This window comes from Dysidea avara, chromosome 4 (genome assembly GCF_963678975.1).
Source record: "Dysidea avara chromosome 4, odDysAvar1.4, whole genome shotgun sequence".
In the NCBI taxonomy this organism is placed as follows: domain Eukaryota; kingdom Metazoa; phylum Porifera; class Demospongiae; order Dictyoceratida; family Dysideidae; genus Dysidea; species Dysidea avara.
Genome location: NC_089275.1, coordinates 9,359,012 through 9,503,190, shown reverse-complemented (window position 1 = coordinate 9,503,190; position 144,179 = coordinate 9,359,012). Strand labels below are relative to the sequence as shown.

Below are 144,179 nucleotides of genomic sequence, written 5' to 3'. Positions count from 1 at the left end.
TTATATGACAAAGAAGTTTGTTTTGTTAAACTACCCAGGCCTGAAGTTGGAAGATGTTCTATGTTTGCTTGCCAAACATAGGGTAAGAATCCATCATGTTTGTGCCTGCCCTTCACAAAGTCTGTAATTAGCTACAGAATACATGAGAATGACAAAACCGTCTTTGACCACCATAGTTTAGTTACAACAGTTGATGACTTATTAGAGCATGTGCATTCAACTGAAAATGTGGACATGTGGGCAACAAGAAAACACTCGCAGAGGTATGGAAGTATAGTGAATTATGTATGCTATCATATTCTCAAGCATCACAAAAAATTAATAGCCACTAGTCATAAGACTCTGAACGTGGTTGTGGAGATGAGTAGTTAATTATATTATAGCAATCTTCTATACTGAAGAAGTAGTTTGGTTCTCAATTCTGTAATAATGCCAAGCTGTTAATTGTGAAGGACATGCAAGTCAGGCTGGATTTTAGCTGATACTTTTGGCAAGAAAGATCAAACCTTCACGATCCCCATAGGAATAGCAACTATAGTGTTCTGTGATACAGTACATTTTGTGTATCACGTATCACCATCAAAAAATTGTTCGATACAAAACTGTATCATGATACTATACTGAAGTGGTCATGGCTATAGTTATGACTGGTATAGCTAGCATAATAGCTAATAGTTGTAACAATATCCACTTTATCTGTACCTTATAGAACCGACACTGATTCTGCATTCACTGCGTATGAGAATGTCAATAAATTATATAGATGACAATTAGCTTGTTGTTCTATGGGTGAATTGGTGAATTTCTTTTCATTATCTGTTGTGCCGATGAGTTATGATGTGTCATGCCCATTAACAGATAATGTTTGTTTATTTAGAATCATTGGATGACTATTGTCATTCTTGTGGAATGATTAGTTAGGATGATGATAGAATTGATTGGTGAGGTCTAGTTATGTAAACGAATTGTGTATTCACGTGTGGACTCCATGCATAGGTCAGGTGCAATTGTTGCTCATGGGGGTACCATGAACGGTCTTTAGGAAGACATGTGGTTACAGCCAGGCAAGATGAAAATGAATATAACTTTTCTGGGGCTTGCTATTCATGAAATGGAGCTGCACCTTTGTAACTAATGTATTGGAGTATAATGATATGTGTCACACAACATACCTGATTCCATGCAAACACTATATGTTTGCACTAATAACCTTATCACACAGAGGTGGCATTATGTAACCGCATGTGTTACATCTGCACACATGAGATAATGTGAGAGTGAAACTATAAGTACATGTACCATTTGGACTGGACATGATGTGACATGATGTTGGACACGAGCTACAATACACCAAACCTTATGTGCTGATACACGCTTCATTACTGGTATTAATGCTTTACAGTGACCAGCACTGAAGCAGCATATGCGCTGTGTTGGTATGTGCTGGACAACTGCTAGATAAAATATAGCGACAGGCTGGACTCGGTAGTCCCTGCGCCCATGAAAGCTAACCCACATGGAGAGATATCAGCAGATGGAGAGATATTAGCAGATGAGCCTGCTACCACAAGTAGTACGCAGAGAGAAAGACAGTGTGCACCTTATCCAGGTCAGCTGCAGAGTCCCCTGGGCACAATCAGCCTGCCCAGTATAATAATAATACGCAAGGGAGAGATATCCAAAATAGAAAACGGAAGCTAGTGCGTCACGGCAATCTTGACCCATGCATGTTCCTTGTAGTAAAATCTCGAGTAAGCATAGCTATTAAGGGGTTTATTATACCTCCCTATGAGCAGCCATGATAGCTACGCACTTGAATCGGCCAAGAACGTAACGGCGGTACACTGAATGGACCAGAATCCAGGCAGTTCACAAAATGCGCAGCTCTTACGGTAGTTCACAAATTGCGCAACAATTTATAAACATTTTATGAATTCACAAAATGCGCAGCGCAATTTATAAACTGCGCAAATTCACAGATTGCGCCTAACATTATCACTACAATTAACGAAGTTACTAATCTCGTTAGTTATCCTCTGAATAACGCCTAGCCACAACGAAGTAAAGAAGCCTACTGAATGAAGCTTATTCACCAGCTTCTTACTTATAACCAACAATTGCACAATGTACAACAACGTAATCATGTCACGTGATAAAGTGGTAGTTTCACACGTGATAGCTTAAGGCTGTGGACACAAAATAATATAATATGTAATAATATTATAGTTACTTTATTTTATGAGTAATATGTAACTGTAACTAAATAGTTCAGTTGCAAGTAATATCTAATCCAAAACAGCCAAGCTGTAAAAAAAAGAATGCGGCCCTCAAAGAGTTATGAGCGATTATCCACGAAAAATAATACCAATATGTTGTCACGCCTACAGGGTAAACCGCTTACGGGAAGAACCTGAAACTCAGTGGGTGAATAGGTTAACTATTGAACCTCAAACCTTTTGTGGATTGAAAGAAAATCGAGCTAAAACCAGCAGGATACAGCGAAAAAACCAACAGTGTGTAACAATTACGCAATCGAGATTAACTAAATAAAAACGACTACTTTCCACGCCCATTATAGAAAAACCGCTTGTGGTAGGTAATGCTTTGAAATTCACTGTACAGATGGAGTAATCATCTTAGAAAGGATCTTCAATGGTGTAAAAGAATCAGACTTAAAGCCACGGAGTTATAAGATGAAATCAAACTTGGTGTAGCAAGTGCGAGATCGAGATACTCTAATAGAGCAGTCACCCTAATAGAGCAGTCACCCTAAAAAGAATTCAAAAGATCAGCTAGAACTTAGTAACCTGTATAGAGATAAGCTACAAACAATTAAACCTGTAGAGATATCAGCTACAAGAAATTACCTCGTAGGGAGTTCAACTACGTAGTTCAGCTAGAAGAAGTCACCTTGTAGAGAGTTCAGCTACAAAGAAACCAACATGTAGAGAGTTCAGCCACAAACAAATCGCCCTGTAGAGGGATCAGCAGCTAGAAGAAATTACCCTGTACAGAGTTCAGCTACAAAGAAACCATCATGTAGAGAGTTCAGCTGCAAACAAATCATCTGTAGATAGTTCAGCTACAAACAAATCACACTGTAGAAAGATCAGCTAGAAGACGTCACCTTGTAGAGAGTTCAGCTACTAACTATAGCTAGAAGAAGTTACTTTATAGAGAGTTAAGCTACAAACAAATCGTCCTGTAGAGAGGTCAGCTAGAAGAAATTACCTTGTAGATAGTTCAGTTACAAACAGTTCACCCTGTAGAGAGATCAGCTAAAAAGACGCACCTTGTAGAATGCGTTTAGTTGCAAAGAAACCATGCACCATGTAGAGTTCTGTAATAAATATATATATATAAATTTGTACATTTATTGATAAAATCAGAAATATTTAAAGTACTCATCTGCTTCATCTTTTCTTCTTTCCTGTGGAAAAGAAAAAAAAAGATAGGTTAAAAAACCCCAAAGCTGGCCTATGGTATACAAATACAAAAAGAAGTGAAATATAATCCAAAACAGCTAAGCTGTAAAAAAAGAGTGTGGCCCTCAAAAAGGCTATGGTGAAAAAAGATGTGAAATCCAAGGCGGCGGCCAAGAAATGGCTGTGATTGTAGGTTAATGGTAAAAATTTAACAACGACAATTCAGGTGAATTTAGAGTGTCCACTTATATTAATGCAAAAGTCATCACTAATTACAAAATAGCTGACACACAGGTTTTAACAAATAGTTCACATAAAAATCTCGGTATTATAATATCATCAGACGTATCTTGGGATCAACACTACAAAAAAATAATCCCTAAGACCTACAGAATGCTAGGACTACTCCATCGCAGCTTTAGCAAGCATCAAACAGTGACAACCAAGAGAACTTTGTATATTTCCTTAGTGAGATTGTAAGTTATATACAGTTCAGTGATTTGGAAACCTAACCATATCAAGCAGGGGCGGATCCAGCTGCAGGGGGAGGGGGGGCTTTGGGGGCTGAAGCCCCCTTCATATTTAGGCTTTACTTGATCAATATGCTGAGAATTATAATGAAATAATATTATTGTCTTAGCATAATTATGTGATCACTAATAATACAAATACTCATAAAACCACCTTATAAATATCTTTCCAAGGTATTATCAGTGGATTTATGCTAAAGTTTATGCAACAAGGACGTGGATCAGCATTGGAGGTGTACAAGATCGAGATACTCTAATAGAGCAGTCAGCTAACTACTCTAATAGAACATTCACTGGAAACATGTAGCTATTTGGTTCTGTTATGAAATTTTTCCAAATCTGCCTACACCTATACATACAATGAAGTGTATTGGTCTGTTTAAAGGGCTTCATTCATCCACTTGTGTAGTTAATATGCATGACAATACTTAATTCAGGTACACAATTTCCATTGAAAATGCTCTCAGATTCAATCTTGTATTGTTCAAATTTCAAAATTTTCCACTTTCAAAATTATTATTCTACCATGCACCTATTTAGTGTTGTGCAATTGTGAGAGGTGCATCATGTACTTGGTTGTCTGTACCTACCCAAACTTTTCCATTATAGCAAAATGCTTCAGAGAGCCATACCTACAATCTAAAGGCAGTATATATAATCTACAGGCAGAAAATATCATGAATTTTATGTGGGAATGTCTCCAAATTGCAGTATTTTTTACAAAATTTCCTGGGGGGGAGGCATGCCCCCAGGCCCCTCTAGTTCCAGCATGCTTTTGCTGTGAAGTGCATGTGCTTTGCACACCTCTACCCAAGAGATTAGTACCTTGAGTTATAGCCCCCTTCATAAATCCTAGATCCGCCCTTGTCAAGGATGTCACACTTATTGAGCAGGTCCAGAGAAGAGCAACAAAGTTTATTTTAAATGACTATAGTTCTGTTTATTAGTATAGCTAGCTAGTATAATTATTGTATTAGCTTATATAGTAGCTATATAGCTAGTTAGCTAACTATAGCTATATACATGCAATATGCATGGTGTCTATTAGCTAGATATACCAATATATATCTACTGAATGATTGGATCGCGTACTGCTTGCAACTAGCCATAGGACCTTGGAGTTACTGCACGATGGCTATGTCTTAGTGGGAAACACGGATCCCTGGTGATATATGTGCGGGGAAACACGAATCCCTATAGGGATATGTGTGTGCGGTGAAATATTAAAAAAATAGCTACGGGAAACACATATATATCACTGACAGCTTTTGGTGGGAAACACAGATCCCTAGTGATATGTGTGCGGGGAAACACGGATCCCTAGGGATATGTGTGCGGGAAACACGTTACCCGGGGAAACATATATCACTGTGACAGCGGATTTAGGGGGGAGGGGGTGCTTGGGGCGCTGAAGTACCCCCTCCAAAATTTTACAATAAGCAAGCTAGGAAGCTTCTAGAAGCTGTAGCACAGGTGCAGTTGCATTTTATACACATATATGGGCAATGAAAACATGGAAAGAGCAAGGGGAATAGCTAATCTTATCCAAGAATTACTAAGAGTGGTTCAAAATTATACTTTGGAGTAAGTCTTACCTTAGAAGTTGCTAAATCAAAAATACTCTAATAGAACAGTCAACTACTTTAATAGAACATCCATCATTAAAACTATAATATTTTCAAGAAGTTACCAGAGTGTAAGCTGAAATTAAACCTATTCTTCTAGACCTGTGCACTGCTACCCTCACCATTGTACCAAACATCCTGCCATATACCAATCACTTCAGGTAAAAGATTTATACTTTTAATGTACTATAAATTGTATAAAACATCATTAATTGAAAATCTATTCTGAAAAATAACCTTTTCTGTCAAATAGTTTAAGTTTTTAAGGCTCTGTTACAAACTTGATTCTTGGGTTGAAATGCTTCTCTTGCAAATAAAACAGTAGTCTTATATCAAGACACACGGTAGTGTGTCGTGCGGCTCAAGAAGCCGGCGCGCCACACCGTGAGTTCAAGACACACGGTAGTGTGTCGTGCGGCCCAAGAAGCCGGCGCCCCTGCTTCTGCCAATATCCAAGATGGTGCCCGTCTTGACATCGCCATGAATGGTTTTTGGGGTGGAAGAAGTGAAAGATGTTTTGTGGATGTGCGGGTGTTCAACCCTCTGGCTGCTTCTAATGCGTCCTCATCACTGGCCTCCTGTTATCGGAGGCACGAGAACATTAAGAAACGTGCGTATGCTCAGAGAATTCGTGAGGAGGAGCATGCCTCTTTTACCCCCCTGGTAATGTCTGCCTCTGGTGGTCTGGCTCATGAGGCTTCTGTTTTTTATCAACGCTTGGCTCATCAACTTTCAAACAAGTGGGGCGATGATTACTCTGTTGTCATGGGGTGGTTAAGGTGCTGTCTATCTTTTTCTCTCTTGCGGTCCTCCATACAATGCATCCGCGGAGCCCGCTCATCCATCGGTCACTATGTTAAGACTCCCCCAATTGTGGAGCTGATTCGGGCAGAGTCTCAGTTTGCCGTGGACTAAGAAAGTCCCGGTTTGTCCAGCACAGGCCATTTATGTGCTGGGGGTGGTAGGCAAGGGCAGTCCATCAAGCCCGGGTAAAAAAAAAAAAAAAAAAAAAGCGCGCCACACCGTGAGTATACTGACAGGAAGAACGAAAACGTCATTTTCACACCTTTGTATCTCGGTGATCACTTATCTGATTGGAACCAAATTTGCTACACAGTTGCCCGCCAGCCAAGGGAGTCTACATTCCAAATTTGAAGGAAATCGCTCCAGCCATTTCTGAGATACGAGCTGCCGAAGTTTCACTTTTTTTCTTCGTTTTTTTTTTCTTCTTCTTCGTCTTTTCGCACAGTTGCAAAAATTGCTATAACAAGCAAACGCGTACTCCGATCGCCTTGAAATTTGGCACACAGAAAGGGAGTCCAAAGGCGAATCCTAGCATCAAATTTGGTACAAATCCGATGAATGGTTCAGGAGTTGTGACCGATTATTCGCGTAAAACAAGATTGATTTGTTGTCACGCCTACAGGGTAAACCGCTTCATGGAATGAATTGAAAATTGCTATGTAGATGGAGTAACCATCGTAGGAGTGCCTTTTGGTGGTTTGAAAGGAATCGAGATAAAGACCACGGAGATATGACACAAAACCCAACCTGTGTCACAATTACGCGATCGATTTTTATGAATAAAAAAGTATTAGTTTTCACGCCTACTAGGCAAACCGCTTAGAGCAATGAGCTGAAAATCGGTGTATAGCTGGAATAATCTTCATAGTAAGTCCTTGTAGTAGTACAGAAGAATCGGATTACAAACCACTGAGTTATGATTCGAAAGCCAACTCCGTGTAGCAAATGCGAGATCGAGATACTCTAATAGAACAGTCACCCTAATAGAGCATTCGGCTAATTTATTTACTCCATTATAGAATTTTATTACATCACAAGTTATTCTGTAGGGAGTTCAGCTGCAAACAGTTAATCTTATAGACAGTTCAGCAAGAAGACAGTCACCATGTGGAGAGTTAAGCAAATATACCACTATAGAGATTCAGAACATTACAAGTCACACTGAAGAAAGTTCAGCTATAAACAAGTCATGCACTGTGTAGAGAATTCAGCTACAATTAAGTCACTCTCTAGAGAATTCAGTTACACAGAATTCAGCTACACACAAGTCACTGTGGAGAGAGTTCAGCTACAAACAAATTACCCTTTAGAGTGATCAGCTACAAACAAAACACTTTGCAGGGTGTTCAACTGCAACAAATCAATTACCTTTAGAGCGATCAGCAATGAACAAATCAACACAAATCTACCTGTAGAGAGATCAGCTAGAAACAAATCACCCTGAAGAGAGTTCAGCTACAAAAAATCACCCTGTAGAGACATCAGCTAGAAACTAGACACAATGTAAGGAGTTCAGCTACAAGCAATCACCCTGTAGAGAGTTCAGCTAAAACAAATCAACCTGCAGAGAGATCAGTTACAAACAAATCACCTTATAGAGAATTCAGCTACTAACAGATTACCTGTAGAGAGATCGGCTACAAACAAATCAACCTGCAGAGAGATCAGCTATATACACACAAATCAACTTGTAGAGAGATCAGCTAAAAACAAATCACCCTGTAGAGAGATCAGCTAGAAACTACACACAATGTAAGGAATTCAGTTACAAACAAATCACCCTGTAGAGAGATCAGCTACAAACTAGACACAAAGTAAGGAGTTCAGCTACAAGCAAATTACCCTGTAGAGAGTTCATCTACAAACAAATCAACCTGTAGAGCAATCAGCTAGAAACAAATCACTCTGAAGAGAGGTCAGCTACAAAAAATCACCCTGTAGAGAGAGTCAGCTACAAAAAATCACCCTGTAGAGAGATCAGCTACAAACAAATTGCCCTGTAGAGAAATCGTCTACAAACAAATCAACCTGCAGAGAGATCAGCTACACACAAATCAACTTGTAGAGAGTTCAGCTACAAACAAATTACCCTGTAGAGAAATCGGCTACAAACAAATCAGCCTGTAGAGAGTTCAGCTAAAACAATTCAACCTGCAGAGAGATCAACTACAAACAAATCACCTTATAGAGAGTTCAGCTACAAACAAATTACCCTATAGAGAGATCGGCTACAAACAAATCTCGGCTACAAACAAATCAACCTGCAGAGAGATCAGCTACACACAAATCAACTTGTAGAGAGATCAATTACAAACAAATCACCCTGTAGAGAGATCAGCTAGAAACTACACACAATGTAAGGAGTTCAGCTACAAATAAATCACCTTATAGAGAGTTCAGCTACAAACAAATCACTCTGTAGAGAGATCAACTAGAAACTGGACACAATGTAAGGAGTTCAGCTACAAGCAAATCACCCTTTAGTGAGTTCAGCTACAAACAAATCAACCTGCAGTGAGATCACCTACAAAAAAGCACCTTGTACAGAGTTCAGCTACAAACAAATTACCCTGTAGAGAGATCGGCTACAAACAAATCAACCAGTAGAAAGATCAGCTACACACAAATCAACTTGTAGAGAGATCAGCTACAAACAAATCACCCTGTAGAGAGATCAGCTAGAAACTAGTCACAATGTAAGGAGTTCAGCTACAAGTAAATCACCCTGTAGAGAGTTCAGCTAAAACAAATCAACCTGCAGAGAGATCAGCTACAAATAAATCACTTTATAGACAGTTCAGCTACAAACAAATTACCTTGTAGAGAGATCGGCTGCAAATTAATCAACCTGCAGAGAGATCAGCTACACACAAATCAACTTGTAGAGAGATCTATTCAGCTACTAACAAATCACCCTGTAGAGAGATCAGCTAGAAACTAGATACAATGCAAGGAGTTCAGCTACAAGCAAAATCACCCTTTAGTGAGTTCAGCTACAAACAAATCAACCTGCAGTGAGATCACCCACAAAAACGCACTTGTACAGAGTTCAGTTACAAACAAATCACCCTGTAGAGAGATCAGGTAGAAGAATTCACCTTGTAGAGAGTTCATTTACAAAGAAACCATCATATAGAGCGTTCAGCTACAAAGAAATTACCCCGTAGAGAGTTCAGCTAGAAGAAGTCACCTTGTAAAGAGTTTAGCTACAAAGAAACCATCATGTACAGAGTTCAGCTACAAAGAAACCACCTGTACAGAATTCAACTACAAACAAATCACCCTGTATAGAGATCAGCTAGAAGAAGTTACCTTGTAGATAGTTCAGCTACAACAATTCACCCTGTAGAAAGATCAGCTAGAAGAAGTCACCTTGTAGAGTGTTCAGTTACAAAGAAACCATCATGTAGAGAGTTCAGCTGCAAACAAATCACTCTGTAGAGAGTTCAGCTACAAAGAAACTGCCATGTAGAGAGTTCAGCCTCATACAAACCACCTTGTAGAGAATTCAACTACAACAAATCACCCTGTAGAGAAGAAGTTACCTTGTAGAGAGTTCAGCTACAAAGAAACCACCATGTAGAGAGTTTAGCTGCAAACAATTCACCTGTAGAGAGTTCAGCTAGAAACAAATCACCCCGTAGAGAGATCAACTGGACGAAGTCACCTTGTAGAGAGTTCAGCTACAAAGAAACCATCATGTAGAGAGTTCAGCTGCAAACAAATCACCCTGCAGAGAGTTCAGCTACAAAAAAATCACCCTGTAGAGAGTTCAGCTAGACGAAGTCATCTTATAGAGAGTTCAGCTACAAAGAAACCATCATGTAGAGAGTTCGGCTATAAAGACACCACCATGTAGAGAGTTTAGCTGCAAACAAATCACCTGTTACAGAGAGTTCAGCTACAAAGAAACCATCCTGTATATAGTTCAGCTACATTTCAAGTCACCCAGTAGAGAGATCAGCTGCAAAAAAAATCCTGTGGGGAATAATGAGCATGTAATAAATATATGTATATAATTTGTATAATTACTAATAAAATCAAAAATAATTGAAGTACTAAAATTCTTCTTTTAAGTTCTTTTCTTCTTCCTGTGGTAAAGAAAAAAACACATGGGTTAAAAAAGCCCCAAAGCCAGCCATAGGCCGGCTTTGCAGTATACAAATACAAAAAGAAGTGATATCTAATCAAAAACAGCCAAGCTGTAAAAAAAGGTGCGGCCTCCATAAAGGCCATGGTGAAAAAAGATGTGAAATCCAAGGTGGCGGCCAAGAAATGGCTGTGATGGTAGGTTAATGGTTACATTTTAATAACGGCAATTCAGGTGAATTTTGTGCCTCTTGGTCTTGGCACCAAATTCACCTGAATTGTTGTTATTAAAATGTAATCATTAACCTACCATCACAGCCATTTCTTGGCCGCCACCTTGGATTTCACATCTTTTTTCACCATGGCCTTTATGGGGGCCACACCTTTTTTTACAGCTTGGCTGTTTTTGATTAGATAATAGTAGCTTTTATAAAGTTCACAAGGCTGCAATATCTGAGAGCTGTTCGTTTTTGTTTCCCTTAGTTGATCAATCCCATGCTACATTTGTATAAATCTAGCAGCTTTGGAGTTTGCACTATCAAATCCCTTGAAGCTCAACTTTAAGCTCACTATCAAATCCCAACTTTAAGCTTAAATGATACTGCAACATTTAATATGTTGTCATGATCATTATGTGCTAAAAAGGGGTTAGTTGTGGCCAAAAACTAGTTGTATTTGTAGACTAGTTGTAATACAATTATAATGATGGATGGATCCATCATTTTAAAAGTTAGATTGAAATAACAACCTGCACTTCAGAACAGTGGCTATATATGAAGGTAGATCCAATCCTGTGTTTTAAAATATTCTCCTTGACCTTACATTCAATTAACCATACAGTCTTTATTCTCTTTGACAAGCCACTATTATACATTTTCTTAAAATCCAATAACAAGAAACAGTGTATAGTTCTGTTTTTTAATTAAAATTACTTCCAACTGAACTCATTCAAATTAAAACTGAACTCATTTATCTTGTACCCAGATTTGGTTAAAAATAGCTTCTAGATTCAATCTTGTGATAGCCATTTTCCAAAAGTTTCCAGGGGATCCGGGAATGTATATGCCACCAGATCTAGAGCTCCCTAGCTAGAGAATTATATACATCTGAGTGCACATGCACTCCACACACTGGTGAGTCAGTCTACTTGCCCTCTCTGCTGTTTGGACAGCTAGTGTAGTTTGAGCCATGAGACTGTAAATTATGCTATACTTCAAAGCACTAAATTTGATCAGTGGAGCTGATGCCCATATGTTTCCATTACTAGTTCTTTAAGATGTTAGTCTAAGATAAGATTGAATTTTAGCTACATGGCTGCACCCTTTAGTTAGATTGACAAGCTGTATGGGGAATAATGGCATCACATAAACAAAGTGACATCATTTTTCACACAAAAGTACTACCAAATTCAATCTCAATAGACCAAATTTGCAAAATTTCCTGTGGGGTATGCCCCCAGACCCCCCCTAGATAGAGCATGCACTGCATGCTGATTGTGCTTCTCACACTAGTTGTATCAACTTTCTTGCCACATATATAAATGTCCATGTTAGCACCCCCCTTCTGAAATCCTAGATCCACCCCTGCCTAACACATGGCAATAATTAGGTAGTTGATTGGAGGATATCGATTTTTCGCATTGCAAATCCTACCTTCGGTTTTGTGTTATATCTCCATGATCTTTATTTCGATTGCTTTCAAACCACCAAAAGTCACTCCTACAATGGTTGATCTATCCACAAAATGATTTTCAACTCATTCCATGAAGCAGTTTACCCTGTAGGCGTGACAACAAATTGATCTTGTTTTACACGAATTATTGGTCATAAATTCTTTACCGTTCACCGGATTTGCACCAATTTGATACTAGGATTCACCTTTGGACTCCCTTTCTGTGTTCCAAATTTCAAGGGGATCGGAGTATGCATTTGCATTTATAGCAATTTTTGCAAGTGTGCGAAAAGACGAAGAACAATAAGAAAAAAAACGAAGAAAAAAACCGAAACCTTGGCTGCTCGTATCTCGGAAATGGCTTGAGCTCTTTCCTTCAAATTTGGAATGTGGACTCCCCTAGCTGGCAGGCAACTCTGAAGAAATCGTTTCCAATCGGATAAGGTATCACGAGATACAAAGGTGTGCAAATAACGTTTTCTTTCTTCCTGTCAATATACCCACAGTGTGGTGCGCCGGCTTCTTGGGCCGCACAACACACTATCATGTGTCTTGATATAGTTGATTAGTTTGCTTAGGAGCTGGTGCTGAGCGCATTTTGTAAAAGTATCGAGGCAATTCACATAAAGTCAATGTTACAGACTCTTCCAACATTATAACCTAATTATAACTTTTGCAAGAATGTGGGTTTGGCAAGTGTAGCTATTAATAGTAGCCATCCAAGAAAGTTGTCTAGATTCTAGACAATTTCATATCTCTTCTAATTGATACATACACCATAAGGCCAGGAAAACTTGATTACTTGTTTCTCATCCACAAAAATGCAGATTTCCATGTGTGCGGGTGGTCATTTTTTATTATTGTTTATTAAAGAAAATACTCCAAATCAAGCTGTCTGTTAAAATGATAGCCAGCTGCAGCCTTCTTAGCATCAAAATTCATGTGCACATGATTGATAACAACAATAATGAAATTAGAGGAGGTGTGATAAATGGGAAGTGGGCAGGGATGAAAAACAATTAATCATGTTTGCCTGGTCTAAAGAACTTGTGTACAAAAATGGTCCTTTTAACCACCCAAAGCTAACAACAATTTTGCTAATCCACCTCACCATAAAGAGCAATCTGCACTTGGGATCTGACTGAAATTCGACAAGCTGAGTCATCAAATTTGAAAAATTACACAAAATTTATGCGTACACATACAGACATGGTGACATAATTAAAGTTACTAAGTAAAGATATCAAATAACATCCAGTTACATCCCTTGTAACTAGTACAGTAACTAGCTACAACTGTCAAAAATTAAATAAGTTACAACAGCAATCATTACTGTTGTAACTGCGGTTACATAGTTCATACTTTATAGACCAAAACATTCTACAATTATTAAGTTTTGTACCACACATGGTACAGCGAAATTAATTAAGTGGATACATTCTGTATACTGTACTCAATTATTCAGGCTGTAAAACATTGTTAAAACAGAGCTGAAATAAGACTTTGCTTGTACAACTAATATTAATTTTGGTGAAGTGCAGATTGAGATATGTGACCGGGCCTGGGAAAATAGCGTAGGTGGGAACAAACTACTCCCTGTCACACAACGAGTCATATCTCAGTACAATAGGACCTCGATTATCCGAACCCTTGATTATCTGAACAGTAGCGGTGACTGTTCTATTAGAGTATTTTGTCAACAGGTGTATCTTCTATTAGAGTATTTTGTCACAAGTGTATGTTCTATTAGAGTAGTTCAACAGAGCTCTATATATAAATCAATGGGCTTCATTTATCTAAGCAAATTCACTTATCTGATCTGAACATTTTTGTGATTCAGCTGACACACAGGTGTTCGGATGATGGAGGTCCTACTGTACTGCAATAGAATATCTGCATTCTACAACTTGCATTATAAAGGAGTAATACGTGCTAAAAATTTCATAGCCATTGCATAACAGTATCAAAGTTATGGGCCATGAAAAGTTGAAAAATTAGGCAAATTGTGTGCCCACATGCCCTATTTTTGCAGGCTCAGTCACATAATAATTCTTCCCTTGGTAAGGTATCTCTGAGTGGAATAATCAAGCTAATGTTTTATGAAAGGTAATACGACAAGCATATGAAAGTAACTAATAATTTAAGTACTATAGTTACTGTAACTAAGTTACATGGGAAAAGGTAACAAGTAAAAGGTGGTTAGTTACTGTTTTGAAGCTCCTTCATTTTAAAAAAATTGACAAAGGGACATTTTGTAATATACTAATATAAGCAGACGACCTAAGTTAAGTGGCAAAGGTATCTGGCTTAAATTGTATAAACCCTAGCTCCTGTGGAAATAAATATTTTCTTCTGGGACAGAGGCAAAAGCAATGGTTAACAGATAATAACTTGAACAGGAACAATAAATACATACACAATTACAGTATATCACTATCATTCTTTTATGACATGGTTCACTAACACCAGTTATTGCAAATTGGGCATGGTATAGATCTATAGCTACATCTGGAAAACTTACCAGGAACTATTACAGTTGATACTTAGTCTAGTATAATACAATTACAGCTATTAACTGGAGTTACTTTACATCATAGCATAGATCCCTACTTCACTTTTAAATTAACAATCTTTAAAGTACTGTACTATTTGTAGCTACAGTAAGTAAATACATAGTGATTAAGTTACTAGTTATCTTCATATCCTCTGCTACATACAACTTTCTAACAAGTAAATAATAGTTAATTGTACTGTTTGAAATCAAGACACATGGTAGTGTGTCGTGTGGACCAAGAAGCTGGCGCCACACCTTGAGTATATTAACAGGAAGAAAGAAAACGCGGTTTTCACACCTTTGTAGCTCTGTGATCTCTTATCCCATTGATACCACATTTGCTACAAAAGTGCCAGCTAGGTAGGGGTGTCCACATTCCAAATTTGAAGAAAATAGCTTCAGCCATTTCTGAGATACGAGTGGCCAAAATTAGATTTTTTTCTTTATTATATTTATTTATTTTATTTTTTCTTCTACTTTTTTAATGCCTTTACTCACCCTCTGTGGTGCATTATTGAATGGACAGATCTCAATCTGGTGATGTTATCGTCATCATCTATTGTATTTATAGTTACTTACAGGTTGTTTAAACCAATGAAAGATAATATTATAGATGCTGTTCAGACAGAAGGTGTACCACAAAGTAATTCTTACAAAGGAGATCATTTATTTATTAAAGAGAACAATGAACAATAAACAATAGCTGAATATTATTAACTATTATGCTGTTGTGTTTTGTCCGGTTAGTTTCAATTTCTTATTTACAAGGAAAGTATTATATAGTAACCTTTACTTGTGATATTGCAGGTTAAAGCTAATGTATTTCTAATGAAGGTGAAACCTCTAAATGAACTTTTGAATAATAGATGTTTTGCACAGCCCAGAAGTGTTGTTCTAGTACAGCAAGTATAGCTTTAGTGTCACTTGCATTCTGTTTAGTTCAAGTACAGTGACTCCTGTTTGCTGTTATAATACTAGCAAACTAAGTATATCAACTGTAATTTGTTCCAGATATAGATTTATATCATGCCCAGATTGCAATAACCCATGTCAGTGTTAGTGAACCATGTCACAGAAAATAACAATATTTGAATGTATGTATTTGTGACCGGATTTGCGAAAAGGGGTCTTCCACACACATCCAATTCTGTGAATTTGGGAGACCATAAATGAGTGTTCAATTAACACATTAACCTGAATTTTTCACCATCCATTCAACTATGTTTGTGCTCTCTTTTGACCAAATGTCAAGTCAAAGGCTCGTTCCAATCTAAAGTTATGAATTTTCAAAGTTGGTAAATAGGATGTGTGTGGAAGACCCCTTTTTCGCAAATCCGGTCACATTTATTATTTCTGTTCAAGTATACTTTCAAATCAAGGTTATTAATATCTGTACATAGCTGAAATAGGTTACCTTTTCCCATGTAACTACAGTATTAATTTTGTAGTTACAGCGGTAAGTAAGCATAATATTATAGTGATTAAGTTGCTCTAGTTACCTTCATATCCTCTGCTACAATACAGCTTTCTAACAAGTAAATAATAGTTTGTTATACTGTTTGAAATACTTAACTACTTCAACCCTGTTCATTTTAAAAATCCAACAGAGAAATTTTGTACAGCTATTATAACTAGAAGACCTAAGCTAAGTGGCCAAGGTACCTGTCTTAAATTGTGTCAATCCGAGTTCCTGTGGCATTTTCTTCTGGGGCACTACAAGAGGAAAACTTGGTGGTTTTTAACAGATAATAACCTTGATTGGAAAGTATACTTGAACAGAAATAATAAATAAATATATACGTACATTCAAGTATCATAATTTTCTATGAGATGGTTCACTAACACTGGGTTATTGCAAACTCGGCATGATATAAATCTACATCTGGAACAAATTACAGTTTATACTTAGTCTACTAGTATATTAGCTACAGCTAACTGGAGTCACTGTACCAGAATGCAAGTGACTGGAGGTACTAAACTGTATACTAATAAACTAAATGAAGTTACAACATATAGACTCTCACTACCAGAGATGAAACACCCATGATTTCTTCCATTAAACTTCCATCCCATGAAAATGGAAATGTAATAGTAGTAGTAGTAGTAGTAGTAGTAGTAGTAGTAGTGGTAGTGCTAATTTGATTTTTCCATCCCATGAAATGGCCATGAAAACAATAGCATGGGGTACCATATGGTATCTGTGGATGCCATAAATTTTTTGAAGCTTAAATTTCATGGCCCATGAAACCAATGATTTCATGGTGCATGTCTTAACTATAGTATTTTCATGGGTCTCCATCTCTTAAGTCTATTAATTTTGTGTAGTGCAGTACATATTGCATATTACATATAAATTAAATATGACATCATTTTTATAAATACGTCACTTGTGCTTTATAGCTATTATTCTGGACAACTTGTACGCATGTAATTTTCTATTAGAAAGTACATTTTATGGTCTATACATATGCATATTTCAGGATTGCAAAACACAGTTAATCATTTTACAGTGTATTTATGACCGGGCCTGCGAAAATAGGGCATGTGGGCACAAACTACACCCTGACATGCTACAGTTCATATTGTAGTGCTGGAGCAGAATATTTACATTTTGTAACTTGCATCATAAAGCCAACTAAATGCTTACTAAGAGCTGAAAATTGCATTGCCATAGCATAATGGTACAAAACGTTATGAGTGATGAAAGTGTAAAATAGTAGGCAAAAATCATGTTCCCACATGCCATATTTTCGCAGGCCCAGTCACATTTATGTAACTTGTTTGGAAGGATATACAAGCGCAGCACAGTGGTATAGGCTTGAGCCTATTGTGCTCAAATTTTACCTATTATTCCTTCCAGAATTTTGCAAAATTTTCACCTATTATTCTTTTTTATTCTTGTGTCTATAGCCTGTTATTCCAAACTAATTCTCATTTAGTTTCTGTAGCTAGTCACTTAGTTCTCAAGATGCTGATCTACGTAGTTTTGCCAGAATTAGTTGATGGCCACAAATGAAGTGCTTCCTCTTTACATCATTAATTTTTCTAGCCATAAGTAGTTACAACAGACTTGGAATAGCTATTTGCAGAATGCAGTATTAATTCAAGTGTTTAAATTATTGGTGTATTAAAGCTATTATGGTTGTAGCTACATACCAAGATAATGATCAAAGACTTTAAGATGATACACTGGCCTGGTATTAGATGTGCAGCTTTCAGAATTACAGATAATCATGCAGTTGAATCCCTGATGCTGGCTGCAGATTATAAACATGAAACAATCTGACTGTTCTATTAGAGTATTTGAGAGTTCTATTAGAGTATATCAATATTTGAAGGCTTTCAGCTCCTTTTCAGCCAGCACTCATATAATAATGTCAGTTATATATCACTGTTAGTAGTTTAACTCTTTCTTCTAGCTAATCAAGAATATACAAGCCCCTTAATTCCACCGACATCCAATAATTCTAATATTATGCCTTTATTATTTTGTATTTTATTTTATTTTTTTTAATTTGTGAAAATTCACAGGGAGAGAGTAAAAAGGCTAAAGAGCCTATAAGAACACCCCCAAACAAATAATAACAACACACAACACAAACTGCAAATATATTTACATAATGCAAAAAAAAACAAAAAACAAACAAACAAACAAACAAACAAGAAATTATATACATGCCTTTAATCACCCTATTATATTCTCACAAAATTGGTGACCAATTATTCTCAAATTATGCTGGCATAATACACGCAATCCTACAGTGGTGTTATCATTCCATACCATTTTCAGGGCTTTTTATGGCACCTGAAATAGTTATTTCATGGCATCAAAATTTCATGGATTGATTTTTTATTGCATAAATATTTCACGGGCACCCCATGGGTTTAGGTATCCATGAAACGTTAAATTTCATGGGGTTCAATCCATAAAATTCCCATGAAATTTTATGGTAATTTCATGGAGACATTATAGGCATTTCATAGGGTGTGTCTAGTAGTGTGTGTACACACATCTATTAATCAAAAAGTTCATTTAGAGGTTTCACTTTCATTAGACATACATAAGCTTTAACTGCAATACCACAAGTAAAGGTAACTATATATCTTTTCCTTGTAAAGAAGAAATTAAAACTAACCAGACAAATACAACAGCATAATAGTTAATAACATCCAGCTATTGTTTATTGTTCACTGTTCTCTTTAATAATGATCTCCTTTGTAAAAATTACTTTGTGGAACACCCTCTGTCTGAACAGCATTTATTATTATCTTTTATTGGTTTCAACAACCTGTTAGCTACTATAAATACAATAGAGGATGACAATAACATTACTAAATTGAGCTCTGCCCATTTAACAGTGCACTGCAAAGGGTGAGTATATACAGTATAGAAAGGTACTAGTATTGAGCACTGCAGGAGGAGAGTGTTGGTTTAAAAGTGAGCCAGTGGGCATGAACTTCTAGGCTGAACATTTGCAAGCCAATCAATTTATATGGTATCAGTAGCAAGTCTACTGTTATTTTTCTACAGCAGGCAAAATTAATATCCTGCCAACTAAATATTTAAATACATTGTTTACTTTAGTGAATGCAAAAATAAAGTAGTAATGTAATAGCTACATAAATGTGCATATATGTGTGGTATTAGAATGATTGTTAGAAAATAAGAGATGATACTGCATGCACAATTAATAATTATGTGTTAACGATTGTACTTGTAGGTACACAATAATGTTACCACTGCTGTTGATGTGGTTACAAATTGTGGCTGGTTCTGTATACAATGTGACACCTGATGATTGCTACTATCCTAATGCTACATGCCATCATTGTCATAACCTACAACACTACCTCCTAAATACCACCAAATACTTCACCTCCAACACTCAACTACTCTTCCTACCAGGACTACATCACCTTCACACTGATCTCATCATACAGAATTTTCACAATATTTCACTCACAGGTAGTACAGCTAATGCTACAACACCAGACACAGTCATCCAGTGTAACTCATCAGTTGGTATTGTAATGACTAATATTACTAACTTGATAGTAACTAATATAACAGTTAGGAACTGCTTGGGTAATGAATATAACAATGCTACAGTCTTGATCAAGCAATGTACAAATGTTCAACTGAGACATGTAGTGATAGAGGAGAGCCATAACTCATATGGTATAGTTGGCATCAACATTTTGGGTACTCACAATTCTCCTACATCAAAAACATTGCAATAATGATTGCCTACAATGACATTACAGTGGATAAAGAAATAAATAATCTTTCAGTTGATCATTATCACAATAATGGAAGTAATGGTGATGTTAATAAATGTAAAATTACATTTGATCTCTTCCAAAAATCTTACAAAGTGAATCTTAAATTACTGTATTCAACATTTCAAGGATTGACAAATGCCACAGGCAGGTCAAAGGCTATTATAATCACTTTAGGAAATGGAGGTAGAAAACAAAACAGTGTTCTCATTAAATCCTGCCAATTTATTAAGAATTATGGAAGTTTAATTGATATTCGAGTAATAGATGGTTATTTTGACCAGCATTACAAAGACATTATTCAGTTTGACATGTGTCATTTTTTGCACAATTACGTTGGTAGAGGTCGTTGTGGTGAATCAATAATCAAAATCAGTACGTTTGGTCCTTCAGTTGTACTTATCACCAATTGTAACTTTCACAACAACAATTATAGAGTAATTTATAAAAGACATAATCGTTTTAGGTTGGCATTTTCCAGTCTCAAAGTCATAATTGCTAACACAACATTTTCATCGGCCAAGCTGGATTGCTGGATAGAGTATATCAAATTGTCTAACGTTGAACTCCATTTGATAGGTCCTGTAGTGTTCTATAACATAAGCAGCAATCTTACAAATGTAATTTATCTTAGAACAAGTAATATCACATGCATCAATCACATTGAGTTTGCAATGATAAATGCTAATTCAATACTGGAATATCGTCACTATCAGTTACTTTTATTTGTTAAAGAGAATTTCACCTTTAATATCAGCCACAATAAGTTTATAAGATTTGCCACTGTACAAAGTTTTAATCCAATTATAAATCCATACCCGCCTTGTTTTATTCAGTATCTAAATGAAATACAATTAGATAATGAATACAGCACCCCAAAATATTCTATCATTTTTGAAAACAATGATGTAACATCAGCACAACATGCTTATAACAATCTTCGCATTACTCACTGCAGATGGTTACCACAGTCAGCACTCAACACTGCAATGCCACTGGAAGTAAACAAAAAAGTTATAAAGTACATTAATAGTTCTGGGACATTTGATTCATTACCACAACTATCTCAAAAGAAAACCATATGCTATTGCAATACTAACACATCATATGATTGTTACAAAGATATACTTGATCCTATATACCCTGGTCAAACAATGACACTACGCCTTTATATGGATGTTAATAATATCACTGGCTTTGAATCTCCCAACATAATCATCACAATTGTAAATGATGTAGATTGGTTACCACCAACTGCTTGTGTTGTAACTAACTATACTGTACAAACTGCTAAAAGTCACACTTGCAATTCCCTGCAGTATTCAGTCTCCTTTCCTAATGAAAACTGGTGTGAACTTTTTCTTAAATCATATAGTGATGGAAGTGAGAAGGTGGATATTTATTACATCAATCAAAGACCTTGTCCAGCTGGCTTCATTAAACTTGATGGCAGATGTCAGTGCTATCCATTCCTAAAACGATTTAATATAAAATGTGACATTGACAATCAAGTAATAATTCGTCCTTCTCAAGTCTGGGTGTTGCCTATCCGTCACGGCAAACGTTATGTTTACAAAATTTCTTTACAGTGTCCATTCCACTACTGTCTACCTCACTCGTCACAACTTAACTTCTCCACTCCTAACTCACAGTGTCAGTTTAACAGATCTGGTATATTGTGTGGACAGTGTCAACAAGGTCTCAGCACTGTATTTGGATCCCCTCACTGTCAACAATGTTCAAATATCTACCTGTTTCTAATTGTACCCATTGCAATAGCAGGTCTTGTATTAGTCATACTACTCTTTATTCTCAACCTCACAGTAACTGATGGAACTATCAGTGCATTTATATTATATGTTAATATCATCAGTATTAACATTCCAGTGTTCTTTCCCCAATTAAATAAATTTACACCAGCGTACATCTTCATTTCACTAGCTAATCTTGACTTGGGTATTCAAACATGTTTCTACAATGGTATGGATGACTATGCTAAGATGTGGTTACAATTAGCATTTCCCTTCTACCTCATCTTCATTGCTACATCACTCATCATAACAAGTCGTTACTCCACTACAATACAGAGGCTCACTGCACGTAGAGCACTACCAGTACTTGCTACACTCTTCCTATTGTCCTATACTAAAGTACTTCTTGTAATTTCCAGTGTCTTGTTCTCTTACTCCACAATCATTCACCTTCCCAATGAACAGACTACACTACAACTCATTTGGTCTGTTGATGCCAATATTACACTGCTTGGAGTTAAATTTATTGCACTATATATTACATGTTTAATCCTGTTTTTAATGTTAATACCATTCAATGTTATCTTACTGTTCACAAGAACATTTTCAAGATTTCAATACATCAATAAGTTTAGACCACTGCTGGATGCTTATCAAGGACCATACAAAATAAAATTCTATTACTGGGCCGGTGTGCAGCTCTTATTAAGGATTGTCGTTTTTGGAATATCATCACTGGACAAAGACACCAACCTTACTATTGGCATAATACTACTCAGTATCCTGGCAGGCTATCATGGTACTGTACATCCATTCAAAAATGCTGTAAAAAATTACCAAGAGCTAGTACTCATCCTCAATCTTCAAGTGATGTACACAATTTCACTTTATGGTAGAGAAAGTGTTACAAGTATTATCCTCAATCTAATGATTACAATGGCTGCAGTTCACTTCATGTTTATTGTCCTCTATCACATCATCACATACATGCATGGTGGTGTAATCAGGCAAATGATGATGCTAAATATCAACAAAGTAACAAGATGTCTTAATAGTTTATTGCGTATACAGCAAGTGCAACAGTTTGAACTTGAAAATTTAACACGCGATAGAATTCCTGAAGTTACACATCATTATGATCAATTCCAGGAGCCACTAGTGGGTCAGAGTTACTAGCTTCATTGATACTTCCTGAACTACATATACAGTATATGAACATAATATAACACACAAGCATATTGTATAATCCAATGACTGTGAATGCAGTAGTACTAACTTTAGTAAATGCAATATTATTGTTACAGCTATCTCACTAAGACCCGATATAGGTTAGAAAGCTGTATTATACTGTAACGTAGCAGACAATCAGAATCTTGACATAGAAACTCAATAGATTGCAAAATTTACGACAATCTAGTAGGTAATGACTGACATCTCATAATCTATAGACATTGCAGTAAGATACAGCTCAACATGAAATTTTGAAGAAATCATTACGAAGCAGATAATAGCATCAATTTTTTGTCTAAAGAAGCATTTTGACCATTTTTAGAAGGGATACCACACTCCGGTTACTGCTTGTAGCAAACATCTTAATAAATACTTTAATAGAACAGTTAACCACTAACAGATATATTATACATAATTATAAATCTCATTTTAAAAGCTGTAGCTAATGATTTATCGCTGTAAAACATGGTGAAACCATACTGTTCTATATTCCAAAAATATTCCTCGGAGTATGACCCTAGAATGGCATCCACACCTGCTGTTACTAACAGTATTAATCTAACTTCATTGTCTAACTTTCTTTTCCAAAGTTACCCTATCCTGCATGATAAAAGTATAGGGGTAAGGAAAGCAGTGCATCCTTTGGCTTCTTTAAAGTACAGTAAGTCTAACTTTTGACTTAGCTGTGTACCCTTAAACTTAAGGCACCATGACAATCTTATTGTAGCTAAGCATACTGTAACAGCAGTACAAATATTAAAACAGTTTATATCTTTGGTGCACTTCTGACTTTATATGTGACATAATTACACTGATGATCTAGAAACCTATCATGCGTTTGTAAGCATTTTTTGAGCTTTAAAGGTATATTCAGCTACTGCATGTCATGAATACTGCTGTAATTGATTACAACCCCCTCTCATTGCCTTAATTATACACAGAATGCAATTGTACCACCATGCAACTCTTAGATAAAATGATAGAGAGCCACATGAATAGACAGCATACAAGGCAGCTCAAGATTCAAGAAAAGATGTATGCAGTAGTACTAGTATGCAGAAACATAATTTTATCTTAGCTAACAAATCTATCTGGTTATGATGGAGGTACTTGTAATGTGAAGCAGAAAATAGACTGAGTTGTCCATGTGGTTACTTCAGAGCTCCATGCAAACTATTGAACATTGCATCATGACAATCAATTCTAAAGTAGTGGTGGCTCTGCACCATAATGCAAAGCAAATGAATGAAATGCCATAGTAAAAAGGTCATCCTGCTGAATAATCAGCTGTCATATTTCAATCATCCTTTTATAGTTTTAAGTCACGTATTGTGTGTTGTTGCATGCTGTTGTGTAGGAATGTGGTATCTGTAGTTGCAACCAACACTTGTGATGTATATATGAATATTGTGGCCGAGGTTTTGTTGCAATCAAATTTTGTGGTGTATGGATGGTTGTGGTGTATGAATGTTACATTTGTTGCAACCGATACTTGTTGTGACTGATTTGTTGCATATGAATGTAGTACTTGTTGTTGTGACTGCTGTTCCACTACAATCAATGTTTGTTCTGTATAACATGACTGTGGCGTCTGCTGCTACCGATATTTGTTGCGACTGATATTTGTCACTTAATATGAATGTTGTCAATTGTAAGCAGTGATCATTGTGCGTTGCTCATAAATGTCATGCTTATTGTGATCAATATTGTTGCAACTTATGCACTGCAATGATAGCACACCCTACCCATCTGGCATGCGTAACTCTGCATCCCACCTTCGTAGTCCTAGTTTGTGTCAAATATCATGTACATACTTGTACATTTGTACACCTGGTAAAAAATGTGGTGTCTTGGTATCTCACAAGTGGTAATGTCCATAGAGCTCAGTGTGCTGGAAGGACGGTTTGTGTAGGAAAGCATGCCGCTATGTGATGGGTATGTATTTGCTTATAGTATCATGTTAACCAAACATGTACAATATTAAGTTTTAACCACATATGGTATAGCCAAATTAAGTGGACACATTCTGTGTACTGTTGTACTCAATGATTCAGGCTGTAAAACATAGTTGAAACAGAACTGAATTAAGACTTTGCTTGTAAGTAACTAATATTAATTTTGGTGAAGTGCAAATTATATTCTTTCCTTGGTAGGGTATATCTGAGTGGAATACTCAAGCTAATGTTTTATGAAAGGTAATAAGACAAGCATATGAAAGTAACTATTAACTTAAATACTATGGTTACTGTAGCTAAGTAACATGGGGAATGGTAACAAGTAAAATTAGTTAGTTACTTTTTTGAAGCAACTAATCCAATCCCAATTAGAAATTGACAAAGGAGCATTTTGTAATTATAAGCAGACGACCTAAGTTAAATGGCAGAGGTATCTGTATAAACCCAACTCCTGTGAAAATATATATTTTAATTTCTTCTGGGACAAAGGTATTAATTTTTTATGACATGGTTTACTAACACCGGTTATTGCAAACTGGGAATGGCATCTGAAACACTTACTAGGAACTATATTACGGTTGATATTTAGTCTAGTACAGTATAATTACAATTATTAACTGGAGTTACTGTATATACTAGAACTAAAATATACCAGAATGTTACTGACTTAAACTATAAACTAAAGTACTAGAACAACACTATAGGCTGTTTACACACATCTTATTCAAAACTTCATTTAGTGGTAAAAATTACATTAGAAATGAACAAGTTTTATGTAGAATACCACAAGTAACAGACAGCATCATGAACCACTACCTATCATGAACCACGGTAGTGGTTCATAATAGAGACCGCCTATGTTTTTTTCCAAAATCCTAGTAGAACACTCAACTAAACATCACCTTAGAAACCCTTTCCAACCTCAAAAGAAGCCTTAGAAGTTAATTTGGAAGAAATTTACGTCCACTAGCAAATATGAAGTCAAAAGGACTTTATAAAAGTACTTTTTAAAGAACTGGAATTTACCATTGTGAGCTTCTTCTTATTATTATTAATTTTTTTTTCTCACTGGGCTAGAGCAAAATGTGAGTATATACTTGCTATGGGTATGTATGGGTATGGGTATGGGTATGTATGGGTATGGGTATGGGTATGGGTATGGGTATGTATGGGTATGGGTATGGGTATGGGTATGTATGGGTATGGGTATGTATGGGTATGGGTATGGGTATGGGTATGGGTATGTATGGGTATGGGTATGGGTATGGGTATGGGTATGTATGGGTATGGGTATGGGTATGGGTATGGGTATGGGTATGTATGGGTATGTATGGGTATGGGTATGGGTATGTATGACTATGTATGGGTATGGGTATGGGTATGTATGGGTATGGGTATGTATGGGTATGTATGGGTATGTATGGGTATGGGTATGGGTATGTATGGGTATGTATGGGTATGTATGCGTATTGTTGTATTCTTGAATAACATCAGTTGCTGACTGCTTAAGCTTACAACAGGACTTAGACCTACTTGCTCAATGGGCCAACAAATAGAAGATGACATTCAATATCCTGAAATGTGAGTTCCTGATAGTAACAAACCAACGCAATCCTATCTTGCACATGTATTATATTGAAAATTCTCCCATTAAGGAAGTTCCATCTGCCAAATATCTAGGGGTAACCATCGACAACAAGCTTACCTTCAATGACCATATCCAAACAATCACCAATAAAGCTAACCAAATCAATGCCTTTATTTACAGAAACCTGTGCCACTGTCCAAGCACTGTGAAATGTAACTGCTACAGAAGCATGGTCAGGCCAGTGCTTGAATATGCATCATCTGTATGGGATCCCCATACCTTAAATAATATTAATAGAATTGAAGCAGTACAGAGAAGAGCGACCAGATTTTGCCTAAATGAATTTTCAAGTTACTCTAGTGTTACTAACATGCTAAGCACACTTAACTTACCTCTTTTACAACAAAGAAGAGAGAAAGCTAAACTTATAATGATGTATAAAATTATTAATGATCTTATTGATATCCCCAAAGAGTACTTTACCCCTAATGATTCGTGATTAAGAACAGGATACTACAGGAAACTGACGACAAACATTGACTCGTATAAATTTTCCTTTTTCCCCTCTGCAATTAAACTTTGGAACCCCCTTCCCCCCTATATAGTTAATTCCCCTTCCCTAGATAATTTTTGTAACAACTTAAGTAATTATATTTGTGTGTTATAATCATTTGTGATTTCTGCACAGTAAAAAACAAATAATAATAATAAACCAGGTGCGCGCCCACAACCGGCCGCGCCTACAGCCGGTCGAAGGCCGGCTGTGGGCACGCGCCTGGTTTAAAAAGTAAACAAAGTGGTGTAAAAATAATTTTTTTTAAATTCTAACATGGGAATATAGATCGCTGAAAAAAGTAAAGAAACAAGAGTCCCTATTTGGACTCAAATAAACATTTATACAGAAGCATTCTCAGTTCTTATCTGCCCTTAATTTATAGAGAAACTACTGTTTTTTTCTTATTTTCTACCATATCCATTTAGTCCAAAAAGAAATCTCTGTGTGTTTTACATGCTGGGTGTTTGAGTATTGTTTCTTTACTTTTTTCAGCAATCTCTATTCCCATGTTTTAAATTTTTTTACACTAGTCTATATCTTTTCCTTGTAAAGAAGAAATTGACACTAAACAGACAACACACAGCAGCAACATTCAGCTATTGTTTATTATATCTAAAGTGCTCATTGTTCACTTTAGTAATAGTCTCCTTTGCAGAAATTACTTTGTGGAAACTCAGGAGGCAGGAGCAGATTTAAGGTGCAGATAATATATTATTGTAAAAGTTCCCATGGAATGGCGCTGCAGATAGTATATGCTCAGCAACTGTGAAAGATTCTTAATTAATAGTGTTACATGTGGTGACTGCTTTATTAGAACGTTTGACTGACTGTGCACCTTATTATTAGAGCATCTTGTTTTAAAGTTGGAGGGGGGCCCTTGCTGTTTTCAATATTTATTTATTATTTGCTTTACAGCATATACATACAGCAAGATATGTTCAGTATAAACATTAGTAGTGCTTAAAATCTAGTGTATGCTGAAGGTCCACTGGCATCCAGTACTAGTGGCCAGGAGTAAGTAGTTATTAAGATTAGTTATAGTTACTTATTTTATATAAACTCATTTAAAGCAAGAGTTATAGGTGATCAAAGTTGGGAGGTTTGGGAGATTTTATGTATGCACATACGTGCATATGTTCTTGCATGATTGTAAAGTACACAATAAGTGACAATACTGCCAGCGCAAATAAGTTTAAAACTGTGGAATATAATGATTATATTTTAACCAATGTACTTGTAGGTAAACTAAAGCGTTACCACTGCTATTGATTTGGTTACAACTTGTGGCTGGTTCTGTCTACAATCAGATACCTGATAATTACTACTATCCAAATTCATAACCTACAACACTACCTACTCAATACCACCAAATACTTCACCTCTAACACTCAACTACTCTACCTACAAGGACTACATCACCTTCACACTGATCTCGTCATACAAAATGTTCACATCATTTCACTCATTGATAGTACAACTAATGGTACAACACCAGACACAGTCAACCAGTGTAGCTCATCAGTTCGTATTGTAATGGTTAATATTACTAGCTTGATAGCATCATACAGTACGATAGTACTGTATGGTAGGGACAACGAAGATGTGGGCGTGGTCTACGAAGATAAATCAAGCTAAAATCATCTTTGCAAACCCTTTACGGCCACTTGACAGTATTGGTCAGGTATAACCAAGCCCAAACATTCCTTCAGAGTGACCAGAAGCATTTTCGATTAGGTGCTACGAAATTTTAAAACATATATATTTTCGCGCATTTTCTACTGCCTGCCTGCCTGCCTGCCTGCCTGCCTGCCTGCCTGCCTGCCTGCCTGCCTGCCTGCCTGCCTGCCTGCCTGCCTGCCTGCCTGCCTGCCTGCCTGCCTGCCTGCCTGCCTGCCTGCCTGCCTGCCTGCCTGCCTGCCTGCCTGCCTGCCTGCCTGCCTGCCTGCCTGCCTGCCTGCCTGCCTGCCTGCCTGCCTGCCTGCCTGCCTGCCTGCCTGCCTGCCTGCCTGCCTGCCTGCCTGCCTGCCTGCCTGCCTGCCTGCCTGCCTGCCTGCCTGCCTGCCTGCCTGCCTGCCTGCCTGCCTGCCTGCCTGCCTGCCTGCCTGCCTGCCTGCCTGCCTGCCTGCCTGCCTGCCTGCCTGCCTGCCTGCCTGCCTGCCTGCCTGCCTGCCTGCCTGCCTGCCTGCCTGCCTGCCTGCCTGCCTGCCTGCCTGCCTGCCTGCCTGCCTGCCTGCCTGCCTGCCTGCCTGCCTGCCTGCCTGCCTGCCTGCCTGCCTGCCTGCCTGCCTGCCTGCCTGCCTGCCTGCCTGCCTGCCTGCCTGCCTGCCTGCCTGCCTGCCTGCCTGCCTGCCTGCCTGCCTGCCTGCCTGCCTGCCTGCCTGCCTGCCTGCCTGCCTGCCTGCCTGCCTGCCTGCCTGCCTGCCTGCCTGCCTGCCTGCCTGCCTGCCTGCCTGCCTGCCTGCCTGCCTGCCTGCCTGCCTGCCTGCCTGCCTGCCTGCCTGCCTGCCTGCCTGCCTGCCTGCCTGCCTGCCTGCCTGCCTGCCTGCCTGCCTGCCTGCCTGCCTGCCTGCCTGCCTGCCTGCCTGCCTGCCTGCCTGCCTGCCTGCCTGCCTGCCTGCCTGCCTGCCTGCCTGCCTGCCTGCCTGCCTGCCTGCCTGCCTGCCTGCCTGCCTGCCTGCCTGCCTGCCTGCCTGCCTGCCTGCCTGCCTGCCTGCCTGCCTGCCTGCCTGCCTGCCTGCCTGCCTGCCTGCCTGCCTGCCTGCCTGCCTGCCTGCCTGCCTGCCTGCCTGCCTGCCTGCCTGCCTGCCTGCCTGCCTGCCTGCCTGCCTGCCTGCCTGCCTGCCTGCCTGCCTGCCTGCCTGCCTGCCTGCCTGCCTGCCTGCCTGCCTGCCTGCCTGCCTGCCTGCCTGCCTGCCTGCCTGCCTGCCTGCCTGCCTGCCTGCCTGCCTGCCTGCCTGCCTGCCTGCCTGCCTGCCTGCCTGCCTGCCTGCCTGCCTGCCTGCCTGCCTGCCTGCCTGCCTGCCTGCCTGCCTGCCTGCCTGCCTGCCTGCCTGCCTGCCTGATGCGTTAAGTCAAGCATAGCGGACAATTAGCTACAGCTACAGCCTTACTTCTTTGGCGGAAATGCTTCGAATTTCATGGAGATGAAACTTTTAGTATTTTAAATATCCTACAATGTATGCACTATTGCTTACTGATTTTCCTTTGATTCTTCTTTATCGTGGCCATTGCTCATCAGTAGGGCTTCCATATCAATAGGGCTTCCATATCAATAGGGCTTCCATAATCATTGTGAATACACGTGTTATCGCACCAAACTTTTAGAATACGTTTGTGATTTGACGTTTGGTTTATACAGGACCTATCGTACGTCGTCGACAAGATACACGCGTAAGACATCTTGTTATCTTGTTTAGTATTAGTGCGTTTGTTGTTTAGCAGCTAGGTTTAACTGCTTGCGTTTCTAAACGCATTTCTTTGCGACTAACACATTCTTCACTATTACAGTATTAACACTTCTTTATGTATCCTTGCATGTGCTTACTATTGTCTACACAAGTCAGCAAAACCATATACATACATGATTGGAATAGTCAAATGACTATCTAAAGCTGTTAACACTATTAAGTGTAAAATGCATATACAAAACTTCTAATTCAATGCATGAATAATAATGTATTAAGTGCATAATCTCATAGAAACCCTGCATATTATGTTTTGTCACAATTTCTTGTCAGTTGTCAGTCGCTCCAGCAGCATCGTCCTTATGTGCAACAATTACTTATTGTGTTCCATCATATTCCCACTACAATGATCAATGTGTACTGTATAGCTAACCTATGACAGGTACAAAGAAAGCATAGCTTATTTGGTAACATCATTGTTAACAAAGTTATAGCTAACGAATGTGTAAAAGGTAGAGTACGGCTTATCATACAGTACAATAGTAACTGTATAGTAGGGACCACAAAGGAGTAGGCGTGGCCCACAAAATAATATCACCCAAACATCAGCCTCAATTTTCCCTTACAACAATGAGGCAGTATTGGTGAGGTAAAACTAAACCCAAACAAGCTTTCAGATCGACCCGAAATTCTTTCAACAAGTTCTTGATTAAAATGCTGTGTAACGGGTTGAACATAGCTGACAACGAAGTGTAATGGTAACTTCACTTTTCACACGATAATTGATATAGCTGGGGCACGCAGTGCCTTTTCAGATGCGGTATGCGTGGGGTCACCAGCTATGATAAAATTATTTATTTAAAAAGTTAACAAACAAGTACACGAAAACATTTGGAATTTTCAACTAGAGTAGGGACGACAGTACATTAATAAAAAGTACTGAAACAAGTGCACAGGGGTAGTGAACAATACTAAAATACAGTTAAATAATAAGATGTGTTATATCCCTACTGTGCTTAAGATGCCATAATGGAAATGCACAGCAGGGATATAACACGTCTTATTATTTAACTGTATTTTAGTATTGTTCACTACCCCTGTGCACTTGTTTCAGTACTTTTTATCAATGTACTGTCGTCCCTACTCTAGTTGAAAATTCCAAATTTTTTCGTGTACTTGTCTAATATAACAGTTAGGAGCTGCTTGGGTAATGTATGCAACGGTGTTTGATCAAGCTTAGCGCTAGCTCAAAAACATAAAATACATTACTTATGATCATGTCAATATGGAGTGTAATGCTACTGTAGTTCATCTATGTTAAGAAGTTCAGATAAACCAAAAAACAGTGGCATTACTGGTGTACTGATCATGAGAAGAAACACTGACAGTGAACAAAGCCTATTCATCTGACAACTACTGTACTTACACAAGCACAGCTACGTTATGTGCAGGTATTAAATGCACAACAGTAGTTGGTACAATTTTATAGCTAAACATAATATTCAGCCAATACAAAATTATGTTTGTCTGCAATTACAAAATGTATATAGCCTGCTAGTAGGTCCATATGGAATAGTACTGTAACTAAATTATTCCAGAGAAAAGTGACATTGTTTGATGTGAAATTACAAACCATGTTTATTTCTAATGAGTTAACAATGTATCAGCATGCACATTACTTGTAGTTATAGACAGCCCATAAATTCTGGTAGTTGCAAGATATTAAAAGTCTGTCATCGTCACATACTTATTCTTGTTAATTGTACTGTCAGATTTAAGCACTCATACTTTTATTGCATCTAATGTTACAACTACTTTATGCTGCTTATAAATAAAATGAACTCAAGATAAGAATTATATTAAGAAATCAAGCTTTCAAGTATTTCCACTAAAACCAACATTCCCATAACCCCTGATACATAATAAGTAAGGCAATAAGCACATTATTATGGCTGTAATTTTATTAGTTTTAGTTTCATTAAAAACAATCTTGAACAATACCATAAATGACATAATGCATTTTCTACATGCGATCCATTGTTACAGAGCAGAAATTGAAAGTAAATAAACAAAACAACATCATTATTAATGCTTTATTCAATATAGTTATTAACAAACAACAACTATTCAGTTATTGTTCATTTGTTTTATTGATTACACAATGTGCAAACAACTACGTACTATCTAACAAACAAATAAGTTACTGTCAATACCAATGGCCAGTAAACATAAGTATAAATACAACAGCATAAAGTGTATTATACTTGACTACATGCAGTTCTATCCAGTCACCAATGCAATACAACAGGTGAGTACAGAAATCTGTTGCATCAATACTGGGTAATAAATGATATAACTTATCTGCTTAGTGACAATGAACCTATAAAGGTCTGAGCTCATTAGTATACTTGAATGTGTGTGTACTGGTAACACAATTGCAATAGAAATAATTATCACAACTAATAATAATTAATGTGTTCTCCCTTTATTCAAACGCATTGTTTACTTTTATGGATGCAAATGTACTATTATCTACATAATTACACAAACATACTGTATATGTACACTAAGTACTTGCATATACCTGCAGTGTTCATATTGTAAGAGTCACATTACTGTATGGTACTAAAGTCACAATGGTCAAGTGCATGTGTGTGTGCATATGTGTACCTGTAGGTACTTATATATAATGAAGTTACCAATGCTGTTGGTTTGGCTACAACTCGCGGCTGGTTCTGTCTACAATGTGACACCTGATGATCACTACTACCCTAACACTACATGTCATCATTGTCATAACCTACAACACTACCTGCTCAATACCACCAAATACTTCACCTCTAACACTCAACTACTCTTCCTACCAGGACTACACCACCTTCACACTGATCTCATCATACAAAATGTTCACAACATTTCACTCATTGGTAGTACAACTAATGGTACAACACCAGACACAGTCATCCAGTGTAACTCATCAGTTGGTATTGTAATGACTAATATTACTAACTTGATAGTAACTAATATAACAGTTAGAGGCTGCTTGGGTAATGAATATAACAATGTTACAGTCTTGATCAAACAATGCACAAATGTTCAACTGAGACATGTAGTGATAGAGGAGAGCCATAACTCATATGGTATAGTTGGCATCAACATCTTGGGACACTCATTTTTCTCCTATATCAGTAATAATGTCTTAGAGATTATTTATAATGACACTACAGTGAATACAGAGAATCAAAGCTTTTCAATAGACCACTATCACATTAATTGTGTCAGTAGTGTGTTTCAGTATAGAGTGATACTCAATTTCTACCAGCAGCAGAGTGTAAAGTTTCAAATCTTGAACTCTACTTTTCAAAATCTCAAAAATACTACTGCAATATTTGCTAATACAAAAGAAACAAGCAACTTTCTATTTAAGCATTGCAGATTTCTAAATAATAGTGTAACTGTAGTTGTGATCAAAGCAACTGATATTTACGCAAATGCAGTTAGTCAAACTGGTACAGCACATTTTTACAATTGTGATTTTGAAAATAACAAAAGAGAATGTGGTTTGGATGGACTGGTTGCCATAGAGTATGCATTGTTTGGTCCAGTTGTGCTAATTGACAATTGTACATTTCAGCATAACAATTATCCAATGCTACTTCAGAAAAAACCATCAGCATATGGATTATGGACCCGAATACGTGTTAATATTACCGTGTACAACACAAAGTTTTCATCAAATATTGGTTGTAAACATCAAAGCCTCATTAGCCTATCTGATGCCATGCTAAATCTTAAAGGCAATGTTGCGTTTCATAGGATCAACAATTCTCATAGTGTTATAAAATTAAGAAAAAGTATTTTGGTGTGTTTTAGCCACATAGAATTTGTTATGATTAAAGGTATTGCTATTTTGGAACACCGTCACATCGAACATACTATTTTTGTATACAAATATGCCACCATTAGTATCAGACAAAGTAATTTTACAAATTTCTTTTTAGCACCACCTGAAGCTGCAATGGATCAATATCCACCCTGTTACTTTCAATATTTAAGTAACACAAGACTAGACAATGAATATCAAAACTTTCATATCTCCATAGTGTTTGAAAACAACATTTACTATGAGTCATATGAGTATGCATTCAAGGGTGTTCCGCTGTCTCACTGCAAATGGTTACAACAATCAGCTTTTAATGCTTCAATGCCACTGGAAGTGAACAATAAGTTCATAAAGTACATCAACAGTTCAGGAGTATTTGATATGCCACAAACACTAGTTCCAAAGAAAAAGCTGTGCTCTTGCAGTGAAAATACCACACATGACTGCTACACAAATTTCCTACATCCTATATTTGCTGGAGAAACAATGGAAGTAAGTATTTACATAGATGCACTAGAAATCCGAGGCTTTCCCAATTTCGATACATTAATAACAGCTATTCAAAATGTTAATGAAGCACTGCCAACTGCTTGTGTTGTAGCTAACACTACTGAGATGATACAAATTGCTAAAAGCAAAAGTTGCTACAAACTTACATATACTATTACTTTTCCAAAACATAACTGGTGTGAGCTTTTCTTGAAAGGGTCACGTGATGGTGTTGACAACGTGGATGTTTATTACATCAAAGAATTGCCTTGTCCAGCTGGTTTCATTAAGATCAATAGAACATGTCAGTGCCACCAAATTTTACATAAGTTTAACATCATGTGTGATATCAATGATCAGACCATTATACGCCCTCCTTATGCTTGGATACTGCCAATCCTAAACAACCATTCTTATAATTCCTTCTATCTTTCACTGCATTGTCCATTCCACTACTGCTTACCTTACTCATCACATCTTAACTTCTCCACTCCTAACTCACAGTGTCAGTTTAGCAGATCTGGTATATTGTGTGGACAGTGTCAACAAGGTCTCAGTACTGTATTTGGTTCCTCTCACTGTCAACAATGTTCAAATATCTACCTGTTTCTAATTGTACCCATTGCAATAGCAGGTCTTGTGTTGGTCTTACTACTCTTTATTCTCAACCTCACAGTAACTGATGGAACTATCAATGCATTTATATTATATGTTAACATCATCAGTATCAACACTTCAGTGTTCTTTCCCAGATTAAACAAATTCACACCAGCCTACACATTCCTTTCACTAGCTAATCTTGATTTGGGTATTCAAACATGTTTCTACAATGGTATGGATGACTATGCTAAGATGTGGTTACAATTAGCATTTCCCTTTTACCTCATCTTCATTGCTACTTCACTCATCGTTGCATGCCGTTACTCCACTACAATACAGAGGCTTACTGCACGTAGAGCACTACCAGTACTTGCTACACTCTTCCTTTTATCCTACACCAAAATACTTTCAGCGGTATCCTATGCTTTGTTCTCTTACTCTACAATTACCCACATACCTAAGGAGCACACTACGATTGTTTGGTCCATCGATGCCAATGTAACATTAAGTGATGGAAAACTTATCACATTCTTCATTGTATGTATTTGTATACTCCTTATACAATTATTTTTAACGACAGTTTTACTTTTCAGCAGGCTTCAACATTTTAAACTTATAAACAAATTTAAACCTCTACTAGATGCTTTCCGTGGACCATTTAAGGATAACCATTGTTACTGGGCTGGCTCACAACTTTGCATTAGGGCAGTATTCTTCAGTATTTCTTCAATCAATGAAGACATTAACCTAGCTGTTGGTTTAATATTACTAGCAGTGATTTTAGCATTGCAGGGATATTTTAACCCATACAAGAAGGCAATAAACAACATCAGTGAACTGCTGTATATTTTAAACCTACAAGTCATGTACATCTTTTCTCTCTATGGCCATGATAATACAAATAAGATTGTCATTAATATAATGGTTACTCTAGCTGCCCTTCATTTCACTCTCATCATTATACATCACATTATAATGCATGGGTGTAATTCAAAGATGAAAAATATGATACTGTCGAAATATAACTTTATTGAAAAATGGACACACAAAAAATTCAACAAAGTTAGTGATATGCGGTCCAGCATGCAAAGCAAAAATTTTGATTTTGATTCTGAAGAATCATTGCTAAAGATTTTTGAGTGAGGACCGGATTTAATAATAATATACAATTTTAAATGTAAAATGATATGAAAATTTGTACGTAATTATTGTGTCACATTTATGCATTCATATTTTGCTGGTTAATGTATTAATCTTTGTACACTTGAATTTGATTTTGTTGTGCAACTTATTTAATATTTATGTTGAATACAATGTATCTTGTGTCTTATCATCATTAATTAAATGTACATACACTTGAACAAATCAATCCGATAATCGTACAGTACTGTAACAGCATACAGTGTATACTGTATAGCAGGAAACATAAAGGTGTGCAGTTTCCCTTAAAAACACTGATCAGAAATATACCTTCATGGTGCCTAGGCAGTATTGGTTAGGTGTAATCAAGCCCAAAATTTTACAATAAGTTGCTACATATAGTTTTATTTTATTTAGTGGGATTTCTGGCTGATTGACAGACTAACTGATTGATGCCTACAGGCAAACACAGCTAAAATACTTACTATATTCAGACTATGAATGGGTTTGATTTTCACTGTTATACCTTGTGTGTTGTCTCTCGTCTGTGGTTTTCACATTGTCTTCAACAGTTAAAATTGGGTATTTAAAAGTCATGCAATCCATTTTTTTACTAGCTCACTTATGTATTATGGTATGTACCACTGTAGAATATAAATTTAGTACACAACAGTGGCTTGCAGAAATATTTACAATGGTTGTAAACACAGTAACTCCATTTGATATATGTGACCGCGCCTACAAAAAAGGGCATATGGGCACAAACTGCATCCCGTCACATAACAGGTCATAAATTATCTCGGTACAGGAATAAACTCTGTGCATTCTGTAACTTGCATAATTGTATAATGAAGCCAGTTATTTGTTTGAGTACGGCTGAAAATTGTGTGGCCATAGTATAATGGAGTGAAAAATTATGAGTGAAGAAAGTGTAAACAAAAAGGCAAATTTTGTGTGCCCACATGACCTGTTTTCGCAGGCCCTGTTTTTGCAGGCCCAGTCACATATATGAGTATAGCTATAATAGTCCTGATGCTTTTGAAGAGAGCAATGCTCCACACATTTCCCCGTTGTGCTCTAATCGAGGTTCTAATCTTGCACAGTTGTGTCTCATTATGCCCCAAATATGCTAGGTGCTCTCCAATATATTATTGTGGAGGATTCTTAGTAGCACAAGTATACAGGAAAATAGGAAAAAGTAGGGAAACAAGGATGTCGCCTACACCTGCAGATATATTAGTGAATATTAATCCCTAATCCAGTCTATATACCCATGACTGATCATGAATTAGGGATTAAGCGTTCACTACAGTATAGCCGCTGCAGACCTCCCTGTTTCCTATACTTTTTCTATGATCCCTAATCATACTTAAAATTTCCTTATATGACTTGTTTGTTTACTTTTTTTGCAACATTTTTATGACTAGTGACTCCCCACATACTGCACATCAAAAGGAAGGATGGTGCCGGCATAAACTTTTCATTTGAATGCTCGCCCCGGGTATTAAATACTAACTCAAAAGTGAAGTCTCCGTTACGTTTTGCTTTCAACTATGTTCATGATCAGTCCATTATACAGTGCTACAAATGAAGAACAGTTATATAGAAGTGTCTCTGCAATCAATTCAGTCACCACAAATAATGACGGACAATTCAAGCAACTATCAATTACTGCCTCGCAAGTGAAGTTTCAGTAGTATTTTCAGCCCATTACAAATGAAGAACAGTATTAGAAGCACTGATATCAATCCAGTCACCACAGATCGGCCAGAAGATATAATTATACAGATGATATCCCCAAACCATTTTTATCTCTTTTTTTTCATTGGATGTAATCAGCATTTTGCTGTCTTCCAATTATCACAATCATAATCATACCCATTTACGGGAAGCCATGCATCGTACTACCACAAATCGATATCTTGGGCTGTCAGCAAAAAGAAATGGGAAACAAAGGAGGACAAAGATAAGTCCATGATGTGTGTATTGTATGTACTGCAGTTGGCACGTCTTTGGACAAAGCAACGTCAAACAGTGAAAAAATCAAGCCCGTAGCCTTAGCTGTTATCAAGTTATGCTTGCCTGACAACATCAGGCAGGCAGGCAGGCAGGCAGGCAGGCAGGCAGGCAGGCAGGCAGGCAGGCAGGCAGGCAGGCAGGCAGGCAGTAAATAATCAATTAATCAATAGAAAATTTTATTGAATACAAATCTATTGGAGGTATTTAGGGGTTGCACTGAAGCCATAGTTTCAGTTTTGTTATGCCTAACCAATACTACCAAGGCACCAGGAGGACAATATTTTTGGCCAGGAATACCCAAATCTCCATGAACCCTAATATACAGTACTATACCATACTGACTGTATGATTACATGTGGTGACTGTTCTATTAGATTGTTTGTCTGACTGCTCTATTAGAGTATATCTCGATCTTGTTTAAAGTCTCCCACTTTAATCCGCCACTGCATGCGGTGACATATATAAGAGTATTTCAATCTTAAGCCACTCTTCCATCCACATATACTGTATAGCTTTATAAATCTGATTGTTACTGTGTTTGCCCATTTTATTACACAAAATAAGTGGAGATTCACATCAGATAACCATTGTACAAAAATTGTGCTGGTATTATAATGACTGTTATCTTAGATCTTTAAGACATGTTTCTTTGGTTTGACAGATGGGGAGTGGTAACATCACCCTTCACTCTTTGAGTCCACCATCGAGTTCCTTTGACTGAAGATCATTACACCAGCTCAATGCTTTTGCCTACCTATTATGCCTTTAATTGTGCTGGCATAATCAGCACAGGTCTATTGAGTATGGCTATAAAAGTGGTCACACCACTTTTGATATTTACACTAGAGAGCATAATTACATTCACACCAAAAAACTTCAGCTTTGATACTGCAACAGTATCTAACACATGCAGGTATTATAGTTGCACTATAATCATATTTCATAGAAATTCAGTAGTGCTAGAGATGTTAAAGCACTTTTCAAAATTACTAGTTACTAGGTAGTCAGTAAACTACAAGTATTACCATTTCTTAAGCACAGGCAATGAAAGACGAGGGGAAGGTTTGAGCCCTTCTTAGAAGCAGTTGAGTATTAGTAGGAGTATAACTATTAGAGTAATCAATGACTGCTATGTTAAAGTATCTCAATCTCAAATAGCTACTGTACATCTATAAAAGCTCACAAGGGTGAGTTTGAGACTCCTTACATTTTTGCTACTGTGTCACCTAATTATAATTTTGGGAAAACTGTCAATCTACACACATCAATGGCCAAGGTGTCTCCAGCCTTAATAGTTGGCTCTCAAGACCACCTGTACATGTGCCACTGAAATTAAAAAATGTACGTAGAAAACACTTAGGCAACTGTTCAAAGATGTTCATGTCTCTAGTCTCTCATGTTTAAACAGACCAGTGGCATTGCAAGGAGTGTTCCCAATGGCTGGCACACATCTCTAGACATCCACTCATGCAAAGCAACCTAAGCAAATCAGTGACATGGCTGTGATGCAAATGTGTAGTGTATTGGTGTGGCTATCTATTTATCATGCATAATAATAAATACACAAGCGTATACAACTCTAAAATTTCTGCCCCATTTCATTCTTGACCTTCACTTTGAAGCATTGATGGATAGACATTTGACAGAAATCTTAATTGAAGTTTGCAGACCAGTAAACTCACATAATTTTCATGATTATTTTGTAACAAAAGATTTAAAGATTTTTGGTTAAGCATTAATTTGGCTGGACCAATTTTAGTTATTGACCACACTGGTTCATCAAACATAATTCAGATACTGATAAAGCACAATACATGCAGACTGTATATCCAAATTTGTGCAAACATCCACAGGCAAAGCACAAGGGAAGCTGGAGTCCCTTGACTTCATTTTAAACTCCTAAGGAGTTAACCAATCCAAAATTTACAATTTTCTGATAGTAGAGCCATAACTTACTCGATGTAAAGCCATATACCCTGCATTATTTACCAAATGCTCACCTGGATAAACATCCTACACTTAATGCAGTCTTTGAATAGGTTACAGGCATTAATAAGTAACTCCTGGTACTCTCAGAGATCATGTGACCTCATGTGATACTTAAGTGTCATCGAATTTTTGAAACTCATCCACAGTATTACTAATGTTCAAAACTTTTTGAAACTCACACATGCACCATTGAAGTTGACTTTTCAAAATAAATCCTGAATAATACACTACACATTTATACCACAGCCATGCCACTGATACAAGCCACTGGTAACACTCCAGTACCTCATGATCAGAATTCCAGGCCACTGGCCAGCTTGTAAACAAGGCTAGAGACCAGTGGCAACTAGCTAAACCTAAAATCAGAAACTGGGAGGGCCGGGAGGATATTAATACATATAACTGCATGAACAAAATTTTTTTGTTAATGTATGAAGTGTGTAGCTAGCAGCTATTTTGCATTTTAAATTGTCCTGATTGTCCAACAGCAGTGGTGTAGCTACCATTGAGGCAACCGAGGCAGCTGTCTCGGTAAAAAATGCTCAACAATTCAGGCTGAGCAAGACTGAGTTTTGGCACCCCGAATTTTTTACTCTAACATTACTAAACAACATAACTGTACCACACTGACATAATAGAATATATGGCTGTAGTACTAAGCAGGGAAGAACCCATGGTGACAATTGGTTGGACCACTTTTCAGCTACTTGAATTTGTATGAAAAAATCGAGATACTCTAATAGAGCAGTCATCGTAATATACTCTAATAGAGCATTCAGTATAGAGCATTCAGTACAGATTATAGCCACTGTTCTCATTACACTGCTTGGTCTATATCATCTAAATTTATGTTAATTGTCTTTAAATTACTTTTCAAAAGTTCCAATGAGTCAACTGCATGGCATCGCATTGAGCTAATTGATCATGCATATCATGCATTAGCATGCGGTTACAATCAAAAACCTCCACATGCCAAGTCAAAGCATATTATTTCAAAATTTTCCTTGAGGGAGCATGCACCGAGACTCCTTAGCTTGACATGCTTAGCACATGCAGTTAAAAGAGATAATCTCTGACTTAAAATATCACATCAGATCAATAAAAGTATCTGACCACTCAAATGATATAGTCAGTTTTTTGTGTGTTGAGTACAATTAAACTAGTCTAATAACTGAAGCATGGTATACTGTAGCATTAACTAAGCTGGAGTCTTCTGAAACAGTTTCTTCCATCCAACCAGAGAGTCAACCTGCAAATGCTGTACTATCCATGCTTGAAAGTGTTTGTGAATCAATTGAGTCAGAAGCAGACCCTCTCAATTAGGTCAATGTATAAACTTTGCCTCGGTAAAAAATTTTTCCTGGCTATGCCACTGAACAGTTAAAGCAAAGAGAGGGCTTCTGTAGCAAAATACCAATGGAGGCAAAGACTGAAGGATCTGAGACTCCCCTAAGGAATAGCTACGTTGACAAGATTGAATCTGGAAGCAAATTGAGAGAAATTATTGAGATCTTGAAATAAATAATTTTGTAAACTAAAAAAGAACTATGTAAACTGTATGTAGTAGTTATAGGATTTGAAAACAATGCAAAAAGTAACCTATGTCTAAAGGTTGAATTATAAGGTGATTTTTAATCAAATAGCTAGTGTAAAATTTTTTTTGTCAAATCCCTGGGAGAGTTAAGATGCCATAGCTACTATATGGGTCATTCCATGTCAAATCAACAAGGAATTTAGGGTCACCTCTCGGATTTTGACAAAACTTGGTGTGTTTGTAGTACCTATGGTGCTTATCACTCATGCAAATTTTTAGCTCCATACATTCCATATTTTCTGATTTATGACCACAAATATTTTGAATATTTCATGAAAATTTGGTCCATCTCTGGTTACAAAATCAACTGCAACTTTGTACTATGTAAATATTTTTAAACACAGTTTTAACTGATGGAAGACTGTTGATTTACCTTTCCAGTGATCCCTAAATTATGGGATATCTACTTAATTTTGGTTCAAAAGTACTTCATTGAAAACTTTAATCCTTTACATTTTGAAAAATGCTGCTTGAAATTTTTCAAATTCTTTTGTGAATAATGATTGGGTCATAGTCTATGTTTGATAAAAATTTTGTGGTGGGACCACAATGGGCTCAAGAGATATAATGAATTATGTTGTGGTATGCGGAGGAGTTTGCAGTCTATATTGCTGTATTGGAGTGTGCACCTCCAATAACCACTCACAACAAGGCCATGCCAAGTTTTTCTTACAGAGTGAAAGTGTCTAGGTACATTGGAACCTGTATTAATGACCACCTGTATTGAAAGACCATCTATAAGCTGCAGCTAATTTATACTTTAATTGGATCTTATTGTATAGCACCAAAGCATCAATCTTTTCTAGCAAATCCAAAAATGGTTCTTATTAGACAGGTTGACTATAAATGAGATCATCATGCGTCCATAAACACATTAAATGTTGTACCATCTCTTCAGTTAAAATCTTGCCGTAGTGCACTTACATACATATCCCCACTCTACACTATTCAAGTTACGTACATGGCTGCATAGGTACAACAGACCTCCTCAAAAAGGATATCTGGGTACCTTGATAGCCTCATGATCTCACTTTATAATTGTACGTACATTTTGGACCCAAGACAAGTCTGTGGTTTCTCAAAAATGAACACTTTATCAATGGTCCAGGGAATAGAAGAGTTACACTGTATATAGTAGATGCATTACTTGTACCAAGAGTTTTTATTAACACTTGCTTGCACCTCAATGCGTGATTTATAGTACTGTAATTACTAAAATTAATGGTTTTTCAAAGTATTTTGTGTTCACGTTTTTGAAGATCAGTACAGGTAAATGGTAAATATGTGGTCAACATGTTTACTTCCTACGTGAGTATGTGTATGAATTTATGACTTGATCTTCAAAGTGGTCATGAATGTAAAGTAATGTAGTAATTAATTTCACACATTGAGGTACAATTAATGCATGTACATATATGGTAAAACCCCTCCATTGTTAGGACCATAATAAAGTGCTCATATTACAGAAGCTACAGAAGTATCTTGGTCCTAATGTATGTGCACCGCTAGAGTGGGAGTACATTGTATAAACAGGCATCCTGGTTATCAAGGTATCCAGGTATCCCTTCTGAGGAGTCCTGTTGTATGTATCTATGCAGCCACATACGGAACTTAAATATGGCTAAATCCACTACAGTGGGATTCAACTTAATAAAGAAGGTACTTGTGAAGAGATGGTACAACATTTACATGATGTTTAGGGACACATGGTGGTCAGATCTATAATTTATAGTCAACCTGTCTAATAAGGACCATTTTTGGATTTGCTAGAAAGGGTTGATGCTTTTGTGCTATACATTAAAGAAGTATAATTTAACTGCTGCATATAGGTGGCCTTTCAATACAGGTGGTCACTAATACAGGTGGTCACTAATACAGGTTTCAATGTACCTAGACACCTTCACTCTGTAAGACAAACTTGGCATGGCCTTGTTGTGAGTGGTTATTGGAGGTATACACTGTAATACAGCAATAATAGCCTGCAAATTCCACCACATACCACATCATAATTCATTATATCTCTTGAGCCCATTGTGGTCCCACCACAAAATTTTTATCAAACATAGACTATGACCCAATCATTATTCACAAAAGAATTTGAAAAATTTCAAGCAGCATTTTTCAAAATATAAAGGATTACAGTTTTCAATGAAGTACTTTTGAACCATAATTAAGTAGATATCCCATAATTTAGGGATCACTGGAAAGGTTAATCAACAGTCTTCCATCAGTGAAAATTGTGTTTAAAAATATTTACACAGAACAAAGTTGCAGTCAATTTTATAACTAGAGATGGACCAAATTTTCATGAAATATTCAAAATATTTGTGGTCATAAATCAGAAACTATGGAATGTATGGAGCTAAAAATTTGCATGAGTGATAAGCACCACAGGTACTACAAACACACCAAGTTTCGTCAAAATCCGAGAGGTGACCCTAAATTCCTTGTTGATTTGACATGGAATGACCCATATGTAACTTTGACTTTGTAGCTAGTTACTGTTCTGTGATGCAGATTGCTATTTTTAGTATGACATTTACAACTACAAATTAAAATACTATAGCCTCATCACAATGCAACTAACCTTTTGGCCACAGCTAGCTAGCTACCACTCATTTTAGCTCCTGAAGTCTTGAATAGTTGCCCAGACATATATGATAGTTCTTCATTGTGAGTGGTACATGTATTTGTAGCCTTAAGAACCCTATACAGTGTAGCTATTAACTCCATACAACCTGTTCAGTCATTATATGTTGATAGCTATAATATAGCTATAGCTTCCAAGAGACACCATAGCCGCTCAACCCACAACTCAGTGCCACAAATCTGATTCAGTAGCTATCTTATACAGTTGTAAGTACATGCACTGTACTGTACCTTTTACAAGTCATTTGCCATCATTAATTTTACTGATATGATCTTGAAAGATTCCACCGAGGGGTCACCAACTGCCCACGCAAACTTCTAAACTGTGTATGAGAGTCACAATATTTAAATATTTCAAACGTATTTCTGTATTATTTCAATAAATATTTCATGGATTTATAATTGGATTTCTCAGGGAGTTCCAAGACGTTGGCTACCCCTCGGATTCCACCTAGGATTACAACCTTGGAAAGTCTATGCAATGTTGCCATGTTGTGAATAAAGTTCATGAACTTTTTGTCTTGTTTGTGAACCCGAAATAATCTATGAACTTTTTATGAACTTTTGGCAATCTCAGGTTGTGATCTTTTTTTCTTTTTATTTGTAGCTCTTTAGTGCCTTACTAACCCAGAGATCCACCTATTTATAATGCGTGGGCTTGGTACATGCTGTTTTCAGAGGGTGACCGTTGGATTATGAAATCTGGCAACACTGAGTCTACGTTAGTACACGGAAAGTCTGGATACTATGATGTACTGAACTGATCAAGGTGTGATCTGTAGTAATATTCGGTACTGGTCCACTCTAATGAAAACAGTGAGTTGAGTTATCTGTTGAATATGATAGTCACGTCGTTAAGGCCGGGCGTTATGGAGGCCAGTATCACGGTATGGTCGCTTACGCAACCAAGCGATAAGTTAGTGGAGTGATGATTGTCACCACACCATTACCAATAGGCTATTCACCTCCACTGACTGACCCTGGCCATGGTCTTTTATATATAATCACGTGTGCCTGACGATTCTCTGAGTATTCATGTCAATAGCTATGTGGGTCACGGTGGGTGACTGGTTGTTGCGGGGGTTGTTGCTATATTACTAGTAACACCTACATGACGTCATAGTAGTAACATAGATACTACACCCCCCCCCATCCTTATGGCAGTAGTCACTTCTGTCCCGTACTGCTCAGTTTACCCATAGATATCATTAGAGCCAGTGTTGGGCAAGTTACTTTTTAAAAGTAACTAGTTACATATTACCCATAAAATAAAGTAACTACAATAATATTACATATTATATTACTTTGTGTCCACAGCCTTAAGCTGTCACGTGTGAAACTACCACCTTATCACGTGACATGATTGCGGTGACATGATTGCGGTGACATGATTGCGTTGTTGGACAAAGTGCAAATCTTGGTTATAAGTAAGAAGCTGGTGAATAAGCTTCATTCAGTAGGCTTCATTACTTCGTTGTGGCTAGGCATTACTCAGTGGATTACTAACGAGATTAGTAACTTCGTTACTTGTAGTAATAATATTACATAATATTAGATTCGTTACAGTAACTATATTACTTAGATAACGCGTTACATTTGTAAGTAAAGTAACTTGAGTTATATTACCTGTTTTTATAGCGTATTTTGTTATATCACTTAGTTACCACAAAAGTAATAATATTACATAATGCGTTACTTATGTAACGCGTTACTCCCAACACTGAGTACAGCCTACGGAAATATCTATGGTTTACCGCATTGAAGCATGAGAGCCGAATTTACTTTGCCTCAGGTTTGTTGGAACTGTCTTTCTAAATCCTACCACGTTATCAGGAGCAAGGAAGAGACTGTGATATAAGAGATATTTAAGTAGTTAGCGCAGGCTAATTTGATATGTGCCTGGTCGAGTTACAGCTGATTATTGGCAAAAAATGTGTGGGCACAAGGATTTTGGTGCTTTAAAAAGTACGATAGAAGAGTCCCACAACATTTATATCAACAAATCAATGTACAATAGTTCATTACTGTTCATTCTTCCTTACTGCAATGTTGTTTGGTGACAGTCGTTTTCAAATAACATTTTTCATCGCCTTTCCAAACTTCTGTTCTATATGTACTGTGTAAATTTCATGCACCAGAAGCCAGGTTGTAGCCTTTTGAAGGAGCCCTTCCATTGAATTTGCCCCACTTCTTGCCCCGCAGGAGTTGCAGTTATGCATTTTAACAATTAATTTTTGTGACGTAGAAGTTATCTCTACAAGCAGGTGGACCGATCAACTTACCCAGCTATAGCTATGTATCAGCTAACATGATGAGACAGTCATTAGCTATATTCTAGAATATCTCATGTGTTGCTAGTGTGGGGCTGCTCGAAGCAAAAGTCATTATTTACTCTTTTGGTAATTGCAGCAGCTATAAGCAGTTCTTCCTTACCAGAGCTGTTCTATAGCTATACAATTATCACACCTAAGAACAACAATAATAATAAATAAAACAAGACAAATTACATGAACAAGTGTTGTTTAAAATAAATAATTCTAATGCCCCAACCAGTCCAGTGATTGTATAACTATTTTGTAATGTTTTATAACTTTAAATCCAAAGTCTTAGATAGGCTACGATTATCTCACATTATGTGATGCCTAATTTAAAAATCAAAAATGGCTTCTGTTTCTATAACTAGATACTGATATGCAGTTATTTTTCAACTTTATAACAACATCTGATTTAGTGTTTGTCTGGTCTATGAGTCATCTTATTTGCGTACATCTGAGTTTCATTGTTCCTATTTCCTAACCAATAATCTAATACGTTATGATGAAGGAAATGATGAGACTGCTTTTTTAACTATGCATATGTACAGTACTAATATTGGTCGTGCTGGAGGCATTTTATTACGTTTTGCATACAGTAAATCCAAACCGTTTTCAACAAATATGTTTATGCTGCAGGCTACGTTATGTATCTACCAAAAAGTTAACATCTTATTGTAAGTATACTACTACAATGAAAAACAATATAAATGAAGAGATTTTTTATTAACCTCATGGTTGTAGCTGCTGCAGTACACAAAAGGATGTTGGACAGGGAAGAAATCAAGCTTGTAGCATTTGCAATAGTCAAATTTTGGTTGGTCGAATTCGTCAAATTTAGAGATCCAGGGTACATTAGTCGAATTTAGAGATCCAGGGTTCAAAGAGGACGGCATGCTCCACTAAGGGGTCTAAGGGCATGTCATGGATACCACACAATTGGATCTATAGAGCCACTTTTATGGCTGACTGTAAAAGAAAATGTAAATATAATTATAATTTTCACAGTATTAGTTTTCAAAAGGAAGGCAGTTTTTAAGGAGGAGATATACACCCTCACTTTGCTTAAAACTGACTTCGTATAGCAGTAATAAGTAGGCAAGATCTTTATTAAATAACTTTTATTATTCATTTTCTTTCCTTTTACAGTATGTGCAGATAAAATGAGCCAGCTATCACTAATTCAGATATTTGCCTTGAATGCAATGGCAGCATGCATTGAACTAGTCTATGCTGTGGAAGGTGCTTATTTTGTACCAGCAATTTATGACAGTGGAGTATCACAGATATATGGATCAATGCTAATATGCATCAGTCCTTTGATGGGAACAGTTTTTCAGAGTTACTTGGGAACAGCTAGTGACCAATGCCAGTGTACATGGGGAAGACGAAGGCCATTTATATTAGGCCTAACAATCACTTGTCTGATTGGTCTATTGTTGTTTCCTTTCACCAATGACATATCAGATTTAATTGACAAGCCAAACCTTAGAAAGATAGTGCTTATTGTATTGGTTGTGACTGCAACGTTCTTCAGTGACTTTAGTGCTGGGTCACTTCAAGTTCCTGTTAGAGCTTATCTTCTTGATGTGGTACCACAAAGCCAAACAAAACTGGGAAACATTGCATACTCCATGTGTGTGGGTATAGGAGGGATTACTGGATTTGGAATAGGGGCAGTCAAATGGTCATCTATTTTTACTCCCTCAAATGACTTTAGTTTTCAAGTTATGTTTGTTTGTATCACTGCAAGTTGCCTAGTGATTTTGTGTGCTATCTTGAATGCCTGTAGTGCTAGAGAACAAGTTTCATATGAAATTCTTCGTGATTCTGATGACAACCACCCTAGCCAAATACAAACCAATACCACCATTTATAACAACATGCCAAGTGATAAAGCTACTTCTTTAGAGAACTGTGATTCACATATTAAAAATAAAGCAAAGAATTGCATATGCTTTGGTAATTTACTTAATTCAATTAAAGGAAATTTTGTCTTCATGAGATACATGTCACCGTCACTGGTGATTCTGTGTGTTGCATACTTCTTTTCTCTTGTTGGCTTGTATACACAGCTCTACTTCTTCACCAGTTACATGGCAGAGGTTATCTATGATGGTGATGTAAATGCTCCACATAATTCTACAGCTTATAAGGACTACACTGATGGTATTACATTTGGATCACTAGCACTGGGGATTTCAGCTGTTACTGGACTTGTAATATCATTACTACTTGGGCCTTTGATGAAACTGTTTGGAATGAGGCTTGTTCTTGTAGGATCGTATGTTGTCTTAATGCTGGAGAGTGGTGTACTGATTGTTACTCACAGTGCCATTGTTACAATATTACTAGCTCCTGCTGTATACATTTCACTAATCATAATATTTGCTATACCATTCATATTGGCTTCAATGTACGAAGATAAAGGATTGCTGCTGCGTACAACATGGCCATACTCTGATACTAATTTGACTGGTAGGACTTGTGCGATTTTGGGTATTGCTTGTTTTGTCGCTCAAGCCTTTGCTCTACTTATTAATGGTCCACTGATTCATTTATATGGTAGTGTCGTGTCCGTGATGATAGTGACTTGTGTGACTTCATTCCTGGGTGCTTTGGTTGCTTGTTTTGTAACTATTCCAGCCAATGATGAAAGCAGTCAAGCAATCAAAGAACAAGAAAGTTGACCACAACAATTATCTCAGCACTGATTGATCTATATTTATTCATGTACATATATTTATTTTTGATCACGCACGAAGTTCAATAAATTGCTTTAAACACACATGTGCAGTGTATTATTAAATTTCATCCATAATATATTTCTACACACAATATAGCACAGTAATTAGACTATAGTTGCAAGATGTGTCATACTGACTGTGAAACTGTTTGTAAATTAAAAGTAGCAGTGGCGATTGAATCCTCCACAGTTTCTGAGTACAAAAACTTGTGCCTGCAGCACTATCCCATGCATGGGCACACTTACTCTGCTAAGAATATTTTGTAAATGAAATGCACATGGTCTTGTGTTTCTTAGACTCATTAATAGGTAGCTGAACTGCTTATGACTCACTTTTCCCAATACAACTCTTGATCATTTAGAAAAGCAGACATTTGTGCATAAAACTATTCTCTACATCAAACCTTTTAGCCCTGAGATATATGAAATAGTTTCATTTCTGTGGGGCTGCGTCCACCCAGACCCCCTGCTCCGTATACCTTACTACCCTGGTGGTGCACCCTTTCCAAACTCTGGATCAGCTACTGAGGTGCAATTATCTGTAGTTATAGTTCTCTTGATTCAAAACCAGCTATACTGTACAGCTATGTATTTGTATTTCTTTTTCTATTATTAATTGTTCTGAAAAAGACCAAAGTCTTATATAACCATACTAATTAAATTAAATTACATATATACATCTACTGTCTCTCCAATAAATATCTAGTAATGTCTTAAATGAAGTTGTATTCAAAGCATTTACTATATCAGTTGGAAGGACATTCCAGTCATTGATTATTTTGTTAGTGAAAAAATTTAGTCTAGTGTTGTGTTGGCCCTTTCCTTATTATAACTTCAAACCATTAGATCTTGTGGTGTTACAACTTATGGTAAAAAGATCTTGATGTGGTACTTCAACTAAGCCCCTGACAATTTTATAGGTAGTTATCATGTCCATTCGTTTTTTCCTGTAGTAAAGGGAAGGTAAGTTTAAAACTTGTAATCTTTCCTCATAAGTCAACCTACTCAAACCTGGAACCATCTTGGTAGCACGTCTTTGCACTGCTTCTAATGCTCTAATGTCCTTCAATAGGTAAGGATTCCAGCTTTTTTTTACGTTACATTAATAAAGTTATTAATACTCTATCACAACCCACTTTGAGGAATTGCAAACTACAGTTCAGCTATACTGAAATAAAAATCTAGTACTGTACATGTAATCAATGATTGTTATTCTGATGATTATATGATTTTGTGAACACAAAGTTTTTATATTCACTATACAACATTTGATTAAGTTGTGAAAATCGCATTTCCTATATAGCACAATGGAAGTTACAAGCTATGAATTTTTTTCTGCCAATGTGACATTCTCTAGCCCTGCTTTTACAGTCCCAGTCAAATTATATGTGTATTATGTATCAAAGTTACAATGTTTCTTTATTGCCTACGTAGGCAATAAAGAAACATTGTAACGTAGAGTGTTTTTCATTGTATTAAAAATATTTAATTCCAGTCTATTACATACAGCTCTTTTTTCAGCATTATGAATTTAAAACTTATTTAGTTATTTATTAAAGTTATGATATTGAAAGTTGTACTAGAGGTTTTCAATGGTGAACACATATAAACTTGTGAATATATTTCTTAGAAACACTCAGCCCTTAGTTCCCCTAATTTTGTAGACAACAATTGCAGAACATTAAAAGAACAGAGCCATTATCATTAATATTATCACGTTGATGCCCAAACTCTATAAATAAAATTCTCCAAGTTTTGTGACTAATACCATTTTCTATTATATACCACTAAGGAACATGGTCAATTTGTTTTTGATTTCATGTAAATGTAACAGCAATCTTTTGAATATATTTCTCACTATCTCAAAGTTTCAATATTAATTTGTTATATGTTTACATTTAGTACTTCAGTACAGGCAGAAATGCTACATCATAGTAATTCATCAACAGTTTCTGTGGTATAATAGGAATTGTCAGAACAATCATCGCAGTTCTGCTGTCCACCTGACAAAGCAGGAATCTTTCAAACATGGCTCACTCACAAACAATATAAGGCAGACAGAATATTAGTATTTCTAACTACACTAGCTCTATTATTGTTTATTCAAAGAATTCTGTTATTAACATGTCTTTTGCATATTTCGTATATTAAAAAATATACTAAGCCCATTTGTTCTATGGTATGGGAAACTAAGAGTTAGATAAACACATAAATACTTTAAGGTGTTGGTTAATGCATACAGTACAAATACCACATCATTATAAAAATATTATAGTAGAAATCTGCATTGTTTTTGATTTTAATTACAACATATAAAAATAATTGGCTTCAGAAATTTCAGGGTATTTGTAGTTGTAGAAACATAATACCCATGTACTATCTTGCTGAAATCCCAATGATGACAGAATATTACTCTTTATATTGTGTTGATATAGCTGCACACCTATAGCACCTTTATCTCTTCCACACACCATCACATCTGTTATAAGTTGTTTAACTGGAGAATGTGTGGATATCACTATAGTGACAGAGGCCATGGTACTGCCATTCTTCATAGTAAGCAAGATACAGCAGACAAGGTCAGTTATTTCATGACCATGTTCTATTACATAAGTGAATACACGATTTGGTACAGTTGGACACAAAAAATAATGAGAAATTTCTTCTTTGCTAAACTTTCGTCCAATTTCAAACTGTGACGAGTACTTGTTGACAAGAGCTAATGTACTAGGAATATCTTGCGATGTCATTATCCTCCAACCAGGTGTTCTGGGAGAGCTGGGCAGTTGATAACTAGCAGGTTGGGTGAACTGAAAATACCAACCAGCAAGGGTAGTCACTGGTTTAAACAAAGTATTAGATGGACTTGAAAAGTAAAACTGATTAATTTTACTCAAATTGACTCTTCTCTGAAGCTCTTTAAGTAACATGTACCACAACCGATTGTTATTATACTTCTTATGACATATTGCAGATGGAGTCACACAGAATACTGATTCACCTCTAATGATCACATGAACTTGATGAGCCATCACTACACCTACTAGTTTACCATTAGTTGTTCTAATAGCAAATTGCCAATCACTTTTTGTGTGTGGATGTGTAATGGCTTGATGTGCCATAGTAGGATCTGCTTCACCCACTGGTACATGCTTATTTTTAAATGCTACTATCTCCTCAGCATCACTACTACTCAGTGTGTCCCATTGAAATCCTTGTGGTAAAGAGTATGGCACTTGCCTAACATGTTCTGGTAATGGTTCAATAGGACCAACCTCTCCTATCTCTTGTCCACACCACAAAATAGGAACACCAACAACTTCATCTGCTTCCTCACAGACAAGAGACTTGACTGCTAATGATGACAACTCACCATGTTTCCTCTTCATTGAAGTATACGCTTGGTAAACAAGCTCTAGTGGTACCTGCCATGTTAGTTCAATACAACCTGTTTTGATACGCCTTAATACTATTTTCTTTTCTCCTATATCTAATACTTCATATTCTAATATGTGCTTATGTTTTAGTATATCTAGTAAAGTTAATTCATGTGGTTCTTTGTTAAATTTTTCAGTAAAATCTATAGAAGCTTTAAGTGGTACAACTGTCACGTAAGGAAGAATTTCACTTACTCTACGTGAATAGTGAATTTGTTTAAATTGTTCCAATAGTGCTTCAGCTTCAGCTGATCCTGATGCACTCACAAGAGCCTGCAGAAGCCTTGTGTCAAACCAGTTCCAATATGGAGACAATGCCAGGACATCCAATGTGTCATCTAATGATTTAGTAACCTGCAACTTATTAGCTAAACTTTCAGGAAGAGTGCTGTCTACACTATGGATCTCTGCATACAAAGCTCTTCGCATTTTCTTGAAATTCTTGTTCTGTATAATGTCCGTGATTTCTGATACTAGTTTGTGATAGGCTGTATTCATATCACTTGTAGAGTACTGAATCAAAGCAGGGGAACTATTTGTATCGTCTTCTTTGGCTATAAAAATGCAGCATGAAAATTAATACTGATACGTGCCTAACAATATAGTGAAATCAAGGTTATAACTTTGCATACCATCTGTAAGTTAGGCCTGTAAAATACCATACAGTATGGTAGTATTATATAATAAAGATTGTGGTGGCTTGGGTTTTCTTGCCCAAGAACATCACCCAAAAAACCAACCTCACTTCTCCTTCACAACAGCTTGGCAGTATTAACCAAGTCCAGCAGAGCGATCTGAAACCCTTCCAACATATTATTTTAATTGTCATTTAACTGAATTTTCAGCCAACTGACTGACTGACATCTCCAGTCAAGTATAATTATGGATAAAGCTATGGGCTTGATTTCTTTACCATTCAATATCACTTTGCAATTGGCCTAAGACATACCTTTTCAGGGGCGGACACAGGGGGGATCAAAGGGGGCTCTTGACCCTCCTCCAAAAATTTTTAGTATACCAAGATCGAGATACTCTAATAGAGCAGTCACTGTAATAAAGCAGTCACAGTATTAGAGCAGTGTGTAGAGAGCTATTTAAGGATTTTTATGTGCTTTATCAGCAATAAATGCATAGTTGGTGAGGTGGTCAGCTGGCTGTGAAATTTTTTTTGGTCTCACCTTCCCAAACCAGAGACAATGTAGTGCCTCAGTTCATTTTGACCCCCCCTTTCCATAAGTCTGGATCCGCCCCTGCTTTTCACCAACTACAACAGCTACAATACACACATCATGGACCTACCGGACCTTTTCCATTGCTTGTGTCCATTTTCTGTCACCACTACTATGTACATAGGTGTTGATTGGCAGTAAATCGCAGCATAGTTTCAGTGCCTTATTTTATGCACATGTAGCATGAATGAATTGATTATACACAGAGGCACTTGTCATACTGTTCTGTGCTTGTATACTGTATAACAGATGGAACATAGCTGGAACGTACTGATCATGAAGAGTTTGACATGGCCACTATGTAATAATTGATAGTCCGTGCAAACATTCAACCAAAATTTCCATAGTGACTGGATTGCTCTTCTCGTACTGTTCTTTATTTATACCGGTGGAACAGAGCTGGAATAGTGACTTGCACTTCAGTCCTGGCCATAAATATATAAACTGACTCCATGGCTTTTCTACCCACAATTTTCTTATCTACAGATAAGGCGTGAGCCTATTATGCGTAACATTTTACCTATTATTCCTTCCAGAACTTCACAGTATTTTGTTTTATTCTTGTATCTAGCCTATTATTCCATAATAATGCTCATTTAGTTTCTGTGGCTAGTTGCTTAGTTTTCAAGATGCTGCTATATATAAGAAGTTTAGTCTAATTAATAGCCATACATGAAGCATTCCATCTTACACATCATTTTTCTAGGCATAAGTAGTTACAATAGACTTAGTAATAATTCAAGTGCTTTCAATTATTAGTGCATTAAAGCTGTAGCTATATAATGCTAAGTTAGGTACAAGTCAGGTGATATCAATATGTTCAAAGACTTGAAGAAAAAGATATACACTTGTATAAATGCACAAGTTTCAGAATTGCAGAAAATTATGCAGATAAATCTCTGATGCTGACTGCAGATTAACATGAAGTAATGTGACTGCTCTTTTAGAGTATTTTAACATTCTATTAGAGCATATCAACTTTTCATCCACTTTTCAGCCAGCACTTGTATAATAATGTCAGCTACATAATGTGACTGTGTCTGGAAAAACCAGTCTTATCACCCATTTGAAAGTATTGAGAAACACTGGTTTTAAATATTTGGAGTACTAGTGTCGTAGCTTGCCATTGACTGTAGCTACACATACCAAATTTGCACACGTTTTACAACAATTTATTACCTTCCGGATCATCTACCGAAAAAGTAGTGAACAGCTAAGTTTCCTGCCATTTTAGAACCGAGGTTGGCTGTATTAGGTGAGTTCCAAAAGGGGTGGGAAGCGGGGGGGGTCTGTAAGGCGGGAAAGATGCTGTTTAAAAATTGAAGAGGAACACTTTTTGGATGAATTAGGCCACGTTATGGGCTATTCAGGACTCAAAACTGGCTAAAATGAAAGGAAATTTATAGCACAGGTCATTGTCCAATACCACAGAGCTGTACAGCTACACATAGCCATCTCCTGGTTGGCCAAGACCCCAGATCACTCGTACAGCTCACCACTGTGCTTGAAAAAAGCAGCTAGCAAAAGCAGACCACTTTACTCTGATCGACTGTGACAGTGAAATTTGATAGTGCATTCATAAAACTTTGTGTTTGTGTGAAAAAATCAAACTTCCTGTCTTGGGCGATAAGACTGGTTTTCACAGATGCAAATATTGCTTAAATCTTTCTTCTACTGTAGCCAATCAAGAAGAGACACACCTCTTTCTCTTAACTCCACCGATTATTCCCATGGATGTCCAATAATTCTAAAATTATGGCTGTAACCGTCCTATAATTCCAGAATTATTCTCATAAAATTAGTGACCTATTATTCTCAAAATTACGCTGGCATAATAGGCGCAGGCCTACTACAGAATGATGATTCATGATGAGAAAAAAAGATGAAACATTGCATATTTTTGGGCAAAAAGGGGTTTATAGACTTTTCAATTACATGCATGAGAACCCATAACAAGTAATTGTCAATACATCTTGAAAATCGATCATATTCTAACCCAAACATACTGCTCAAGGCGATAGGTCAAAGTGACGAAGAGTTATGATTAGTCAAACTTGGTAGTTTGGAAAGGCTATAAGACTGGTAGCTAGTGCGAACACCCCTATTGTCTCAGTTGTTAATAGAGGCCACACCACCCTGGTTAAACAAGCTTAGCCAGTGATTATAAGTCAGTCTTCAGTAGTTAAAATAGAGTTGAACATCCCATATTTGGTAACTCCAATCTTAATGTGTTACACTTTGTTATATCAGTATATCAGATCGGTATCACGTCGGTATTAAAATCATTTATCTCATATTGGATTAACATCGGATCAGTTTAGTTTTCTTATATTGGTACACCCCTAATGAAATTTTTTTTAAATGAAATGCATGATGAAAATTAACACCCTCCTGCATCAAAATTTAGGTAGTGGCTAAGGAGAAACTAGCAATCTACTTTGCCTGGCCTTCACCAAACATTCTTGACTGCTCTATTAGAGTATTTCAATGCATATGACTGCTCTATTGTTAGAAAGATGAGTTTTCACTTTCAACAAACATGAAGAAGATGTACGTATACATCTTCCCACACTTGAGTGGGATCATAGTCTCTTAGAGGGGTGAAAATCTTGCCACCACATTATCTCCTACCTTCCCCAAAGCTGCCTCTGTGAAACCAAGTGTCAGATCTACAACAGCCACTCACCCCCTGCCAAATATGGATGACTTGAAGCGAGAATACCCTACAGTTTTTGATGGCAGGATTAGAACAATGGAAGTCCACATATCATTGACGGAAGATGCCAAGCCCTTTAGTGTCAACAGCCCACGGTCAATTCCATTTGCCTATCACGACAAACTTAAGGCAGAGCTATACTTACTAGACACAAAAGTATTATTGCACCAGGCCACAGAGTGGTGCACACCCATAGTGGTTGCTCCCAAGAAGAACTCAGATACCCTCTTTATGCAAAGGGATGGGCATGGGGTGATCATTACAAATAGTCCTGTTGAACCAACCACCTGTGACCAGGATCAAGATCGAATCAAGCAATCAAAAGATTAGTTTGTACTGAATCAAGCCATCAAGTAGTCCTCAGTAGAAGCATTAATCAAGCACTGTAAACTAACTTGTTAGCAAAACGAGAAATTACGATGTTTTAATATTAAACTATTAAGCAATCAAGGCCCCCTTTTAGGTGAAGTCAAGCAATCAAGCTATATTACTTCATCAAGATTCTTTATCTCAGTCATAGATGATTCTACAGGATTATTGATACTAAGTGACTACCCCTTGCTGAATGGGTGTGGGCACCACCAGACTAGCTCAGAGACCTTAACCTGCAAAGTGCACTTGGAGTGAGACCTGAGGTTAAAATGAGTGAGATTTACTTACTTACTTATGAGTGAGGTCTCGTCTTAGTAGAAAAATTCCTGTAAAAATAGCAAATTTTCCACTTTCTTGGGCTATTTTCAATTATTTTAGCCATTAGTGTACTGTTTAGTGCTTTGCTGAGAGGTCTGAAGTGAAACTAAATTACGTGATAGTTTAATTCTTCAAGAATTGCAATGTGTGAGATGGAAAACCATGCGTGAGACAACAATCCGATGCGTGTAGTGTCTCGTGCGTAATGCATGAGAGTTGACTCAGAGGTGTCTGCTGGTTATGCCTGCATTAGTCTATTACAGCACACATGTAAAACAATATGATAGCGTAGAATTTATATTCACATCCTACGTATACCTTTTGGTGATACTGAAGGTGATGGTTGATAACCCAAGAATAATGTAATCTTCTCAACTAAATGTTTCACTGCAGGGTCATCACAGGTCTCCATTATTTTTAACGTTTCATCAAATTGTTCAGTGTAGTTGATCTTCAGACTCGGAATGATCACGTTATCAAGAAAGTATTGGGATTTTTCTCTTCGTGTACTCGAAGAATCGATCGTTCTCTTGTGATCTTCAGACAGCAACTTTCGGGAATACAAGGTAGACATCAAGAGATTCACCGGTAACACCTCCAGGAGGTTTGAATAGTACTTCAAAACTGCGTCTTTAGCACTCTTGGCCATTTTCCTCACGACGAGGATCACGATGACACGCCCAGGCTAATGTGGTCACGTGATAACATATTATCATCTAGAAGCCGGAGCAGGGGTGTAACACAAGAATAGGCACAGTGAAATTATACATAAAAATTCTACAATAGGTTTTTTGCTCTGTAGAGTAATTGCTGAATTGAACAGATTATGACTGTAGAATTATGCTAGATTATTCCTGTTTATTATTATAGTTCAAGTTCAGCTGTTCAATTTGGCATTATGCACCTATCAATGTTAGCTAGGCCCCTACCCCCCAGTACGGGCCATGTGCGGACAAGGTGGGGATTTGACACCCTGCAAGACTAATAACCCCACTACTGGGACCTAAGTGTTTGTCTAATTCCCTACCTATCACCTATATTCCCCGAGGTATTCCCCCACTCCATGATCAACGCCGCTTCGCTGGCTACGGAGCAACGTCACGTGATTTAACTAAATATAGTTCCGCAATTCGATTGCTTGTGTCAAAAGCCCCACTACTGGGGGTAACTTTGTAGGTGAACCCCTGTATAACCCCCTATAATCCCCCTATGGACCCCGTACTGGGGGTTACAATTGATAGGCGCATTAATTTTACAGAGCAACTAAACTAATTGTGTGTATATTCTACTGTAACTTACCTGTGGTAACTAATCACTGGACTGGAACACTGGACTGACATATTTTTGGTTTTTAAAAAGTTCTGAGGTTGGTTTTATTGAGTCTTGCTAGCTAAGGACCTTCAGAGAACTTGCAGTCTGCTACTAAAATGATGAGTGTGAGGAGTGGAGTAAGCAAAAACTGACCCCTGGTGATTTCACTACTTGCTATGTACATATACCTGTACTCCTTATGCTGCAGGAGAATGTGCTAGTTATGGTTAACCAACGATAATGTCTTGGAGATAGTAGCAAGCTTGTACAATGCTAATAAATTTGGTCGCATATTATAGTACGCCAACCAGCACATGTAAGAACTAATTATGATAGCAGAAAAACCCTACAGTTGTGTAATGAGTTTGTATATTGCATGTAGGAACAAATTTAGCTACAATAGATTGTCCTAGGTAAGGTAGGTTGTAACCCAGGGATCTGAGCTACAGTATTTAATTCAGGTTGTATACCATATAGGCTCAGTAAAAATGGCACTTGTGAATGTGTGTCAGTGTGCTAATGAGCCAGAGAAGGGGCTGCCTAGGTCCAGTCATGGATTTTTTCTCCTTTCTCCACCTTTTCAAACACACTTTCTGTAACAACTTTAAACAGGCTGTAGGACCAGGTGTCCTACAGACCTTCAGCACTTGTGCTGTAAAGCCTTAATAAAAATAATAAAAAAAGAACAAATGGGCACAATTCACCCCTGTGTTATTCCTGAAAGATAAATGTCCAAATAAGCATAAGAAAAGCCGGACCTGCTAATTTATTGAAATCTCTTAATAGGAATGGACAGACAGCCTGCCTTATCACATATAAGGTTGGAATGACCAGTTTTGATAATTATCATCTTAATGCACATGGATAGCACAATTTTTTTCCTGTAGCTATATTATTTTAGTTTGAAGGTTGACAGATAGCTATGTGCTACTTTTCATCAACGTTAGATGAAGGTGGCTTTCACATTACAAGACAAATGAGATAGGCATGTGTAGCAAAGTTGCTATAATACTTAAGGCAATATAAATATTGAGGTCTTTTCATTTAGCATATAGCAACTTATGACTGTTCCAATCTTTATGTACACACATGGTCCCTTAGGTAGCGATGGTATGTACGTATTTATGCCAACATTTCAAAGCAGAGTTAAAAACACTTTAGTATGTTTGATTGTTGAAACAGCAGGTTTTGATTGTGATGCACTGTTGGGAGCTACCTTCATATACCTCATCATCCAACATATAGCTTCACAACTAACTGGCTATGTATGTAAACTCTTCCTTCACTCCTGTATTACTTTATCTTATGAGATTCCCCAGTACTCGGGAGATTAATAATTATACAAATGTGTGCATAGAAGTTTGTTTGGGTGTACCATACTTGTACATGGAAAATGTGTATCAAAGTATTCTGCATGGTAATGCTTAATTATACTAATTCCAGAAAGTATTTTGCGTTAGCAGACTTTTGTGGTTTGAAATAATGCAAGGTTAACTTTCACAGTTTTCATTTGTCTAATTTTTGTCAGGTCAAGGAAACCACAAGAGGTTATTATCATACAAAATTACAATGCATCTCTATTTCTTACAGTGTTGGGAGTAACGCGCTACTTATGTAACGCGTTACGTAATATTATTACTTTTGTGGTAACAAAGTAATATAACGAAATACGCTATGAAAACAGGTAATATAACGCAAGATACTTTACTTACAAACGTAACGCGTTACCTAAGTAATATAATTACTGTAACGAGTCTAATATGACGTAATATTATTATTAAAAGTAACGAAGTTACTAATCTCGTTAGTAATCCTCTGAGTAACGCCTAATCACAACGAAGTAACGAGGCCTACTGAATGAAGCTTATTCACTAGCTTCTTACTTATAACCAAGATTTGCACATTGTCCAACAACGCAATCATGTCACGTGATAAGGTGGTAGTTTCACACGTGACAGCTTAAGGCTGTGGACACAAAGTAATATAATATGTAATATTATTACAGTTACTTTATTTTATGGGTAATATGTAACTGTAACTAAATAGTTCTGTTGCAAGTAATATGTAACTAGTTACTTTTACAAAGTAACTTTCCCAACACTGATTTCTTATATAAGTAGATATTTAAATTGAAGAGTGATGCTACGTATATGTTAATTGCATACAGATAATACAGTAGTAAATCCTCAGTGTGATTATGAGAGGCTAACAGTAGCTAGATCTTAGCTACAGTATGTTTGGTACCAAGTATGGCATCGTGTCATTGTGATAAGCATTTTTTCTGTATTTGAGTTGTGGTTAATGATTGTTATACTTATTAGTTTATATTTCCACATTACTTGTTGTGCGGTACAGGAACACATCATCACAAGTGGAGCCAACATTGTACACCAGTCCTATGACAAACTACCTTCCCTTTGAAAACTAATATTGTGTATTTTTTATCAAAAGCAAAGCCTTTGGCTAGGGATATCTGTGTGCTAGTCAGGTTGAGGAGATATACACCATCACTTTACTTAAAATTGACTTTGTATAGCAGTAATAAATAGGCAAGATCTTTATTAAATAACTTTTATTATTCATTTTCTTCCCTTTGACAGCATGTGTAGATAAAATGACTAAATGAGCCAGCTATCACTAATTCAGATATTTGCCTTGAATGCAATGGCAACATGCATTGAACTAGTCTATGCTGTGGAAGGTGCTTATTTTGTACCAGCAATTTATGATAGTGGAGTATCACAGATATATGGATCAATGCTGATATGCATCAGTCCTTTGATGGGAACAGTTTTTCAGAGTTACTTGCAGCTAGTGACCAGTGTCAGTGTACATGGGGAAGACGAAGACCATTTATATTAGGCTAAAAATCACTTGTCTGATTGGTCTATTGTTGTTTCCTTTCACCAATGACATATCAGATTTAATTTACAAGCCAAACCTTAAGAAGATAGTTCTTATTGTATTGGTTGTGACTGCAACGTTCTTCAGTGACTTTAGTGCTGGGTCACTTCAAGTTCCTGTTAGAGCTTATCTTCTTGATGTGGTACCACAAAGCCAAACAAAACTGGGAAACATTGCATACTCCATGTGTGTGGGTATAGGAGGGATTACTGGATTTGGAATAGGGGCATTTTTTACTCCCTCAAATGACTTTAGTTTTCAAGTTATGTTTGTTTGTATCACTGCAAGTTGCCTAGTGATTTTGTGTGCTATCTTGAATGCCTGTAGTGTTAAAGAACAAGTTTCATATGAAATTCTTCATGATTCTGATGACAACCACCCTAGCCAAATACAAACCAATACCACCATTGCTAACAACATGCCAAGTGATAAAGCTACTTCTTTAGAGAACTGTGATTCACATATTAAAAATAAAGCAAAGAATTACATATGCTTTGGTAATTTACTTAATTCAATTAAAGGAAATTTTGTCTTCATGAGATACATGTCACCATCACTGGTGATTCTGTGTGTTGCATACTTCTTTTCTCTTGTTGGCTTGTATACACAGCTCTACTTCTTCACCAGTTACATGGCAGAATTGTCTATGATGGTGACGTAAACGCTCCACATAATTCCACAGCTTATAAGGACTACACTGATGGTGTTACATTTGGATCACTAGCACTGGGGATTTCAGCTGTTACTGGCCTTGTAACATCATTACTACTTGGATCTTTGATGAAACTGTTTGGAATGAGGCTTGTTCTTGTAGGATCGTATGTTGTCTTAATGCTGGAGAGTGGTGTATACTGACTGTTATTCAAAGTGTCATTGTTACTTACAATAATTACTAGCTCCTTCTGTATACATTTCACTAATCATAATATTTGCTATACCATTCATATTGGCTTCAATGTACAAAGATAAAGGATTGCTACTGCGTACAACATGGCCATACTCCAATACTAATTTGACTGGTAGGACTTGTGCGATTATGGGTATTGCTTGTTTTGTCGCTCAAGCCTTTGCTCTACTTATTAATGGTCCACTGATTCATTTGTACGGTAGTGTCGTGTCTGTGATGATATTGACTTGTGTGACTTCATTCTTGGGTGCTTTGGTTGCCTGCTTTGGAGCTATTCCAGCCAATGATGAAAACAGTCAAACAATCAAAGAACAAGAAAGTTGACAACAGCAATTATCTCAACATTGATTGATCTCTATTTATTCATGTACATATATTTATCATTTACACACAAAGTTCAATAAATTGCTTTAAACACACCATACTCTCATGTTCAGTGTATTATTAAATTTCATGTATATTTCTACACACAATATACAGTAATTAGACTATAGCTGCAAGATGTGTCATACTGACTGTGTGATTTATCAAATCAAAGCTAATGAGTAAATTTAAAGTTGCAGTGGCGTGCATCCCCCCCCTAACATAATACAAGATCAAGAGTCACCACACAACACTATTAACTATTGAGAATCCTCCATAGTTGCTGGGTATGAAAACTGGAATCTGCAGCACTATGATCCCATGCATGGGACACACTTACTCTGTTAAGAAAATTTTGCAAATGAAATGCACATAGTCTGGTGTTTCTTAGGTTCATTAATAGCTAGCTGAACTGCTCATGACTGTCACTTTTCCCTATACAACTCTTGATCACTTAGAAAGCAGACATTTGTGCATAAAACTACTCTACATCAAATTTTTATAACCCTGAGATATATGACATAGTTTCTCACTTCTGGGGGGCTGCGCCCACCCAGACCCTTGGCCATATACCTACTACCCTGCCCTTTCCAAACTCTGGACCCACCCCTGAGGTGGAATTATTTGTAGTTATAGTTCTCTTGATTCAAAATAAGAAACACTGTACAGCTATGTACACGTATTTCTTTTTTTCACGTTACATTAAAGTTAATAATACTCTATCACATAATTATTTTGTAAACTGCTGAAACTACTCTCAGGTTCAGTTTTAAGGGCATAAAACGTTTTTAAATTTTCCTGAGGGTATACCTCCCAATACATTCTGCTTCAAACCCTACTAAGGTATGCCTTCCTATTGTCACTGTAAGCACTAGGCCCTGGCATCACAAAGCAGCTTGCTGGAAACTTGATCTGTTATCCTGGAGTTGCCAATACAAGTATTAGCCATCACACATGTAGAATAGGCTGCATGTTTCTCAAGAAATTTTTTTCCTCTTAGACTCCTCTCCCTACCATCACTATACAAATTCCAGTGAAGGTCACTGATCAACCAGTGACCTTCTCGCAAAGTAATGACATACAGTCACTAGTTCACTTTTACTATGCATGTAGAGCATAGCAACTATTTATTACTGTGCAGAGCATAGCAACTATATATTTATTAGACTATAAACTTTATATTATACACACATTTAGAATGCTGAAATTAGACTTCGCTTTCTGTATAGCCTTAAAGTTTACCTTTAATATCAATTGATTTCCTGTAAAATGGTGGTACAATCACAAAACATGCAAGCTACTAGCTACTGCCACCACAAATGCATGACCACTGTATATGTGAAAGTGAAGATCATATTTCTATAGACCTCCAGCAATGTGATCATTTACAGAGAATGAATTGGAATTTGCTGCTTGCATATAGATATTGTTATAAAAGAATAATTGAAAAAAATTGGTGTCATAATTATTATGGCCACTTCTTACTTAACAATAGCTAGTCCTTTCAGTAGCTTGATATAGCTAGCTAGCTACATTGACAATAGCATCATAGCAGAAAGGATGAGAAGTGTAGACTATATTTACACAGCTGCATGGTAAGAGTACAATATTGTGTGTCAGTGGTAAAAGGCCTAGAGACAAGTGCAATTTGAAAATTTAGATGACCATGTGGTAGGCATTAAACAGAATTTTGGGACATGATTGAATATTTTCATTTGAGCCAGGTCTGTTAAATTCTGTTTACTACATGGCTAAAACAAGCCATACCGATTTTTAAAGAACTGATGAAAATCCTTTTCCTGACCCCTTCAATTACTATACAATCAAACCATGGCTTAGCTACAATGAGCTTTATCACTGCATCCCCATCCTAACAGACAGAGATGAGTCTGATGGGAGCCAATGGGCAAGCCCCCCTGTTGCCTCCCTTGGACTTACAGGACTATATTGGCACCAGAATCAGGAATCGTACATTCATAATTTATTGTTTTTAGAAGTACAGAAAGCTCATAGACAAATAAAAGACAACATATAAATGTACTTTACATTTATAAACCATGCACTGTGAAGAAAAAGAAGCTTAAGTTTGAATTTTTGTGCTAAAGATTGAGACACTCTAATAGAGCAGTCACTACTCTAATAGAACAGTCACAGTTCTATGTGTAAAATATGTTTATAGTACACTTTACCATCAAACAGGTTTATCTAACCAATTGTATATGACATTTTGTTAGCTAAATATATAGCTATGAAAATACTTTCAAATTCAAACCCAGGAGGCCTAATTTTAATTTTTTTTGAAATTACATTGACTAGCTATGCAGTATCTGTTGTATCTCTGTCAGTAGCTACTTGGTGATAAAAATTTGAAATGGAAATAACTTCATTTGGTTCAATAATAGCTACATTGTGTATGTATAGTCTCTGCTCTTTTACACTCACAACATTATCAATACCATACACACAAGCTTACTTTGAGTGTTCAGATTGCTGGATGAAGTAAATTATGCTCCTAACATGACAAAACGTAGAAAGTGTTCTTGTGGGAGGATGGTACTAGTACAGACATCACACTACAAATCTACCAAGATAGTTGTGGTGATACCAACACAATGCATGAACACCCAATGGCTTGCTATTCATCACTCATTAGTGTAGAAGGGTTACTTGTAAAGGGGATTATTAACATATGGCCTCGACAGATTATTGTAAGCAGAGGACACCCTTGAAAGTGACCATGGCCATCTGACAAGCTTGTTTAGTCCATTAGTTTATGACTAACCAAACCACAGATCATAACAGTGCACTCAAGCTAAGCGTGAATCCATAAATATGCAGAGAAATCCAATCTGTGAAGCCATACTAGAAGCCATAGTACCTATTAGTATATCAGCTACACATGTATCATTACACAAACATATTATAAAGCCAACAAACTTTTTGTTGCAGAACATCTGGCATGGAATACCAACACCACTCTTCACAGAGTACAGCAAAATAAAGTACATCACTCAGAACTATTGTGTTAGATGTCTGTATAAAGCTTGAACCACAAATTTAAATTTATTACCGTATAGCCTAAATATTTTGAGGAGAGAAAAAATTCACCAATTTCATGGCTTCGGGGTTACCAATGAAAATTTTATCCTTGAAATATTTATTTATTATCAATTTTGTCAATGACAGGGGTCACACAAAAGTCATAAGCCTGTACAGGGTGTTTCCCCACAAAATTACACACAACATACAACTATACCAAACAAACAGCTACAAGAAAACAAAGAACCACACAATAAGATTAAACTTACAGAAAATTAATTAGAATCGAAAAACAAAAAACATTTCAGTTTTAGCTTAAAATGATTAACAGAAGTTGTCAATACATCAAAAGGGATTGAAATTAAATTCCAGATAATTATCGAATTGACAAAAAAGGAATGGCGGAAAGCATTGATGGAGAGGGTAAACAATGAATTGTCAAAGGGTGAGACGGGGTAGGAAGATCATTGATTTGGAGTAAAATAGCGTATAACATTGTAACACAAGCATAATTACGTCTCTGCTCCAAAGATGGCCATTCAAGCTCTCTCAAACATTCATCACTGGATTTAGTTCACAAAAAAATTATTGAACCTTTTATCCAGTTTGCAGCTCTACTCTATCAAGCTAATGTTCTTAGCAGTGTAGAGAGTTCGTACAACACTACAATATTCAAGACAAGGCCTCACAAGAGATAAATAAGCTGTTGCTTTAGCTCTGTCTGTGCATCCATACATAGTTCTTCACAAACGATCCAGAGATTGAGTTGCTTTGTGTATAATGTGCTTTGTGTAAATATTTAGACCTCCATATAGTCCAATACATTGTGGGAGTGTTTACAAATCTGCAACCACAAAAAAATTGACCCTCAAAATATTTAGGTTTATGGCATTTTCTGGCTGCTATTATCCAACCCTTTTACTTCAGTCAGGTCCCTTGGCTCGTGATAAACACCTCGTACAGGCTCGCCTCCAGTGCCAACTGGTAAAGCAGATAAAAACAAAACAACCCTTATATGTTTGAAAGTATGGCCTCTTCCTGAGTCTCGACAGTGCATGCATGTGATTAAAGTACACTTATATATCCCATCTTCTCAGTCATCTAAATAGTTCACGTCTCTGTATGGATGACATGTGGTTCATATATAACAATACATATGCTGAACTTCAGTATAAATAGAAAAGACTATGATATGCATAGCGGTGCAAAGTTTCAAGGAATTTAACTTTGAAATTCAGTTTGCTTATAGATTTCTGTTGCTAAGCATTGTCATAAAAGTACATCACTTACAATAGAACACATTGGGGACTCATTGCATAAAATATTTACCTTGCTGTTAGTAAAGAGCAAAACTTTGCTCCCTAAAAATTGACGTGCTATGTAGTTATACAATTCAATCTTATATCAACGTGAAAAGCATTATGACTCATATATACACGCAACACATACAAGCTCCACAAGATTAAAAAAATTATATGCACATCAAGTACACTGTACATTCAACAGCTAATATACGTAATTGATAGTCAGTGGTTATTCCATGCATATACTATATGTCCATCACCAATATTGAAGTGTTACTTGTTACTGTCAAGCATCCTATAAATAACCAAATGAAATTGCAGGTAGAGAATACCGACACTAGACTTTACTTCCTAGCCCACTTAAAACCAGCTTAACTTTTTTATCAGATGACATCTTCTTGGATAATGGTGGTACAGTTACAAAACATGCTACTACAGCACCCACAAAGGACACTGCACATGTGAAGATCATAATGGACACAGCACTACCATAGGCCTCCATCAATGGACCATTTACAGAGAATGAAATTATCTTTGCTGTCTGCATACATATAACAATGAGAGAATAAGCTCTACCAAAGAAATTAGTATCAGAATATGGCCATTTCTTTCTTAACAACAGTCCTTTAGCTTGATACATTGACATTAGCATTTGTGGAAATGTCAAGAATTGTACAGTAACAATGTACACAGCTGGTGACAGTACAATTACTACAATAAGATTGTGGCTTATAATCAGGATACCACTTTGTAGCATCATCAGCACATAGGGTAACACAAACATCGGTCTTATTCCAACCAGCTTTATGACTGGTCCCAATACAAGCAAAAAAACAAAACCGGAAAAAGCAGAAATTCCAAGCACCAGGGAGCCAACTTTGACACCTTCAACATAATCCTGATAGGCTGTAGAGTTTTCTGGAGCAAACGGATCTCCATCATACACAACCTCGCCAACATAGTGAGTTAAAAAGTATATCTGTGTACACCACATTATCATTATCAAGAAACACGCAACACACAAAATTGCCATCGAAGACGATATGTGGGAAATAAACTGAAGATTCCCAATTATAAGGTTATACAAATTCTTCTTCAAACAGTTTTGATTATCATCTCCATAACCTATACCAGTGTGAAAATTGTCAGTAACATAGTTTCCATATGGCAAAATTGTAATGTCATTGTAGGAAAAATGTTTTATATTATTTTCTGGGATATCTATTACAGACAGTATTTCGTCACCATCAGTACTTGATGGCAAAGGGTGTGACACGTGAACGACTTCTTTTACATTAATATTGTTATTCTCAGTATTGTGATTCAGTCTCTGCTCTTTCACACTACACAATGTTATCAGAGTTAGGACAATTGTAATCACAATAGCAATACCACACACAAACTTAACTTGAGTGTTGAGATTGTCCGATGAAGTGAAAATGGCTGACCAGTTTACTGCACCAACGCCAAAACTAACAGTAGCTCCTAACATTGCAAAACTTGAAAAGATGATGTTCCCTATCACCAGCTGTTCTTGTGGGAGGACGTCCAGTAGATATGCTCTCAGCGGCACTTGTACAGATACCACACTACAGTCTACCAAGATAGCTGCAATAATTACCAACACAATGAACACCCAACGACTTGCTGTTTCATCACTTATTAGTGTAGAAAGGTCACTTGTGAAAGGAAATATTAACAATCCCAGCACACAGCTAATAGTCAGTGCTAGAATGAATGGTCTACGTCTACCCCATACACAAGTACAGCGATCACTAGCTGTTCCCAAGTAGTTCTGAAGGATGATGATCATGATTGGACTAGCTGCTAACAATACTGGACCATAATCTCGTGATACTCCGCCATCATAGACGGCAGGTACGAAGTAGGCGCCCTGAACGGCTATCACCAAGTCAATGTACGCAGAGGCAGCACAGAGGGCAAATGTCCTTAATAGTGATAAACGATGTGAATCATCCATCTATCAAATCCCGGTCAAATCAACTTTACAGTGAAGCTAAAACCATAGATAATAGACACCCCATGCTAAAACTTATCGTGACCAGCTGCTATGTGACACGCCAAATGTAAAAAGTCACAGGAAATAACGACACTACAAACAAAACCTCAACAAAGCGGTGCGAGAAACCATAGAAACAAAGCAGTGGTGAAAACATAATAATAAAAAGGGCGGTTCCCTTTAACGCCAGCGCTTAAAAGCAGGCGCGTTCAACACTTCTACCGAAGATATCAGCCTTAGTACAAGTAATGATCTAAATTCTGGTAAATATACTGGTAGCGAATACTACAATATGAAGTGGAGTTGTTAGTGCTATAAATCCGATCTGCAACGTGAAGGTCATTGGAGCGATAAGTGCCCTATCATCAGGCTCGTTGCAAACCATGAAAACAGCCACGAATGGTAGTGGCAAATATACGCCATCCCAAGACAGTGCACTGGTAAGAATACGTTAAAAGCAAATGCAATTTAATTGTGTTGATGTAGTTGTCATGACAACACTAGTAATCACAGAGGTATACTACTCCGGATTTTATGGTATGTCCTGTAATCTTTACTATTTTTTTACAGATTGATGCTCTGAGAGATCTGAAAGTGAAGCAAGAAGAATTATGTAAGAATGAGAGAATGACACGTAAGAAGATGATCACTAGTATGAGAGCAATACAGGTGTGTGCATGTGTGTGTGTGTGTTTGGTTCATGTAATCATGAGAATTTTTGTTGGGCACTAGCTAAATGTCATCCCTTGATGCTTGGTGCTATAGTACTTGATTAACTTCCAAAGTACCATATAGCCGAGGGGAAATATTTTCGAGATAAAATTTTCATGGATTTGTGCAAACACTCACAAAATGTATTAGATTATATTATGGAGGTCTAAATATTTCAAGGATAAAATTTTCACTATTAATGCCTAAAACCTTGAAATCAATGCGTACAGTAGCTAGCTGCTCAGAAATTTCAAAAATAACCATTCTGTATATCTCTTTATTTGTTTGCACTAGTGTTTTTGTAACAAAATACACACAGACTGTACCTCCCAAGTTAGAGTTTTACTCAAATACTCTATTGGAACAACAAACATTTCTTTGATATGTGATAAGTAAGATTTGGGTAATTGCAACTCAACTGTGTATACAAATTCCCTCTACATGTGCATTCTGTGATGCAGGTCGTACATCACAGAGACAAATACATATATGTAATGGTTGTTCACTGAATATTTGCTGTACCAATAGCGTAATTGTCAGACCATAATGAAAAGTCCTAGCCATCAAAGGAGCCTAATGAATATAGATTACTTACTTAGTTTGTGCTGTCCTTTGGTTGCTAGGAGATCTACCAACCAAGGGAATATACTTGGCTATTGCACACAGCCGTAGTAGCCCACAAATACAGTGTTCCCTCAATTATCCAAACACATAATTATCTGAGCAGTAGAAATGATGCTCTATTAGGGTATTTTGTCTAAGATGTGTGTTCTATTAGAGTATTTGAACAAGGCTCTGTGTGTAAATAAATAGGCTTTGATTATCTGAACGCGTCTTAGTCCCAAAGCGATCAGATAATTGAGGAAACACTGTAGTACTATCCACAAGGGCAGTTAACAATCACATGTACAACTGAGGTGTACTGCCATGTCTGTTTGAAACCATACACGCTGTATAAACTACATATGGTATGACGTTTTAGTGGGTCAAATGTTACATTTGACGCACATCACTGTTTACACAATCTGATGTACAGTGTATTATACAATGCTGCTTACAAAATTGTTTACTGTAGGATGCCAAGTTAAAGGAGATCAATGAAGTGAGGGAGAAGGAAAGGATTGCTGCTCAACTGAAGGACATTAATCATCAGCAGCTGCTTCAGATGCAGTCCAGCAAGAAGGAGAAACTGGACTCATTGAACACTAAAGTGAGTCTGTAGGTAACCAATAACGTGTGTATGGTGTATAGAGCTGGGCAATATACCGGTATTGTTAGTAATCTGTGATATTTAAGTCATACTGGTTTGATACCACCTGTTTGTTTTTTTATTAAATGCTGCCATACCGTCTGGGCACTATGGTCTCCCTGTGGGTTTGTTTCATCCCATATTTAGAAGGTAACCAGACATGTGACAGTGTTTGTAGGCAGATGCTGTTGTAGTCAGCTAACCAAACAATGTAAACAAGTTTGTTTGTGGTAATTTATACCTGAGGTTTGCTTAGCTATATACCATGGGTATTTGGTGCTTTTGTTGAGATAAATGGCTGTTACTTTAATACCATGATATTTAGTAATACCGTGATACGTTCTATGGAGGGTATACCATTTGCATTTTTCAATACCGCGCCAGCACTAATGGTGTATTTACACCAAAAATAAGGATAAAACTCTTCAAATAGTATTGCACTGTGCTGCTTATTGTACTATTCAGGGGTGAGGTATAATATTGAAGTGAAAGAGGTAGAGGTGTACCGATTATCAAACCAAAAATAAGGATAAAACTCTTCAAATAGTATTGCACTGTGCTACTTATTGTACTATTCAGGGGTGAGGTATAATATTGAAGTGAAAGAGGTAGAGGTGTACCGATTATCAAATCGGCTATAATATTGGCCACTTATATGGGAATGTTTACTCAAGTCAGTATCAGTACAAAATGGTACGGAAATCAATAATGTTTATACAGTAGCAATAGCTTATTCATAAACAGATTTACATTGGTTTTCTACTTCATGCATGGGGCCAGTGGTTTATTGTTGTTCAGTCAACAGCAAGCATTATGCTACGAGTATATGTTTCTGACTCCCGGGCTTTAAGCCTTCTCACAGGTCCCTAGTGGGATAACATTCACAGAATAGACCAGAATAGAGTAGCCATGAATACAGTGGGACCTCCATTATCTGAACACTTGTGTGCCAGTTCAATCACAGATGTTCAGGTAAGTGAATTAGTTTGGATAAATGAAAGCCCATTCCTTTGTATACAGAGCTGTGTTCAAATACTCTAATAGAACATACACTTGGTGACAAAATATAACTGTTTGAAGTTTGGATAATTGAGGTCCTACTGTAAATACATTCAAGTGATTCTTAGCTGAGTGTTGAAAAGTTTATCACAGTCTTTAAAAAGTGAAGCAGTACCTTATTATGTAGAATGAATAAAGAGTCACACTAGCCTTCTTGACATGTCAAATTATTTGTTCAATGTCAGGAACTCATAAGCACCGTGCCATTATAAGCTCCTGATAATGTGAATATTAGTTATCAGCCTCTTTTGGTGATACCCATGTTAGATATCGGTAAAAATAGCCATATCAATACACCTCTAGAAATAGGTCAAGATACTCTGATAGGACTATCATGGATTAGTCAAGAACAGCTGGTCATTACCAGACAGTCAGTAGACTGCTCAAGCACAATCACTTGAACAATCACTTGTGTGCTTTCTGTTCATGCTTCCCAGTGTTACACATTGGTAAACTGTAATCGGACACTCTCTCAAACATGTAGGACATTGCTTAGACTTTCTGATACATAACAATGTGATTTGTACAGTGCAAATACTGTCATGACAATAGAATAGAACTTAACTTATAGATTTGGACATACTTTATTATACATATCTGTGTGCATGTTTGTCACGAACAGAGAGCACAAGTGTATAATCATTTTACTTTATATGTATGAACTCTGTCAATCCTTTTCTCGTATTTGTCAGTCCTTTTCTAATATTGCTCAGTCTGCTTGTATTACGTATAGAACAGAAAATCTTGGCAAATCTGGCAGGTATTCATAACTTTATTTTAATCCATGAAACTTTATGCACTGTACCCGCCTAAGCCACTATAGTGGTTTTGATATTCATTTATCAATAATTCATATACAGAAAGTCACATGGGTATGCAATTTAGATTTTTGGAAATGCTGATGTCATAGACAATAAAATGGTATACAAGTTTCATCAATTGTGACATTCCTTTACTAAGCTATAAAGCTTTAAACACTGCAGGGGTGTAATTCATGTAACATTTTGAAGGAGTCAATGTCTTTATGGTTGGTGAACTCTGTAGATTCTAGTAGTGTGGAAAGTTTATTTGTCGATGTACAAATTGATAAAATTATGGTCTATTGTGGCACTGTTCTAGCAGAATCATTTTCAACAAATTGCTCAAGATCAATTGCTTTGTTGTCATCTTCAGAAGCAGATCTTTTAAGTGAGCTAATGGCGATTCTTGTTGGTCGAGGACAATTTTGATTGAAATACTATTTGCTTACTGTCAAGTTGAAATAACTGTTACTTAACCCAATCACTGCCACAACCATCATATGGTGAAACCAATTATAAACACCTCTTCTATGCACACTGTAACTTCTGTCAAATGTTTTAATATGTAACTCCTGTACTTATCCTGTAAAAGTAATGCCCTTAAGTGAACAGGAACAAGGATAGCCGGTCCCTTGCGCAGGAGTACAGGAAAGATGATACCATCACACAGTTTTGATGGTTGATAATAAGCATTGTAGATGATTCTTCGAAGTATTATTGGCACTATTAACAAAGAGAAACAGTAAGGAGACAGGTTATATAGGTTAGAGTGGCATATTGCTACTTTTGCATACAGTGGCCTTGTGTGTATATGTGCATGCACACTAGCTGAAAAACACTTAGAGATAATTGCTTCAACTATCACGATGTTTATTATTAAAAATAGCGTTAGACTGATAAGTTATGAAATTTTATGTGTGGCATTGCCCAGGCTGATTTTGCACTTTAATGTTTTACAACGGCTTTGTGGTTGCTGTTGTGTAAACTATAACTTTATAATTGAATTGCTTGCTCTATAGTGACATATCAAAACTACTCTGTACATTTTGTCAAATCACAGCCAAAACCTCAATGGTCAATTTTTTTTCACAGAATTCTAAGTTTTACCTTTAATTCTAAAGAATTAATCATTAAAATGATGTAATATCTACTTTATAACCCTTTCACCACCTCAGGTTTGTCAAACAAGCTGATTAAAAAAGCTTTGTCATTCCTTGTAATTCTCTTGTCCAATACAAAATACATGTGTTTTGTAATATATTCAGAAAACACAAAAGTACAGGCATTAGCACCCATAATTTCTACAGCACTTTATACAATGAAAGAAAGCCCATGAATTGCTCTATACAATGCCGTCTATACTGGAGTTGTAACTTTGCCACATTGTCACTTGTTCATTGTTGATTACGGCATAATGCGTACTCCATACAAAAGCCTATTGGAGAAATTGATTATGTGGGTGGACAAATCCCAAAAGTACAGACTGTTATGCTCCACCAAATCCCCAAAAACTTGGTATCATTGTATGTGTTGAAGCGTACTGATTAAGAATCCACCCATACTGAGTGTTTGACTGGTAATTTTACAGAGAAGTACTCGAAAAACCTTGTTTTTGCAGCATTTTCAAATGTACCTGATGATGCATAATTCACCAGAACAAGGCTCTTTCTGCCCTTCCCGTTCATCTCAGAGCAAAATCTAATATACCACGGGACTCACCTGACATTAACGAATTCAATAAACCAAACGGTGTTTCCGTAAACTGAAGTATGCGGAAGTTATAGTGGTTTGTTTTCAAGTTGGTGTAATTTTTGCCGGAAACAGGCAAAACCTTGCAGAATCCAGTAAATTTGACATTAGTTTTGATATGAGTATTTTGATATATAATTATGTACATTATTATGGTATGATTTATAGGTTATACTGCAAGCCTCTACAAATTTGGTGGTGAAGGGGTTACACATTATGTATTTTCTGTTTTTTTGTATTGTCAGGATCCTGCTCCTGTTGTTATCTTTCCTCTGAAGATTGATTCCCTTCTTCTCTTCTGCTTCTTCTTATCAAGCCAAATTGTAGTAGTTATTTATAGTAAATGTGTAGTGTGCTGTTGTATAGAATGTAACCCCCCCAAAAAAGGTATTACAAATGTTAGCATAAATTTCCTTGTATGGTCACACCATGTCACTCATATTTTTGAGTATCAGATAGTACAGTTATTACAATACTTTATTAGGTTCATCATGGTATTGCAGTGTTCATGTGATCAATGCATACACTTATTGTATGCCAGTTCACTATGCCAGTTATTAGTGAGAGATTCATATACAGTATTGTTGAGATAGTGGACCTTTACCAGCAATTCTGATACTATCAAGAAAATTAGGAACTTTAAGGTTGATTAGGAAACAAGAAAGGTCACCTACACCTGCATATATAGGGATTGAATGTCCACTATATGGTATGTTCACGTTGAGCTGAATCCTCAAAAACATTTAATAACTCATGGATGATACAATTACACATGATCTTGAAATTTGGCTCATTTGTAGTACTGCTTGACCCGCTAAAAATATTTAAAAATCTTTTTGTTCAAATGTTTGACATAATATTTACAGGCAATCAAAATTTTCACAATACATTTCCTATGGGGAAGCCATATAAGTACAATGTCCATTACAGCCCTTTCCCGAACTTGTAATGGAGCCAAACTGTATGTGTCTGTTATTGACACCTTTGCTGTTACCAATAATCATCTGGTTGGCTGAAATGTTAACTCTCTGGAGAAAAAACCCACTTTTAAATTTTAGCTGTTTTTCAGGATTCAGCTCAACATGAACATACTATAGTCTGTTCGCATTCACCTGAGCCCTCATTTCTTGTTAATAACTCTTGTTACAAAAGCCAGCTGCTCAAAATTTAGTAGCACTGTGAAGCCCTTCAAATGCCAGGACTGTTTATCAAAAAAGCACTTTGATGTGGGCAAGGACAAGTGAGTTTTGAGACTTTAAAATATTCCATACATTTAATATGGACAATTCAGGTGCACAAACATGTTTACAACATGAAAACATGTTTGTTCCTGTACAAAACCATTGGTAGTAAACACATGTTCACCACCTCTTTGGTATTATTATATTTGGTGGGGCTCAGGTGAATCAGGTGAATCCGTGCAGGGGCTCAGGTGAATCCGTGCAGGGGCTCAGGTGAATCCGTGCAGGGGCTCAGGTGAATCCATGCAGTGCCAACTATAGTATAACTGCAGATGTATGTGATGACCTTGTTTCATTACTTTTTCTATGATCCCTAATCAAACTTGTTAATGAATTTTCTAGTGCTTGTTTGTTTGCCATTGGTAAATCTGCTCATACAGCATCAAAAGAAAGAATGATGCTGGTAGCTGAATTCTGTACAGGTGATTTGTTTGCAGCTGAACTCTCTACATGATGGTTTCTTTGTAGCTGAACTCTCTACAAGGTAACTTCTTCTGGCTGATCTCTCTACAAGGTGATTTGTTTGTAGCTGAATTCTGGAGTTAATGTTATTGTGTGAACATGCACCTCAACTATCAGTTACCAGCTGAAAAGTGAAGTAGACATTATACTTCATTTTCAGCTGTACATGTTTAGCCTGTTACACAGTAATCAATATAGTCACTACAGAAAATATGGATGGTTTCCATTACAATGTAGGGAAGCCATCATATTCTAGGTACTGCAAATCAACCCCTTGCACTGTCAGTAAAGGTAAATATAAAGTATCTGGTTGCTCTGCAAATGCGTATGTATGTAATATTTGCTTATATTTATGTACGTGATCCGATTACCCTATAACCAGCTGGCAATGTTAACTGAAATATAATTTGGTATGAAACAAATTAAATTACATATATAATTTTAAAGGAATTTTGCAGATTACATGGTTGTTTTGCTCCCCGCAAAATTTTCATACTCGAAAATTGCCAATTATCAGTGTTGGCTCCATGCAATATAATAGGGAACCTACGTAAGTGAGAAATAAGTGATCCTTAAACTGCAAAAATCCTGAAATTTGATAATATGCCAATATTACATACCTAGAAACATAGTCCTTACAGTACAGATATGTATGAATGTGTCCTGTGTATTCTGAAAGTATATGTATATATAGATATTGACATGGAATCACCTGATCTCCTGTAGAAATGACAATGTGTTCTACACTATTTCCAATGATTTTGTATGTACTGTAACATCATTAATTTTGTGAAATCAGCATTTTACTACATGTTTCCTGTTCACCTATACATGTAATTAGAGGTGTACCGATATAAGAAAACTAAACTGATCCGATACTGATACGATATGGATTAATCATTTTGAAACCAATACGATACTGATACGATATACCGATATAACTAAGTGTAGCTATTTATATTTGAGGAACCACATATGCCATGTTCAACTTCATTTTAACTACTGAAGACAGTCTTAAGATTATTGGCTATGCTTGGTTACCCATGGTGGTGTGGCCTCTATTGACAGCTCAGACTATAGGCACCCACAAATATTTTAATACATGCCCCTGCCAAGATTAGTCTGGATTACTGATTTGTCCGGATTACTGATTAGTCCGGATTACTCCGCATTTTAATGGCTTGTAGAGATGGCTGGTTGTTTTATGCTGTTCTCTTGGTTCATCTTTTTGCTGTTTCCCCAGGTCCACCACTATGAGTGTTTGTTGTATGATTGGTAAGCTTTGTGACAACAAAACAGTAAATACACACTTCCTTAGTGCCAATTGATGCGCTCGCGACCGGGATCAAAAAGTTTGGTTGCCAAAATATTGCCTTGATCATTTGATTTCATCTTTCCAAGAGTCTTGATTCGTGATCGTCAACCGTAAAAGCTTAGTAAATTCTCGTGTTGCTCAAAGTCAGCTATCCAAAGGTTCTTGATCGCCACTTTTGCGGACGCCTTGATCGCTTGATTCACTACAAAAATACTCCTTGATCACTTGATTAAATCTTGATCCCGGTCACAAGCGCATCAATTAGTGGTATGGAGGTGACTACCCCTTGAATTATCCGCGCACTTAGATGGCTTCGCATAGCGCACTGCTTTTAGACAAGGAAGATAGATAATTACTGTTCCCCGCTCTTGTTAGCTAAATAATAGGGTTTATAATGTGGCTTGATCATTGGACAGTGTCCTCAAGATAGTTCAGTTGTATATCGGTGTATTGTATCGGTTTTTAGCAGCAATATCGGCTCCCACCGATGTAGTAGAAATGTCTATATCAGCCACCAATACGATATGTATCAGTATATCGGTACACCTCTACATGTAATAGTTGTAACATGGGCATGAGGGCTTTGCCTGATATGTATGCCCGACTGCCCGAAGGTAGAGGGCATACATATCAGGCAAAGCCCGAATGCCTGTGTTACAGCTAATATGTAACACTTCTTAGGCTGATAGCCTGTACAGGGTGATCAATCACCCAAACCAATACGAGTGCAGCCACTGAATGTATTATATATGCATACCTAAAATTTTCGATTTTGAGTCAGCAGCTAGTACGTTCTGGTTACATTCGGTTCTGATAAACAGACATATCCTAGAGATATAACAGAGAATTTTCGTTACACGAGTTTAATGTTTAATCAGTGCTATTGAATCGTTTATGGAAAAATTACGCAGTTCACTAAAGGCCTAGACAGGTAAGCTTACTTGTAGAGTGGCTACTCTGTGCAGAGTGGTAGCTTCGTTATGGGGGCGTGTTTGTACAGTGTTTGAAAACATGCGGAAATGATCAATGAATAAGCTATAGCACTAGTTTTCACCTTAGCCCAATGTTTTTCAACTCGTAGGATGGCGAGGATAACAAAACGCTCACCGTCTGAGTGGTTTTCATAGCGAAATCCAAGTCGTGTAATCACGTGAGTGTTAATCGATCCCCACAATCGATTTCGGCATCAACATCTATATAATCACTGCCCAGTTGTAGCCCAGTCTACATTTCGTATGTAGCCCGGCTAGCTGGGCTACATACGAAATGTAGCCTAGGCGGCTCCTTTGATTTGAGGTGTGAAAGTGTTGCATGGAATATTTATAGCATATTTTGATGATCAACTCCATCGGTTTATAGTCCTATTAGGCATGATGTACATTATTGAAAATGATGAATTCAAACTGATTATAGTGCATCCACCTATGATCTGCTTGACAATACTGGACAATTAGACATTGATGGTCTTTGTATGCCTTCGTTCCAGTTGTAGTAGAGTATTTCATCATCACTAGAGAATCATTGTGTGTGTATGTCATCTCATTTAACTGGCAAAGGAGCATGTGTATTTTGCAAATCCTTTCATCATAATATGTAGTTGATGTGACTTCATGATTAAAATTTTCAAGAGACCTGTACTTTGCAGTTGATGATATCAAAATGTACAGTGGTTATCTGTGGTATATTAAAATGCATAATGACACAACTGCACTTTTGTTGTTTGATGACTTTTGTGAGCAACTTTGTAGTACAAACAAATACAAACACACTATCCCTACAAGATTTACATAGCTAGAACTAACCTACTCAGTAGGACAGGTACCGTACTAAGAACCTGTCTGACCCATGCATGCATTGTGCTATAGAGTAGAAACAGCCTTTTAGGATCATTTATAATAATGCTTACATATACAGTGTATGCTCGTGTCTCCATGTGACTGTGTCTGGTTCTTGCTATTAGGACTTTGTTTCGACTTGTTTATTATCAATAAGTACACTATACCATTTAGCACACTACTCCAGTATGAGTTACAAGTAGCAACAAAATGCTGTAATAGAGCAGTCAAGCTACCTCTTCAAATTAAACCTCTAGAAATACTTTATAATGAAATGTTTGATCAGCATCAATAAAGTGTACATTGTCACAAATACAAAAGCTAATGAGTGTCATACAACATGTGGTGTGTATAGTGATATGTGTAGTGTTGTATCTGTCACAATGAAGAGTGAGTATGAATTAGTAAGTGATACAATCCTTGGGACGGATCTTCATCTCAGTGAAGAGTACACTGCCACCTACATGAGGTGGTTGTCTGTTTATGCTGATGCTGTAACAGTTATTATACCACCATCCACTGTCAAAGCTTGCTGCACAATTACCATCAATACCCCAGTTATCATTGTCATTGTCTACAGTACTGAACTTCATCCCATTATGAGGTCGAGCTGCAAACCAATCGGTACCTACTCCAGTAAACCCTCCAGTAGTCAGTGGGTATTCTTCACTGGCACTTCCTACACTGAACTGATTGTAGTGGAGGTAGGACCAGGTCTTGTCATTCTTTTGATAATCCACTCTCATTTCCCATTGGCCAGTTTGTGATAAAGCATTCATCAGTTTAAGTCCAGCCCAGAAGTCATTATTGAGGTCTCCAAATCCATCTTCATATTCTCTCCAGTTCTTGTTGAAATGCAGTTGACTATTCTTCCTGTTTCTCTGTATCACAATCCATCCTCCATCATCAGTGGTCATGTCACAATAGATGTTAGTAGACATGTCAGTAAATGTTCCCATGTTAGTACTCATCTTGTACACTCCATTTTGTACTCTTTCAGGTGGGAAGATCCTGAGATCACAGCAAGTGTTGATTAGTATAGAAACTCTGGTAGTGTAATGGTTGAGTGGGTTAGCCCCAACCAGTAGTAGTGACAGTGTCAGTATGACAAGTTGTGTAATGATGTTCATAACTGTTGTTGTAGGTGATAATGTCTGGTAGATCAGTTAGAGTAGAATGAAGACAGTTACTAGAAGCTTGTTATTGAGTTATAGTCCAATAAGTTCCACTGTACAACTTGTCAGGATCCTACTTCTTTCTTGTTTTTCTGCTTCTTCTTATCAAGTCAAATTATAGTAGCTATTTATAGTAAATTGTGTGATTCACACTCAGAAGCAACATAACCAAATATGGTGATTTGGTAACACTACTTGCCTTATTTGTTCACAGTATAACTGTAGAGTATCATAATATCATTAGACATAAAATGGTTTCTGGTCAATCTATATTTTGTAACATACACATATGTATCTTATTGTTTAGAACCATAAATGGAAAAAAATTAATTGTTTTGGTAGTTGGCTAAACATTAATAGTTCGGTTGGTATGTGCAAGAAGTGGTGACCAGGTACTATAGATTACTAATACGGTACATTGAGAAACATTAAAAGTTATACCTGCGTGCAGATGTATGTAGTAGTGATGTGTAGTAATCTAGATATTTCTCTTTAAATGTTCAATTTGAAATTATATCTGCCATTTTGAAGTGGTATGAATGGAGTAACTACAAGGCACACAACAAGTTCTCTACTAGTTGTGATGACTATTTCATTACACTCAGAGGTGGTTCTAGAAAATTTGCTGACTGATTCCCAGGATCAAAGAAGAGCAGCTGCTTTACCAATGCAAGGTCACAGTCATGGGAAGCCCTAATGATATGAAACCGACAACATGAAAATTATTTCAGTGGCACTTAATCTAAGCATTTTATGAGGCTTGAACAGCCTGTAAATTTTGCAACAAGTATTTGTTTTAGTAATAAATTTAGCTGTCAATTTTTAGTGTATACCACTCATTTGATCTTGAAAAACTGACTACCAACAGTGGAGCATGATAATTTGTATTTGACATCCCGCATGTAAAGTATTGACAAAAGCACTGCAGTTGTCTCCTTAAAGTTCTACATAAACAGTAGGTGCGTACATATATCATAAACACACAACTCTTGAATATAATAGAACCATTAAAAGTCTTGTTAGTGAGTTTTAGTGTATCAGTAACATTTTCAGGTGTATTATTTGCTTAGTTCAAAGCAAGCACCTAATAAAAATACGTTACTTATTGTAATTTACCACTGTTGTAGTCATCCCAGAGGACAAGTAAAGTAGTTACAGACATTTAAATCTATTCATACATAATTTTGTTTGTAGTTGGATAGCATAGAGAAGAAAGAAGCTGAGTTGCAGTCTCATTTGGAACAACTTGAGGAACAATTTCTACAGCAACATCAACCACAATTTGCTGCTATGTCATCCAAGAGTTCCACCCCCATCAGTAATAATGTAAGCAAGAAGGGAACTCCCCAAATAACTTCTGCAGTGAACACCAAATATGGTGATAAATTCCGTAAGTTGACTAGTGCAATGCAGAGGCCATGTGTAGCTATCATGCAGTACAAATCATATGGTACTTACCTCATGTAGATTTACAATATGCATAACTTGTACTACCTTTCCTTGTTCTTTCCATGTCACTGTTTCTGCATCAATAAATCAATGAAAGTTGAATACTGAGCTACACATCTAGTTCAGCCATCTATTAATAGAAATTAAAATCCATTTTATTTTGAGTATTCAGTGGTGAATGTAACAACACCTTTTTTCACACTTGATCGATGTTGGCATCAAATTATTTTAATTTTATGACAAAAGCTTCGGTACTGAAATTTTATGCAACGAAGCATTGGTATTCCTAACCGTGTTTGCCAGGATGTCAATGAGTACAAAGCAACAATAGAAAAGTTTCTATGTATGTACTCTAGAATTCTGTCAATGTATTAGATACAGTATCTTCCTGTACTAAGCAACAGATGTACTTATGTATATCCTAATCATTGGTATGTAGGATCCTTGTCCAGGCTGGATGAAGAACAGTTGAGACTAGAAGCAGAGCTGGAGTCAGTACGAAGAGAACTGGAGACCTATAACTTCCAACACAACTCCAGAACTGCAGCTGTGTTAAGCCGTCATCATTCTCCAGCTCACTACTCCCCACAACAACATCATCACAGTGACACCGCCTTAGACCAGAGACCAGTTAACAGTGCTAACTACAATAGACCAGTTAAGAGAAGAGGGTCCAGTGATGCTTTGTATGGTCACCAAGATGGTGGTGATAGGAATTGGGGACCTGCTGCTGGGGGAAATCCCTATTATGGGCCTCACATGATGCAGGTTATGCTAGATCAACAGGCTAAAGTATACTCTAAGGAGAGTGAATTACTTCGAAGGGAAATGGAGCAACTGAAAGTTAGTAGAGCCACGCATACATGCAGTGTGTAGTATGTGATTTATAAAATACTGTATCTATAGTGGATAAATCTCTACTGTTTTGTTGATAAATATATAGCTTAATATTATGAAATTCAGAGATTTTAGCTAGCTAGGTACTTGAGACTTTTCCAACTACTAATTTTAATCATATGAGAATAAGCCTGTCATAAAAGTGCTCAACAATACTGTCTGCGTTCTATACTACTTGTAAGAATATACAGAGATCCATACTGAGCAGTGTGTACACTTACAATGCAGACAATACAAATGTATGCAGCCCTTAAGTAGACACACGTGCTCATGTGATACATAGTAAGTATACATACTTGTATCTATGTGTGTATATATGAGTGCATACACCCAATAATATACATAGCATGGGTAAGTACTTCAGTCTGTTCCAATGACAGTAATCATTCTGTATTAATCTGATATGCTCTTATGTATGTGTTGTTGATAATGTGTGTTAATTGTTACAACAATGCATAGTGTACGTACTTAATAATACTATTAGGACATTATGAAGGATGTGGCAAGGAACAGGTCACACCATCATACTCCACAACCCCAGCAAATTTTTCAACCAGTACCAGCACCTCTCCACCCATCCTATTTGAACTATCCCTTCCCTAACTATCCCCCTCCTCCTGGAGTTCCTGTACCACCAGGCTACCCTCCACAGGTACTGTATAGTGCTGCATAAATTTTGTCTGTGTTTATGAGTACTTGAAATGTGTATAAATAACACATCTAGGGTTTTACCTTGCAAAGTAGAGTAAATAACAAGATACATGATAGTCCAACGAAAGCCATGTGGGGTGTATGTGATAGACAAGTGTGTATTGTAGGTTTTGTGCATTGTAGCTTATGATCAATCGTATACCATTTTTGCAGTGAAAATTTCCTTGGAAATGGACACTTTCCTTATCAAGTTTGAGCTAAGCTACAGTTCATCTATTCTTCTTTCCATCTCTTTTTTCTTTTTTTCTGTACATTTTAGAAAATCTAATAACTTAAGCATGCTTGGTTTGGTTCATTTCAAATTTGGAGGACACCATGAGCATAATACAGCTCATTTACCTATCAATTTTTTTGGTTAGATTAGATAACACACTGCCAAATTACAAGTATTTTTCATTTTAAATTACAAGTGTAACATTTTGTCACACTTACAGTGTAAAATTTAAAATCAATCTTATATTTTCATAGCTCAAACTTTGTGGTTTAGGAACCTTGTTAATTATGAAGGTATAAATCAAAACCAAATAATGTGTAGCAAACGCATTCTAATAGAACAATCATTCAGAGCTAAAAAATATGCACAGAAGGTGCCTTTAAACCATATCTGCAATGATGTTATTGTCAATCATTATAATGGTGATGAATAATTATAATCCAAGAACTCATCCAATTGCAGTATTTTCCACTACCTATCATTGCCGAATTTACTCCAACATAATAGATGTATGCCTAAGCTTACCATCATCATTTCGTTGTCAGAATAGCCTTCTTCTTTGTGCACACAAAGAAATATAGGGGAACACCATACCTTTATTGATTGGCCTGTTCATAGTAAATTGATTCAACAGAGTATTGTCTTTGTAGCCAGCAATATTTGTGATCTATAGTATAATCAGCACCTGTAATTTAAGTATGTACGTAAGTGCCATATAATTGCAGTACAAATTGAATTTCTTGCTATTCCAACTGTTCAGTGCTGTACCTCCGACTCAACATAAGGGCAGCAACTTTGGCAGTCATCTATGATAGATAACAATAAAAACAATGGGTTTTCATTCAGCTAGTAGCAAATATGTTTAGTTGTAATGTTCATGTGTATTTAACTAAAATGATTAATAGCATGGCACATATCATTTCTGAATTTTATACATGCCGTAGTAGTTGATACCCTATTTAACAAACGGGATAATATTATTATCTGGGTGCCAGATTTAAGTAGCACACATTAACGCTGGCTTTGTAAAGGTCACACACTGTTTCACAGCTTAGCTATCTTGGCATGGTTTCAATGTTGATGGAATGAATTTATGAGTATGAATGTATTTCCTTGTTTTCTTCCTTTTCTAAAGCCTAACGTTTTGCCACCAACTGAGCCATCTGGAAGGACTAGATCGGTAAGTATTAGATTGCAGTCAATAAAACACTTGTTACTAACATAGTGTTTCCCCTAATATACTGTCGTATGTGCAAACATTATCTACATAGCAATACGTAAGTACTGTACAGTGTAGTACTTATCATCCCACTTGTTATACTACTAGTTGAAGAATATACTGTATGTACGTAAGTCTGAGTATTATGAAATACTTAACTTTTGTTCACACCTATGGTTATCATACTGATATGCAGGGACCTTTAACCATTCCATGCAAGCAAGCACTTACTGTATGTACATAGGAAAATGTGAAATAGTGTTCTGAATACATAAATACATGTGAACAACTATCTTATATACTTTTTCTTGTTACCCATACCCGTAATGATTTCTATGTATTTGGGTTAACCCCTGCAGAGGCACCATAGAGACGTTTCTCACTCATCATCATCATCGTCACAACAGTAAGTATTGCCTGATGTAATCATGTGTGAATGTATTGAAGTGTCTAACACAATGCTCATCTTGGACATGGACATGTGTACCAATTTATAACACTAATTTTAGCATCAATATTCATGACACAGCTGTCCCTCTAACAGTAACTACAGTATCATTCCTACACTGCCAAATCTATACCACTGTATATTTCTACACTTAATGAAAAATACTACATCTGTTATACATACATAAGTACAATGTACTAATATTGAGGCAACTAGACAATGATTAGTTTTGCTTACCACTCACAGGGAGTCACATTCTCGTAATCAAACACCAGAAAAGGTTTCCACTCCTGCTACTGAGCCAGCTCCTCCTCCTGTGACTAAACTAAATGTACCACCAAAGAGGAAGAAGGTATGCTCATTGATTATCACATATGTAAGACCCACAAATAGTATGGACAAATTTGTAGCTACCCATCAGTGTTAATATGATAAGCAATGCAGCCATTTATACTATTATTCTCATCTGTCAAGGCCATTGTATGTAAATGACCAATTGTTTCTATTTAGCAATATAGTGCCTACTTACTTATATGCGCTGAGGTTTTGGCTGGTCATTTTTAGGGACTTCTAGCATCTCTACTTAACAAGAAAGGAGCTACCATTTCCAGTGTTCCACCCAGTCGTAACAGACCAGCCAGCCCTTTAAAGTTGGAGGTAATAGATGAAGACTCTATGGATTCTGACAATGTATCCACTGACCAAGTTACTATACCAGTTGATGTGCAGTCTACCAGATCTGCACCCAAACCTGCTACACCAAAAACTCCCACCAAAGAGTAAGTCATTTAATAATTCTTGCTATAGTCAGTTTAGATTCACCTAAATTCCCATGATAAACAGTTGTATCAAAGAAGTGAATTAGTGATGCACTGATTAATCGATAAATAATTGGAAATCGGCTGATCAGCCAAATTTTAGCAAGGTAAATTAAATATTAGCAAATTATTTAGCTGTTTAATTCACCTTGATGCTGTTGTTTTCATGTCAATAGACAAATATAAAGTTTTGAAAATGGAAATTTTACAAAATACGTGGTAACATAAATATTAGATCAGTTATCGGTATCAGCCATTATGTGAGTTGCAATATCGGATAATCGGTGAAATATCTTATCAGTGCATCATTAAAGTGAATGATATGCTGGAACAACAATGTTTCTATTAACAAGCTGAATTTGTCAGTACTACAGTAAATGCATGGGGTAATTTTAAAGCCTCATTACTCACTTTTTCTTGCTCACATCAACTACATGTTTTATGATGTAGTTTATAACATAAGCAGCTCTAAAGTGCTGCAACTATTCAGTATTGCAAATATAGTGTGTATGTTCTATCAGGGTTATTGAATGAAGCTATTAATCAATGGGTTTCAGTTATCTGAACAAATTACATGTAGCTTTCAAACTCTAGGTACAAAGGTTTTCGAATAACTGATGATCTACTGTATTTATAAAAGGCACTATAGTATATTAGCCGTGTACAGCAAAATTATACAAGAAGCATACTCACTTCCCATTCACCTGGCCTCTCATTCATTGTAATAGCTTTTGTTACACAGCCAAAACATTTAGTACATAGCACTCTAAAGCCTTTTAAATACCTAATTACTTGGCTTAATGTTACACCCCTAGTAGTTAGCACATTTGATCAGTGGCCGCACTGTCTCCTCAAAGAACTGCATAAATGCCACCCTTGAAAAACACTGCATCTATTACTTGAATTCGTATAGAAGTGTTGTTCTAAGGAGCTAGCTGCTTATTTAGGAAGGAGAAATAGATTATTTATTATTCATTGTAATCATTGACAGAAGAACAAAGTCCATAGTGTAAAGTTAACTCACACTAGCATCAAAATACTCTAATGGTACAGTCACTTTTAACATTTGGGTAACTGAGGTTCAGATAACTAAGAATGCACTGTGTATCCTTAAGGCTCCAATCATATATGATTTCTTCCTCTACAGTGACATCACCAGTAACATTGGTATTCAGCTGCAGTACCTTAAAGGTGTACCATCAGGTACTGCCAGTGTGGAAGTGAAAGGACATGAACGCAGTGGACTAGTAAGTAGTTGTACAATATACCATATGGTAGCAGTGCTAACCATAGTTACGTAGTCCTGAGTACACCATTACTTGTGTTTGCAGCAACTTATGGAACTGCTGTACATGTGTCTACAATTCAAATCCTTTTTTTTTAGTTAGTGAAGACCACAAAGAAATCAATGGTGGATCATAAGTTTGAACCAGTTGAGGATAAATATGTATACTCCCTACATCATTTTGGATTTCAGACGGTAATTTCTTCAACATAGAGTATATTGTGTATGTACTGTATGGTTATATGTATTGCCAAAACTATATCTAGTACTCTGAAAAATGACACTATTACATAATAAGTATTGAACTTGTAACTACAGTGTAGTTCTTGAGTGCTGGTACAATACAAACAGACATTGATTTCAAATATATTATAAAAGAGTTTGCAAGTGAAAAGATTTGTACTCAGCTATGTACACAATACCTACTCTGATTTTCCTACATTATTATTATTATTTGGGGGAAAAGGGCAAACAGCAAAGCTGATTAAGCCCAAACAATTACAAATTATAAGTGCTGTTCAATCAAGTTTGAAAATGTAGCACTAAAGTGTTCAGTTCAATAGCCACACACTACATGTGACCAGATCTGCGAAAAGGAGTCTTGTAGCCTTTCCAATTGCGCGTACTTGGCAGCCCATAACTTGAATCATGAATGTGGTACCACCCTGAAATTGGTCACATTACACTTCTGACATAGCACTATTTCGTAGTGTAATATGAAGGTGACAGGATAAAAACCCAAGGAGTTATGAGTATAGTCAAACTTAGAAATTTAGAAAGGCCATAAGACCCCTTTTCACAGATCCAGTCACATATACAGTTATGGTGTTTTCAATATTTTGGTATCATAGTTTTGATTTTGTGGTCTCAAACATAATTAGTATTGTGATTTTGTTACTCCGTACCTCAGAGTTACGTGCATAGTATAATATGCTGATTTGATGTCATCTGCTGTACTCAGTGATCACAAACCTGGATCATATGCAGCATTTACATCAATGCATGTATGAATGTCACATATGTATTCAAAACTATTCTACCTATTACAGAATAGCATCTACTGTATACACAACTGATCTGTATGTATGTTACAGTCATGCATAGCTATAAATAAGAAGATAGTAGGGCTCAGCAATATCATTGATAATATCTATGGCATTACGTACAATCCTGTACAGCATGAGTTCACTGGTGTACCAGTGATGAAGAAGCTGATACTGATGATCAGAGTATACCACTCTGCTGTGACAGCACAATCATCTGATGATAACAATGACGTCACTGAGAACCTCATCTGTTGGACTTGTGTAGGCCTCACCACTAGCAACAATAATAATACTGGTACATGTGTCTGTGTGTGTGAATTGCATGTAGATTATATGTACATGTACATCTCATACAGTGCAGTAGTACTGTATATTAGGGATCATGGAAGTTAGCACCTTTTCACAAAAAAATATATATTGACCGGAAATCAGCTTCACAATAGCTTCATGGCACCTTGGCAGTATTGGTAGATACAATCAAGCCTAAAAGCATCTTCAGAATAGCCAAAAATGCTTAAGATAAGTTGCTACAGATTTTTTTTTTTAATTTATTCAGTGGAATTTTCTGCTGAATGACTGTCCTTCAGACAAGCATAACTCGATAACAGCTATGGCTTCGGACCTGATTTTTTTTTTCACCGTTTGACGTCACTTCAGCCTGACAGGTGCCTTTTGGCATACCACAGTACGTACAATTCACGCATCATAGGCTTACCTTTGTCTTCCTTTGTGTCCTATTTCTTTGGCTGACAGCCCAGATATTGATTTGTGGTAACACAATAGCTTCCCTACATTTGTAAATGGGAATCATCCGTATTTTCCGTGGCAACTGAATTGATGCACTTCTCCTACTGTTCTTTACTTGTAACATTGTGTAATGGACTGAACATAGCTGAAAGTTCAGTAATTTATAGTTGGAGTGCACAAATCATCATTATTTTGAAGAGGTACTTCTCCTACTGTTCTTTGTTTTTGTGCTGTGTAACAGGCTGAACATGGCCGAAAGCAAAGCATAATGGCCACTTCACTTTTGAGTCAGTAATTGATTGTTGGGGTGTGTGTTCAGACAGAACATTAACTCTGGCACCATTCTTTCTTTTGATGCAGTATACATGGATTCACCAGTCATAATAATGTCACTAACGTTATCATGACAGCCCCAGAATGCAAACATGATCATAATTAGTATTAAGAGTCAAGGGACATATACACCTGTAATGTTTGTGGTTTGATCATTGCAATAGAAATAGCACTCGTTGAGTATATACAGATGTTTGTTTACATTAGGAGAATCAACAGATGAACAACAGTCTCAGGTCAACAGTGGCTGTTATGAGTTACCATTGTTCAAACCTCCAGTGTGTAAACTAGCTGATGCTGAGCCTGATGTGAGTAGATGTTGTATGTATCCAATGGCGGATCCAGGATGGGGCATTTGGGGCAAATGCCCCCCCCCCTTACCTTGTGGATGAGCCAGCCATACTTCTGATTAAAATACACAACTTTATGTCAGGCCAAGATCACTTATGAAAATATGCACATTTTATTACAAATACGCCTAAAACCAAAGTCAAGCCAGCTGTGAAATAAGTCACCCAGCACCTTCGTTTACTAAGCGCCTCTAAAATAATTATCGTGTTGCTGTTGTTTAACACATTCAGAGCCCTTAAAACAGTTTTTAACCATCTGCAAAGGCCAAAATGGCAAAAATCAACAATCTTCAAAAATGCAGCAACTAACAATTAACTGGCTCTCTCCAACCACCTACAACTTAGCCTGTTTGTGCCCCTCCCCTTGCCAGCTTCTGGATCCGTCCCTGGTATCAGTCATCATTTCATAGTAACTTACCACAAGGTATTTCTTTTCAGATAATTTTGAACCAGAAAAATAAATATCCGTATATACTCTTAACAACATGGCTTTTGGATACAACAGTGAACACTCTTACACAGCTAAGTAACTCTCTTATAGGCTCGTAACTGAACCTTCTATTAGGTATATTAGCTCTAGTACTACGATGGTCACTCCACGTACAGACTGATTTGCAAGAAGTTCCTTAAAGTGGCTTACCTTGTAGATGTGGCAAACAATTGTATTTGTGATTTTTCAAATATCTCACAATTACTCTCTTGTTCTTTTTCTGATCCATTTGAAAATTGGTACCCTCCAAAAGCAAAACAGTTGGTTTCTGTTTAGGCACTACCAAGTTGAGAATGTATGAAAGCCTGATTCCTGTATAATACACACTTGTCTATCTCACCATGCAGCTCTCCAAAGTCACACGGCACACATTGTGTGTCTTGATTTTTACAGCTTAACTTACATGAGGTATCATAGGTACGTACATAGGTATGATGCCTGGTGTATGTATGAATTAGTTCTCAGAACCTTAAACTGCTGAAACTTTTACACATTTGTGTTCAATACTTTTTAATTTTACAGTAGTTATATGTTATAAATTATTTGTTCCACTAGCCTGAAAGATGTGCCCCAGGTAGGAGCCAGCAGTATGGGACAGCATTAATTGGAATAGCTATCTATATCAAGGATCCGCCCAAACCGTTTGCTAACTTGGTGTTAGAACATTATGAACCTGAAGTGAAGTATTCTGTAAGTAAATTACTTTTTTGGGACTGTGTTTATGTATTTTAAAAGTTATTTGTATTGAGCTACAGTATCTAGCTACTTGATTAAATACCACACCTCAAGTAATTCCTACACTAGAATAGTGATCATGTAAAGCATAAATACCGAACAAGTAGTAATTTGTATAGAAGTCCGCTTTTACAAGAATATGTACTTTTTCATATTTAGTAGCTCCATGTTTCACTATGTTGTGTACCGAAAATGAACAGCAGATGAAAGGCGTGGCCTCCAGACACTTGATGTAGAACAACTACTGCTCATATCATTACTGGAATAATACTGCATGATAGTTAACCTTCTTAACATTCTTAATAATTGCTGCACTTAACAGTTGCTTAAGCTATAAACAATGCCCCTGAATAGCAGCTGCCCTTGAGCCACACTGACAGCTAATAGTAGTCGTGCTGTTTAACCAAGTAATACAGAATTTTAGTAAACAACTACACAATAGCTATTGTTTAGGCCATTGCTTTTCAATATTTTGATAGCATTAAAAATACAGTATGAAGTATGTTTGTTCATATGTTTGTATCTTGGAATAAATTTGTTACTATCTCTGGTGTTTCTGTTGTAATAATACATACATTGTGTACTGTATGTAGTGTGGTGTTATGACTTAAATAAGGAACAATAATATACACATAAGGGTGTACATGGTACTGTCAGTACTGTAGATTTACTGTAGCATTACTCACTTAGAGTTGTGTACTTTTATGTCAACTTGCAGTCAGCCTGGGTGGATGTGAGAAGAACAGCAGCTCCTAGCCAGCAATTCTTACCTGGAGATGGCTTCTTTTTATACGTGGATGGAGCAAGATATCTTCCTGACAGTGTTACTGTGTCTAGGGTAATAATGTCTGTATAACAATCACTTGTTGTTTTGAATATTTTAGTTAAAAGTAAGGTTATTAAGTTAAGACTCCTGTTTATAATAGAGTCAGATGTACATGTAATAGGATAGATGCATAGTGTTAGGATCAGGATTGAAAAGTATTGGTTAGATACATACAGTGTACCATATAGCAGGCTTTTACTGTGATGACTTTATTTTAGCAAACAGTAGCTAGCTGTGGTAATTAAATTTTGTGTTTCTTGTCCTGTAACTCTACAGTATGTATTTTTGTGCCACCATGAAATGAAATCAAACTGCATGTCCTTGAGAAAGTGTGTAGTAAGTGCCCTACTAACTGTTAAGCCACACATTTACACTTTTCTATAATGCAAGTAAGTTACTCGCCAATGATAGGTTACTTTATAAACATAGTAGCTGAGTATACAAGTGCTTAACAATGTTTCCCTCTCCTCTTCCAATTCAATGCGTATCTACTGTAGTAAGTGAAATAAAACTTCAACTGTTTTGTTGTTTTTTTTGTTTGTTTTTTGTGGAGAGCTTGACATTTGTGTCACACTATAAAGATTTGTGATAAATTATAGATGCAGTAAAAACCCATTGTACAGTGTGTGTGTGTGTGTGTGTGTGTGTGTGTGTGTGTGTGTGTGTGTGTGTGTGTGTGTGTGTGTGTGTGTGTGTGTGTGTGTGTGTGTGTGTGTGTGTGTGTGTGTGTGTGTGTGTGTGTGTGTGTGAGAGAGAGAGAGAGAATGTCACCTTTGTGTATGCAGTAATTCTGATCCAGGATTTGTTCCTTCTTTGATCCCATAGCCATTTTTGTTATTGTATTCTTAAGTTCCTTTTTAAAAGTAAATGGCTAAATAGATAGACTCAGCTGAAAAGAGAAAGTTGAGATGACACCAATACAAAATACATACATAGTTTGATCTCCAGCCTTCCAGATTTGCATTAGTGCAGAGTACAGCTTATTCATTCATTCTTGTATTATTCCAGGTTGTGGGGAGACTATTAAACTATGCCGGCATCAAGGTTGGTCAGGACATAACATCAGTGATGCACCCTGATTCCAACAAGTACTGCCCCAACTACTCTCTAAGACAGCTCTTCTATGAAGACAACTTCCCACCAACTGCCACAGCTATTCTAAAGGTTAGCTTTCTACATCAAACATCATGCCTGCATAAATTTGTCTTAATACCCAACAGATCTACACATTGGATAAAGATGACCCAGAGAAGCTGATGATAGTTGGGTACACTGTGCTAAATATCTTTGTAGAGTCAGGATCTATCACTCAACCAATAAAAGATGACGTGGCATCCACTGTAAGCAATATTTTAATTAATAGTTCAACATGCCAAGCGGTTTATTTGGTTTTATACACGTTTAAAGTTGATGTTTACAATATTAATATTGTCCTCACAAATAGCTCAGTCTCAATGAGGGATGCTTTCAACTCCGTATTTACCATGGTTCCCCTAATCCTGAACTGGACTACAACGTTCACATGTTTGATAACCACCGGTATGCAACATATAACTCAGTGATGGTTTACATGTGCTCACTTACAATGCATATACGGTATAAAGTATCTAGTAACTTGTTGAATATGATATTCCCTTGTTACAAAACATATACGTGTGTGATAATGTGTGTTGATGTTAATACAACATGTGTTGCTACCAGCTTAGTGTTTGTTTGGCTGTACAGTATGTGTATATAATATATGTTGGTAATCTTGTTGGTACAGATCTATACCGTGTGCTAGTCTGCTAGTAAGATTGGAACGTGTGCCTGCAGAAAAAATACACTCAGCTAAAAATGCATCTGCTGATTTTGTTGTTCCGAATTATAATACAGGTTTGTTACTTTATGCACATGTGTGTGTGTGTCAACTATTGTGTAGTGTATTTATATAACATTATCATACATTACAGTACAGTAGATCCTCACTAATCAGAACTGCAGTAATCCAAACACTCACTAATCCGAACAGTAGAAATGACTGTTCTATTAGAGTATTTTGGGAACAAGTGTATGTTCTATTAGAATATTTGAACTGGGTTCTGTATTATATTCAATAGGTTCACTAATCTGAACAGACTTTTGTCAACTTGAGAACAGAGCTGTTCAGATTAGTGAGGATCCACTGTAGTACTGTATATCAGGGATCGTGGAGTTTGTGCTTTCGCACAAAGAACTATTGACCAGAAACCATTCTAACAATACCTTAATTGGTAGAGTATTGTTTAGAAATAAATAAACCTAAAAGTGTCTTCAGTGTGACTCAAAATGCTTCTGACAGGTTGCTATTTAATCATACAGTATGGTAGCATTGGTTAGGCATAGTCAAGTCTTCAGACCAATCCCAAACTTTTTTATGGAATTTAAATTTTCTATTTAACAGAATTTTATGCTGACTGACTAACTAACTAATGCCTCCAGCCAAGCATAACTCAACAATGGATGAGGCTACAGGCTTCTGTTCAACGTTGCTTCATCCCAAGATGTGTCTTTGCACAAACTGGATTACAAACAATATACACATCATGGACTTGCCTTTGTCCTCCTTTGTCTTTGTGTTTTAGTTCTTTTTTGCTGGCAACACAGGGTGTCAATTCACACAACGGCATGATGCAACCTCCCTGTGGTTGTGTTGGCTTATCACCTGTATATTCTGTAGTGACTGGATTGATTGCAGACACTCTTCTCGTACTGTTCTTCGTTTGTAACGCTATGTAATGGGCAGAGCATAGCTGAAAGCAAAGCGTAATGGCCACCTACCTTTCCATTATACAATTGAGTATTGGAGCACACATTCTGGCGCAAAATTACTTTTATGACATTCCTGGTGCCATTTAATTGGTTCATTTGTCATAAGTATGTTATAAAAAGTAAACAAATAAGTAGTAGAAATTTAAGTTGGATTAGGGATCAAAGAAAAAGGTAGTGAAACAAGAGAATAGCTAGCTAAAAAGTGGTGAAACAAGGAAGGTTGCCTATACCTGCAGATATACTACTGGACATTTAATTCCTAATTTAGCCATGGTTATAGACTGAAGTTAATAGGGGTTCAATGTCCACTAGTATATCTGTAGGTGTCTCTTCTCCCATCACTTTTTAGCTATAGCTACATGTATTCCCTTGTTTCACTGCTTTTTTATTTGATCCTTAATCCAACTTAAATTCCTTCAATTTAGTGTAATTTTCTATTGAACTGATGCCACCGGACAAGTGTAACTCATATCAGCTAACTTAAAGGCTACATGTTTGGGTTTTTCATTTTTTTGACATCACTTCAGCTCAACAAGTACCATTTAGCTTTCCACAACATGTAGAAATTAATGGCTTCCCTACATTAAAACAAAACTTGTCTGTATTATACATATAGTGACTGGATTGCTTGCTGAGGTGCTTCTTGTACTGTTCTTTGTTTGTAACACTGTATAACAGGCTGACCATAGCTGAAAATGAAGCATAATTCCTTTCAGTTTTCAAAAATCAATGGTTAGAGCACGCATTTAGATGTAAAATTAAATGTTATAATATACCTGGTGCTTTCTTTTTTCTTTCTTTTGATACGGTATGCACAGATTCACCATTCATAATTATGCAAACAAGAAAAATCTGGATTATTGTATACTCTGCAATCATTACTCAGTGTAACAGTGTAAAAACAATAGTAATAATAGATTTAGTGTGTTTTATATCATCACTTATAAAATATTTACCACTCCACCTTAAAAATACATAAATACATTGCATTGGTTTTAATAAAAGGTATGTGCTTTGATTATTACTTCCTAATACAGTCACTAATCTTTCATTGCTCTTTTTAGGTGTATACACTTCTGAAAGTTGCACCCCCACCATTTCTGAGAGATTACTGTTTGATTATGTAGCTCGTCACAGAAAGGTCATTACTATCAGGGAGGCTGCTGTTGAACTGTTTGGAGCAGCTGATGTACAACTGTATGGCAATGATAAGAATTTCTGTGCTGTGTTAAAGGTGAAATGGTGATACACACCTACATACTACAGCTGTTATAATATTGATGAGATCGTTGAATGCACGTGCATACAGCTACATTTCCAAACTACTTGGACATTTTTACCTGTGTAACTCACAATGTTTGCGAAGTATAGCCTTCTGTTCTAAACAGTGGCAGAGAAAGTAGTTGATGAAAAGGGTCTCTGGCAGCAGGGGTCTAGAAGATGTAGCCATTTTAGCTTTCATGTTGTCTCAAAGTTCTCCAGGATTAACACATAGGTATCATTTGAAGCATTTCAGTTACAACATCAACTATTTTCGTCAGAGTATTTAAAACAAGCTATTTGCGGTCAATAAAACTTCTTTTGGCATGGGTTAGTGAACATACAGCATACATAAGCAGCCTTTGGCCATGGACACCTGGAAAACCAATTCTCAAAGGAAGAGGCCAATGGTTTGATTCCTGCTGTAAGCAATTTTTTTGTTTTTGGCTACTTCTATAGGAACACATTTTTTTATGAAGCTTTTTGACTGTTCTATTAGAGTATATCAATCTTTTTCACTGTTTCAGCCCCACTCCAAAAAGGATAAATATCATTCTGAGGGGCCCCTAGAAGATCAAGGAGGGCTTCAGTCTCCTAGCCACCTCTGCTTCTAAGCAATATCTAATTGTTTTTGTCTTCATATATAAGCAATTCTCTTTTGTTCTAGGTAAATATGTAATAATGATATTGGCAAGATGAGCTTGTTCTTTAGAGACTTTATATGTTCTATTGTCTGATACATAATGGTAAGGTGTTTACAGCATATCTCTACATCACTACAGGGCAAGTTAACACGTCAAGTGGCACAGACACCCACTGACTTGGGTTGTCTACCCATTGCTCCTTATGATATTACACATGGCTTCATGGTGAGTGATTGCCATAAGTTTTTACCTTATATACAATGTTTAAGCACTGTACAGTATTTTGTATGTTTGTGTTTTATTTAAGCGTATTGCACTCAGCATCAACTATTCCTATAAAGCTTCACTCGTTGCTATGAATCACTACAACTAGATGAAATGTGAACTACAAAGGTGTACAGCAGTCCCTCAAGCAGAATCACAATAGTTATACTGTATACTGTAGGATTTTAATTTTGTCATGCAGTGATGCCAATATTAGCTACTGGATTCATAAATACAAAGTATGTTATAATATTAGGTGTCTGTTGAACATGCTGATAACCTGACATGGAAGAAGTTTGCTCATGTGATTTTCTTTTGCTCACCACCAGCATTCTACCTTGAGGTACCTATTATATTCATGTTCATAGCAGTTGACCAAATGTTTATTTTATCTTGTTTATTATTATTTTACTAATAGAAACAACTGAAAGACTTCATCTTCCATACCAGTAAGATTGGTTTGAACTCACAGCAGAGATCTCCATCTTGGAGTGATGGATTTGTGGTAGGATATACAATTCATTCTACAGCTGTTTATGGTGTATATTGTACAGCACATAGAACACAGAGTGTACCACTCTTATATGGTAATGATCTTTATAGTACAGTCCATCAATATGGCATCACAAGGAAAGAAGTTTACACTGGGCAGCAAGGTATAATATGTGCACATGCATGTACCTACTGATTCCAATATGTGACCGGGCATGCAAAAATAGGACTTGTGGTCACATAAAACTTGCCTACCTTTTCAAACTTCCATCACCCATAACTTTTTGTGCCAACATGCTATGGCCTTGAAATTTTCTGCATGGGTTAAACTACTAAAGTGCTTTGTTAAAAAATTTCAGAATGCAAATATACTTTTCCTGTACTGAGATATGTCCTGTTGTGTGACGGGGTGTTGTTTGTGCCCACATATTCGCAGGCCTGATCACATGCCAGATCAAACACTTTTACAAGTGCAATATTATCTCTGTAATGAATAGTGTTTAGCAGTAACAGGTTATTTCTTTACATATTGTCACTACAGATGTGGACACCACTACAAGTGTTCTCTGATGGGTTTGTACACACTGATAAGTTTCAGTTACCGTTGTACCATGGTATTCCTAATAAGGTACTATTGTATGATTATTTTTAATATACATATCTGAAAAGTTCTCTTCTCCATTTGTGCAGTCCTTCGGATTATTTTACTTAGACTGTAATTATACAGAGATAGATCCAGGGGGTTCAAAGGGTTCTGTGGGACCCCCCTTTAGGATAAGTGTAAATATTACTGTAGGACCTCCATTATCTGAACACCTGTGTGCCAGTTCAATCATAAAAGTATTTAGATAAGTGAATTTGGATAAATGAAGCCCATTCATTTATATATATACCGTATACAGGGGCGTATCTAGGATTTTTCCAAGGAGGTTTCTAGATTTGGTAGTGAGTTATTAATGCAGGGGTCTGGGGCACAGCCCCCAGCCACTGATGAATTTGTACATTACTGAAGTGCTTCGAAATTTACTATAGTTTATGCTCTATGAATAATACAAACCATTTACAGTATATATGCTATTTTCAATATATGCTTAGTTTCCTGGTTCCATTTAAGTCCATGTGGTTTATGGGGCTGGTCAGAGTACTGTAGTGATCCAAAATCCCCACAACATTTTGATTTAGGTACTAAAAGTTTCACATTTAAGTTGCAATCTTGTTCTATTAGGATAGTTTTGACTGCTCTATCAGACTACACCTGACTGCTCTATTAGAGTATCTTGATCTTCATTAATGTTTTCCTTGTTGTTCTCCCTTAATCCCTAGTTTCCTAGTACACTGTAGTTATACTGTTATGCTCTATTCCCATGTTTCTATATATTTGTGCAGCTAAACTATGATGGTTTGGTGCTCCTGCTGCAAGCCTGCAAGTTCAAATTTTTAAAGGGGGTTTCCGGAACCTCAAGAAACCCCCTTAAATATGCCCCTGGTATACACACAAATTTTTGAGGGACGTAATTTTTGTGGATTCTGCTGTTGCTTGGCTTTCCATGAAATTTTGATCCTCGAAAAATAACAATTATCAGGGTTAGCTCTATGCTTTGTAATAAGATAAAATGAGTGATCCTCGAAAATAAAACTGCGAAAATCCTGAAATTTGTCCATCCACGAAAGTTACATACCTCAAAAATTTGTGTGTATATAGTATAGAGTTCCATTCAACTAATCTAATGGAACATACACTTAATAGAACATACACTTAATAGAACATTCATCTAATGACGAAATACTCTAATAGAGCAGTCACTTATATTGTTCGGATAATTTGGATAATGGAAGTCCAACTGTACTAAACGAGCTGTTGACAAGTTTTTCGTAAGCCAAAATCAGTTTATCAGTCAAAGAAATACTTATTGCAGATACTTATAGTGGCAAACCACCCATTTTACCTCTGCTTACTGCTAGAAACTGCTACCCCAACATCTTCATATCTAATGCGTGCCTCTAAAAATTATCATTTTGATGTTTGGCAGCAATTACAGTTATTTCTATATTAATAAAGGCTTCAGTATAAAGGCGTAAATGATGAGATATATGTGTAACATTGCCTGAGAGTGATTGTTTGCTATGAGTTATTACTACCAGTTGAAGCTACAATTACCATGCTCCAGGGTGAACCTCTCTGTTTAAAAGTCTGATTCTTCCCCTCTTATACGTACGTGCATGAATGCATCTAACACATAGTATCAGGACATGCATTTATATGTACAATGTTACAAGTACTGTACATTTATAGCAGTAAAAATTTCGTATGTATATACATATACAGCCTGTACATAAGCATATTGTAAGTGCATTCAGATAGTAACTGTTTGTAGATTTATGATTGTATTCGTATAAGACATACATACTTATAAACTAATGTCTGCTTACTTACAGCGCATGATAGAACTGTTATCCTCTCATGACTGTCATGAAGTAATGAGAGAGGCTAGAAGCTCTCACTCAGTAAGTGTCTAATTTGGCATTATTCTTTTTACTTATAGAGTCTATATACTGCATTTATACATGAACAGTGCCACAATGTTATTACTACTACCATTTTTTGCTCAAAATAAGGCCTTTGAATAGTACAGTACTGTAGTGCTATTTGAGAGTGTTCTATGATTATTTTATTACTACATATCCTGTAAGAAACACAGCGTGCTGCTACTTATTTGTTTAATGCACCTAAAACATTGCAGCACAATCAGTTATTCACATTACACCTTTTGTCACACGTTAAGTTTAAAAATATCTGTAATTTCAATTATTTGGTGGCTGTGTATGGCGCCTAATCATTTATTAATTGGAGTAGAGATAAGTGTTGAATTATGAGAGCACTGGTTATCAGTATTTACAAAAGTGCAGTACAGTACTATTCAAGGATGCTCTACAATTACATGCAATTATTCTTGGTATATAGGTAGTATCATAGCATGGTACTACACATTTGAGGGTAAAGTACAATACAATATGAGTGCAAATTTCAATATGCTTTTAATAGGTAAAATTAACAGATGGTGCAACACTGACTGTTAAAATATCAGATTCAAGAAGATGCGATGAATTGAAGGAGCCGTTTCCAGTTAATCCTGTTTATATGCCCATCAAGAGTAAAACAAAGCATAAAGGAGTTGCAAGACCTCTAAGGGAGTTATTACCATCTGTAAATACCGAAGAAAGGAAATTTCAGGAAGACATGTTAGAAAGTTTCAAAGAAGTAAGTTATCTGCTTATAATGAAACTAACTATGGGGCAAACATGCACACATGAAAATTATGTAGGTGGCTAACAACAAAACAGGCAATTGGAATATTAAGGGGCTATCGAAATTTATCATAGATGCTCCTCTGAGTCCCTCACTGTGCGCACTGTGAAAGTAGCTATAAAAGGAAGTGGGCAGAGGAGGAGCTAACCTCCCTCAGAATGATATCTTTGGAGTGGGGCCGAAACTGATATACTCAAATAGAAAATCTTCATTAAAAAGTGTTCCTAGATGAAGCTACCACTTACCTCTCTATTTAAGTGTTGTGTTTCTTTCAAGTGTCTAAATGCTGTTTGGTACGGTTTTAAATGTTAACTGTACAAAGATGTAGTAGCACTAAACATTTTTCCAAGACAGCCTTGTATTGATTGCAAATAGCCTGTTTTAAATGCTGTTGGCTAGATAGGTTTAGTGTTTAGTTGAAATGCCTCAATTTTTAGTTATACTGTATATTGAGACATCATGAAAGCTAAAATGGTTACAGCTTTTAAAGGCCCAGCTGTACTGCTGCCAGAGATTCTGTGATGTGGTCATCTCCCTCACATCAACCACTTTCTCTGTCAAGAGTAGCTATGTGCCTACTTTTTACCACTTATCCTATAATGTGTGACCAGCTCAGCAAAAACCAGCCGTTTTCACACATTCCTCAAATTCCATTTTATTGCATCTATAGTAACAAAAGAATGGAAAGCCAAAGTTCTAGCCTTTTATGATAAATGGTCTTGGAGTTATAGCACTTGACAGTTGGAACTGTAATAAACTCAATTTGTACAGCAACAATACAGGAAATAAATTACAGGCACTTAGATAATCAATCATAACTCACAAATGAAACAAGCTACAGAGATGGGACTTGGCTTGATCTGTGCACCGTGAACTGATGTTTTCACTGTACTTCTCCGTGTTGACAAAGAAGAAGGTGATGGTGAACATTGTTTTCACCACATCATAAATAAATGCTCATAACTCACGTATCCTTTGCTTTGCAAACACGAAACATAGATTTTCTTACTCTCCATGAACAGGCAAATCCAGTGGTGCACAGGTTTTATTGATTTGAGCTTAATTTCAGTGCGTACCAACACAATTAAAGCGTATGTAAATTTTTCATGTAGCATGCATATTTTTACCCAGTGTATTTCAAAACAGTTATATGGCAAAATAAAAATTTGCAAAAACAGCCAGTTTTTGCTCAGCGGGTCACATGTTCTAATCAACTTTTTTTTGCATAATTTTGTTTTTGAGATAAATGCCATTGAAATATATTGGGTAAAAACATGCTTGCTACAGTGGAGAATCAAGTCTCCAAACTAATATGGGGGAGGATGTTTGCATGATGTAAAATCAAACATCCATTGATTTATATTGTGAGCTTTGTTCAATTACTCTAATAAAGCATACACTTCTTGACAAAATACTCTAATTGAGCAGTCACTTCGGTGTTCGGATAATCAAATGTTTAGATAATTGTGGCTCAGATAATCAACTCTCCACTGTACATACATAAATTTACATACATTTTAGTTTCTTCAGTATCAGTGAAGGAAAACATGAATTGGAATATCTAATATACCAATAGATTCGCTTTTTCATGGAGAGTAAGCGTATTTTTGTTTCGTTTCTGTACCATAAAGCAAACATGAGTATTGTGTGTTTGTTTACAATGCGATAAAACATAGCTATATTGTTGCTGTAATTTCTAAGCTTGAACAGCCTTCTTGTTTGATAGCATGGGTATATATTTAGACTAATAACTATACCTAGATGAATGTCCCAGTTGATGGTGAATAGAATGACTGACACAAGTCCCAACTCCATAGTCTGTTGCACTTAAGACTTATGATCGATTAAACAAGCACCTGTAATTGTTTCCATACAGGCACTATACAAATCAATTGTTTTGCTCTTCTTATTGTCTATCGCTATAACTCTGAAAACTCCTACCAGATAAAGCTGAAACTTTAACAGAGCCCATCGGTTTTTCCCTCTGGACAACTAAAAAATCTTAAAATGAAAATGCAAACAGGCCAGGTTTTTGCTCAGCAGGTCACATATAACAGAATAGTTTTGAATACAGCAATGGATAGAATAGTTTTGAATACAGCGATGGATAGAATAGTTTTGAATACAGCGATGGATAGAATAGTTTTGAATACAGTGATGGTACATACGTGTATACCTACGTACTTTGTATATATAAAACTAATACAGTGGAATTTCAGTTATCCAAACACCTTTGTTCTTATGGTCAGCCAAAAAGTGTTCAGATAAGTGAAATTGTTTGAATAGCTGAAGCTCATTGATGATTCACGTACCGAGTTTGCTGTGTATCTGAGGAATATCCAAGCAGTTATGAGCATTTATTCGTGTAAAAAAGATCAAACTTCTGTCACAGCTACAGGGTAAACCGAGTATAGGAATAACTTGAAAATTGGTGTATAGATAGGCTGATCATTGTAGCAGTGCTTTTGATAGTTTGAATAGCAGTAGAGTTATAGTCACAAAGTTATAAAGCAAGAACCAAACAAATGTAAAATTGCTGATTGAGATACTCTAATAGAGCAGTCACCACAGGGTTTAAAAGGTGTACAAAAAATGTCAACAAAAAAAAACCTTACCAGAGTTCAAACCAGGGACCTCCATACCTAACACCTGTATCCTAAACCACTGAACCACTGCTACCTTGGCTGATCACCTCACTTAATTTCTGCTTTATAAATGAAATTTCTAGTTGAAATCTGCTTATAATCAAACGTTTGTAATTTCACAGATCTACCAATAGAAGCACTAGATTGTTCTAGAATATTCTATGTATGTTCTATTAGGAGTCCTCAAAAAAAATGTGCACTCTATTTAGAGTATTACAATAATATTTTCAAATATTGAATTAAATCATGCAATGAAATATATTTATAAGTCTGTCTTCAATAATCATCATTGTATCTGCATAGAAAAGAAGAAGTGTGAGTAAAAACAAACCTCAAAGTCAGCCATAGGCTGGTTTTGGGGCCTTATAAAGTACAAAATAAGTGAAATCCGCACAAAAACAGCTAAGCTGTGAAAAAATGGTGCAGCCTTAAAAGCCTGGGTGAAAAAAGTTGTGAAATCAAAGGTGGCAGCCAAGAAATGGCTGCAATGATGTTAATGTTAAAAAAAAATTAATAATGGCTGTGTGTATTGTTAAAATTTATTAGCATTAACATCATTGCAGCCATTTCTTGGCTGCCACCTTTGATTTCACAACTTTTTTTCACCCAGGCTTTTTAAGGCCGCACCATTTTTTCACAGCCTGGCTGTTTTGTGTGAATTTATATACAGAGCTTTGTTTAATTACTCTAATAGAACAGTCATTTACTCTAATAGTAACAAAATACTGTAGTAGAATAGTCACTTTTGACATTCAGATAATCGAATAACTGAGATTCAGATATCTCCTGTATTGTGACTTTTCAAATTGTTTTGTTTCACATGTTGCACTACTGTATGTATATTACATATTTAACATTTTGTATCATGTTGTTATCTCCTGATTGTATTTTGCTTATGTACTGTAGCAAATTCTCAAGTTTTCATGAACATTGTCTATGACTGGCAATCAAATCACTGATCATGATACTCTCAAGATAACTACAGTACTTATCATCTCATAGTAAATGTGTTTATTTTTTTATATCACTTATTATTTTAATTGTCTACTTTACTTTAATAAAATATCGGAAAGTAATTTAAATTGGAATACACACAGGGTGTGACCATTAACATTTGCAAAGTAATGAGATGGTTATCACACAATGACCAGTATTATTACGTATGTTAGTGTCAGTACAACAAGTTGTGTTATGATGTTCATGCAGAACTGCTGCTGTGTCATGAGCGTAACATCCTAAACATGCATGTCCACTTGCTATACTATATTATAATGACCATTAAAGTATTAACATTGAAGTATTAACTGTCTCATCTCAAGAAACTATGTTGTTCAACAAAGGATATTCTGAATCTCAGGCTATGTGGCTCCTCAGGCATCACTGCAAGTTGACTGCATGTTGTCCAGTCACTAAACCTGATAATTTGGGATCCAGTTTGATGTGTACAGTTCTACTCCCTGCTATATGTACACAGACTTTCAGCAGTCTTCTTTCAGATCCTCAATGGGAGTAACAAACAGCAACATCTCTCAATTTTACCCTGTCACTCATATTCAACATGTATAAATTATGCCTAAAATACTTTTTGAATCACTTATTTGAACATTCAAGATTTCGTTGTATTGTTAGATGCCCCTGTTGTTAATTGATTATTGCATGGCTCATTAGGAAGATTTTCTTTGCATGCTAAGTGTGTGGTTCAGCATCTTATCAGCCTAGCCATTATATTGCTAGATTATCTTGCAGAAGCTGGTTGTTGCATAGGTGAGAGAGACATAGCTGTGTGTGTATGTGACCGAATTTAACAAAACAAGGCTTCCACACTTATAACTTTGAAAGACCATAACTCATGATCAGTGTAGGAGTATACTATCATTTTCAAAATTTTAATTTTTTACCTTTCATTTCATGATGTTATATATGGAAGAATTGTGTCAAAATTGAAATTTTAAATGCTGGATAGTGTTAATTATGCTACAAAGCATGCATCCCTTTGTCCCCAGGCCACCCTTTTGTGTCCCGTTTCTTTCTCAACTATCATTTATACTGCATAGGAGGTGTTGATTCACAATAATGTGTCATGGTTAAATTGTGTGTGTAGGCCTGCATCAAATATGCCAGCATAATAAAAGCATATTTGGTGGATATTTCAACTGGAGCTTAATCCCAATACTCCCCAATAGAGCAGTCAGTGGAAGCTGCAAACTATACAATAGGGCACTCAAATGTATTGTACAAAGCTCCTTTGATTGATATACTCTCCAACAGAAGTTACTTTATTTACTCTAATGTATATATGTGAAAATTCTTGAAAGTATAATGCATTTTTGGCGAAATTTTGAACATCAGACCTAACAGTGTATAATTATAATATACGTACATGTTTCAGCTGAAACACTATTGGACATTAGTATTAGCTATACTATTGATAAGCTGACTGAAGTATAGCTAAATCACTGCAGGTATCCGTTGTTTCATTGGAATCATTGCTATGATCCCTACTCAAGCGTATAATTATTTCAAATAATTATTATAGTTATCACATCATAGCAAAAAAAATTAACACCATGCAGTTTAAATGATTCAGTGTGTACAGATCATTTACAAAGGATTTCAGAACTGCATGGTGATGATAAGTCTATTTTCTGACACTGAGTCATATTATTATACCGCAATATTGCTATTACCATGATCACAAGAGGTAGCTGTGAATGTGTAGTGGAAGGGAATAATAAGCCTTGCACTGAGCATCACTGCATGTGCACAACTGCAAAGTATCTATATCTATAACAATCCAGGAGTCCTACTGAAATGATATATGCTGCAACTGCTGACTATTGTGGAGCAGCTACTGTATGTGTAAACAGTGTAACCGTAGTAATAATAATAATAGTATAACTAGCTAATTTATAGGTCGATGGTCCCTAGTATAGTGCGTCCTATCAATATGTACGTTATCTTGAAATAATTATCTGGAATGTTAACAATCTAGCTAATTTTATCTACATAGTTTACAGTTAGATTGCTTTTGTAAAAGAATAAATATAGTATAAGGTGAAACTGTTGTTATATTATTTTTGGAAATGCAACATTCCAGCTGACTATATACGTTATAATAGTGAAATATGCCACAATAATAAAACATGGCTATACCGGTTGAAGTCATGATCACTTATTGTACCTAAAACCATAAAGTTGTTTCAATAAGTGCATGGCTCCACAGTGCATGAGTAACTATCTAATGCTTGTATATTATAGTGCCTGTCTCAAACACAAGATCCTTAATGTCCTTTATCACAAATGATACATTGTTTTTCTCCTTCCATGCATATGGTTGGATAGTCCTGACACAATAGCTATCAACAGCTGCTGTGATCTCACTGGCTTTACACTCCGTAAAACACCTTCTGGTGTCTATCAAATGTGTGTGTACTCGTGGATCTCCTTTCACTAATTGATACATGAACACTACTGATGAAGGATAAACTGTGGTACTGAGAAGCAGGAAGGGTAGTACATTGGAAATTATATCCAATACAAAGTAGCTGCAGGATTTGAGACCTAATAAGGATTTCTACATGGTATGCTCTAGAAGTGATTAATTTTTAACCACAAACTGACTGATGGAAGATACCAAAGAAAGAATGGCAAGATCTGGTCCTCCACTATATACAATTAGTTTGGTGCCAGCCACTGACTGTTGAAGGCATGCAGGGTACTGATTGATTCGCTTATACTGCCTTATAGCCTGGATGAAAATTAGCACTTTTGACAACACAAAATAACAAGTGGAGCACAGGTAACTGTACCTCTTTCTGACAGCAATTCAATAAATTAATGTCAAATGATTGTTTTACATAGTCAATTACTCAAAGCAAGAGAGAATATACATTAGAGAATCTATTATTTTTCCAACAGTTGCAAAATGAAAGATTCACTCTATGCATTCAGTTGTGACAGATACAACACTACACATATCACTATACACACCACATGTTGTATGACACTCATTAGCTTTTGTATTTGTGACAACGTACATTTTAATTACTATATAGCATGTGTGAGTCAGTGTGACCAAATCTCATTAAATCCTTTAGGCATTTAAGTTTTAACATTGAATGTCTGCTGATTGGTAGAATCAGTTATAGTTATTACTGAACAGTGCCTTCTGTCAGCACCGTGTATATTATAATGTTGAAATTATAATTGTTTCATATTATGACCATAATAGGTAGCTATCACACTGATATGAAATAGTAACCATGAAACATACTAGCTACATAATATTATTACACACTCAATAGTTGATATCCACTAATAGGGATGCGGCGATTATGCTGGCATAATTTCGGGCATAATAGGTATGTGTGGAAATCAGGAATTATGCTAGCATTTTGAGGTGATTATAAAGCTTTAACAGTAGGAAAATCTGCAGATTGCACAATTCCGTTAAAAAAGATCGAGATACTCTAATAGAGCAGTCAGAAACTCTAATAGAACAGTCATTGAATATTATTTACTCTAATAAAGCAGTCATATTGAAATGAAATTCTCTAATACAGTAACCAGCTAAAGAATTCAAGACTATTTGAAGCCTAAACATCAATGAAAATGGTCTGATACAGTAATAAACTGGCATTATTAGCCAATTATGGTGGCATAATTTTGGGAATAATGGGCAATTCTCAAAAGCATAATAGGTGATTTTTTTAGCACTGCTGAAAAGCATAATGCTCAATTTTTGGAGCATAATAGCCTCATGCCTATCCACTAACCAACTGTTTAGAAAGATAGCTACTTGCCTTAAACATTAGATTATGAATGTAAGTTGGTTATGTTGTAACCAGTCAATTTACCTACCAACATCATTTTTATTACACACATGCATGGAGTAATAAATAAAGTCAAACAAGCTGTGCAAACTAACAAATCCATAATATGTTGAGTGTTGATGGGCAATGATGGCACAAGCTTTCATAACTAGTAATTGTTCCGTGTTGTGGCTAATAGACTGTAAGTATATTTATAGGCATCATGAACATGACCTCCTAATATAGTAACTAACTGACCAGATGTCTAACCATAATGTGATTGTTTATAACAAGAGTACTATGACCAATTAAGGAAAACTGTACTAAAAACATTACTTAATTTGGCAACATTACACACAACATGCAGTACTGACACTACACATTTGTTATAAATAGCTACTGCAACTTGGCTTGACATGAAGAAGAGGAAAGACAAAGAAGAAATATCAAACTTCAGAGAAGAAAACAACAGGAGTAGGATCCTGACAAGTTGCATAGTAGAACTTATTGGACTATAGCTCAATAACAAGCTTCTAGTAACTGTCTTCATTCTACTCTAACTGATCTACCAGACATTATCACCTACAACAACAGTTATGAACATCATTACACAACTTGTCATACTGACACTGTCACTACCACTGGTTGGGGCTAACCCTCTCAACCATTGGTCTGCTGGTCCATTTAGTGTACCAATCAAGACTTGCTGTGATCTTAGGGTTTTTCCACCTAATAGGGTGTCATCTGGTGTGTACAAGATGAGTAATAATCTGGGAATATTTACTACTACTAATGTCTACTGTGATATGAGTGTCAATGGTGGTGGAGGATGGATTGTGATACAGAGGAACAGGGTAAATAGTGCACTGAGTTTTGGAGAGAATATGAAGATGGATTTGGAGACCTCAATAAAGATTTCTGGGCTGGACTTAAACTGATGAATACTTTAACACAAACTGGCCAATGGGAAATGAGAGTGGATTATCAATTCAATAACAAGACCTGGTCACATTACCACTACAATCAGTTCAGTGTAGGAAGTGCCAGTGAAGGATACCCACTGACTGTTGGAGGGTTTACTGGAGAAGGTACTGATTGGTTTGCCCATCATAATACAATGAAGTTCAGTACCCCAGATAATGACAATGATCATTGGAACAGTGATACCTGTGCAGCTGCCTGGAAGAGTGGATGGTGGTACAAGATTTGCTACCATATCAATGCTAACACACAACCACCTTACTACCATCATCCTAACATCGCAATCTTTGTGGAAATGAAGATCCGTCCACGGAATTGTGTCTAATTCATACTCACTCTTCATTGAGACAGATACAATTAACACTACACATATTGCTATACACACCACATGTTGTATGACACTCATTAGCTTTTGCACTTTTAATGTTATGTGCGTAATCTAGCTAGCAATAGCTTTCAATTGTTTGTAAAATAAAGAATCAAATCTCATAATCTTATAGCAAACTTTATATGGGCACGCAGTTGTAACATCTTAACACATGCACAGCATGATACTGTATGTTGTACATATATATTGCACACAATGATTAAAAACAATACTTTCATTACCAATCAGGGAAAGATAACAATACTCTATAGCTATAACAACTTAGTGCATCCTACAAGAGTCTGATTTTATTTGAAAAGCATTTTTGCTATATTATACAGTATACTATGTACCATACTGTTGATATAGTTACATTGACACTATAATAGGGAGCTAAAAATATCTTGGGGGGGAATAACTAAACAACAAAAATAGCTAAACAATATAGATGAAGTTATTGTAGTGTGGATATACAGAAAAGTTCAATTTGAAATGATTCCATCAAAATTTATCATAAAAATATTAATTTTACAGGACAAAATCACTTTCATGGAAACTTTTTTGTATATCTAACAGCTAATCTTGTGTGCAAATCATCACAAAAATCACCAATATTAATAATATTATTGTAAAAAATTCCAAAGCTTGATTTTTGGTCAGTGTAGGGATCGGTTATCAATTATTCAGAAAGAGGGTGTGCATCAAGCATAAAATATCATGGTATGACTTGTTTATTTTGTATATATGGATTTCTGTAGAGTACCTTGCAAATTTCTGCATATGTACAGTCACAAAGAAACCCCACACTTGTCCACATGCACAGCGATGCACTATATCTATAAGTGTTTGAAAAGCCAGCTTTTAAGTGAAAAGAGGATTTTGGTTTTCAATTACAAATGTTTGAGCACAGGTAGAGATTTCTGCTCCTTTCGGTTTGTTTTTTTTACTGTAAGTTTACAGGTGAAGTATAGCCCATAAGCTTTGAAGCACAATAATAGCTGTTGAGCAAGAGCTGTATACTGTGAAACAAATAATTATAGTAAATTAAAACATGTATGCAAGTTATACATTCATTCCTCAGGGGAGGTACTATAGAGATGGTATATTATGTACCACTTAAGGAAGAAAATGCTTTATATAGCTCTCACACGACAGTCATGTCTACTCTAATAAAATATCCAGAAATCTTCATTCCTAAACTTTGTATCTAAGCAGTGGTTCAGTAACACCAGGGTATTGACCTGACAGTCACGTTACGCTCACTAAATTGATTTTTACGAGCTATAGGAAGGGCAAAATAATTCCAAACAGCAAATCAAACAGTAGAATAAATGACGATACTGAATGTATAGTATGCTTTAATAATCACGTGGTATTTATTCTTTACCACTCCATGAGTTTAATTGTGGGACTTACAATGATGTTCATAACTGTTGTTGTAGGTGATAATGTCTGGTAGATCAGTGAATAGAATGAAGACAGTTACTAGAAGCTTGTTATTGAGCTATAGTCCAATAAGCTGTACAACTTGTCAAGATCCTGCTCCGGGCCTCTTTCCCTCTGGAGTTTCATTTTTAGTATAAATACGTATATAGTGTACTGTTGTGTAGAATATTGATAGCTTCATGGTGAGTATCATAATTGTGTGTAAGGTAAAAAAGATCCGTGATAGAGCGAGCAAGGCAAGATTCAAATGAAAAGTTCTTTGCATACTCAGGCATATAATGTGTGAAATCTGCAGCACCTTCCACTGTGTATGCATGAATATACGTAGAGCTACAATATTATTGTCATGAGCTTGAACACCTTAAACAAGCATGTCCATAACACAGTTATTATCCTATGTACATTATGGTGAGAGAATGATCATGGTCAGAGTTTACTTTGCCTTAGTCCACCTAAATGTGAGGCTCTGTGCATCACAAACAAGTGTTCTCCAATTACTGCTACTTACTCTGAGAATCAGTGGTTAGGCATGAGGCTATTACGCTTCAAAAATTGAACATTATGCTTTTGAGCAGTACTCAAAAAAATAATCACCTATTACGCTTTTGAGAATTGCCCAAAATTATGCTACCATAATTGGCTAATATTGCCCGAAATACTAAATTAATTACCATGGCATGTCTGCTTATGGTGGTGGAGGATAAATTGTCAATTTGCAAGAAATGTTAGCTGAGTTTCAGCAAAAATATGATGAATTTGAATGAAGACTGCCAGCACCTCAATAAAGATGTTTGGGCTGGACTTCACTGATGCAATTATACCTTAACACAAACTGGCCAATGGTGATGAAGGCGGATTATCAATAGGAAATCCTATGTTCATTACAATCTGTAAAAAGTGCCAGTGAAAAACAGTGTATATACATAGGGAGGAGGGTTCACTGCATGGTAGATAAATTTGATTACCAACAATGCACACGGTGCAAAGTTTAGTGCCACACATCTAAATAATGACATGACGGATACAATGGTAACTGTGCAGCCACCTCAAAGAATGATGGTGCATGGCACAAAGATCTGTTATGTTATCAATGCTAGTACACAACCACTTTACTATTATATCATTGTCCTAACATTGCTATCTTCATAGATATAGAAATCCTCATCCCAAGGATCGTGTCTGACCTGGACCCATTATTATTGTTATTATATACTAGCAATTCTTTTGTGACAAATTATACCATACTACACATTAGCTGTATGTTGTATGACACTCATTAGATTTCATGTTTGTACCCATGGTATTCTGTAATCTCTGTACCTATAATAATTTATTATGTTGTGAGATTGTCATTAGCAATTAACAAAATGTGTTCATCCATAATATATAATAAGAATGAATCTTCAAGATGCGGCGGCATAAGTTTCACCATTAGGACTGCCCTACAAGAGACTAAAGTCAGAACATTTGTTTCATACATACTATACTATATTGTAATTTGCTTCTCTTCATTGTAAAATACTTTTGTTTGTAAAATTGTACAAAATTCTTACCCAAACAATTTTGCAAAAGATTGGGATGCTCAGAACAGTCATTCACATAAATCATACAAAAATATATTTATACAAAATTTGAACTGTGGTATGCATGTACACGCATGCTATTGAAACATACATAATGCATGCAACTTTAATGTGTTTTGTTTACAGTTTGGTATTAGTTGGCCTTAGCAATGACGAAATGTATTTTGGTTGTAATCTAGGTGTGCAAAGGCCACACAGCACTCAATGGTCATAGGAAGGCACTCGATATGAAGTATATACTATGTACGTACATGAATTACCCCTGTAGACAGAAAAGTCCTATGCGCCATTTATGACTGCAGACAAGGCTACTGACTTGCATAGTCTATCTGGTATTTTGGTCATGCTAAAAGTGAAATTGTGTCATTGCAGTGCACCTACCTCAGCTCCCAGAAGCATTGGATTATGCATGGAGCTCAGTAGCATTACTTTAGCTGTTCACTAAACATGTTTGCTTATAATACGATGGATTGGGCAACACTAGAGCAACTAAAAAGTCTAACAATAAAATCACTTTGCTAACCATGTCACATAGCTCTGCAAGTTCAGTAATAATGTATGTATACAAGAAAATATTTCATTTAACTAAATACACAGATGAATTTTTATTAGTTTTGGTGGCAGTATGTGATACAGAATTATGAAGTTGTACAATAAAATAAATACATACATTCCAAAATACATGCACGCACGCACGCATGCACGCACGCACGCATGCACGCACACACACACACACACACACATATGCACATTGACACAAGCTGCAGTATAAGCTATATGGTTTCATCTAATTCATCATCAAAGTCTTCAATTACACACTGTAAAGCTAAAGGGTTTGATACACCCAAAAGTAGTCTGTCATTTGTGGTCTGACAAGAAGCATCAACCATCTTTGAACCTATCTGTACTTTTTTACTACTATCAGATGGTACAGTTACAAAACCAGCCGATACAGCACCCAAAAATGAAGTCACACAAGTTAATATCATCACAGCTTCAGCACTACCATATAAATTAATGAGGGGTCCATTAACAATCAGTGCAAAGGCCTGACCCATGAATAGAGCAATACACAGTATAGCACATGCTCTTCCAGTCAAGTTAGTACTAGGGTATGGCCATGTTTTTCTTAACAGTAATCCTTTAGTTTTGTAAATTGATACTAATATGAACGGAATAGCCAATATCACAATTGCTGAAATGTAAATCGCTGGAGCAAGCACTGCTGCAACTACAGCATTGTGACTAATAATCAGTACACCACTTTGTAGCATTAATAGAATGTATGATGTCACAAGCACAAGTCTCATACCAGCTAGCCTTATGATGGGTCCAAGTAGCAAAGACACCAGCAGAGCAACAATGGCAGCAATTCCCAGAACTAGTGATCCAAATGCTATACCATCAGTGTAGTTCTTGTAAGCTGTAGAATTATCAGGAGCATCAACGTCACCATCATAAACAACCTCTGCCATGTAAGTGGTGAAGAAGTATGCTTGCGTAGACAAACCAACCAAAGAAAAGAAAAATGCTATGCATAAGATGATCATTGACAGAGACATGTACTTCATAAAAATGAAATTACCCTTGATTGAATTAAACAAGTTTCCAAAACAAAAGCAATATTTTGATCCATTTTCAACAGTTACAATATCGTAGTACTCTGAACAATTCCCTTTTTCATCAATAGACATGGTGTCTATGCTTATGCCTAATGATGAGCTACTAAAATCTGTTTGAGTTCCTTTAGAATGTTCATCTAGAAGATTAAGCTCCACATCATCATTGAGTTTACGTGGGTTTTGTTCCTTTACACTACATAGTGTTAGAATAGTACACAAAATTACTAAGAAACAGGTCACAATGCAGACAAACTGGACTTGAAAACTGAAATCATTTGAGGAAGTGAAAATGGACGACCATTTTACAGATCCAATGCCAAATCCTATAGCAGCTCCTATACAGACACATATCGAGTATATAATGTTTCCAGTTTTTGTTTTATTTTGTGGTACCACATCAAGAAGGTAGGCTCTTACAGGAACTTGAAGGGACCCAGCACTAAAGTCACTAAAGAAAGTAGCAATAACAATTAATACAATAAGAACTGCTTCTTGTAGGTCTTGTTGGTTAATCAAATCTGCTATATCTTCAGTGAACGGAAACAACAATAGACCAATCAGACAAGTGATTGTTAGTGCTAATATAAATGGCCTTCGTCTTCCCCAGAAACACTGACACTGGTCACTAGCTGTTCCCATGTAACCTTGAAAAATCATTCCCATAAAAGGACTGATGGATATCAGCATTGCTCCATATATGTGTGATATTCCACTGTCAAAAATTGCTGGTACAAAATAGGCTCCCTCCACAGCATACACCAAATCAATGCAACCAGACATTGCATTTAAGGCAAATAGCCGAAGTATTGACAATTGTTTGTAAGTCATTTCTATCTACCTGTGAAAAAAGGTATTAATACTGCAAGGATCTACATACTTAAATCCAATTACAATATGCAAAATCATATGCAACTTAAATACATGTGTTATACCATAATGGTAGAACTGTTTAGGAGAGATCCTCCCAAAATGTAAGGCACCTGCAAACTGCTGCCTTTAAAAACTACCATAGAAATATCAGAAACGACAAAAACCTTCTTTACAATGCCAAATATAACATTAAAAACAAGAAAACCATTACAGAGCACAAATACTGAATCTCATTTCCCAATTTTTAAACTGCCTGCTCATTCATTGCTGACTACATTTCCAACGTTAAAGGATAATGTATTTAAGTCATATTACCTAACTCACATACATAGGGTGTGCCTATTAGAGGTTCTGAAATTTTTCTGCTCTCTGCGCCTTGCCTTTCCTTTAATCTTCTACCAGCATTGGTACCTGCCCTACTTGCAGGACCATGTCCACATTAACTAAAAGTCACAAGCATTAAATATCAGCACCATATACTCATACAGCACACAGGGTGATATCACTTTTAGTGCATGAGCCCATAAGTAATAAACTAAAATGCTGTGATCATAGCAGTACTGCATGTACTGTATCTAAGCTGCTAAGTTTATATCCACACAAAAAGCCAAGCTGTGAAAAAAAATGGTGCGACCTTGAAAAACCTGGGTGAAAAAACTTTCCAAGAAATGGCTGCAATGATATGTTAATGCTAATAAGTTTTAACAATGTACACAGCCTTTATTACAGTAACATTAACACCATTGCAGCGGCAATGCAGCCATTTTTGGTGGCCACCTTTGATGTCACAACTTTTCACCCAGGAATTTTAAGGCCACACCACTTTTTCACAGCTTGGCTGTTTTTGTGTGGATTTCACTTCTTTTTGTACTTTATAAGGCCCCAAAACCAGCCTACAGCTGACCTTGGGGTTTGTTTTTCTATACAGACACAATGATGATTATTGAAGACAGACTTATAAATGTATTTTATTGTATTGCATGATTTACTTTGATATTTGGTAATAATATTGTAATACTCTATTAAATAGAGTGCACATTTTTTGAGGACTTCTAATAGAACATACATAGAATGTTGTAGAACAATCTAGTACTTCTATTGGTAGATCTATGAAATTACAAACGTTTATTTGTAAGTAGATTTAAACTACAATTTTCATTTATAAAGCAGAAATTAAGTGAGGTGATCAGCCAATGGTTAAGGATGTGGGTGTTAGGTATGGAGGTCCCTGGTTTGAACTCTGGTAAGTTATTTTTATGCATTATTTTACCCCACGGTGACTGCTCTATTAGAGTATCTCGATCCCACGATTTTATACTTGTTTGGCTTTGCTTTATAACTTTGTAGCAACTTTATTGTTATTCAAACTGTCAAAAGGCACTGCTACGATGGTCAGCATATGTATACACCAATTTTCAAATTATTCCCACATTCGGTTTACCCTGTAGCCATAACAAAAGATTGATCACTTTTACGTGAATAAACACTCATAACTCCTCGGATTCACAGCAAACTTGGTACATGAATTCACCTTTATATGCTCGTTATTTGTGCCAAAGATTGAGGAAATCAAATTACATGTTTACGTTTTACAGCAATTTTTGCAAAGTGTGTGAAAAGAAATCGAAGCCCCTGTACAGCAAAAAAAATAAGAAAGTAAATCGAAACTTTGAACACCATATCTCACAAATGGCCATTGCAAATTTAATCAAATTTGCTGTGTGGCCTACCTTACTTGGCGGACAGCTATACTACAAAAATGGTGTGCTTTGGAGAAGTGGCCATGGAACAATACACATGTGAAAAAGCTGTTTTCTTTCTACCTGTTAATACGCTCATGGTGTGGCACACCAGCTTTCTTGGCCAACCATGTGTCTTGATAGTAAATGTAAACATGATACAGTAGAACAGTTCTATGACATAATAAAACTATGTGCTAATATGTCTACTCATAGGCAGTGGAAACAGGGGAGACAGCCCCCCATCATGTTTATTGGACAATGCTTGCAAGAAAAGATCGATATATATATACTCTAACAGAGCCATCAACCACTCTAATAGAACAGTCACTTTTACATTTCCTTTAAAATCTGTAATTAAGTAGCTACTTGATTTATTTAGTAAAATAGTCTAAAATCCTCTCTCATATCTTTTAAAATATGATTTTTTCCTGGAGAAAAGCCCCCCAGACTCCCATAAGCAACATCCATATCTGTCTTGGCCCCCTCGCTCTTTGACCTGCTCCACCACCCCTGTGTCTACTTATAGCCCTTTTTACACCAAACAATAATACTGACCTAAATGAATGCAAGTATGTGACAGTAAAGGTCGCTCCATGCAAAATTAGTTCTGATTATATAAAAAGGTGACATTTCATAAGCTGAACTAGTACAGCACTAACATCAGATATTACAGCCCATTATGCACAGTCCCTGAAACACATAGAACAGTACAAGTTGGTCATTCAATCATGACACAGCTAAAAGATGGCTGAGCTGCAAGCAGTGAGTGTGCGTGCATCGAAGCCTTCAAAAAGTTGGTCTGGTGTTGGGTGATATTGCCCTTTTGATAGTCTAGATAATTATTTTAAAAATAATCTCGATATCTGTACAATGTATCCACCGGATGCAAACAAGGCCTCTATCAATCATGATGGTTGTTTTATTTGCCAACAAACTCAAATTCTTAGTATGCTATATAATATGTGACAAACTATAATGAGCAGGGTATAAAAATTAATCTATCCAGGTAGCAGCTGCACTATTGTCATGTTCCACCTGCCTACTCTAACAAAACTGATTTTTGTTAATTGACAAGATGTAAAATGGATTAGTGACAAATATATAATATGTAGATTAATTGATTAATCGATTACTTGCCAGCACTATAGTATGTTCAGGTTGAGCTGAATCCTGAAAAACAGCTAAAAATTAAAAATGGATTTTTTCTCAACAGAGTTAACATTTCAGCCAACCAGATGATTATTGGTAACAGCAAAGGTGCCAACAACAGACATGTACGATTTGGCTCCATTACAAGTTCGGGAAAGAGCTGTAATGGACACTGTACTTATATGGCTTCCCCATAGGAAATGTATTGTGAAAATTTTGATTGGCCGTAAATATTATGTCAAACATTTGAACAAAAAGATTTCGAAATATTTTTAGCGGATCAAGCAGTACTACAAATGAGTCAAATTTCAAGATCATGTGTAATTGTATCCATGAGTTATTAAATGTTTTTGAGGATTCAGCTCAACGTGAACATACTTTAACAGTTACAACACAATTTTATTGAGGCACCATTTAATGAAACTTAATAATTATTGATTCTACAGTTACATCATGCAATCTAACTTTATAGAGGGGTGGATATAGGCAATGGAGAACCAAATAGGGATGTTTTTTCCCACCTCATATTTTACTTTCCAGCAATTCATTTTTCACCTACTGTATTATGCTCCATGTTTTGCTCAACAATTACTCAGCATTAAACTTTTAATTGACTATTTCTAAGTGCAAAGCTACAATTTTACCTTAAAGTGACTGTTCTGTTAGAATATCTCGATCTGCACTTGCTCTTACCATATATAGCAAGAAGCTAGCTATATATTGCTTAACAGCTGTTCTATTAGGATATATTGATCACCACTTACTTTACCCATAACAATTAGATATGTATTGTTGATAATTTATCGCATGTGACTGTTCTGTAAGAGTATCTTGATCTTTAGTGCAAAGTTTATGTCCACTTCACAAAAATTGCACCTAATATGCTAGCATTTTGCTCATTGCTTTTACCCACCCATTACAGTAAACCCTCAGTTATCCAAACTCCAATGTGTCTTAGGCAATGGTAAAAATGCTCAGATAAGTGATTAAAGTGAATACATCAGATAACTAAAGCCCATACATTCATATACAGAGCTCTGTTGAAATACTCTAATAGAACATACACCTGTACTCAAAATACCCTAATAGAACAGTACATAAACGAGGGTACGGATAAATGAGCTGTATGCCAAAAAATTTTCCAGTGAAATCAACAAATACTCTCAAAGCAAAATGGCTTACAATGCATTGCATCATTTGGCAAACCATCACTATCAGAAACTTACACATTAATGAACAAAAATTTTAAAAATCGCAGACAACCACTAAGGTGTACATAGCTCCATACATTTCATCTGATAAAGGAAAACCTCTACTGTGTATTGTCCTGAAATACTTGGTCTCAAAATATCCATTACCGAGACTGAGATCTTCTGCATGCAATGGAAAATTCAAGGGGTGCGTTGCATTTAGGAAGCATTTTATGCCAAGCTTGTCTTTACACTAAGTATTGGCCACTGCACAAACCCAGGTATCTGCAGTATTTTAGAGACTTGAGGAATTCACCCTTAGTACCATTCTGAAGGTCTCTAAATAGTGCAGACATGATACCCAGATATGTGTAATAACTGATTTAGACTATGGTTTGTGCAACTCTGGTCTCGTCAGTAATGACAGTTTTCTGATTGAATTAGTAGTGCCCCTTAGCATATGCCTTCTAATGACACTTGCATGCTTTAGTGAAGATTTCTGAGGTTGGCCTGGAATCCAGTAAAGCACATGACACACGTAACAAAAATTTTCACCACAAATAACCAACCACCCCCCACAGATATCTATTGGATTTTTATTAAATACCTCATTAAATTTTAAAGCATACTATGCATGACACAATCTAAAGGGAAGATTTTATGTCAATCTCTGCTTTATGGAAAATTTTATGACAAACAAACCCAATGTACACAGTCTCTAGTGTCATTCATGATTTTATGCTAACCCCACACATTACTTAGTAGAACAATACCACTATTTCTATATATGAAACAAGAACAAGCTGTGTTCTGGATAACCATGGTAACAAAATATGTGCGAGTGTAGTTTGCCTGTGCTACAAACAATGTGTATCATTTAGACCCACTCGAAGACCCACTATTGCTTCATCAGAAAACGTACCAAATGATCAACTGAAGCTCCCCCAGCTAGGCCGACGTGATAGTTTACGATAAAGCACGGAGAATATACTATGCCGGTGGCTGCGTGTGCTTGGAGACCGTCGTCAAGGAAACTTTCTAAGTGTGATGACAGATACTTGACAAGAACAGTATCAGCTCGAAGCTATGACGGGCTATGAGGTATGCCAGGGGCGTATGTAGGGGAATTTCTCCAGATCTGAATTTTTTTATTGTAGGCTTGCAACAGCAGCAACCAGCAGCACAATGTACAGTTAAAATGGGACCAGGCAGAGTCAAGGGCGGTTCTATAGGGGAGTTCTGAGGTTTTCAGAAACCAGTCACGTTCAGATCGAGATACTTTAATAGAGCAGTCAATCAGATAGAACAGTCACAGTGTTCTGAGCAGCAGTGTGGCAAATTATGTGGCTAATTAAGATTTTTATGTACTTTATGAGTGATAGTAATATATAGTTAGTGGAGGGTAGTTATTCTCAGCATGCAGTTACCTTTTTTTTGGTCTTCACCAGAAACCAGTCACTAAAATTCTTAGAGCTGCCCTTGAGAGCAGTATAGCTACAGTTAGGCCAATGAAACTTGATTACCAGTTTTTTGCTCAGATTTTTGAAAATTTGTTGTGGGCAGGTGGTTATTAATCATTATGTTCCAAAAGCACAACACACATTCCAAACATGAAAATTTCTGCCAAGAAACAGTGAGATCTACATTGATTACTCTTGTATTAAATAGCTAAAGTACGTGTTACTAATCCATATAAAAATATTCAGCTATTTCTGTAACTCCTAAAGTGATTTTTCCATTAGAGTACAGCTGAATTCTCTATTAGAGTAAAAGTGACTGCTCTATTAGAGTATTTCGATCTGTAATACCAATAATGAAATTCCATGCGGGTATATCAAAAGCATGTTGGCGATGATGCAAAACTGATGATCAAGTTTCATTGGTCTAGCCTTACAAGATAATAAACTAGGTTAGGTAATCCTAAGGCTGCAGCACATGTTGTTGTAGACCTTCAGTGCTGGTCACTGTAAAGTGTTAATAATAAAAATATTTAAAAAGTGGATTAATTTGCAGGTCCCTAGAGGATAGTTGTCTAATAAATAAATTGCTGATTTCTTTATAAAGATCGAGATACTCTAATACAGCCAGTCAAAAACTCTAAACACGATATTCATAATGGAATATTCTGTTCCATGAATGCTATCCCACTCGGGGACCTGTGAGAAGGCTTAAAGCCTGTAAATACAGGGAGTCAGAAACTTCCAGATTCTATGTACCTTTTAATCTCACTACCAAATCTGGAAACCACATTGTCGCTGTACATGACTAAGACTTTGCAGTACTGCATTAATTTCTGGTTCAATTAATAGTTTGCAATATTACAAGCCACAATATAAGTACCTTTACAATGCGGTTAGGCCATGCTTTATAGCAAATGATATTTCATGGGCCGCGCCTACTCCTTTGTGGTCCCTACTATACAGTTACTATCGTGCTGTATATGAGCTGTATTATATCTTCATACTTGCTAGGATAAACACTGCATGCTTGTATCATGCAATAATGTGTTTTTGTTTGGATTGATCATTTAGTCACTTCGAGTCTGATTAGATCAGCCTAGCCTTCCTTCCTGTAGAAGTGCATGCAGTACATGTACAGCTTGCTTACGGTTTCTTCCCTCGTGCCCAGTTCTTACAAGACTATATATAGGTCGATATAGTCACATAGTCACAGTACATTCAATTGTTTTGCTCTATTCCCAGTAAGCATGTGACTGGTCTAAGTTTACACTTGAAAATGACATTTCCCTTTAAAGTAAATTTATTAATGGAGTATTTATCTCTGGGTCTATCTATGTACATAATGGGGAAGATGATGCGTGCACTCTAACTTCCTGATTATTTACCTCTCAGCCTGCTGGTTTCTATAGATCTCCAAAATTGTGTACGTAGTTAGAGAGCTGTGATCTGTTTTTGGCTTGAATGTGTGCCATAGAATATAGAGTGGACAAAGCTGGCAAGTAGATGAGTCAGACATATCCAGGCCAAAATGTATAGGCACAAGGTCAAGGGACATTAATATTTGTAAGCACCTTGAACTAATTCCCAATGTACCCTAAGCAAACATAATGCTTGGTGTGAGTACGCCCCATAGCTTGCATAGTCATCCATCTTGTGGTCTAGATCTTGTGAACTATATAGTAAACATTGCATTGACACATATTCTAATGTACGAATTTATACTTGTCACATGCCACATAGTCCCACGTTTTCATCCTTCACTGAAGTGATGTCGTTAAAATGCAGTAATACAGTTCTATCTTCAATAGTTTCCCATTTCAACATTATTAGAGTTATCCATGTACAATGAAAGTGGTCACAATTCAATATCTTGGAGGTTATCATTAATAACTAGCCTAGCCTTACAGTGTAAGTTCATGAGACAATCTATATCACAGTTATTTGTGTAGTATATACAAAAAAAAAATCATACAATAACTGTATGAACTCTTGATATCACAATCAATTACAGCATAAAATTATTAAGCAGTTAATCAATCAATGTTGGAATTTTGCTATCTTCTCTCTTTTATCCACAATTACAGTAACTGGACAGTACTGTACAACAAGAAATTCGACGAATTCACAATTGATCAACTTTGACGAATTAAAATTTGACGAAAAGCAAGAAATCACAGATCTAAACACTGACTTTTAAGATGTTTTGGTATTTGTGGCCATTTAGTCATTTATCTTTTGTCAAAACTTCCTGTTGTACATCAAATGGGATGACCCCCAGCACATCCATTATTACAACCTTGCCATTCTACAGAAATCTTATGCTATAGACCCTCTGGTAAGGACCCACCAGGTTAAAGAATTGTCAGCTATGTTTCATTTGCTCTATACTATATGCAGCTATACAAATTAGTTAAACTTTTCTCTTAACAGTATATAAAGTTAAGTGTTGTCAGCATCTGGCCTGGGTGCAGCTCCAGACCCCCACTGCTGCATGTGATCACCTACCATGTAAACCCTTGGTAAATTTTGCATGGTTACAAACCTGTATTATAATAATGATGTGAAGCAGTACTATGGCTGGAGTTTTGACATCAATACACCACATATAGTAGGAAAACAACATTATATCAATGAATTAAGTAACTATCAAGACAGTAATAACAGTGAGTAAAGTCATTCCTTGCACACAGTACTCAATGATAGTCAATATTAGCCATGCTTTCTTGCTCCTTCAATGTTACAAATGGATGCTTTTTATCTATGCACAATATGTACGTACCACAAATCAGTTATGACACAACCATTAACTTTATTTGTAAACACTCCATCCTCAGGCTTGCAGCCTTCAGATGTAATCAGATAGCTACAAGCCTTATGGCTGTATTACAACATAATATTATACTTACATTATTAAGTAGTGTCTCACATTTGTATGCAAGTTCAACTGAAACAATTAAGCTACTACATAGTATATTCACGTTGAGCTGAATCCTGAAAAACAGCTAAAAATTAAAAATGGATTTTTTCTCAACAGAGTTAACATTTCAGCCAACCAGATGATTATTTGCAACAGCAAAGGTGTCAACAACAGACACGTACGGTTTGGCTCCATTACAAGTTTGGGAAAGGGCTGTAATGGACAGTGTATTTATATGGCTTCCCCATAGGAAATGTATTGTGAAAATTTTGATCGGCCATAAATATTATGTCAAACATTTGAACAAAAAGATTTTGAAATATTTTTAGCAGGTCAAGCAGTACTACAAATGAGCTAAATTTCAAGATCGTGTGTAATTGCATCCATGAGTTATTAAATGTTTTTGAGGATTCAGCTCAACGTGAACATACTATAGTAACTTCACTTGCGTGCAAGAGCTCCAGTGCTTATTCAAGGATTTCTACTTTCAAAATTTTAGGGTAAAGCTCTCTAGTTACTCAAAAGCAATTGGCCAGTATAGGATTATACAAACTGGCTAATGTCAAGCTATGGTTGACATGTAATGCCCATCTATATTATGTGTGATAACTCAGAGTGTTTATGTGTGCTCTCAATAGTTTTTATATGAAATCTGACATGATGATAATATTAGTAAAAGTCCAATTAATTTACAGGCCTATATAGTATGAAAGACACAATTTATACTGAAATAATCATCAGTTGTCTGTTCACAATGCTTGGCACCAATACACTGTATATAAATGTATCCAGACACGTGCAGTATGGTTCCATTCAATATACAAATAGGAGAAAGGATATAGTAACAGTCTAACAGACTATATACTTTTTTGATTTACTGCATTTTATGACTTCCCCACAGGAAACTGGTAAATGTATGATGAATGACTGGTCAATGATGTGCCAAACATTTGATTTTGAGCAGTATAACAAATGAGTCAAATTTCATGAACTTGCATTGTATAATTTCATCCACAACTATTTGAGGGCACATCTCAATGTGTACGTACATATACAGTGTATGCATGTAATACATGCATTATACTGCACAAGCATACTTACTTGTATTATTGAATGACCAGACTAGCATAATGTTCACGTTGAACTAAATACTGAAAAACAGCTAAAAATTTTAAAATTGGATTTTTTCTCAACAGAGTTAACATTTCAGCCAAACAGATGATTAGTGGTAGCTAACAGCAAAGGTGTCAACAAAAGACATGTATGGTTTGGCTCCATTACAAGCTCAGGAAAGGGCTGTAATGGACACTGCGTTTATATGGCTTCCCCATGAAAATGTATTGTGAAAATTTTGATTGGCTGTAAATATTATGTAAACATTTGAACAAAAAGGTTTTGAAATATTTTTAGTGGGTCAAGCAGTACTACAAATGAGCCTAATTTCAAGATCGTGTGTAATTGCATCCATGAGTTATTTAATAAATGTTTTTGAGGATTCAGCTCAACGTGAACGTACTATAAATCATGTGAAATGTATATACCGTATAATTTGCTTTATTTTCGTGATAAAAATTTTCATTATGAAAATATTTTCATGACTGCTCTATTAGAGTAGTTCGATCTTGTATAAAAGTTTTCGTGCAAGAAATTTTCGTACAAGTTTTTGCAAACGAAAATCATTTTACAACGGAAAAAAAAGCAAATTACGATATTAGTCTATTCAGCTCTAGCAACTGCAGTACCACTGGAGGTCTGGTGTCAAAGACTCTGGCATGTACTTAGGTAATTTGTTTATGTTTTGTGGCAGCTAACCACAAAGCCTATATAAACAGTGGTGGTTGGAGTCCTAGCCCACTTGTTTGATTAGCAGCTTTGAGTTGAGGTAAGTGTGCAACGTTAGCTTTACAAGCTGTACTTTTGGTGGAGTACGCACATTCAAATGTAACTTGTAGAGAGACTATAGACCTACAATTGGGTATTGGTTAACTATCGGTAAACTGAATAGGATAAAAATATCGATATTGGTTTTGCCTAAAAAGTGGGAGTCTATACAATACTATCAGAAGCACTATTTCATGTTGTACATCAAGGAAGCTCTTAAAATTTTAAGCCCTTAATAAATCTATTATCATTATGAAAACAGTAAACTATTGTAAACCGCAAGACTTTATGAGTATATCTCTACATAGTTGCTTAATATCAATATCTTACACTGCATGTTCAAGTAGAGACTAAGTGGCTGTTCTACTAGAGTTGGCTATTGTATCATACTAAGCTAATTGCAAAGACTTAAGGTTAGATTAAATCCAATGGGTGAACTGGATATACACCCAACTACATGTAAGTAATAATACTACAATTAAGTGATCAGGCGCAAAGCTATAAGTAATTCAACACCGACCTGCTTAGCAACTCTTTTCCTTGAAGGCTCTCATTAGGTCTCTGTCTTTCTGGCTGGGTAATCATGTTGTAGCCTTCTACCAATATGAAAGGACTTAGCAAAACCACCAATGTGAACAGGGTATCAAACAAAAGGTTATTATAAAAATAGACAAACACTCAAGGTAAATTTGGGCACGTGGAGCTCCTAAGGTCAGAATAAATATAACATTCATGTAGCCAATTATCTGGAACAAGCATCTGAAGCAGACACAGCCCATTCATTGCCAGAAAATTAATCATTCATGACTGCTCTATTAAACAGTTTTGTCATAGCATGCAATGGCCATTAAAATGTACCATAACATTGATGCAGTGAATCACGTGAAGGGAATTATCTCAGTGCCTATGTATAAGTTTTTTTTCAAGATATACTAGTTTTGCAATTCAAAATAATTATTACAACAAAACTCTCTAACAGAACAGAACAGTCAGCACAGTTCTGGTTATGTAATGTGTGTGCTATGTATACCAAATCTCATGATCACTAATAAATGGAATGCCGTAGGTTGCAGTTCCCCCTGGCCACAAGAATGTAAAGTTGATACACAATTTGTTTACAGGATGTGTTTGTGGTTTATGGTTTATGGGGTCTGTGCAAATAACACCTTACCATACATACACAAATAAACTGCCACCTCTAAAATAGAACATTCCCTATATGGTTATAACTAAATATATAGCATTGCCACACCTATGAATTATATGGTATGCGTGTCATATTTATTTCAGCGTGGTAGCCTTGAAGTAAAGAAATTATCAGAAAGTTTCAATCTAGCATTTGATCCATTGTTCAGGACCTTGGCATTACTCCTATACTGAAGCTACAGCTATGAAGATCATTACACAACTTATACTGACACTGTCACTGCTACTGGTCATTGTTGGGGCCAATCCACTGAAGTATTATACTACTAGGAATTCTGTTCCAGTCAACAATTGCTGTGATCTCAGGGTCTATCCACCTGGAAGAGTACAAAATGGAGTGTACAAGATGAGTACTAACATGGGAACATTTACTGACATGTCTACTAACATCTACTGTGACATGACCACTGATGATGGAGGATGGATTGTGATACAGAGAAACAGGAAGGATAGTCAACTGCATTTCAACAAGAACTGGAGAGAATATGAAGATGGATTTGGAGACCTCAATAATGACTTCTGGGCTGGACTTAAACTGATGAATGTTTTAACACAAACTGGCCAATGGGAGATGAGAGTGGATTATCAATTCAATAACAAGACCTGGTCCTACCTCCACTACAATCAGTTCAGTGTAGGAACTGCCAGTGAAGAATACCCACTGACTGTTGGAGGGTTTACTGGAGAAGGTAGCGATTGGTTTCAGGCCCACAATGGATACAAGTTCAGTACTCCAGATAATGAGAATGATATCTGGAGTATTGGTAACTGTGCAGCTAATTTTAAGAGTGGATGGTGGTACAGTCAGTGTTACCTTGTCAACCTCAACAGACAACCACCTGAAGTACGTGGTACGGTACTCTTCACTGAGATGAAGATCCGTCCCAAGGATTGTATCACTCACTAATTCATACTCAATCTTCATTGTGACAGATACAACACTACAGATACCACTATACACACCACATGTTATATGACAATCATTAGCTTTTGTGTTTGAGACAATGCATTTAATTAAATTTTATTGTTAATCATGTAAAATCAGCTACATGTACACATATTTCACATATTTATAAAATACATTGTTTTCAGTGGTGGATCCAAAGGAGAACATAGGGGCACGTACATGACCCTCCCCACCCCTTAAAATACATACATAATAATAGTAGCTTCATACAATTGCAAAAGATCGAGATACTCTAATAAGCAGTCAGTAAAAATCTCTAATAGAATATATATAATCACCAAATATGATATAAAGAATCCTCCACGGTTATTGCTGAGTATATAAACTTGCATCTGCAACATCAACCCATGGGCACCCTTAATACCTTCTAGGATTTTTTTGTCAATTAAAATTAATGCTCTTGGTCTTTTTAGGTTCATAACTGAACTCATGACTGTCACTGATCCCTACATGTAGCTCTTACGTAATTGATCAATGCAGACCGAAATGATTTAAGAAACTTGACCTACCAAATCTGTGATCTTGGGTCACGGCTTATACGTATATGAGTCCTCATGCACAAAAACAAAATACACTGTAGTTATAAGTACAGATACTTGAAAATAACAAGACGACATCCTGACCGCCTGGCAGACTCCTGCAAGCATTCAAGCGTTAGTTGGATGGCTGCAAGTTCGAGGCTGCCAGGTCCAGTCATGGAGTTTTTCTCCTTTCTCCACGCTTTCAAGCACACTTTCTGTAACAACTTCAAACAGGCTATCGGACCAGAGTCCTACAGATCCTCAGCATTTGTGCTGTAAAGTCTTAATAAATAAATAAAAAATAAGTATGTATAAGTTTGACACTTGAGACATTCAGTGATAATGACGTGGACTGGGGGGCAGCTAGTGTAGAATGAAGCTGTTGTTAAAAGGTAATGCCAATGTTCCAGCTGAGCATATTGACATCTATGTGACATTACTTGCTGTACCTGCAAGCAAACAAAAAGCTTTTGCAAATGATGTGTAGTCAAAAAATAGTACCACAGTTTACAGAGCCAAGTAGCACTGGTTCAGCATATAGTGTAGTAATTAAGCAGTCACAAAGTAAGCGTTGATGTTGCCTTAGTGGAGAACTATATCCAAAATCTTATCAATAGTAAAAACAATATTCTGAATCTCTTTGAATGTTCTACTAGAGTGGTTTGACTGCACTACTCTATTACAGAGTGTCTTGATCTTTATAAAATTATCTTTGGCTTTTAGGTATTAAATATAGATATACAGCTATACTGTTTGATTCTTTCTTTCTCCCCTTCTGGATTGATTCATTGATTCACGGTATATACTTGGCTAAGCCATACTTTCATACTGTAGTACACACATCATTATATATTATGTACATACAACACAAAACTACATTCATACAATACATGCAACACATACAACATTTTAAATTGAAAAATGTAATTAGCAAACCATCCACATACATGGCGGACATCTAGTTTCTTAAGAATGCTGACAGCAAAACTTGATTGGTAGAAGTAAATGCCCTCGCCAAGACACTGTCGGCAAGAAAACTAAATACTCCAGTACTGTGAGACATAAAGTCATCCAAGGTTTGTGACACATCATTGCACTTCCGCAAACCACAAGTTAGGTCCACAGATCTGCATACGGTGTAAATGATATAAAGAGTCTTTATTAATAGTAAGTCCCCACACACGTAATTATGCTAAGTATATGTACCTGAAACACCAAGGATTCTGTCAGCATCTTTTCGCAGTATATGGTATCTAGTAGGTAGATACTTAATATGATAATTATTAAACAACGGTACTGAGTAAACCAAGAGAAGTCACACTGTATAGTACTGGACTACTGGTTGCCGGAATGTATAGATCGAGGAAATCCTGGATCCTGGGCCAGGCTGTGTGGCCCCTCAGGAACTTTCCTAGACCACTTCGCGCTGTGTAGATCAAGTCACCACCTGATAGCTATTTAAATTTGACAGAATTCTTTAGTGCATGCATGTTTCTAACTCCCTGCAGTGACCTGGTCTGACAAAACCACTCTTCAGGCCTTTTGGCATGAGTGCCATAATAAGAAACATGACGACTCATAGCAACATGAAACTTTTCAGCCTGAAACTGTTGCATAGCCCATGTAGCTAGCCCGCAAAGTGTTGCAAAGTGTTGCAAAGTATCATAGTAGAGTGTTGACATCAGTTCAAGGCATGGGGAGTGAAACTATCAAACTCACAGCATTGCACATTGTCCTAACCTGCTTCAGATCTGGGGATAGATCATTTACTCAATCCATACACCCATAGATCCTTTATAAAGGATCTATGATACACCGTAGTACTGCAGCCTCCTGCCGCCCACGCTAAGTTTGTACAATCTAGAGGCGCTTATTTTTGAAGCGCTAGCGTCAAGAAAGAACAGTCAATATCTTGTTCTGTTATGAGAATAACCTTATCGTTGTACGTGGTACAGATTTTCAATAATATCGGAATGGCGTGGCGATCACATGGCAGCTCGAATGCTGATTTAATCAGCAAACTGAAAGGTACGCAATAATTGGAATAAATTTACCATACATTCCTTGGGGCAATATTGCACTAGTGTTGATTTGTAATGTGTGCTGAACTCACATGTGCAATGGTAAAGGGACAGGACAACATGTGGATCACATGCACACTGTTTTATTTACATAATTCATTACGGTAGCATAAGGAACTGCAAGTTGTGCACGTTTTGCATTGCCACTCACAAAACTAGTGATGTCATTTATACTCGGTATGTGTAACTAGTACCTCGAGGGTTACCTGAAAAATGCTACTACTGCCTGAGGGCAAGGACAGCTGCTCTGTGTGTTATAAGGCTTTTACAAAAAGTTCAAAAGTTGCACAATAGTTGTGCGTCTATACGCAGCAATTTCTGGTGCTTAGAAAGTTAGTTGGAAGAAATAGTGTTCCCCAGCCGGGGCCATGTCAGGTATCGATTATAACGATAATCCATAATTCCTAGTACTGATAATGACACTTCATTCACAACATAGTAGAACACTTTTAAGTCACACAGTTATCTTGGCCTAATGTACTGTAAGTCCTTACCGTGTCATAGATCACATGTTTCATGCAACCCACTGCCCATCAAACAGGACCAGAAGATAGTAGCGCCACTGGCAAGATGCATGAGATACTATCACTACCAGGTAGAGAAGTGACTTAGGGAAGTGTAAAATAGATACCATTGTTTGTTTCATAGTACTGCTAACCCGGCTTTGTAAACAAACCAAACTAATCAATCTTACTTCAGTAGAGCATGAACTTTGATAGTTTGAAGCACGTACTACAGGCTGAGCTACAGGAAGCTACAGAAAAACTCCGCTATTGTTTTCAAGCAGAAAGTTCAAGTAATCTTGGAACACTACAAAGTTAAAAAGGAAAGCTTGGTATTTCCACCTGTACATTAGGCTTTCACTGTTTACCTTTCCCATTGTAAAGTGTGTAATAATAGTACTTCCAGTTCTTTGTCTTACGTCACAATGTGACGTAGCTAGACTTTGTGGCTTAATATCTCAGTATAACAACATAATTGAATTATTAAAATGGTGTTTTTGTGCATTGCATAATACCAACAACTTATTTATTTAATAAAATGGCAAGTGAATTTTCCATTTCAGTACTAGTGGACCTTTAAATTATAACACTGTTTTCTTGTGGTAAGTACATCATTCAGTTGCACATATGACATAATGTAGACTCCATCCAAATGCTAAAACTCACTATTTACAGAGCCAATCCATTTTTTTTCTTTTTTTTGTTGGATTCCGAAAAGAAGAAAAGGGTTGGATACGTGAAGCTAATATATGCTTTGCTGCAAGCCATTGTGTATTAGCAAAAGTTAATACAAACTTTACTGTTGACAGTTACACATGTTATACACAGAAACACACAGCACTTATTTTATAGTGTACTCTTGTTACAATGCATATAAATACATGTGTTTTTATTGTGTACATGTAGCAAACCATATTGTTCAGTCTGAAGCAGTGGAGTCAGCCATGTTGAAAGTGGACCGAGGAAACTACTCCTCGTTCAATCCTTATTATGACTCACCCCAGTCCATTGGTAAGGAGAGCATTGTGTACACTGTGAACTTCATTGAAAAGGACACACTTGCCCGAAGTCCTGTTTTCCTTAGTATCGATTAACATTTAGTTCCCTCAACTTCCCTTGAATGTATTTGTAACCTTTGAAATAGGACCCATCCAGATACTTTATCTTAAGGTGTCCACAACAGAGAGGTTCACACATTTCATTGTAGACAGGTTGGTATTCTTCTCTTTGTTTTAGGATATCAAGCTACCATCAGTGCCCCACACATGGTAAGCCAAACATAAATTGCAGGTCATTTTCAACAAGGAAAATTTCTCCCAATGAACAACTGTTTTACTTACAGTTGCTTGTAACTCTCTTGAAAATAACCTGCCATGTGTATCAGTACTGTAGCCTATGTGTATGTATAATGATAGCAAGAGTTCATAATACAAGTAAGGGAGATAGTATCTAACTGGAATACATCCAGGAAAATCACTGAGTCAAGTGACACATTCACAGAGTGAAGCCTTGACCTTATCAACACTAATAAGCACCCTATCATGAGAAGAGGACTTTGTACAGACTATATTGGAAGCTGGATATTCTCCCCTTACTTACACATTGTGAAGTCTTGGTCACTTGTACTGTACTTTGCACTATGTACACACATTTGTCAGTTTTATTGTAATAAATGTGACCAAAGTTCATAGTATAGTTGAAATGTTTAATCTTGAGTATCTGCAGTAGGTAATTGTGTTCAGTAGTACTATATGTGTGAATGTGTAGTATGGATATTGTAATTATACAGCATGCTCATGCTCTGGAGATACTGAAGGATCATTTATATGAAGGTGCTAGAGCACTTGATGTCGGGTCTGGAAGTGGATACCTCACTGCTTGTATGGGTCACATGGTATGTGGTATTGGAATAAGGAATGATATGTACAGTACGCCTAGCAGAATATAGCATAGTTGGATTTCTAAGAGTACCCTAACAAAATGTCAGGACTATTTCAAGTATGTTTGGGCTTGCATACATTTTAGTGGTCCAACATTGTGGATTGGAATGCCAAATGTTTGTGGTAGTGGATAAAACTCCTCAGAAAGGACACACTATACCATGGTCCCTTTGGAAACATCTTTTGTCCTATCTGCCTTTAAACAAGACACCTCTCTTTAAATAGTGCACACTTCAGTATGACCCCATGGTGTCCAGAATAGAATGGTTCCACTGTATAATATTCCTGTAGTGTACATGTTTGTTGTTTGCTTTTATCACACATTTTTCCACTGATTGTTATTCTTCCTTTCTACTCAGGTGGGTCCTACAGGCTGTGTGGTGGGTATTGAACACATCAAGGAGTTGGTGGACCAGTCTGTGAAAAATGTACAGAAAGACAATCCTGACTTGTTGAAAGAGGAAAGAATTAAATTGATAGGTAAACTTTAGTTTTGTGTGCATGCGTGCTTGTGTAGTTTATGTACACATACAGTACATCCATACATGAAATGCTGCAAAGTAGAGCATGCTGTGGTGTACCAACTGTATACATACTGTATACATACTGCATACATACTGTACGTATAATAATGCTTACATATTTCCACTGTTTGTGTATGTACATGTGTCGTGTATGTACATGTGTCGTGTGTGTATGTGTATGTGTGTATGCTTCACTATAGCTGGTGATGGCAGACTGGGTTACCCTGACGATGCTCCTTATGATGCCATACATGTTGGTGCAGCTGCCGCCACTATACCACAACCTGTGAGTGGCTTATATTTGAGTGTAGTATGTTGGTACTGTTGAATGCAGCAATTATTTTACTGTGTTGTACGTATCTTTCTATTTATTGTGTGTAGTACATGGTCTCTATTGTGTTTATTATGTCAAACTTGTAATAATCTTACAGTTTGACTTCTTGGGACCATGATGATGTGTCCTTGTCAGCTACATATGTACATGGTTTTATTGATTTTTGTGAACTAAACAGTACGGGCCACAGATAGCTGTACAGAGTTTCAAGTGTAGTGGTTCAGACTCCCTGCTAAACAGGCTCTAGCCTTCTTGCAGATTCCAACAGTGTTCATTATTCACTACCGAATAGTGCGAATGTTTGACAAGGGAAAATTTTGATGAATTGGAGAATCAAGCATTTTTATGAGTAAAATTTTGATGATGAACGTTCCAATTAGGGATAGGAAATTATTCAGTTATCGTGATAATCATGATCATTTTGTTGGCAATAATCAAGATCGTCTCATTTTTGTCAATTAGTGATAATCAAATCGGCAATGTGGTTGATAAATTTTCACTGAAATTGGTAAATTCGAATCTGCCAAGTATCCGTCTAGCTTAAGAGATCAAAACAGATAAATCATGTCAAATTGGTACTATAGGCAGTATTTGATTGCTCTATTAGAGTATTTGACCTTTTACAGTATCTCAATTTCTTGTGCTTGTTTCTCTATAGCAGATTTTTCTCTCTCAAATTATGTTTGTAATACATGTTTGGATCACATTGCTTCCAGAAAGAATTTTGGGATAATGGGCAGAAAATAATTTCTAGGAAACACTAAAACCATAATCCACAGATCCCTACCCTACCCTACCCTCTGTGTCTATTTAACCCATTGTGTCATTGTTTCCATAGAGTTATGTCAAGAAGCCACAAGTCAGCACAAAATGTTCTCTTGTTAAACTTTGCATTGCAATCTTGTTGTACCTTTTGTCCCATATATTTCACTGTATTTCATACTTACATGATAATTCAATAGGACTCCTTGTATAATGTCGTTTGTTTATTCTTCAGTTAATAGACCAGCTCAAACCAGGCGGGAGACTTATTCTACCGGTCGGTCCAGCAGGAGGGTCACAGAGTCTAGACCAGATTGATAAGAACCAAGATGGCACCATCACGAGGAAGAACCTGATGGGAGTCATTTATGTACCACTGACCAGCAAAGAGAAACAGTATCCCAGTTAGTGCCCACCACAAGCATATTGTGTAAGCAAATGTATGCAGTACCATATATATGCTACTCCAATGTAGTGATGACTGGTATAATTACAGTCTCTATAATATAAGCTTAGCTGCCTGGCCAATCTAACAAACGTTATTTGTGACTGCCTATGCACCCACCCACCTATTTATTAATTGTAAAGGACATTCTTCACAACACCTCGATTAATCCGCTGTAGTAATAGACTAACTTCTCACTCAAAATATTAACACACCTATAGCTTAGCATTGAACCTATATTATAATTTAAAGATAAGAGTTGTGATCAAATGTTGCAACTACTACAAAAACTATTGGCCATGACAGCGTGGTCGGTCGTGTACCCCTACCTGCCACTTGCGTGACTTCTCTACAAATCTTGTTTCAAGTGAGAGGTTACTAGATCAGACAATGTTAACTCCAAGAAATCTTTAGGTGGAGAAACTATAGCATCTCTTATTGGACTGATGATTTCATGAGGCAGTAGTGACCTGGTAGGTCAAAAAATAAAAATGTTAATAATTTCAGCTGTACCTGACTGTTTTAGTAGAGTACATGTGACTGATCTAACTCGATCTTTATAACTACAAGTCAGATTTGAAATAAATTATTTTATTATGACATAGTCATCCCATTTCTTCCTTCTTTATTGGGTTCCCCAAAGGAAGCTCCTGAAAAGAAAAGTAGCAGCTGGTCCTTGAAATTGTGGCATTCTCAATAAAAGTGTTAAACTTTTACATGCACCAGTGAAAAAATCTTTCAAGCAAAGAAAAGTAAAGAAACAAAGATTACAGTAAATCATTTGGGAAGCTACATATAACACCCTGTACTTAGTTGACACACCAGGACCAAATGTGTGCTACTGTATGTATTGGGTCTCCAGACAGAATTATGAATTAGTTTAGGCTTGACAAATTAATTTCATGAATGCTGTGCCTGTGTTTTTTTTTTGTTGTTGTTTTTTCTCCCAACCCCCATAAAATAAATGAATTACATGATCTCTTAAAGAAGAGAGCTAATGTGCTGTAGACTCGTAAACACTGTACAAACGGTCATAGGCTTAGATATAAAGGCGGGGGAAACAAAGCTTCTTCAACATTTTGATACTGAGACAATCTTTAATAGGGTAGACATCTGGTTATTCTGGGAATGACTCAGGCTGGATGTGGCTATACGACTTGTTTGTGATGTTGGATAAATACCTCTGATGGTATATAAATTTTGTTTCATTTTAACCAGTTTTGTGTGGTGAATAGCCTGTAACTTGGTCTCTATGCATTCATTCAAATCACATTTTTATGGATAAATACATGTATCGGAAAGTTGCTATCGGACAATGGCATACTATTACATAATTATATCAGGATTTGTTAAGTTTGTAGTGTGACAAAAGCTGATCTTACATAACTATTGTACCATTCAGAAATCACCCAGGGATTTGACTCACATCGTTTGTTTTTATCCTCTCACTATGGTGTGTAGTCTACAGGTCTAGGTACAGCAAAATATTTTTACAACCTATCAAAGTGGTTAGCATGCCATTCCATATATTGTTTGTAACCTGATATTGTGGAAAACCACAATCAAATATTATTGGTGACATATAGGTTTTAAATACATTTCAATTCCACTATATTACTGGAGGCTTAATCAGGCTGTTACTTCGTACAATGTTTCTGCATAAACCTGCCCAGGCAACAGCAGATGCTGTCCTCCATTTTGCTAAACAATCTAATCACCCACATTGCTGGAGGGTGAGAAATTATTAAAGTCGTCTTAATTACATATTATGACTTTTAAACCAACATTTAAACCAGCTTGTGATATTATGGAGCACCTTAACTACAGTTTCCGGTACTAAATTCTCTTCCACTGTCGCCGTTTGCCTCCTTTTCACCTCCTTTTTGTGCAGTAAGCGCTTCATCACATGATGACATCCCCAATCACCATGTATACTAATATCAATCCAGTGGTTCTGTAGTCACTTTTATTCTTATCATTTAGTTGCTTTGTAATTCACCAATTATCTTGTAGTACATACATTGCTGTGTGCTGCTAAGGAAGTATAACTACGTAGAACAAACCTGTTTTAACCACAAATTACATGCAGAAGCATCCTCTCAACTGTTTTACAGTTTGCATTTTGTGTTTTCTTATGCAAATTCTCTAGATGAAGCCTCAAGGCTGCTCAAGCCTCAAATCGCCTTCAGGTGGGTGCATACACATACACACAGATTCTAGTATGCACCCATAATATGGGCATGCTTGGTTTTTCAGCTGTATTGTCATGAGAGTACATAATTTATGACTGCTCTATTAGAGTATCTCAATCTTTGTGACTGCAAGAGTAAAGACCTTCTGAATAAACTCCATTTTCCTCCGTTTTGTTACTGCGCCTACTACAACTTGTACAATATTTAGAAGTCTGTAGCAATATATTAGCTCTCTTCTTAAAAGATCACGGGATTTTTTTTTTTTTGGAGGAGTTGCTAAAACACTGACATTACATTCATGAAAATTCACTTGTCATGGCCTAACTAAACTCATAATTCTGTCTGTATAATTTCTAAAATCAAGAGTATATAATGAGGGGAGGGAGAGTGTTGAACTACGCTATAGACTGTGAAAACTGAGCCTGTAAAGTAACCCGCATACCTTCATTTCCTCTCGTAAACCTGATCGCTATTGATTGCCTGCATTTAATGCGTTACTAGTTCAAGATGGATGGTCCGCATGGAATGAATTTCATAATAAGGAATTTTAAACCGTTGCCCCTAGCAACCTGAATTTTACATTATTTTGTAGGTGAGAATGTCAAAAGTAATGTCTCCAATTTTTAAAAGGATAGCATATAAAGGTCATGAGATATTACATTTTAAAGTTTGCACTTTTCCCATACATTACCTATGGGAGGGGGTAACAGTTGCCCCTTCTGGGCAATCACATGGATAATGTATGGAAGAACCACAAATTTCAAAATGTCGTATCTCATGATCTATATACTCCATCATTTTAAAATCTGGAGAGGTTAATTGTGAGATTCACACCTACAAATAATGTTACATTGAGAAATGACATTTATCGAATTTGTTGTTTTCCCACACATTATCTATGTGATTGCCCACTGTTGCCCCCTCTCATAGACAATGTATGGAAAAACGACAAACTTTAAAATGTTATATCTCATGACCTATATACGCTATCCTTTTAAAATATGGAGATGTTACTATAGACATTTACCCCTACAAATGTTGTAATATTCAGGTTGCTAGGAGCAACTTTTGTTATTATAAAATTCATCCATTGCTGAAACTCCATCTGGATGTGTCAGTTTCGCTAGCAAAACTGTCAAGGTAGCAAATGGCAACCTTGATGAAATCTTGGAATGAAGGCATCACGTGCAGGGTTATCACACAAAAGTACAGCACACGTGGAAACTGAATTTGTCGTATTATCTATGGTCCAAGGCAGTGTCAATGTTCATGATGATGTTTGCTTTCCAGGTTAGCTGCCTGTGTCTTTCTCTTTGTACCAAGTTCCCCTGTGTGATGTGCCATACTTTTCACAAGCACACTGTTCTTTCACTCAGTAGCTTCAGTTTCTTCACGATGTACACGCACATACACTGCACTATAATTTATTAGTCACTAATCAACACAAATCACCAAGTCATTTGAGTGATGCCATAGGACTTTCCAGGTTCTTTTTTCACAGCGTATAGCACAGTTCGGCATTCTTCTTTCCCCATTATGGGAAACCCAATACATGTGTATCTGTATCCTTAGTTGTCCCCTTGTGTCTACTAAGTACAGAGGTGTACGTATATAGCTGTCCAGGTGGTTCGCTTAAAGGGACAGCATTGTTTACATGGCAGAACCATAAAAAAGTTTATGAACACAGCTTTACTTAAGTGCATGATGTAGTTAAAGTAGTGAGTGAAGTTTATGTACAGTATGTACATTGTACTCTTACTACTGTGAAAGGATAGCAAGACACAGCTATGTACTGTACATGGTAATTACAACAATCCAGGTGAATGGTTGAATAGCTTAACACCATCATCATTATCACTATATTATCAAAGCACTACACAGCAGCACAGCAGTTGTCACAGGGTGTCTATTTAATCATCTGCCATACCTTCTGATGTGCAGCTGGAAAACGTGTTAAACTATATCTCACCTGGCTAGCTATCAATGTACAAGCCTGAGTCCTGCCATATAAGCACATACATTTGTGGTTATGTAATGATTTTACTGGCATTGAAAAATCCACAATCGAATGACTTTGATACCGATGCACTGTTATCAAACCTGATATTTGACTATAATAAATTTTCACCGCTGTAGGTAACATTCTCATTGAGTATGTCATAATTTACTGTCGTATAACCGGCTGCTTGTTTTCACTGGGTCAGGGGTTTCTTCCAATTAGTAATAAGAAATAGATTTGCTGCACAAGACTAACCATACATGTAAATGAGTAAGCATTCTTTTGATCCTATTATAATTTGTCAATCAACACTCAGTGGTCATAATTTTTTACCAGTGTGTTGTACAGGTAGACAAGTACTGCATAATATGTTGTGTGTTTGTTTTCCCTTAGGGTGGAAGTAGACAGTCTACTGCAGTAACTATGTAGTTTCCATGACAATCTGTATTTTGTGTTCGAAGATTTTTAAAATTGTGTGTGTAGCTGTGTGTTTGTGAGTATGTGTGTATTGTAGTGTTTTTGTCTCCCCTGAGCTTGTCATTTTTGTATGAATCAAATTCACCACTTTTTGTATGGAATTGCTGTACATATTGCATACATTAGCTGTAGATTGTAAAATTTGAATATTAATGAAATTTCCTAAAATTTTGTGCAGTGAATCCACTCAGCCTAATTTGATCGCTTGAAACTAAAGCAACATTTTTGGGTTGGTAATTTGTACTTCGCTGATCTATTTTACAGGTTACTAAAATATAACTTTTACAAGCAAGGAATACAAATAGTCCTGTCAGGGAAAGGGTCATTGTTTTGAATAGCAAAATGGAGGACTGCATCTGCTGTCAGTTTGTGAGTTTATTCTGCTGAGAAAGTTACGAAGTAACAGCCTGACTAAGCCTCCAGTAATATAGTGGTTTCAAAATGTATTTAAAACCTTACTGTCACCAGTAATATTTGATTGTGGTTTTCCACAATATCAGGTTACAAACAGTATATGGAATGGCATGCTAACCACTTTGATAGGTTGCAAAAACATTTTGTTGTACCTAGACCTGTAGACTACACACATGCAACTTGTGAGATGAAAGTACTTATACTGAGATCATACAGGCTGGGTCAAGTTATTGAATGATACCACTGTATCAACATTGGTTAGCCTTCATGTGAAACTGTATTCTACTTCACCATGCATTTACTGCTTTTATTACAGCTGCCATGTACAAACATCAGCTATGAAATATTTAATTAATCAGCTAATGAAATATTTAGCTCAATTCTGAGCTAAATATTTCATTGCGGCCTCCTCCAAACTTCTAGGTTATGGGCTAGTTAGTAAGCTAGTAGAGGCCAACAGGTGCAGTTGCATAGACAAAATAAAATGGAAAGGCTAATGTGTTCTAAAATAGATCGCCAAAACTCAAAATTATATTTTAGTGATTGAAGCTGCTATAAATGGAGGCATTCAAATTGCAGTTTAATACCTTTTCATGTACTGAACCATAAAAGACAATTTTATTGGAAATTTTGAAAAACTCAATGTATAATGAAAACTGTTTTTGTTTTTTTTGTTCTTTTTTTTTGCCTATACCATTATTCATTTTGCTGTAACTGCATTTTGAACCACTAAATGTCTGTAGGCTTATACATGTAGTCAGCCCGGCTGTTACTCCATTATAATCTTTCTGCACTAGGAGAAGGAAAAACCTACCACCACAGCTCAGTAGCAACAGCAGATGTGATCCTCCATTTCACCGAATATTGTTCACTGGCCACATGTATGCATTGCTTGTGGACGGGAAAGAAGTTATGGCCATAAGCCTGATTTATTTTCTGCATTGTATACTACTCACTATAATGTGGGTAAATATGCTATGGGGTAGGTTGTGAGGTGTTCACAACAAACTCCTGTAATACAGCAGTGGATTAAAATAACTTCTGCACTTGTGTTACATAAATATTAATGATGTACCGTAAACTTTGATGTATAATAGTTCCTTTGAAACTATCATAAATATTTAAATACATCCCATTATAGAATTATTGACGTCGTTTGGGTGCTAGTCATTGATCATGCATGATGACTATGTTGGTAACTTATTTCAATCTTAAGCAATTCACAACCCATCCTGTAGCATGCATTGTACACTTACTACAACCCAGAAGTGTTTTCACAACAACTAAAAATGTATGTATAAGGTAATTAACATTGTAAGGTATTATTAGTAAAAGCTGACACAGTCCTCCTTTTGCCCTTATACGCAGCACTAGAACTGAGCGATAGTACATGATAGTATCACAATAGTTACTAGCAGTTAAAGACACTCAACTTCTTACTAGCAGTTAAAGACATGAACTTCTTTATGTATACAGCACTTGAATACTCCAATTATGTACACACCACACATCTGCTTTTCTAACACTCCACTAAAAATTGTTGTGTCAGTATTACAGTTGTTATCTTTGTTGTCCATGTTCAAGCTACTAATCCTCTACAGTTTTCTGAACTTCAACACTATCATGTTTGCTTTTGTTATCCATATTTTTGACTAAGCACAGATATGGATAAACGCGATAGCACTATGGTATACTATCAAGATCACAATTGTTAATATCTACCACGATAATTGATTGATTGCCATTATCGCTCAGCTCTATCAAATATGGACACCATCGGGGTTTGTCCTTTGTAAAGAGGTGCACCTTTGTAGCTTGCAGCTATTCATATGTAAATGCTATCCCACTAGGGACCTGTGAGTAAGCTAAACCTGTTAAAATACAGAAAGTCAGAAACATGTAACTAAAACTGTGGAATGAGCATTTACACATTACAGCCACTGATACCTCAAAAACATTTAATAGCTATATATACTTTACCTGCTAAAAACGTTTTTAAAAGTTTACAGGTCTGCAAAAATAGGACATGTGGGCACATAAAATTTAACCACTTTTATCGTCCATAACTTGTTGTGTCATCATGCTGTAGCTTTGAAATTTTCCACAGGTATTAAAATTAATTGGCTTCATAATGCAAGTTGCAGGGTGCAATATTTTATTCCCGTATAGAGGTATCCTCTGTTGTGTGACAGCATGTAATTTGTGCCCCACATTCCCTATTATCACAGCCCTGGTCACATAATATGATCCATTAATGATATGTGACTGTCTCTGGGAAAACCAATTTTATCGCCCATTTAAAAGTATCGAGAAGTGCCAGTTTTAAATATTCGGAATGTTGTAGCTGGCCAATGGTGGTAACTACACATACCAAATTTTCACACATTTTACAACAATTTCAGATCATCCACTGAAGAAGTAGTCAACAGCTAAGTTTCCCGCCATTTTAGATGGTCTTTAAACCGAGGTTGACTGTATCAGGCAAGCTGTAAAAGGGGTGGGAGGCGGGCACCATCTTGCCTGGAAGGCGGGAAAGATGGTGTTCTAAAATAGAAAAGGAATGTGTTGGGATGAATTAGGCTGCCATTCAGGGCTCAGAACTGGCTAAAATGAAAGGAAATTTACAGCACAGGTCATTGTCCAATACCACGGAGCTGTACAGCCACACACAGCCATCTCCTGGTTGGCCAGGGCTCCATCAAGATCCCAGACCACTTGTACGGCTTGCCACTTTGCTTGAAAAAAGCAGACCATTTTACTCTGGTCAACTGTGACAGTGAAATTTGATAGTGTATTCATTAAGCTTTGTGTTTGTGTGAAAAAATCAAACTTCCTGTCTTGGGTGATAAGACCAGTTTTCACAGATCCAGTCTCATATTACCATGATAATAAATATGTAGTGTATGCATAGCCTTTCAAACGAGTCAATTACAAATTACACACCTCTGCTGTTCACACCTTTTACTGTCATCACGACACTGATCATCTCATTGGCTATATAGCTATTTCTCTTGAACCTTTGTCTCAGATAGCTCTCTCAGTGAACATATTACTGCTATGTACTCCTAAATGGTTTTTACAATCATAATGATTAGCATACTTAAGTATTCTTGTAATAGATGATTTGTAACCTGGAAAACCACAATCAAGTATTACTGGTGACATATAGGTTTTAAATACATTTTGAAACCACTATATTACTGGAGATTTGGTTTTCAGCCAGAAGGACAGAACTTCAGCTGAATTCTCGAACTCCATGGAAGCTTTTAGTAAGCCAACAGCAGACGCATTCCTCCATTTTACCATTCAAAACAACAATCCTTCCCTTTCAGCGAATTACAAATAGGCTAGATGTGTTTAATACTCTTGCACAGCCTCACTTAGTTATTTTTCATTCGTATTTGTAATAAGTTTTCGGTTAATTTT

General features: G+C 36.6%; 11 protein-coding genes and 2 long non-coding RNA genes across 15 annotated transcripts in view; 9 read left to right on the top strand and 4 right to left on the bottom strand.

Annotated features, from left to right (window-relative positions):
* Window positions 1-1,379, top strand: part of LOC136254191 (uncharacterized) — a 1,751-nt gene extending 372 nt beyond the window's left edge. The window contains exons 1-3 of the long non-coding RNA XR_010700352.1: window positions 1-82; window positions 132-941; window positions 997-1,379. The exon at window positions 1-82 is cut by the window's left edge and continues 372 nt beyond it. This is a non-coding gene — a long non-coding RNA (uncharacterized lncRNA). The remainder of the gene's footprint in view (window positions 83-131; window positions 942-996) is intronic.
* A 17,662-nt stretch (window positions 1,380-19,041) lies between these two features.
* Window positions 19,042-23,036, top strand: LOC136254558 (uncharacterized). The gene is made up of 2 exons (XM_066047294.1): window positions 19,042-19,070; window positions 19,420-23,036. Exon 2 carries the CDS (start codon window positions 19,939-19,941, stop codon window positions 22,903-22,905), a length of 2,967 nt encoding a protein of 988 aa, XP_065903366.1. The 5' UTR covers window positions 19,042-19,070; window positions 19,420-19,938; the 3' UTR covers window positions 22,906-23,036.
* A 9,653-nt stretch (window positions 23,037-32,689) lies between these two features.
* Window positions 32,690-36,764, top strand: LOC136253013 (uncharacterized). Its single transcript, XM_066045599.1, has 2 exons — window positions 32,690-32,770; window positions 33,139-36,764. The coding sequence occupies exons 1-2, from the start codon at window positions 32,757-32,759 to the stop codon at window positions 36,575-36,577; spliced, it is 3,453 nt and encodes a 1,150-aa protein (XP_065901671.1). The 5' UTR covers window positions 32,690-32,756; the 3' UTR covers window positions 36,578-36,764.
* An 8,748-nt stretch (window positions 36,765-45,512) lies between these two features.
* On the top strand, window positions 45,513-50,069 carry LOC136253434 (membrane-associated transporter protein-like). Its single transcript, XM_066046106.1, has 2 exons — window positions 45,513-45,641; window positions 48,287-50,069. The coding sequence occupies exon 2, from the start codon at window positions 48,301-48,303 to the stop codon at window positions 49,825-49,827; it is 1,527 nt and encodes a 508-aa protein (XP_065902178.1). The 5' UTR covers window positions 45,513-45,641; window positions 48,287-48,300; the 3' UTR covers window positions 49,828-50,069.
* A 1,774-nt stretch (window positions 50,070-51,843) lies between these two features.
* LOC136253433 (uncharacterized) lies at window positions 51,844-58,643 on the bottom strand. The gene is made up of 2 exons (XM_066046105.1): window positions 58,274-58,643; window positions 51,844-53,874 (listed from the first exon to the last, which is right to left on the bottom strand). The coding sequence occupies exons 1-2, from the start codon at window positions 58,602-58,604 to the stop codon at window positions 52,187-52,189; spliced, it is 2,019 nt and encodes a 672-aa protein (XP_065902177.1). The 5' UTR covers window positions 58,605-58,643; the 3' UTR covers window positions 51,844-52,186.
* A 3,456-nt stretch (window positions 58,644-62,099) lies between these two features.
* LOC136253529 (membrane-associated transporter protein-like) lies at window positions 62,100-63,401 on the top strand. Its single transcript, XM_066046200.1, has 4 exons — window positions 62,100-62,437; window positions 62,498-62,622; window positions 62,781-63,014; window positions 63,067-63,401. Exons 1-4 carry the CDS (start codon window positions 62,100-62,102, stop codon window positions 63,399-63,401), a joined length of 1,032 nt encoding a protein of 343 aa, XP_065902272.1.
* Window positions 63,402-67,878: 4,477 nt separating this feature from the next.
* Window positions 67,879-69,927, bottom strand: LOC136252931 (membrane-associated transporter protein-like). Its single transcript, XM_066045516.1, has one exon. It carries the CDS (start codon window positions 69,762-69,764, stop codon window positions 68,121-68,123), a length of 1,644 nt encoding a protein of 547 aa, XP_065901588.1. The 5' UTR covers window positions 69,765-69,927; the 3' UTR covers window positions 67,879-68,120.
* Window positions 69,928-69,965: 38 nt separating this feature from the next.
* On the top strand, window positions 69,966-105,451 carry LOC136252930 (uncharacterized). Its single transcript, XM_066045514.1, has 29 exons — window positions 69,966-70,243; window positions 70,374-70,472; window positions 71,590-71,724; window positions 82,594-82,789; window positions 83,288-83,691; window positions 84,230-84,397; window positions 85,806-85,850; window positions 86,249-86,295; window positions 86,584-86,689; window positions 86,902-87,116; window positions 88,303-88,402; window positions 88,540-88,635; window positions 89,619-89,781; window positions 90,774-90,874; window positions 91,962-92,096; window positions 92,860-92,979; window positions 93,976-94,131; window positions 94,188-94,307; window positions 94,412-94,506; window positions 94,733-94,842; window positions 96,822-96,991; window positions 97,800-97,886; window positions 98,182-98,268; window positions 98,344-98,430; window positions 98,480-98,581; window positions 98,959-99,045; window positions 100,854-100,922; window positions 101,461-101,676; window positions 105,276-105,451. The coding sequence occupies exons 1-29, from the start codon at window positions 70,187-70,189 to the stop codon at window positions 105,294-105,296; spliced, it is 3,594 nt and encodes a 1,197-aa protein (XP_065901586.1). The 5' UTR covers window positions 69,966-70,186; the 3' UTR covers window positions 105,297-105,451.
* Window positions 105,452-110,117: 4,666 nt separating this feature from the next.
* On the top strand, window positions 110,118-110,486 carry LOC136253528 (fibrinogen-like protein A). The gene has a single exon (XM_066046199.1). The coding sequence runs from the start codon at window positions 110,118-110,120 to the stop codon at window positions 110,484-110,486; it is 369 nt and encodes a 122-aa protein (XP_065902271.1).
* Window positions 110,487-114,307: 3,821 nt separating this feature from the next.
* LOC136252822 (membrane-associated transporter protein-like) lies at window positions 114,308-121,116 on the bottom strand. The gene is made up of 2 exons (XM_066045398.1): window positions 121,053-121,116; window positions 114,308-116,013 (listed from the first exon to the last, which is right to left on the bottom strand). Exon 2 carries the CDS (start codon window positions 116,005-116,007, stop codon window positions 114,331-114,333), a length of 1,677 nt encoding a protein of 558 aa, XP_065901470.1. The 5' UTR covers window positions 116,008-116,013; window positions 121,053-121,116; the 3' UTR covers window positions 114,308-114,330.
* A 5,255-nt stretch (window positions 121,117-126,371) lies between these two features.
* On the top strand, window positions 126,372-128,674 carry LOC136252821 (fibrinogen-like protein A). The gene is made up of 2 exons (XM_066045396.1): window positions 126,372-126,389; window positions 127,679-128,674. The coding sequence occupies exon 2, from the start codon at window positions 127,779-127,781 to the stop codon at window positions 128,499-128,501; it is 723 nt and encodes a 240-aa protein (XP_065901468.1). The 5' UTR covers window positions 126,372-126,389; window positions 127,679-127,778; the 3' UTR covers window positions 128,502-128,674.
* A 1,200-nt stretch (window positions 128,675-129,874) lies between these two features.
* LOC136253100 (uncharacterized) lies at window positions 129,875-130,943 on the bottom strand. Of its 2 annotated transcripts, XR_010699953.1 has the most exons (3): window positions 130,823-130,943; window positions 130,289-130,335; window positions 129,875-130,209 (listed from the first exon to the last, which is right to left on the bottom strand). It is a non-coding gene; the product is annotated as an uncharacterized lncRNA (long non-coding RNA). The 2 variants fall into 2 exon arrangements; XR_010699952.1 differs by having other exon boundaries at window positions 130,289-130,943.
* Window positions 130,932-140,510, top strand: LOC136253098 (protein-L-isoaspartate(D-aspartate) O-methyltransferase-like). 2 transcript variants are annotated; one of them, XM_066045698.1, is made up of 8 exons: window positions 130,932-131,110; window positions 132,573-132,677; window positions 132,903-132,934; window positions 133,456-133,560; window positions 133,966-134,086; window positions 134,331-134,416; window positions 135,462-135,630; window positions 140,256-140,510. In XM_066045698.1, exons 1-8 carry the CDS (start codon window positions 131,005-131,007, stop codon window positions 140,264-140,266), a joined length of 735 nt encoding a protein of 244 aa, XP_065901770.1. In that variant the 5' UTR covers window positions 130,932-131,004; the 3' UTR covers window positions 140,267-140,510. The 2 variants fall into 2 exon arrangements, with proteins under 2 accessions (XP_065901770.1, XP_065901771.1); XM_066045699.1 differs by having other exon boundaries at window positions 135,462-135,656.
* The last annotated feature ends 3,669 nt before the right edge of the window (window positions 140,511-144,179 follow it).

Coding starts and splice junctions, on each gene's coding strand:
- LOC136254558 (XM_066047294.1), top strand. CDS start 19,939: ATGATTGCCTACAATGACATTACAGTGGATAAAGAAATAAATAATCTT.
- LOC136253434 (XM_066046106.1), top strand. CDS start 48,301: ATGAGCCAGCTATCACTAATTCAGATATTTGCCTTGAATGCAATGGCA.
- LOC136253433 (XM_066046105.1), bottom strand. CDS start 58,604: ATGGCCAAGAGTGCTAAAGACGCAGTTTTGAAGTACTATTCAAACCTC. Junction 53,875..58,273: donor ACCTTCAGTATCACCAAAAG/GTATACGTAGGA, acceptor GCATTTTTATAG/CCAAAGAAGACGATACAAAT.
- LOC136253529 (XM_066046200.1), top strand. CDS start 62,100: ATGGGGAAGACGAAGACCATTTATATTAGGCTAAAAATCACTTGTCTG. Junction 62,438..62,497: donor GACTTTAGTTTTCAAGTTAT/GTTTGTTTGTAT, acceptor GAATGCCTGTAG/TGTTAAAGAACAAGTTTCAT. Junction 63,015..63,066: donor TGTCTTAATGCTGGAGAGTG/GTGTATACTGAC, acceptor AATAATTACTAG/CTCCTTCTGTATACATTTCA.
- LOC136252931 (XM_066045516.1), bottom strand. CDS start 69,764: ATGGATGATTCACATCGTTTATCACTATTAAGGACATTTGCCCTCTGT.
- LOC136252930 (XM_066045514.1), top strand. CDS start 70,187: ATGAAAACAGCCACGAATGGTAGTGGCAAATATACGCCATCCCAAGAC. Junction 71,725..82,593: donor TGGACTCATTGAACACTAAA/GTGAGTCTGTAG, acceptor TTTTGTTTGTAG/TTGGATAGCATAGAGAAGAA. Junction 89,782..90,773: donor TAGCAACAATAATAATACTG/GTACATGTGTCT, acceptor TGTTTACATTAG/GAGAATCAACAGATGAACAA.
- LOC136253528 (XM_066046199.1), top strand. CDS start 110,118: ATGAATACTTTAACACAAACTGGCCAATGGGAAATGAGAGTGGATTAT.
- LOC136252822 (XM_066045398.1), bottom strand. CDS start 116,007: ATGACTTACAAACAATTGTCAATACTTCGGCTATTTGCCTTAAATGCA.
- LOC136252821 (XM_066045396.1), top strand. CDS start 127,779: ATGAAGATCATTACACAACTTATACTGACACTGTCACTGCTACTGGTC.
- LOC136253098 (XM_066045698.1), top strand. CDS start 131,005: ATGAGAATAACCTTATCGTTGTACGTGGTACAGATTTTCAATAATATC. Junction 134,087..134,330: donor GGAAAGAATTAAATTGATAG/GTAAACTTTAGT, acceptor GCTTCACTATAG/CTGGTGATGGCAGACTGGGT. Junction 134,417..135,461: donor CCGCCACTATACCACAACCT/GTGAGTGGCTTA, acceptor TTTATTCTTCAG/TTAATAGACCAGCTCAAACC.